Below are 123,162 nucleotides of genomic sequence, written 5' to 3' on the forward strand. Positions count from 1 at the left end.
AGCGCCCGTCCTGAAAAAGGCGGATAATCATCATGACAACTGGACACGCCCCCTCCGATGCGGTTGTGTTGGAAAAAAGTGACCTTGTGACCGCACCATGGCAATTATCCGCATTATTTGGAAATGCGTTCATAAACTCAAAATCTTGTCCCGATGCTGCTATTATGCGGATAATAGCAGCATCAAAATAATGCGGATAACTCTGGTCCTCCTCCAATTTTACAACCAAATTATGCTGCTATTAGCCGCATAATTGGGTTTATGAAAGGGGTATAAGCTTTGGTGTTTTTCTCCAGAAGCGATCAGCCATCTGAATCATTTACTGTTATGTGGGTTTTTCAGGAGGGGGGGGGGGGGTAGCAAAGATATGACGACTTCAGTTTGAAAATCATAAATAACATGTCAAGCTTCTGCTTCTTCTCTGTTTGCAAAGATGGTACAAAAGAATACAAAACATCACCAAATTAAAAGCATATCTCAATTAAATCAAGACATTATTCTTTCAACATCCTCTAAAATATAGGCCCTAACAGGAAAAACCAACCCTTCCTCTGGTTTTATTGATTTGGTATTAAATCATTTATCCATCACAACAATCAATGAATCAGAAAATTAAAGATGAAATATGAGACGATGCGATTGCTAAACATTCTTTCAGAGTTGACAACCTAGGCACTAGTTTTACATCAGTACCAGATAGCCAAACAGAACGCCCCCTCCCTAATGATGAACCCCAGCTTGATGAAACAAACAATGTTTTAATCAAACTGGTTATCATCTCCCTCCTTCATACAGCATAAATAAGCTGGGTCTTTTCTTCTTTCTTTCCTCCTGTTTACGTTTCCCCTGACCCCCTCTGTCAAGCCAGGGCTGATAGGCGATTTATGGGGTAGGAGTGCCTTGGGACAGCTGTGTATATGCTGATTTCTGATAAATCAATGCTTGGGAAGGCAGCAGGGGCGGCCCTGTTCAGACAGACTTTTTAGGTGGTTTCAAACCGCCTCGATCACAAGAATCCCCGTTAAATTACGAGAACTTTTTAAGGCTAAAAAATACCCGTTAAATATGCCTGCATTCACACTGCCCAAAAACACATCCTTCGGGATAAGTTCCCGAAGTTACGAGCATGTGCAGTGTGGTCTGATAAGCAGGCAAGGCGGGAGATTCAAAATCACTAGTCCAGCAGCCACCCACGTCGCCGCGCCCAACGACACGCTGGGATAAAAGTTCCCGTAATTTGCTTTCACATTGCCAAAATACCTGCGACCTTGGAAATATCCCCACGAAAGTTCTCGTAATTTCGCCAAGTACTTACTATTTAGCGGGTATTTTCTTTCAGGGAAATTACGCGTAGTTTGCTTTCACATTACCAAAATACCTGGTATTTTCTGATCGGGGTAAATTTCCCGATCAGAGAATACCTGGAACTGGCGAACTTCGAGGCGGTCTGAAACCACCTACTGATGATGTTGAGGCCCTGTTCTGAGGATGGTAGTGAAGATGATGAAGTGATAATGATGGTGATGGTACTGGTATTCATGGAGCCGGTGATGATGGTGATGATGTTGGTGGTACTGGTATTTATGAAGATGTTGATGATGATGAAGTTCATGATAATGGTGGTGGTGGTAGTGATGATGATGGTGGCAATGATGATGATGTTGGTGGTAATGATGATGATGTTGGTGGTAGTGGTGATGATGATGCTGCTGATGGAGATGATGATGATGGTAATTATGTTGACGACACTGGTATTCATGATGTTCATGACGATGAAGACGATGACGATGAGGATGATGACAATGATGATGATATCACATATTGTAAGTCAATGATATTCTATAATTAAGATTTACTTCATAGTTTTCATTGCTGGTTTATGATACCATCACTAGCTACAAGCTAAAATTAATTAACACAAAATAGAGATCAATAGATTTTATTGCTGAGGCAACATGCAATTAGAATTCACAACCAGATTCTCCACGGCGAGTGAAGAGATACAGGCCTATACAAACAATAGTGTACACGGCAGGGTTGGCACACGGAAGCATAAATAAAATTGAGGTTTCTATTTCTGGAAACACCATCAGGACCGAACTGCTGGACAAGTACAATTTCTTATGATATTCTACTCTAATCAGATTAGTTTCTCATTTGTCACGATAGCAAAACCTTGAATCCATATAAATATGAGTATGATTTTTTATTGTAACAACCATATTTCATTTTTTTTAAAGAACAAGGAGCAATGCATAATAAGCAATTAAAAGAAACTATCCTTTTGTAAACATCAGGAATGTATGTAAAATTAAGATAAATTTGGAATCTAAGAGGTAAATGGGTGGATAAAGGACTGAAAACCGGATTAAATGAAGGAAAGGGATGCAATGATATGTGCCTCAAGCCTGCAACAATGAAGCACATGACTAATTCAAACGCTGCTCGATTACCGTGATAGGAAGGGAATCAACAAAATTATCTTGACTACAGAGGGCATATGCACACGAACAGTCACAAAGGAGGCTGGGTTTGATGAACTGATGTCAAGAAAAAAATCCTAATAAACTCAAATGTAAGACCCATGTAGCAACAATGTATGTTCATCACCTTGCAAGACTAGGGTCCCTTTTATACACACATGTTAGCAATTAATCTTATGCTTGATTTTCATGATTACTTGTACAGAGCAGTCAATGCAATCAGATGTTTATGATGTTCCAATGTGATTGATTGCTAAGCTTTGTGATACAGACCAACAGACCCGTGTGTGTGTGTGTGTGTGTGTGTGTGTGTGTGCCTAGATTGTTGATTACAGGAATGAACATTTTACGAGAAAGACTTCCTGCCCATGGGCATGGCAATGAACGAGTTAAGTTAAAAGAAACGAGTATAACTGTAATCATCTTTCATTATGTCAAGGCATTCCTACGAGATGTCTGCGTTAAACCCTAATGAACATCCCCCTTTCTCTTTGGACGCCAGGCATTTACAATATCTCCTTCGGAGATTCCACTTCCAAACTCTCACAATTGGCAGAATTGAATTACTTGATTTGTCAAATGGAGTGGGAGCAAATTGAAAGAGACAACGCTAACGTCCGATGGACTTTTCTTCATGAGCTCAGCAAATTCGGCAGAGCAGATGGAACATCGAAGACGAGATGAAGATATATGACGACGATTCCTTCCAGACCGTGCTTTTTGAAGTTGTTTTTGAACTTGAATTGAAAACAACATAGCCAGCTAACATATATTTTTTTAAGAGGGAGAGAGAAATAAAGGGACATGGTGGGGGGCTGATCTTTCCTTGAGGAAGGAGACAATGTCAATAATAACAATGATGAAGAAAACCAATGGAGGAAAAAGATAAAGTTGAAAATAATACCCATTTTTGAAAGCAGAAGATGAGAGGGAAAGTCCCAATTCAAGTAACTTCTTGTTTTTTAAGACTTTGTAGCTGCAAGGGGAAAGAAATTTGCCTTGCTAGGAAAAAAGATAAACTGTGAACATTTTATTGTGAAGTTTATCCAAGTCCAATAGATAATTTGAACAAGGCAGTCTGCCCCCTTTTAACATTAGACTATTATTTGTTGCATTAAACATTCAAGGAGTTAGGAACTGTGTTCATACATTCAGTAAAATTCACTCCGAAGTAACTTTAATACTACCTTGTTAACACATTCGAACCATTTTTTAAATTGCATACTAGGCGTACACAAAACATAAATTCGTTATGTAGTCAATTCTGTACTTTTCGAAGGAGTTGGGCTGTTGGAATAAACATACTTTCTCTTTCACCTACTTTTATGTGATGCTTTCATAAATATCAAAATACAGGCACATTTTATTGTAAAAACTATTGGAGTTCAACCCCCCACCTTTCCCCTCCCCACAAAAAGTAAAAATAAATAAAATTACATACTCTTTTACTATAATTGTATGTCTTTGTCTTGATGGACAATTCATTGTAATTTATTGGATTTTTCAAAAAATCCCTAAAATTGAAGAAAATTGAAAGCAATAGTATTGAGAGTAAAAAGGTATCTGTTCCAATCAGGCAGGAGCCAAAAATAAGAAAATTGATTCTGTACCTGGAACTGAGGACAGTGCTGTCTCAAAGACTCTCTTCAGGGGTTGTTTCGTAATATAAAATCATCCTCATTTTTTTCCAGTGTCTCTCGACTGTTCACATTTTAGCCCAAGGATTATCCTTATCGATCAATCATTATCTAATTGGAAGCTACAGGTGAGCGTTTCATTTTTCTTTCCTACGTGTATCATTTTTTTTTTCAGGAGGAAACTTTCATGGCAAAACCTGAATGCAGCCATTGGGGACAAATTTTAAGTGCTACCAAACGAGAAAAGTGATTTCTATTAATAAGAAATGCTGATGTAGTGGAATACTGCCTCAAGGCTTCTGTTGTGACATTTGATATAAAGGCAATAGCTGAAAGGTGTGCACTTGGAAGAGTGCGCAAAAGTATGAAGGAAAAAAAAAGAAGAGGGGGGAATGAAAATGATCCTATACATCAGAACTGAGAAAAAAATTGTAGTAAGATGCCAAGGGTGAAATGGAATGCAAAATATCATAAATTACGACCTCTTTTTCTGGAAAATATAGATGTACCGAAGAGATTCAGGTCCCTGGGGACATTTCAGGAGAGGCAATATGCAATTAGGGACAATTTAAAAGGAGATGTGATAGAAGAACAAAAGTGATTCTGGAAAGAGAGAATGTAACGAAGACTATTTTACATGCAGTATATTAAGTGAAAGGTGTTCGAAGAAAAATAAAAAAAGCGGAATTTATCATTTCATGGAAAACAGGTCAGTCAGACAAAGTAACAAAGTAATGTGTTTGTGTGTGTGTCTGTGTGAGAGTGTATGCATGGGCATACCCATGGGAGGGGGGGGGGTACCCATGTGGGTGGGTACTCAACACTATTTACATTGCAAGGGAGTTAATGAGCGAAAACAAAAAAAAAAGAAAAAAATAGAGATGATGCATTCATGGAGTGAAAGGAAATATCATATTCCTGCTGCTCAATCTTCGTTGTCAACCCTCCCATCGTCTGGAATCAGATCTACTTGTTTGCTCCTACCAATACATCATAGTCTTGTCCATACTAAAAAACAAATCCAGGTTTTTCTTTTCTTTTCAAATAAAACAATTGTTGCTTGAATATCATTAAAATCCATTTATATAAGCAACTGTATTGCAAATGTCATTTCCTCTGAAGTGCTTGAATGCCTGATGTAGCAAAAGCAAAAGACGTTACACTCGAAGGAAGACAAGTTCGGAGAAATTCAATGGAAAGCTGGCTCTTGTTGGATGTTGACCATCTTATATTCATTTGAGCATTAAGATGGCAAACATTTTCCATGAAGAGCTTGAATGCCTGACATAGCAATATACTGTGCACTCAAATGAAGACGAGTTGGGGGAATTTCGGACAGCTGGCTCTTGTAAAAATCAATTCAGTTTTTCATTCTCTTGCTGATGGGGACACGGCTTTTGAGTGGAAACCAGAGCCAGCTATCAGAAGGGAAAGAGCGCCCATCCTCCCAGGAAAGTACGCAACCACCAAGGGTCCTTAAACCAGAAATGTTCCATCTAAAAAACATCAACATGGATGAGAGTGGGAGGATGGAGAGCTTGAATCTATTAACATACCCCATATCGATAATGACGCATGTTCCGTTGCGCCTAATTTCAAATGAGAATTTCTAAGATTGATGGGGTTGTTCATCTGTGGGCATTATCATCTCAATTTATGGAGGACGACTACCCTGGTGAGATATGACGATGGTGGATACTGAATATTATCATCATATCAGTGAGCGCACTGAAATGGTTATAAAGGCCAACGTAACAGGATTGGAAGGGAGGAGGGAAAAAACCCAGATTTTAGAGAGCATACAAACGTAGGAAGTTTGTATGACATCTAAGTCCAAAAGAAAAATAATCTGAACCACTACAGTTAACTTTATAGAATTTCACTAAATATCTTCTTTTAAAAGAATGAAAGGTAGTACATGTATGCCATAATGTCTGTATCAAATTACTAAAGTAACAATTGTTTCAATTATGATTATGTATGAGATATAATTTCATAACTCTTTTTTCAGGCATTGTAAGGGGTATCATTTAGAACAGAAAAAATAAAGAGCAGATTACACATCATCAGTTTAGACGGCAGTTCACTGCAGATACAAGTTGCAACCGAAGTTGGATCAGAACCATTTATTAAAGAGTTACGCAATTTTGCTTTCAGTAGTGTACAACCTTTTGCAAGTTCTTTAAAAATTTGCTTGCCTAACAATGCAACACAAGCCTTGTTGTAATCCACTGAAAAAAAATTGGCCAAAAGGCTCTGATTACATCCAACTTCGGGACAACATGCAGTAAACTGCCACCTAAACCGGTAATGTGTGATCGCGTCTTAAGCAGTGTATTCACTATATGGTTATATTTGGAAAACGCAATTAGATATCAATAAGTGTAAGATCACATAAATGTCTAATTTCATCTTCTCCTTAAGAGACTGTGAAGTCACTGACCATGTTTTTCCATGATGAGGCACGATAGATGCAAGCATCACCCCGAGATACAAGGGGATTTTTTCCTGTCGCAGCATGAGGGCAGGAAATGTTGGGGGGCTCCCCCTTAAAGTCTGAGACTACAGCCTCCCCAGTCTTGGATCAGTTGTACCCATCACTGAACTTGAGCCAGACATTCTATGATGATTTGAGGGCGAGATAAATGTTCCAGACCTAATTTGATCACATACTGTGCTTTAAAATGGCAACAATACCTTTTCTTAATTTCAATGGAATCTTTCAATGGAAAAGATGCAAATTGCTATAAAAGAAATGTTACAATGCAAAGTCTACTCTCTATTAATGGGAGCAAAATGAAATAATCTAAGGTTTAAAAGGGTTATAGAAATAGATTGTCTAACCCTTAAGATTAAAAATTTGCTATTCTTGGAAAATATTCTTTAGAAATGAAAAAACTTTGAAGAAAAAAATTCATGAAGCTTCTATAATTGTTCAAAGAGCATTTGGCATAATTGTTTCATTTTCAGGACTCTAAATGAAAACCTTTCATACTGAATCACAACATTTAAATCTACTTCCAAGATTAAAAACATTTAATTGTAAATCTATGCCCCCCCCCACTCGAATAAAATAATCAGGATTGTGACGATATGTGAATTAAATTCTGTCACACTGAGTGCTTGGAGTATATCACTCCCTCTCCCATGAAGCTGAAGTTGATCTACTAATCAATGCCTTCATTGACTGATGGCTCAATTCACATCCAGCTTTTTCCTGGGACACAGAAACAATCATTGAAGTTTGAGTCAAGCAGTTAGCTGTAATTTGAGTATTTTGGATAGCGTCATCGCTTGAAACTGTTCCGATTCATTCCTAAATGACCATTTATGAGGCACTACGGGAATTTTGTAATACAGTCCATAAATACGATACTAGTATGTCTTGCAATCAATTGTTAATTTGCGATTGATTGCAACAAGGAGAGGAGTAGTCTGTTTTTCTACGGCTAAAATTGATCTATTAAATTGTAAAATGGTACAATATGCACATATTTTCTTGCAACAATCCCAGTCATGAAGGCTGTGATGCTAGTTATGTTATTGAACTGCCTTCTTTCAAACCAGAGTGACAGAGGGATTAAAGCTAGAGCTGAAAATATTCTTACTTCCGACACTTGGTGTTGTTCTGGCATTTCTCCCAAGACACTTGGAATATGTCTGGAAACCCAACCTCTACCACTAGTGAAGACCCAAATAATGGTTTTGATGTTAATACGTTTAGTTCACAACCTTTTTTGCACTTTTAGCTCAAGCCAATTGTAATTGTCAAGAATCTAAAAAAAAAAATCAAGTATGAAGTATTTTAAGTTAAAGATAAATTCCAATATTGGTAACGATCTCAAAATGACTTTTTACAGAATCTAATATAATGACCACCCAAGTGTCTGTTTGTATGAATAAAAAATATGTGCCAAAGGATTCTTGAAGAAATTGTGTAATTGCTGAGAAATAAGCAGAATAAGCGCGGATTCGGTCACTTCCGTCGGGTCTTTATTCCAGCAATAATAATACACTGTCCCACGTGTGCCTATCTGTGTTGGTGATTTTCAGTGTGAACATTTTTCAGCGTAGATTTCAAGATTTCACAAAGTTCAGTTTATGTAACTGTACCAGATCTAGATCCTCGATGATATACTGACAATTAAGCCTGGATCTACAGACTTTCTCATGAAATCAGTGTTTACTGCAACTACTGGCATTTCTCTTTAATATAAAATCATAAAATTAGGACTATATATATCTCAAGAGTACCTAAACTCCAAGATCTCAGGATGTTCACTCTGCTCAGTTTTTTTTTATAAAAAGGTAACAGAATGAGCTCTTTTTTTCAGCTGAAAGATCAAGTTCACCAAAAAAATGAGGAGTTCCATTCACACACATGGATACCTCAGAAACAGATCACATTATTAAAAGCCACTGCAACAGCGCGATTGTGACGTGCAATGAGCAATGGGGTCCGAATTTACGCACAGAGATCCTTCTTGGTTTATGGGGGAGGGGGGCTTCTGAGGGGGGTTTCATCTGACATTGACCTTGATAACACCCTCTAATCCAAATGAAGACGGGCCATTTAAAGAAACATCTGCAACAGAGGTTTGTCATCCTACACCCATCTGCCAAAAGCTTGTCAATTGAACCATCTTTCCCCTTAAACAGATGAGACAACTGGCAAACTCCCAACAGCTTTACATTGAATCCAAACTTTTATATTGAATGATTGAATCCAAACTCTGACTACCGTTAATTGTATATCTGGCAAATGCTGGTAAATTATTCAGTGGAAGGTGGTTAGGAAGCTTATCCAGAAACCTCAGTAGGCCGAATCAGCGATTGATGTTGTGGTTTGGGGTACAAAAGCCACTTTTTTTCAATCTCTCTAGTTGATACATATTATAAAGTAGCAATATGGGACACTGTGCAACAGTTAGGTATAGAAGGGAGAGTCCTATGAAACGCCACTCAACTCAACTAGTCAACTTTTGGTTATCAAAATGCTGTATGACCTATTACTAATCTAAATTCAATAGATCAACAAAACTTTAATAGAGAATCTGTTTTCTGAGGATTTTCATTTCCCCAGGCCTCACATTTAAAGGGATCTGTCTCGTTTTTTTCATGGTCAATACTCCATACTATTAATCCAAATATATCCAGAATATACCTTGGATATTTAATGAAACATGCTTCCTTAAAGAGTCATTTTCACAGCTAAGATATCAGAATACCTCAAGCGGTGAGAGCTTTTTACAAAATGTAAAATTGTAATGTAACATTGGTGGACTTCCTGAGGAAGTTTTGATTACAACATAGCTTCTGCGTTCGTGATCCTCACATTACAGCCTAGATTGATAGCTAAAAGGGTGTTGATTGGTTACACATCCTTCATGACAGCAGCGACAGCCTTCTACTAGTTAGTGCCACAAGGTTTTGTTACGATAAAACGTATCTATTCTGAACCAGACTAGTTTGGGGCCCTGTTGCAATTACCATGGAACAGGGCTCAACAGCCAATCACAATCAAGGTGGCAGTTACAATAATAAATTTACTGTGGTTGTAAATCTTTATGAAACAGGCTTCGGCCTCCAAGTTCGTGTTCTTCCTTGTGAAAGATATCACCTCCAAGCAATTGAGAAATGTTTTTGATACATCTAAAAGTCAGCATTTGCTGTATTGAAATTAAGTACTAAGAATTATGGTAATATCTCGACTTAAAAGTGTGAGAGTTGCATACACCACAGTGACCATTTGCAGAAATGCGTATAGACCTAATGGTTTACGTACAAAAACTGATCAAAACAGTTACAGTGGAAACTTTTTCTCTTTTTTTTCCTTTTCGGGGGGGGGGGGGGGGGGGGGGGGGTGTCATCTTTTGAATGCCAGAACAAACTTTTGGGTGGAGCTTTTTGTTATGGTACAACGACATGGCAATATCCTCTTTAACTGATGTTTTTTCTCTTCTTGATCTTGTTGCGAGGAAATGACTTTGTTTTGCATATGGGCTATAACATACTGTACATCCCTTTGTTATTATGAAGCCACAGTGATTCCCATATGGTGAGAGTTCCCATCACATGACTTTGATATTATAAAAAAAAAACGAAGCAAGGTTTTTTGTGGAATTAAAAAAAAATGTGAAAACTGGATGAAAACCACTCCATGAATATCGAAGGCAAATGGAAAAAACACCTGAATTTGATAAGTGACTGTAAAGCTTATTATACAGGGAATAAACACAAATAACATTAAAATTTGCCCCCTCCCCCTGGACGTGATTGGATTTGAATGGCTGCTTTAGCATTGAGAAGCAAGTTGTTTACGCCTCTTACATAAGTTGAACATTGAAGAGTCCTGTGCTTGTAAACCGATGTAATCAATAGTTGGACAAAGCTTGATAAGCATTTTGCATTTCATCTATTGTTTGTCCATTCCGTCCCAATCTGTCACAGGGTTACTCTGTGGCTTTATAACTCGCATACCAAGACCCCTACCATTCTGCCCATACATGGCCAATCGAAGGCTCTCAGAAAAAGAGAGAGGAAAAATCAATACCAGTGTCAGCCACTCTCCACAATGTCCTGCTCGACGCAAGCTTGGTCCCCATCCCTAGTAAAACCAAGCCGCCCTTGCAGGTTGCAGATGCCTCCGTTACTGCCTATCGATTCAGCCACGCCAGAATTACCAAGATGGAATGAGTGCAAGCAATAGAGCATGGGCATGTTCCTAATTTCTTGACTTGCAAACATAGCAGATGGGTGGGAGTACGACTAACTAGCATGAAAATCAATTTTATACCAGTCTTTTGTTCATTGTCTATCCCCTTTCATTTCCCGTGTCGGAGAACAAACTGCTCCGGCCGCCCCGACGGCTTCTATCGTCATGATTACAGAACACAGAGCGGAGATACATTAGTAACACTCTGCCTTCTCTGAATTAATTTCCTCAATGGTGAGGTCATATTTTTCGGCTTCTTCTCAAATTCGACTATTGGTTAGCCGATTTGAATAGAGCGGGCAGGTGACTGTTGCCAATTTGAGTCAATAACTCACACCAAGGAGAATCGGGCCTCGACATGCCATTTAATTATGGGGGAAAACTCAATTTAATTGGTAGTCGATCGATACGAAATTGGTGGTAAATTTGGCCTAATTGTGGAAGATGTCTCTGCTTTACTTGTGGAGAAGTAGGCAGAGAAATAGAACGGACGAAATGCAAAGAATGCGCAGAAAGAGCACTGACAATTTTTTCAATTAATTGAATGAAAATAAATGTAAACCAATGGACAAATTGCATGCATGAATACCATCCTGCAAAGCACTATAAAATTATCAAAACAAAATCACCAGATATCATCAGCTATCTCACAGTCAATGGAATTTCAAGAATGAAATAGCCCAACTAAATTTCATTGCTATTACTTTGATTTGATGTGCTAATATTCCTGTAGAAAATATATCAAGGGAATTGCGAGGGGCTCTTATAAATATTTGATGGGGAAGAATGAGAAGAGTCATTAGTTCTCTCTAACACTGAGAAAAATAATACTCAATATCCAGGTTTATTTGTCATATGATAATTCTTTTTTGTTTGTGTAATTTCAGAGGAAAAGCCATTTTGAGTCTCCAAGAAGTCTATTATATGTCATGAATTAACCTCTCTGAAAGAAATCACCTTCTATTGAACCAGCTAACATGAGTCTGAACATGAAAAGAGATATCCAACGAGGTCCTCTTGAGAGATCATCGATTACTCTATGATTTCATATTTCTGGCTACAATACTTGCATCACCATCATCAACATCAACATCTCGCCATGGGGGAGAAGGGAGGAGAGGGAGAGGAGACGGGTATTGGAACGCATCTTCTGCCGCCTTCACGCTTCCGCAGCAGCGATTTCACGACTCCCATCGGGATCCAGCCAGCAGGGTCATGTGCGATCATTTGCGACAAAGAGTCCTTCTCAAATGCTGCTTCCATACTGTGAAGTCAAGAGTCCATGCGGTGACCGAGCGCGTATTAAGCAATCGCAAAATGTGCTTTATGTATTGTAACTGATACAGAACCAACATTCATCGATACCATGATACTTTCTCTCGCTGTAGACACACACCCCTTCCTCCCCACCCCAAAACCAAAAAAGTAGAGTCTGCAAAGCTAACTTTATTCTGGTTGCAGTCTACATTATAATTCAAATAAAATTCTTTCATTCGGGGACAACCTCTCACAGTAGACACTTTCTTTAATTGATAATAGCCCCACAAAAACCAGGGCATCGGAAATGCTCTGCCCCGACCTGTTTTCCAGGGGTTTGGAGGCACAGCGAAGAATGTATTTTGTATCAATTGGATTTGTAGACAGAAGAATCCGACCCCGCACAAATCAGTAAGAATGAAAGCAGCGATGGAGTAGGAGGAAGGAAGTAGGATTCAGAAAAATGTAAAGAAGCTACGCTATCTTCCTCCAAAGGACTATGATTGCTCCAACTAAATCATACGCTATCCTCTTCCAAACCTGGAGCTAAACTCCGGAGAAGATACCTACATTGCTGTAAAACTATAGCCAATATCCCAGGTCTACCTGAGCTTGTTTACAGCTGCAGATGTTTCTCTTTTAAAAGACTCCAAGCCATGGAAACAAGAAGGTAGAACATTTGGCAAGAAGAATAGGGTAAAGCAAGGAGCTTTATGAAATGGTATTAATATCAAGAACAGATAAATCATTCTCAAAGGGGCTTCCATCTGTCCCATTGCAGCAATGTTGAGAAATCCAACGGAAGAGACGACTTCTATCCTCAAAGATACTATAATCAAGGGCTTTACTAGTCAAGAATATGACAAAGAAAGTTCAAGATTCAAAGGAATTTCTATGCATGTTTTCCTGGGATGCCCTAGGATAAAGCAACAAAAAGCATGACTTACCACTGGTACTAACAACTTCTTCATTTCTTCAACGGCCTTCTCTAATTTGAGTTCCGCTCTTTCTTGTGTGTCGTCTACTGTGATGAGTACGTGAAGTTCTTCATCTAAATGTTCCCAATTTTGCTTTCCCCTATTCATGTCCTCCTGTAAAAAAATAAGAAAAGTAAAACCATTAGATTATTTGCTAAGAGCAGTGGTGTAATAGTTAAATGATTTAAATGCATGAATGTATACATGTGCATACATTTATAACGTAAAAAAAATAGTGAAAGCAGGTCTAGAGACAACAAAATGAAAGATAAATTTCAAAAAATATTTTTTAATATGAAATAGGCTTATCTATTTCAACTTGCTTTTCATCATAACCTTGAATGATTCTCATCTTTGAAATAGGGTCTGATTGATGTTGAAGTGAAGTAAATTGTATACAAACACGTTTCCATTATTTTGTTTTCATCAAAATCTGGTATCAAATTGAGCATGGGAAACAATTTTAATGCAACTTGAATTGCTGCATAATACTGCGATGGAAGTTGACCTTTTGACCTTGGGTGACTGTTAGACCCCCTTGAGCTGGTCCCTTGTGAAATAGCACCTGTCAATGCGCCTTCAAATCAAATCATCCATTTATCATTCATAAAGTCATTACTAGGTGAATTCATACCGACTTTATCACCAAAATTCCTGTAAATTGATGAGAAATTCTTCAGGATTCAAAATACCTGATGATGATTTTTCACATCCAACCTGAACCACACATTTTCGGGGCAAGTTCTTGAAGGTATGAGCAGGTTCAATATAGTCTGAAGAGCAGACGAGATGCGCAATTTAAAATCACTAGCTCGGTAACATAACCCAAAAGCTCCATGGCGCCCTTGTCCAGCATACTCGCTGGATGGGAAGTAATTTGCTTTGAAACTGGCAAAAAATACCTGTTCTTTCTGATTGGCGTAGATTTCCACAGAGTATAGGCTATCTGGTATCCTCCCTTTATGGGACGGTCTGAAAGCAGCTTTGAGTTTTATCTAGCTGATAGAAAAGAATTCTAGGAATGGTATACCTACTCCTTTTTATTCTCTATTACCCCACTATCTTACAGGTTTAGCTTCACTTTCAGACGACTACCTTTTTAAAGCACAAGGAGCGTTTCGTAGGCCAACATACATGTAGAAACGAGTTTGAACCCCTCAGCCTTACTTACAGTGTATTTTATACGTGTCTGGATTAGTAAGACTATATAGCAGGCAAATTACTCTGTGCTATGGCAGTGACAGTTATTGTTGTTTTTCTTTAAGTTTAAAGTTTAAAGAGTTTAAAGATAAATTCCAGTATTGGTAATGATCTCAAATGACTTTTTACAGAATCTAATATAATGACCACTCAAGTGTCTGGTTGTATGAATAAAAAATATGTGCCGAAGGATTCTGGAAGAAATTGTGTAATTGCTGAGAAATAAGCAAAATAAGCGCGGATTTGGTCACTTCCGTCGGGTCTTTATTCCAACAATAATGATACATTGTCCCACGTGTGCCTATCTGTGTTGGTGATCTTCAGTGTGAACATTTTTCAGCGTAGATTTCAAGATTTCACAAAGTACAGTTTATGTTACTGTACCAGAACTAGATCATCAATGATATACTGACAATCAAGCCTGGTTTTACAGACGTTCTCATGAAATCAGTGTTTACTGCAACTACTGACATTACTCTTTAACAGCATTGATATTTACACCTTTTTATGGTAATATATTTTTGATATATTTTTGGCAAATGGACACTAGCCTCTCTTTGAGGATTTAGAATTCTCGTAACATTCCAAATGAACGTCTGCACTGACAGATTATAAAAATAAAATGGTCAAGTTTATGGCCAGCAGCATGGAGCAGAGGCTACCATTATCCTAGATGACCTGGCCTAGAGGGTGTTAACCTTTTAGAACAAGATCTTAAAAATTTCAAACTCTCAAGAGATAAAATTTGCAAATAATCTACTCCAAGAGAGTCTTGATAAATATTTTGATAGCTGCTTAAAGTTTTGTTTATATATTTCAAATTTTCCCTATATCTATATTTTACAAGTAGTACTAGAAATAAGAATGAAATTTAAATCTCCAAATGTTATGTATGAATTAAAGGTAAATGCTAGTTTTGGTAACGATATCAAAATGAGTTTGTACAGAATCCCATGAAATGACAACCAAAGTGTCTGTTTGTATAACTAAAATGTATGTGCCAAAGGATTCAGGCCGTTATCACCATTAATCCATCATGGGAACGGAAGCTTATCAAAATCATGCCTTTATTCCTTGCATCACTCAACATCCTCCTACCACAACCCCAATTACTCTCAAAGGCCCAACCCCTTCCCTAAACCTACCCTGACGACCCCCCCCACCCCTTTCATCTGAATAATGCCTTCATCTGACCTCCATGACCTCCCAGAATCCATCACTTCTCTCAGTTGGACTCCAGTCCCCGCCTGCCGCTTTTTAAAGATAAATTCCAGTTTTGGTAACGACCTCAAAATGACTTTTTACAGAATCTAATACAATGACCACTGAAGTGTCTGTTTGTATGAATAAAAAATATGTACCAAAGGATTCTGAAAGAAATTGCGTGATTGCTGAGAAATAAGCAAAATAAGCGCGGATTCGGTCACTTCCGTCGGGTCTTTATTCCAGCAATATTAATACACTGTCCCACGTGTGCCTATCTGTGTTGGTGATCTTCAGTGTGAACATTTTTCAGCGTAGATTTCAAGATTTCACAAAGTTCAGTTTATGTAACTGTACCAGATCTAGATCCTCGATGATATACTGACAATTAAGCCTTGTTTTACAGACTTTCTCATGAAATCAGTGTTCACTGCAACTACTGGAATTTCTCTTTAAATATCATTTTTCGCAATCTGCATTCCGCAATTTCATAGTTGCTACCTCAACGCAGCGTCGTGGCATGCCCCGAATACTGAGCGGGACATTCTTGAAGTGACATTGTTGGTGAACTTGGGGCTCACCTTCACCTAGCCATTCTAACTCATTAATTTCTCCACTCAAACATCTTGCACAAACTACTTTGACATATTGGTCCATATTTTATAGGACTACTATCAGTTTCATATCATGTAATGTACATTTCCATGAAGCACATTAAAAACAATTGGGGAAAAAACTATTGAATTACAAAAGAAAGTAATGAATAGGCCTTGTTAATATTTTTTTTGGGGGGGTTAAACAATATGAAAAAAGATCTGTTTAAATCAAGGAGTTGGATTTCTAGGCAAAATGAAAATGACATTCGATGAATGGCTTCATTTAAAGTGAAAGCTTTAAAGCAGCCACAAACTGTGTAATCAACTATTCACAATTTGGGTGTAATCAATTTTTCACATATCTCTCTTATCCTTGAACTCAGCCCGCTCCCCCCACACATATCCAGCCTTCCTCAAAGATCAAACTTTTGCTCCTTCCTAAACATGGTGAAATAATAGCAAATGCAGTCTTCTCCTTCCATTTTATCTTTGCTCCATTCTATATTTGTTTTCTAACATTCATTCTTCTCTTCTTGACTCTTCTTCTCTTTTTCTCTTCTCTCTTCTTTTCTCTTTGTTCCCTCAATATGAAGGGTGCAGACGTCCAACTGATTGAAAGCACTTGGAATCTTACCAACCTATTTCTGCTTGAACCTTGGCTAATGACTCAGCAATTGCTCACACGTTTTTTAATGGATGGGACCAGGTAGGGGATGATGGGGTAGCAAGAAGCAATAGGGGTCTGCGTACAGGGAAATAACTGCCGTAATTGAAAAATGCCATGTCTCCATCATTTAATGTTTATGGGTGAAGTCACTGAAGTGAAAGTCGTGATTGAAACTGAGGAATCAGCTCAAGTGTTCACTCTCTATGTGATGCTGACATCATAAAAACAACCCCCGAACTATATCTTTCCATTCTCTATTTTTATGATCATTCCGAAAAATTGATGAAACATTAAGAATACATGCAGTAAAGTGTAAACATTATCATCTCAGAGTTATAAATCAATGTTCAGAGTATTGCATAACCTGGTTTCAGCATGGCTATGCTGACCAGATACCCGTTTGCTACGTCCGGGTGGAGAGTGGCAAATGTAGATAAATGCCTTGCCACATGACACAAGTGCTGCAATGGTATCTAAACCCCAGACATTGTGGTTCGAAGTCTGTATTTGGAATATCTGAAAGTTAAATGTTCCCTGACTTTTTTGGAGTCAGACCTTCATCTCCATTTTTTTTCATTAATTAATCACATTTTATAATCTGAAGTTGAATTTTAGGTGCACAAAGAGAAAGCCCACTTCATATTTCCATAAGTTAGCTAAATTACCATACTTTTAAAAAAATACAGAGTACTGTAATGTATCAAGCAGCGTACAGGAAGCTCCTTGAAAGAACTATTGGAGAGACTAGACAGTCGGAGGGGGTTGTTTATTCCATACTGACTCATAATGAGCTATGAGGCATGAAACCCCCTTCTCTAAACCAAACAATCATACTCCATTATCCAAAAAACTAAATTGATTTTTTTAATACCCACTGCTCCAAGGCATTGTCAGTATTTCCAATTGTCTTGCAGCACTGCTAGTCTGTGAGCGAGTATTACATGAAATCATGTAATAGGCATGTTAAGATCCTTTGTGAGTTCGCTTTTATTGAAAATATTGATTTGGCAGGCCGGGTGAAGTCTACTCTAGATTGTTTAAACCACAGGGAAACATTCATCGGATGTGATAGAGCTTCAGAGTCAACGGACGTCAAAAAAGCGAGGTTTTGCCTGTGCAAAGACAGCATTTCATTTAAGTCCTTACGTCATATTTAATAGACCTTTCAATACAGTTTTTAATCAGGGACTCCCTGGTTTAATTGAGATGAGGCATTCCTTGTAAATATAATATTAAAGGGGAAGTTCACCCTGACAAAGTTTATTGTAAAAATAGCAGAAAAAATAATAAAAAATATTGCCGAAGGTTTGAGAAAAATTCATCAAATAATTAAAAAGTTATTAGAATTTCAATTATTTGATTTGTGACGTCATATGTGAGCAGCATTCCTACATAGTGAATGGTAAAAAATCAATGAAATGTCATTTTCTCAGAAAATTTATAATGGTTTTCACTGTACCTTTTGTATATCAATAGACAAATCATTTCACACCCGATCATGAATAGAAAACAAAATTAAGTCATCAGGAACCATACACAATTTGAAATTCATGCATTTTATATTACATAACACATGGGGCAGCTGCTCGTTTATGACGTCACCAATCCAAAACTTTGAACTCTAATAACTTTCTTACTCTTTAACGGATTTTCCTCAAACCTTCACCAATATTTTTTACTATTTTTTCTGCTATTTTTACAACAAAGTTTTCTTTAGGGTAAACTTCCCCTTTAAATGGGTCCACAAGTGGCGAGAATGCTGGTCGAAAGTAAGGTTGGAGTTAGGATTGTAAATTTGTAATTTGTAAAATTGTGAAGCTTTGGTTTACAATAATGCAATGATAAAGAATGAATAGGCTTCATTAATACTTTTGAAGGTTAAGTTTTAGGTTTTGCTAAATGTGCAGTTGTCGCCGAGCGATTGTCATCCAACAAAATTGATAGAAGCTTTGTTGCGCTACTAATACCCCTTTCATAAATCCATCCTCCAATTATCCGCCTAAGACTAATGCGGATAATTCAATAAAAATTGCATTCACAAACTCCGAAAATAATCCGCATTATCTTTTACAAGCGCCCGACCTGAAAAAGGTGGATAGTTGTCATGGCAACTGCCGCACCCCATCCGATGGGGTTGTGTTGGAAAAGGGTGACCTTGTGACCGCACCATGGCAATTAGGCAATTATCCGCATTACTTTGGAAATGAGTTCATAAGGAAAAATCGGGTCCTGATGCCGCTATTATGCGGATAATTACAGCATCGAAATAATGCGGATAACTCTAGTCCTGCTCTGATTTTACAACCAAATTATAATATCCGCATAATTGGGTTTATGAAAGGGATATACGACCTACCTAATAGGCCTATTCTCAAAACATTGATATCTTGGAAAATATGATTCTTCTAAATAATAACTTTAGAGTTTCTTAGATGGAATATATTCTTAATACTAAGGCAAAAATAATTAAAGAGAAATAAACAAGACTGATTTTACAAGAGTGTGACTTTCGTAATCTTCGATAAATCAATATCAAATTCTGCTAAGGATAGGAGTATAAAATGCAAAATGGTTCCAATACTTGCAGGGAAATAGAATTATGAAATATCAATATCAAATTCTGCCCAAGGTCAGAGTATAAAAAAAATTGTTACATTACTTGCCAGGGAATACAATTGTGAAAATGCACTATGCATTAAGATTTCTCCACTATCCATTACCAATAGGTTGTTGTTTTTTTTATGAAACTCTGGATCTTCAAGGTTGTTTATTCCTGCTCTGAAATGAAATTATTTCCTTGGGAGAAAAATGCAGAGTTCACATTCCTCAATGTCTGGGTCAATCTGTACCTGTTTTGTGCAGCCCCCCCCCTTCATCCCACTCTTTTCCCCTTTCCCTCTCCCTTCTTGATTCTCAACTCACAATGTAGAGCTGTCATCCAGATCTTCATGAAATCTTCATATATACATGTATTTTGATTCAACAAAATAACTTGAAAAGAAAGAATAGAATGATCAATCATTGCATGCTCTCTTTCTAAAATAAAGGGCAACAACAACAAGGAATATTATTTGAATATATCAAAAAAAGGAAGAATTAACCCCCCAAATTATCATGAGTATGATCATCTCCTCTTGATAATTGTCACTTTAATGATCGATCACAAAATCTCCTGGCAAAGAAAAACTTGCTGCACGACAATGAAATTGCAGGAAGAAAAAAAAACGCATATGTGGAATTGGTAAATCGAAAATAGAGATATCCATTTTGATGAATATTTCTATGGCTTCTAAAAAGCGTAAAATTCTTGGTAAGAAGATCAGGATGGATTAGCCAAGAACAAATCAAGAGACAAGTATTAAGTATCAATCAGTGATTTTTAAAAAATATATGACTAAAAAGAGTTGGAAGCTCGATCCAAATTGCAAGTATCAAGGAAAAGAGGATGTATCAACCTGATTTTTTCAAAATGTAAAAAAAAAAAAAAAAATTTGAAGGACGCAAGAAATTGATCCTTTAATCTATTAGGAGTAGAGTTACCAACAAAGTCATGAGTGAAACTAAAAAAAAAGAAATTGTAATTCATCAGAATCTGTCCTTCCCCTTCGGTCTGTGATTATAGGTTTTTACAAGCCAATATAAGAGGAAGTTCTAAAACTAGTTATGACATTTCAAAGTTTCGCTTATTTTTAACAAAATAGTTATATGAATGAGCCAGTTACATCCAAATGAGAGAGTTGATGATGTCACTCACTCACTATTTCTTTTGTTTTTTATTGTTTGAATTATACAATATTTCAATTTTTACGAATTTGACGATTGGGACCTCCTTGCCTGAAGCACAAAATGTTAAAATAATGGAATTCCACGTGTTCAGGGAGGAATGAAACTTCATTTCACATGACAATGACGAGAAAATCAAAATATTTCACATTTCAAACAATAAAAAACAAAATGAATAGTGAGTGAATGACATCATCGACTCTCTCATTTGGATGTAGCTGGCTCGTTCGTATAACTGTTTTTGTGAAATGAAGCGAAACTTTGAAATGTCATAACTTTCCTATTTTACATCCGATTTTGATTATGCTTGTTGAATTTTTCTCTTTTTATTCAAATCAAGTTTTTGTTGGGGTGGACTTGTCCTTTAAGTCCATGAGCTTAGTTCCTTTTTTTTACTTTCAAGATACAAGGCTTTAAAGTTGGTTTTGATAAAAGCCGAAAAACAAAACATTGTTGACCGTTTGTGGAAACCCCATCTACCAAAAAGAGTTATGAATTTTTAAAGATATGAATTAATGTCATATCCCGGCAGCTCCCTAATATATCACGTAAAATATATTCCACAAATTTCATAATTTCATAATTGAACATGGAGACCATATTTTTTTCATAGAAGAGGCTATAAAATGATGTGCCTGATCATATATCCAATGCTCAAATTTAATTAGGAGTAACTCATCTGTGACGTTAAAAAATAAAACTTAAATTTTTTTATCAAACCTTCACCAATATTTCCTTTATTTTTTTCTGCTTTTATTATTATGACCAAGTTTATATCTCTTTACAGTGAACTTCCATTTTAAGAGCCCATGATGATGATGATAGGCAACATCTCCTGACCAACTCCAACGACACACCAAACTTTGTTAGCTTTTTTTTTCATAGATGATTCATGGTGTCAGCATCCATAGCCTTCATCCTTGTTCTGGCATCTCCATCAAAGCCCTAAACAGAAGAAGAGGAATTCAACGGCTATCTTTCTAATCTCTCTATCCAGAAAATGCCCATCTGTGCATGCATTTATCTACCATCTGTCTATCATCCCTCATTAGGGAGAGCGAATGCCAACGTCCGACACTCGGAGTCACCTGGCTTCATCAAACCCAGGCGGTTGGTTCCCCTTTTACTTTAAGGGTGTGTTCAATGTTGGCTTCCAAATTGAAACAGCAACTCGAAACGTGATTGTAAACATAATTACAAAACGCTGACATAATGAGAAACAAAGGATGTGTTCAAGGTCCTCCATTCCCGGTCGTAAAAATTTAAACGTTGAAAAAGATGCATTTGTAAACGCAATCAGTTCTAATTTTTTTTTACAACTGTGAGCATCGTGAATGCAACATTGAACACAATTGAGTTTCGAAACGTCTTTAAGTTTGCTCTCGCAGTGGGAGTCTATACAAACAGGCGCCAGAACTGACCTTTCTTGTGATGGGTCAAACTGCACACTAAAGCTGCGTTAACGAAAGCAGAAATATTTAAAGACAACATATAAATGGCTTAATATTTTCTACACTGAACAGTGCACCTCAAATCATGTTTGTGTTCGATGTTTTGTAATTGAGTTTTCAATCATGATTCATGTTGCTGTTTAAATTTGAAAATCGACATTGAACACACTCTGCCTTAAACGCATACTAACCGGCCAAACGGAAAACAAAAAAGGCGCACCTGTCTTGGAGTAGTCAACAACGGATCATGCATCTTTCCCTTTATACCCAACTTTATAACACTGAGGTATCCACAAGCTATAAATAGACATAATTCTGCTTCAGAACATTGGTGACATAGTTCTTGGAAATGATCACAGCTATTCAAATGTCATTAAGTTTTAGGGGGAATCATTGTTATATGCAGTCCCATAAATGCAAAATGTTGTCTGGCTATCCTCTCCGTCTTGAGGCTTCCTTAGGAAAAGAAAGTCATCAGGATAATTCATAATTTCAATTGTTTAACTCAGAGTCCAGTAAAAATGGAATAAAATACAATGATGAATTCAAATATACATGTATTCCTGAAATGATATTAAAATGTGGTTCTATGTATTACCGGTAATCATATAAAGGAGCCTGTCTCTTTTTTCCTTTCCCAATAAGTAGATAAGACTGTGTCATATACACTGATTACACTCCATACCAATCCATATTTTTAATTTGAGTGCCATTAAAAAAGTTTCACGGTCCCCTACAATCAACTGGGGATTGCTATTAAAAAGAGGCATGTAAAATTGTGGAGTTGAATAATTTATAGTTTCGAAAAACTCATAGACTCAAAGTTGTTAGAGGTAGAGAAACCTCCATCATATTTCTTCTTTCTTTTTATAAAGAGGAAATTTGACATCCATATAGGTCATTTAAAGGCATTAAAAGGAGAAGAAAAAACCTGCGCATGTGAAAAATAGGAAGATAATACAAATGTTACAGGCTTTACAGAGGTTTCTATGTGATTACTGAAAAAAACATTGGCAAATTTGAATGAGTACAGACAATGTTCACAACAGGATATGCCTCGGGGAAGGGAAAATAAAGCACATAGCAATCCGTAAACAAGATTAAGCTAACAGATATCAGCCTTAGATATCAACCTACTACTGATTAAGACTAGGGTGACTAGACCTTTATAAAGCATGTTGGATTGCCCAAGACAAAGTAAGTGTAGGATCTCCTTCAGATCTGGAGGATGGGTTTGGAGATGGAGATGGAGAGTATGGATAATATATGCAGGTAAATTGTTTTAAAAATACGGTAAATGAGGTGGCAAACTGAGGTGGCTGATTACGGGGACTTTCAGGATTGCCAACTTCATTGGAGATGTGGATAATATTTGGGTGAAGTGTTCAAAAAGCAGTTAATGAGGGGCAAAATTAGAGAGTGATAATCAAGAGGGCTTTCGGGTTTTTTGCTCTTCTCTGCCCCCTTTAATAGGCAAGATAAAACTAAAAATTAAACACAAAACATGATAAATAGAACTATTGACATACAAACTGATGCATAATGGATTACAAACATACAAGGACAGAAATAGTTGGACAACAAACAAACAACAGAGTTAATGGGACTATAAAAGGTACAAGAAAAGAATGGGATATTATTGTGTGGGTGCAACAATGACCTTAGCAAAACATTTTTCGCGCACCGCATCAGTTCAGAAGTGCCCTTCCGCAAAGCAATTATGCCTGCTGCTGAGGGCATTTTCTCGCGTGTGCGATGCACAGAAGTGTGGCGTTGAGGGCGTTCTTGCACAAACACAATGAATTCTAAACATACATGAAAAGTCAGAGATGGGACTACAAACCTTGACTTTATCCCTCATTGATCCTTTGCCTCTGATCATGATTTTACAGCCTGTGTCTCTTTCCAGTTGTTTGGCAGTCATTCCTCGGGGCCCCAATATCCTACCAACAAAGTTAAACTGTAGGAAAACAAAAACATAAACAACATTAACAAAACTTTGTTATAGGACGAAGTCGCTGATCGATGCAAACTACGGGCCCATCTTACAAAGAGCTTGCACTGTGTCCTTTGCAAGCAAAGAGAAGCACACAGAAATTTGAGAAAACAATGAATGTATGAATAAACATTATTTCTAGAAAATATTTTTGAACAAATGTGCATTATAGATGTTGCTGGCTTTCCATAGTTGTGGTTGATCGAATCAACCACAACTTTTCGAAAGACAGGTCCCTGATGCAGGGAATAAATTTGCTTGATAAATCATTTCTGGTCATAGGAGAAAGGCAGTAAAATGTTGAAGTTCTGTACAGTTCTGAGTAAAAATGTACTCCACAAAAAAGCTTTTTGTGACACACTTAAGCTGTCTTTAAAAAATGCATTAGCTGTCTATAAAGGTAAATGCTAGTTTTGGTAACGATATCAAAATGAGTTTGTACAGAATCCCATGAAATGACCACCAAAGTGTCTGTTCGTATAAATAAAACGTATGTGCCAAAGGATTCTGGAAGAAATTGTGCAATTGCTGAGAAATCAGCGAATAAGCACAGGATTTGGGTAGAGCGTCGGGCCCGACATTCGAAGCAATAATTATACACTGTCCCACATACGCTTATCTGTGTTGGGGATCTTCAGTCTGAACATTTTTCAGCATAGATTTCAAGATTTCACAAAGTTCAGTTTATGTAACTGTACCAGATCTAGATCCTCCATGATATACTGACAATTAATTCAGCCTTGTTTTACAGACTTTCTCATGAAATCAGTGTTAAGTGCAACTACTGGAATTTCTCTTTAAAAATAGAAAATTGCAATGAGAAACCAGGATAATTATTCCCCGAGATGAGCTCCCATTACTTTGCTTCACAATCCGCTAATTACACGTTGACATTGATAGGCCATTACACTCTCCCTTTTATAACCGAAGTCAAGAGAAAATCCAATACCCTTAAACTTCATCTGTGATAAAAACATTCCCTAGGGGAAAGAAAGCTGTTCAATAAACACTCTACAAACATGAAATCTAATAGATGGGACTGGAAGTTCTTCCCTTGACAGATGCACTATAAAAGGCCCTTAATTCAATTTGGCGAGAGAGTGGGACAAGTTTTATTATTTTGAAGCCGCTGCTAAATAAGATTAATGGAACTGTCATAAATTCTGAGCTGCATGTAATCTAGTATACCAATCTAAAATATAATTCACACTTCAGCGCAGAGCACACACATGAAGGAAATTCAATTGCGATGTTTTATTACCTGCCTAAGTATATTAGCTTTCTAAATATTACTTTTATGAAAATGGAAAACTGTATACATCTACAAGAAACGTGAAATTACATGTATATTTCTCAAGCAAATTATGATTAGATTACACAGGGTTTTTCTAATGAATATATTGCATTAAAAAGCAATAGGGGTAAACTGGAGGTAAAATCCGGGAGGGGGGACAGGAGGAAAGTTGCATTTATTGAAGTCACTATATGCTGATCATGGAGCAAACACACTTACAAACACTGACATCACAGGACCTGTCAAAACTGTGCTTTAATCAAAGGTATTCAGAAGATTTGAGGGTCATACAATAAATAAAATTCAGTGGCGGGAGATTCGACTTTCATTTCAATTTTTTAATTTTTTTTTAGTTTACTGTTTTAGTATGGGGACGGTATCCCAGTCAAGTGCCGTCTCCCTTACTTTACAGAGAGATCCTTTTATTTTCCATAGTAAATAATCCTTTAATTCTGAGACTCGCTAATCTTCTTTCCTTATAATTCCCCTTTTTTCTGTCTTTTATACCATCTCATTTCATCCCATCAAATTCGATTATCTCAGTTCATCTACTTATTTGTCACCAAAAAAAAAGCACATTTTAGACTCACACTCCACTCTGACATTTAACTTTTATGTCTTCCCCCCCCCCCCCAATCTTCTTTCATCAAAGGTTCATCTCATGTAAGACAGAGAATCCTACATCTCATTCAATTACTACATGTTTGCTTTTATTTTGGAGGCTTTTTCACAAACTACAACCCAAGTCATAAGCAGCTGTTTTATTCATTTTTATTCAAACCACCTATATCATGAAGCTATTACGAAACATATTATAACAGCTGTTTTCGACTCGCCATTAGGCCGCCGTAGAGCAAAAGTGACTGAGGTACAATTGCTGAAAATTCAAATTCAATTTAGACTATGAAGCATTATGAGAATGTCTCTCTATATATTCACAATGTACATAACGATACAGGTGAACTGGCATTTCTCTCTCTACCTCCTATCCAGGGATACAAACACACCAAGATAATGTCGGTCCAGTGTTGCCCCGAGGAGACAACGCTTTTAACCACCTTGCGACGGCGACGTGCATTCTGGATAACCGATCTCAAGATCCTCGCTTGAGGAGTAATCAGAGACGATGGTTAACTCCTTCCATCTTAAGTTTGCAAGAATCTTTGCACCTATATAGTTGTTTTTTTATTTTTTCTCTAGCAAGTTGCAGTGCTCCATCAGTAATTTGAGGTCACATGATATCACAAAAAACTGTTACAAACACATCTATCTTTACATTTACTAATAGCTGTACAAATGATTGATTCATTGAAATGAATATTCAATCTTGTGGAATTAACTTTCCCTGAGGGTTTTTTCTTTCTCTTATCGTCTTTTTATTTTTATGTTACTTATCCGATTTATCGGTGCCTTTGTTGCCTTTTCTTCTTTTTCTATTTCTTCTTCATTACCACCATCTTCTACTTCTTTTCTCCCTCCTCCCTCTTCTTCTGCATCTTCTTTTCTTTCTATCAACCTCTTCTTCTTTGTAGATATTTTGTTGTATACCCTGTACATAATCTTTTATTAAATCATGGAGCTGTTAATAGTTTTTTATTAAATAGTATGTAAATATCTAAAATGCAAAAGAAGAATACATTGTAAAGTGTGCATGAAAGTGGCTCCAATACCCGAATAAAGATGACATGGGTCTAGAAAATTCATTGTCATTGTCACATGTATCCTTGACAGAATTTTCATGAATTCACGTCCGTAGAAATAGCTTAACATTGCCAGGGGATGTCTGCAAACGCAGTTCACGTCATAATTAGCTCAATATGTCAGTCAGAAGGCTTCAACTTACATGATAATATTAACCATTTAAAAGGATGTTGAGATGGTGGAGGCCATGTTTGTAAAATACAAAATGAGATATTTCACCTTATTGCACTCAATCCAACAATCTTTGTGACGAATACCATGTTCAAAGTGACAACTGAACATTTTAAAATGTAATTTCTTCTTGGCCCTCTCGAATGATATCAGTTTTATTTTTCATATGATGAAATAATGTTCTTGCCTAAAGATGCTATCATGACCAATGACCCAAAAATAAAATGAATAATCAAGAAGCAGAGCCCTAACTTATCGTTCGGTAAAAATCAGCTTCACTGTTCTACAAACCCTGATATTTCGCTCAAAAACTGCCCTGAAGTTCAAAAGATGAATTAGCCTATTTACATGGAATTATTTATTTTCTTAATATCAGAATTAAATAGTATCAGAAATACTTATACGAAGCCAGGGAATGAGAGGGTTAAAGATGAAAAAAGTCATGCCATCCTCTCATCATCTCCATTTCATGGCCTACGGGCGTACGCATGCTCTCAATGCAAATCGTGAAAGACGCAGCCCGGCTTCCACTCCCGCATCTTTATGCCATGAGAGTCGCATCTTCAGACGGCTCTCCAGATCGGTACCTGACTCCACGGTCGCATGGCACGTAATGAAATTAACCTCACTCAAATCTCATTGCTTAACCCCGAGCGTCGGTCTTGTATCACCTCTTTATATATTGAAGACGTACGTATGTGAATTCCTAAGACACCTTTTCTTTTTCCATTTTTTTGTTGTTGTAGCAAATCTCAAAGTGTTTCAATCAGAAGAGAAGAATGAATGCAGCTGGCAATTTGCTCAGATACATGTATTTTTCTTGTTTCCATTGAATTATAGGCCTATATCTTGGTAGGATTGTATTCCTCTCGCCAATTATATCAAACATCAATGACCTGCAAAAAAAGATGTTTTGTACAAGGAAGATAGAAATCAATAGAAATTTTGCATCTAGTTGGAAATTGATGTCCATGCCCCAGAGGCTATACTGTCAAGCAGAGCAAAGAGGGGCTTGAGAAAAAAAATGGAATCCTGACATGTTCTGATGAGCCCTATTCACACAAGAATTGCACATCAACATTTCATGAAGGTATGTGGAAGCATCATGGACTAGTGGTTCTGACTCTTGCCTTTCAGTCAAAGGGTCAAGGGTTCTCATCCCAGCAACGGTGTTATTTCCTTCAGCAGCGATATATCCATGATGTGCTGCACTCTACCCAGGTGAGATAAATGGGTACCTGGCAGGAATGAATTCCTTAAAATACTTGTGGACTGTAAAATGGCTTGGCGGGCTAAAGCCAGGTTGATAACATCTCAAGTCCTGTGGAAATGCACATACTTAGAATAGATGATAACATAATATGCACTATACAAACATAAGCATTACCATTATTATTGTGAAATGTCGTTATGCAGCATTGAACAGGAGAATGGGAAAAGGGTTTAAAATGTTATCGAGTTTGATTCAAACCCTGCCTGGTATTTATTAAAGTTTGTTTCAATATGCATTTATCTGTAAACATTTTGTTTTTGCTTTTGGGTGCAATGCTAGAATGTCTGCTGAAATAAAGTAATATCATCAACACAGCAGAATGGCAAAGCCTTAGGTGTTCATTGGACACCCCAAAACAATTGAAATTGAATAACAAATACCAGTAAATTGGAATAATAAGTAAATAAATCCTGTTGCAATCCTAACTGGCGCTCAGCCTCGGGTCAATTTCCAGTGGCAATTTTTTTTTTTTTTTAAGTTTGTAGAAAACAAACATATCCCACTTTGTTTTTCACAAATAAGTCCAAAAAAGGCAAAATGAACATTCTTATAAAAAGAGATAAAGAGAGAACTTCAAATTAATCACGATTATTACAATTTTATAACTTCTGGCAAATGTACAGGAAAATGAAGGTAAACTCCAAAGGGCCATCTGCACCATCCCGAGTTTTCAAATAAGCGCGCTACTTCTGATCCGGCTAATTATCCCAATCTGATCGATCTCGAGATTATTTGCATTGGAGACGCAATTATCGCACTAGTTCACAGGATTAATCTCGAGGTTGCAATAACAAGTCAACTTGGGATTATTTGCAAAATAGTGCGCTATTTCACGAATTATCGCGCTTAGTCGTAGGTGCAGATGCACTCGGGATTATTTATTCACGGCATCAGACCATAATGCATCGATGCCTCGCTCGAGCAGGAATCGCTCTTCTTGCAATGGTGGAGACAGGTTTCTTGAATCTCGAGATTAATCGCGAAGAGGGCCGATCGGGCTAAAATCTCGAGATTGAGCAAACTCGGGATGGTGCAGTACCACCTTAAGAATTGATTTAAAGAGGAGAATTCTTGATAAATCAAAGTTTCTTTATAAATCAATACAAAGAGCTTGTATCAAATATAGTTAAAACAAAAATAGATAATCTAGAAGTACAGCTAAAATGACAGGAAAGAAGAGATGATTAGTCTAGAGAAAAGGTCCGGAGGGGCATGTAGGTAGCATGTTACAAGTATTGTCCTATTGGAAAATATTTTTTTGAAAGTTGGTACCTTAAAAAAAACTGCCATATGAAATAGAACCCTCACTGATTTAAAAATAGTCAAGATAAATTCAACTCTATATGCATAAAGCTAAGGTAAAGGACAATACTACAGGTAGTGCATGCGAGGATTATCTTCCTGTATCAGTTGTGCTTTTATTCTTGTTGAGGAAGATGCAGACAAAGCTTTCATGTTATCTTGTTTCACCAACGTTGGGTAGAACTTGAGGCAAAGCTGCTGCAAATTGATGTTTCCCAGGAGCCTCAAAGAACAATACGTGCCATCAGCAACAAATCAAGTTTCTTCTTTTTTTTACAGTTTTACAGCAACATTACTCCACCAAGGTGTAACCGTACTTGAAATGTATCAGTATGGACATCAATCCTCTCATCCTCGCTAAATTACTGTTCTGAAACTCTAGATTTTTTTGCCGAAGATGGGCAATGTGTGAAGGCCATCAAAGCCGGTGGTTGTGAATCCCCTATCATTTAAATGTCTTGATTTCTGTCTGGTGGATTGCAGAGAAAAAATCTTGTTGTTTTGCTTGGAGATTTCTCATTTCCTTCAGTCAATCCATTTCGTCTTACGCCCATGGTCCATCCCAAGAACTAATAAAGCTTTTAAAGCACATGTCTGGCTAGTTCACTTTTAAAAATAAACTAGAAAATCAGAAAGAATTGTTTCCATCAAAATAAAAAAACTCTGATTTTCCTCCTTGTACATCCAAAACAGAAGATCAGTTAGGTAATCTGCGATCCATAATTCTGTATCCATGATTTCCTCGATGCTCTGGTGCAGTATCGGCCAAGGATTTGCTAGATAATGATGGAACCTTTCTCTGTCCGATAACCACCTATCAACTCTGACCGATGAGTTTAACTGGAGAATGATTAATCTCTCCTCTGAAATCGAGTGATTTTTAGGGCTGCATTGAACCCACTGTATACATCATCCCTCAGTCAGTAAGAATGATGACAAATACCAATAAAAAATTGGCAAATAACACCTTTTTTCCTTAAAAAAACTAAATCCTGATTCATAGCCCAAGAAGCTTTTTCAGCCCACCATGAGATAAAAATAATGTTGAAATGTATCAAAGATGAAGCCATAAGTGCTTTTAGATCCTGTAAGATTACGACAGGATTGAGTATAAAAAAAGAAACCCTCTTTACCCAAAATGATCAAGTCTTTGAAAGATATTTTTTTTAAATATACCATGCATATAATTGTGAAACAACCAGAAGTACAGGAGGTATTTAACTATCAAAGCAACCAGTACTAGAATGCAACTATTCCTGCTGGAAATTGATACAAAAAAATCATCTCCCTTGAGATTGTTAGAGGTACAGGCGACATAGCATTACAAACACACGACACCCTAAAAAATACCATGTATGCCAGTAAATTAACAGAGTAAACAAGTTTGCCTCTTAGTTTTACATTGCAGCACTATCCAAACACACCCAGTAACTCAAGTTACTAATCAGTAAAATTGCCTTTCGCGAACGGATATATGGATGATGGGGGAACGGTCCATCCCGTTATCGTAACTCATCCCGACTCCCTCTCTGGGGGAAACTATGGAATCTTCATTGCCGTAGGTTCATCACCGATTCTCCTTCCTTGAATCATGGGGTTTTAGGATACCCAACTTCCTGTATATTAGAGATTCTCAATTTAAAGGCCGATACCAACGAGTGTTGGCAGAAAAAAGCAGGGATATGAAATGGAATGACTGATTGAAATTTCTTGTTGAATTATCTGCCTTGAAGATAAGTATCCATTTCTTTTAGTGAATTTTTAGTTCATTTCTGAAATCAGAGCGCAATAAAAGCTGCAATTATTTGCAACCTCTGCAAGGAAAATCATGATCCTATCAATAGGATGTATGAAATCAAATGGTATATTTTGTTGAGTGGAAAGAACGGTTGCTTAGGACCAAAGTATCACACAATCAGGCTCATTGACCTGTCCACATTACTCCTACATGTAATACACTACTTTACCGACCATGGTTAAGTCCTATACACAGAAGAAGAACAAAATAATAAGTTTTGCATTTTTTTCTTGTGACTCATTGAAATAAAAGAAAAAAATTTGTTTTCATGGTTTTACCAAAACTGGAATTGGCATTTAAAGAGGAAATGAATGAATGGGTTTTTTCTGGATAGTACTGATTTGTTTTGAACATGGCAGAAATGTGGATTGCTGGAAAAAAAAGAATGATTTCATTTGAACATCCTTGCTAAAAATCCACTTTCCTGAGCAAGTGAATTAATGTTGAATTCATCTTTGAGACATATTAGTTTTTTCTACAGGCAAGTGATTGAAAGAACATCTCTTCACACAGGGTCTTTTTAAATCTGGTAATCTACATATAGGTAACATTTTATCAAGTTTACATTCTGCTGATACCTTCGCTCTCGGCCAATCACATTAAGGATTTTAGTACATGAACATGTAGGCCCTATTTTATTTAAAAAAATTGGGCAGGGGGGCGGGGTTTTAGGAGGAAAGGGGTTACATATTTTCGTTCACAGCCTACATTATAGAAATTTCCAATAACACCCAAGAAAAATAAAAAAGAATAAAGCCAATTTCGGCTACAACTCCTCAGCTAGCATCCTACCCACCCCGAAATTAAAAAAAAAAGTTAAAAGGGATTTTCTGGGTAGATTAGAAAGTAGCAAGGCAAGGAGAAGTAAACAGCAAGTACATGGGAGAAAAAGCTGGATACAAACAGTGCACAAACAAGCATCTCATTGTAATTAAAAAAAGAGAGACATGAATAGTGAGAGAGTGGGCAGAGAAGGGCACCGAACCAGAGACTCCTTTAATCTGAGAACAAAGCACCAAGCCCTTCAGTGGGGTTGGGGCTACAACAATAGCAGCAACAATGGCAGGCATCAGGACCAATGAAAGGAGTGGTTTAGAAAAGCAAAGTATTTTCGCTCCTCTATTCATCTCTTGGCTGAGGAGGGAAGCCAATGTAGTGTGAAGGCAACTGGACTGATTCTATGGCGTTTCTATTGTATCTTTGTGTGGTGTGTTCTCACTGGCAACCTGCTGTGATGGAATGTGAAGGACAAATCACCAGTGTACACTAGTACATACATGTAGATATGCTTTTACATCTCCTTCAGCACAAAAAATACATTTTCTTTTAAGCAATAACTATTACCAAGAAGGCCAAATTTCATTTTGCCAACTGAAAGCAAATTCCTCAAATAAATATCCCCATCAAGTATTCTACTTTGAAGAAACAAAGATACAGGGCTTCTTCAAGATCCAATCAACTAGACTGGGCATGACGAATGTGTAGGCCTACAGTCTTCTTGAGGCCGTTCTCATTACACTTTCTAAAACTAGTTTACTGGAAACCTATTCAGGAAACCACTTTGGAAGATCGCTTTGCTAGCGTTCCCACTTGATCACACTAAAGTGGTTTTCAAAATCACTTCACGTAAAGCACTCTTGTTGCTATGGAAACACTCTCAGTGGGGTGACACGTTTCGCGCGAAATTCGAAACCGCAGCATAGGCATCATGCACCTGTCGTGTGGAGTAGCGCGCTCAAAATGTGTGAAGATCGCTTCCCGAAGAACGGTTGTGTCCTCACTTACGCTAAAACCAGTTTAACGAGGCAAAGCGATCTTGAAAACTACATCGCAAGGTGGTTTTCCAAACTGGTTTGGAAGATCGCTTCCAAGACCGCTTTGACCGTTCTCACTACGCGTTAAACTAGTTTCCACTAAACTAGTTTCCAGTAAACTAGTTTTAGGAACGTAGTGAGAACAGCCTCCTTGAAAAGGATGTTAACATTTTGCTGAATAACTCTGTCTTACATTTCTCATTATTTAGGTATGAAAGCGTACATAATTGTCAGGCATTCAGTGATATGAAGAAAAGAATGAGGTAAATTTGGGATGTGTGAAGGCTCAATGTTGTAATGACATTTAAGTATTTTAGGCCTATATGTACAGTACCAAAGTGTTAATCTCCTTCAATCTAATTAATACAGCCTGAAACTACTTAAAACTATGACGGCGAACTTGCCAATGATAAACAAAATTATACCAGTAACGAACCCGACACTCGTGTTTCTATCATTACAAAACAGTTATTTGCAAGAGACTTTCAATTTCAACATTTTTGTTTTTCACAACCTGGTTACTCTTTACTTCCTGAAAATTAATAAGGTCTTCAGACTCTGAAACCAAAATATATTAAGTCTACACGTAAATGAATATGTAGACCTAGACAACTACATGTAACAGATTAGATGCCTAGCTTATGAGAAAAATACCTGGTGCTTGTGTGTAATTGAGTGATTGCAGACGTTATCAATCAACAATCATAATTTGCATTATGGTGAATAACAAATTTTACCGAAAGAAAGGAATATGAAATGTGTCTCGGGACACACGGAATGCATAAGCCTAAATAAAAGCTCTTTCAATTAAATTGGGAAATGGCATTTTGTCAAATTTATTTTCATATAACAATATAGGGCCTACATGTAAGGGGGAGCTGCTCGTTAATAACATCACAAAATCAAAAGCAGTAATGTAGGCCTCTTGAAGTGATCTCTTAAGACTAATAGCACACGTTGATGTCCTATGCAGATCTTTTCTGTTCTACAGGTTATGAGAGCATCTGACAGCCAACCCTATATCAATTCATCATGCTATTCTCATCCAGCGGTGCCGAAAATATCCTGTATCAATATTTGATGATCGTCGTCGTCGTCGGATCCCACTCCGCCGAGGCATCTTACCGTGTCATCACCCGCTCCGCTGCATTGCAGCAGACCGACATGGCTTCCGACGACGAGAACACTCTCGGCTACATACAGACGGAGAATGATGTCCCATGTGGGTTCGACGATAGGTGTTAAGTTGTGTCCATAGGGGATGAGCCTCATGTATAAATTGACACCAAAGCACTGATTGGAAGAAGTAGAGAAGCCAAGTCGCCCAACATTCTTATGCATCTCCTCATTTTCATACAAGGACACTCCTAGTGAGTAGATTGGTATAAAGGGCTTTATAGCCTCTTTATGAAATTTTCTACTGCATCATGACATGAGGCGACTCTAACCCATCGGAGGATGAGTCGTTTCTTCAATTTCAATCTCATTTCCTGATGATGGCAGATGATTTCTGGAGCATGTTTTCTACCAACATGGATCGTCAAGCAACTATGTACACATATGTAAGACTACAAAAAGGAATGATATTAGACGATCATAGTTGTAAATGGCATTGTATTGAACTGACATCACGTCCCACTTAAAACGTTCTCAATAAGCCAGGGTGCTGGCCTGTCCTACACTGTACAATGTATTATTAAAAGAAAATTCAAATACTGTACATTTTAATTCAACAAAGCTTTTCATGTTTCTGCTCTTCAGATAACCACTTTTCAATATATTTAGTAGTGGTAGTACAATGTAACCATACCTTTCTTTTTTTTATTTGTCTTTTTGTAGATCGTTTGTAAAGCATTTTATATAATTTAATAGCCCAAACCTGTAGAATAATACTTATATAAAATGTTAATCCTGATCTTTAGAAACTGATAATGAAAAAAGAAGATAGCAGTACACATTTTAAAAAGAATTGAAAAAAAACTGCAAATAGGCCAACAGAATTATATTAAAATATATATGAAAATAAAGCAGGGAGTAACCCCAATTTTATCAATAGATTAAAGGCTCGATCCAGGAAAGTGGAACTGCAATTATGATAATGGAAATATTTCATAGCAACACTCAAACTCGAGTTTTAATCCAGTTAATACAGAATAACAATGGGTAAAGCGATTTTCAGACTCAAATTGAATACACTTTTTGAGGTATAACCAAAAATTTTCTACACACAAAGCTTGTGATGGACACAGCATCTGGTTTACAAAGAAAACTATCTTTTGCGACCTGAATAAGACAATGGATTAATCATGTCCATGTTAATCTCAAAGCCATCAAGGTTCACATACTGAAGCCCCTTCCTCATCCCATCCAACAATGTAAATGACAGAGGGCATTGCAGACCTTTTTTTTAAAGTAAACTGAAGCCAAGTTCTACATGAGGCCCTTTATTGTGATAACAATTCCATGCCAATTCTTAATCAAAGAAGGGAACTACTCATATGCAATGCAGTGAAAAAATACATTTATATTTTATGATTATTTCTTTTTTTCTTTTTGGTAAAATGGTACTAGGGTGTATATCAATATCACACAGACTTCAAATTTTTATACTTTTCCTGCGCTAGACAAAAATAAATTAGGTTTAACTATCAACTATTCTTCTATTTTGGGTCTACTGCCCAACATCCCAAAGTACAGTAGAAGCCAAAATGGCATGGAGTGAAGCAATGTTGTTGGCGCGGTGAGAGAAGAGGCTTTTTAATATTTGCTTCTTTTTTTTAATATTTGAAGTATGTTTTGCTGAAGGTTTCGGTGATCTTGATATAAATGATTGGGGGTGTGAGGAAGTTCCAGTTTGGGATCTGGTTCTTGTGATAAATGAGTTTTTGTTGGCAGAGATGGGGATGACACTTCTGGAAGATTTTCGGAGGGGCTTTTGGACCTGGCTCTGGACTTTTCGCATTGGAATGGCAAAGCAACTCGCAATTTAATTGCACATAATTAAGCTAAACCTGGTTAAAAAGTTTTTAACTATAAAATAAAGTACAGGTTAGTATCATGGGCGAGTAGATATTGACGCAGCAATGATTTATCTACAAACCAACAGACTATATAGGCCTACTAAAAATCTATAGTGAATTTGAACATCCCTGGGCCTCGCTAACCACTTTTTCCTCCCATAAAATAAATCTATATGTATTTTTCTTCAGCAATGCTGCAAACAAATTGAATTCGATCAACTTCAAAGAAACAAGGGTGGACGTCTGCTGTTTCGATCGGTAAAAGAGAGTTCACAAACTGAAAACATCCCGCTCTGACATTCCAAATTACTTGAGGAAATGTAGGAAATAAGATTTTTGCCAAAAGATCAAATATGTGGGATGTGGGGAGTGTTTCATGAAAGAGTTTTGTCACAGATTTTCACTGACAGATGTTATAAGCTACTGAAATCCTTCAATCTGATTGGCTCACAGCAGAATTGTCTTTGAAACTCACCGACTCTTTGCTTCATGAAATGCTCCCCTGAAGATTCTTTAACCCTGTCCCAGGAATGGTGACGTGAATGGTCTAGTGGCAATAATATTCACTTTTGGTTGCATGCTTATGATTTCACAATTTGTTTTAGGCTACATTAGGTGGTTTCAGACCAAATTCGCGCTCATAAAGCCATAAAAAAATTGGTCTGCAGCTGCTTATTTCACGGCTTGTTTCAGACCGCCTCAAAGTTCGTCAGTTTCAGGTATTTTCTGATCAGGAAATTGAGCCCGATCAGAAAATACCAGGTAATATTGGCAATGTGAAAACAAATTACGCGTAATCTCCCCGAAAGAAAAACCCCACTAAATAGTAGGTAGGCGTACTTGTCAAAATTACGAGAACTTTCGCGGAATTTTTTCCAAGGTCGCAGGTATTTTGGCAATGTGAAAGCAATTTACGGGAACTTTAAGCCCAGTGTGTAGTTGGGCGCGGGCACCGTGGGTGGCTGCTGAGCTAGTGATTTTGAATCTCGCGCCTTGCCTGCTTATCAGACCATACTGCGCATACTAACTTCGGGAACTTATCCCGAAGGTTATGTTTCGGGCCAGTGTGAATGCAGAAATGATTAATGGTATTTTTTAGCCTAAAATAGTTCTTGTAATTTAAAGGGGATTCTTATGATCGAGACGGTTTGAAACCACCTAGTAATGATCCCACTGTCCTGGAGAGGGGATTTTCATTGTACATGTGGCATGAAATACCAGGAGTGTCCTATATAGGACAGGCCTACACATCAATTTATAGCTACATGTACTGTATAGCTAGGAAATGAAGAAGTGATGTGTTTGAAATGGTTTCGAAAAACCCACTAATCACCAGGGGAGGGTTTCACCAAACATCTTGTCAGTGGGTTTTCACTGATCAATTTGATCTGAGCCAGTCAGATGCATTTCAGTAGTTTTATCAATAACAATGTATGTAAATTGGCCGCTACATACTATAAGCCTGGGGGTGTGACATAAAGAGATACACTTAAATATTGATAGTACAAGGTTGCCATATACTTTAATACAGATATAGGGCCTACTTGATCATAAGGGCCAATCTCTGATGTAACAGAGCAAAAGGTCTTACAAATTTCACTAACAAGCTACTGGAATGCTTGAATCTGATTGGCTGGAATCTGTCATTCATTGTAAGAATCTATCATTTTTTCAATAGTGATATACCTCTCCAATGATCTATTTTGATATACATGTAGAAGGGAACCAACAACAAACCATCCTATCTGGCCAGGTACCACTTGAGCGTGTGGTGATGGGAAATAACCAAAGACAAGCTTCTTCATAAATCTCACCTCTGAAGGCCAACAGTTTTCACATGTTATCCTTCATCAACTCAAAGTAATACAAGAGATTCTATTTGTTGTGACACCCCCGTTCTAGCCTTCTGGCAAGGCTTTGTGACTTCTAATTGTCCACACTATGCAGGGACTGAGACTACACTTGCCAGATATCTCAGAAGGGGCCTTGTCTTCAGGCTACCCCTGTCCATGAAGACGCTTTTCTCCAAAATATTTTTTTTAAACGCCAATCAACATACAATTGTAATTTTTCATCACTGGTGTGTTGAAATTGTCTTTGAAAGAGATATAAACTCATGAATTCGACACTTAAAAATCAAACTTTCTAGGTGTACATTCAGACTCTGCAACATGCACTATGCGAATATCATGTGTTTGTGCCTACAAACTAGGCAGGAAGCACGATAGGACAGGAGCACATTCAACATATACACTTGGTCTTTTCACCAAGGCTACATGTACGCGAGGCGTAAACTTTCGGTTGAAAAGTGACTTGATGACGATCAGATGGGTGATTCAATTTGAACAATGTGTTTTTCTTCGCATCAAAGGACATACCTAAAAGTCTTCTGTCTGGCACCCACCAAGCATGCAAGGTCGTAGGTATTTAAAAAGCCATTTCTGCACAGAATCCCAGCCTAATATAATTCATCATGCACAAGTAGAACTATGCAGGCTGAAGTAATACTACATGTACAAGTATAAATGAAGTTCATCTTCATGTTGTGTTTGTGATAATGCCACCAACCTCATAAACAACCAGGTCATGGGTTCCATTCCCCGATGGCAGAGTCATAGCAAAGACTTTATAAAAAGTGGGACTTTCAGCCTTCTAGCCATGGGCATGACATGTTATAGAAATACAACAGCCCAGCAGCTATTGGTTCACATAAATCCACATCAGTCTTACAGGCTGTTCTCACTACGTTCCTAAAACTGGATTACTGGAAACTAGTTTAACGCGTAGTGAGAACGGTCAAAGCAGTCTTGGAAGCGATCTTCCAAACCAGTTTGGAAAACCACCTCGCGATGTAGTTTTCACGATCGCTTTGCCTCGTTAAACTGGTTTTAGCGTGAGGACACAACTGTTTTTCGGGAAGCGATCTTCACACATTATGAGCACGCTACTCCACACAACAGGTGTAGAATGCCTATGCTGTGGTTTCGAATTTCGCATGAAACGTGTCACCCCACTGAGAGCGTTTTCATAGCAACAAGGGCGCTTTATGTGGAGTGATTTTGAAAACCACTTTCGTGTGATCAATTGGGAATGCTAGCAAAGCGATCTTCCAAACGGTTTCCTGAATCAGCTTCCAGTAAACTAGTTTTAGAAAGCGTAATGAGAACGGCCTCTGAATGGGCTAAACAATAAAAAATCAGTCCTGACACACATATTTGACTGTGTTTCAGAGCTACAATATGCCAGAAAATAATATGTAGGTCAATGCATGCATTAATCACAAAAGGGTCCAGACAAGGAACGGAGCAGAGGGGGGGGGGGTTATAAGATTTGTGCGTATATTTTGTACAAATAACTTTTACAGGCTTTAAAACTATCATTTATTTCAAATTAGTTTTTAGGCACTACTGTTTGCATGTTATATGAATCAAAATCGATATTTCCTTGTGATACTGTTTCCTCTTCCTCTGTAAACTAAAAACTAAAACAGTTTCATCAAGACCAGAGTTATATTTCTTGATTTCTCAAAAAAAAAAGTTGAATGGTTTTAATCATGGACCTGATAGACAGTGCAGGTCTTCTTTCCTTCCTGGACTCATTTCCCGGCCTGTTGGCCATATTTCCTCAAAACACTACAGAAAAACAAACTCTCTATCTCTCTATAGCTCTCTCTTCATTATCATTTTTTAATAATTCATGTTTTTTGTTTCAACACTGCTTGCTCACATTGCTGTCTTTCTACACTTGTTCTCCCGCTAATCTCCAAATCAATTTACTTTCTCATCAAGTGAACTTCCTTTCTCTTTTAAATAATTTTGTATGTTTTAAATGTGTAATTTATTATAAAGAAAGCGTAAAGGAACAATGCACAAATAATCAGACTGAGTTATTGCACTTTGTTTTCCTTCCCTCTCTCATTTCATTTTCTATAACTCAATCTCATTTTTAATCAACGATTATCTTCTTTCATAGCGATCTGTCGATCTCTCCCCAAACATCTCATCTCTCGTCTCTCTCTCTCTCTCTCACCCCAACGAGTGAAGAGCGTCACGATTCACCTAAAGACCAACATCGACATCTCACGCTCCAGTTGCAAAACGAATTGGATGAAAGTCAATCATTTTAACCAGGAAGCTGAAAGAATAGGAAAGTGCAAATTCAGGGATAGTTAAGCCTTGATTAGAATAGAATGATTACAAGCTGTAAACTGTGGTTGTATTCACGTTTGAATTTCTACTTGTTCCCCTATTATATTTGCATTGAATCTACATCGATATAGATTATGAATATCAATTTTGTTTTCTTTTTGTAAATAAAAACATTGAATTGAATGATTGAATTAAATTTTTCTTTAAAAGTTTGCTTGAAAAGGTGCACATGACGTATGTAGGAAGGCTTCTGTCAAATCATAGGCCTACATGGCACAAATATTTGAAATTTGTTGATTAGCTTTCAAAATGTTATATGCCACAGCCTACATGTATGTGGACAGGGTAGGATTTTGACATTACCCATCCTTCAGAAAGAAAGGTGACGATTTCATTGCCTATTCCTCATGTAAAGTGTATATGGTAAACCTGAACGGGTGAGCATGGGGGAAAGGTAAAGCTAATAAATAGTTGGCAGGATCGGCTTTCGGCGGCGACTGTTTACGCTCCAAACATCACTCCTTGGAAAGGCTGGTCTTGAATATCAAAACAGAAGATACATGTGTGCCTTGTGCGTGTGGGATGGAGTGTGGAGTCGGAGCACTTGTATAGATCTACTAGGGCATTTGTATGCATGGTGAAGCAGACCAGATCTGGCCTCATGCCACTTCATAATGAACCCACTTGAAAAGGGAACCAGAGAAAGAGAGGTAAAAGGATCAGGAGAACATAGAGGGGAGGGGACAGGAGATCAGAACATCAGAAGACAGTTCATAAGGGTCTCACAAGAGAGGCAGCCAGAAAAGCAGAGGGTGAGGGATCAGGAGAAAAGAAGACAGTACATTATGATCTCTCTAAAGAAGGAGCCACAAAAGCAGAGGGGAAGGGACAGGGGAAAGTTCGTAATGATATCACCAGAGAGGGAGCCAGAGAAAAAGAGGGAGAGGGATCGAGACAGAGAGGGGAGGGCACAGTAGATCAGGAGACAGTTCGTAATGATCTCACTTGGAAAAGAAGTCAGGGAACAAACTACAAAGGGTGGTGGATCTGGACAATGAAGAGGGGACAGTACATTATGATCTCACTAGAGAGGGACCCAGAGAAACAGAGGGAGAGGGATTGAGACAGAGAGGAGAGGGCACAGGAGATCAGGAGACAGTTCATGATGATCTCACAAGGAAGGGAGCCAGAGAATCAGAAGGAGGTTGATCAGGATTCAAGCACAGGGGAGGGAGGGGTCAGTGGTTAAATGCCACATGCAAAATTGCAAACATAAGCCAAGGTTGAAGTTGAACCCTTAGATGGTTTGTTCGTTATCACCAGAATAATGTATTTGTCTGGAATATCGAGTAAGACCTCTTTGACACCCCTACAGTAAAAACTCAGATCATAATACTTGAACCAAGTTTGACGTTGAATCATCAAAAGGTTCTTACGATACGAGAACGAAAACAGGACAAAGCATCACAACATAGAGAAAAACATTGCCCATCCTTTACAAAAGGAATAACGTTTAAACGAAAACTTTGCACTAAAAAACGTAAAACCTTGTCAAACTAATATCTTTCTTCCTGAACTCTACCACATAACAATGTATTACAGCTCATGTTCTTGGATTTCACATTAATTAGTGACACTGCACGTATCTGTAAGCCCGCTGTCATTTTGGCAACATGTGACATAATCTTTTGAACAATACTGAACCCCTGAAACAAAAAGAAAACAAAACTCATGACACAAACCTTAGGGGATGGGATGAACAGGAGGGAAAAAATTGGCAAATTTTCAACACAAAACAAAGCACTCTGGCTCTGAAGAGGGAGGGGGTTTACGTAAGCAATCAAGAACAAGCAAATGCCATAACACAGGGGAGATAAGTGTATTCAGTGAGTCCTACAAGCAATGTGTTTTGTTTTCCAAAGGAAAATACCGTTTTGAAAATGAAGTAATTGAAACCTATCTGGATCATTCATGACCAAAAACTAGCATAGCAGTAGTACTCTATGAAAACATATCAAAATGTTTTTGTTTGCCAAGGGAAACCAATGTTTTAAATGGATATTTTATGTAGATTAATCATGTATGTACAGTGTACACAAAGTTTATACTTCACAAATACGTAGCATTGTTTCTTTTCTTTTTTAACCGGAGAAAAGTTAGAAACTTCAATATCCCTTTACTGAAGTTTAAGCAGTAACAATCGTAATAAACTTCATTTGTTAGGTGCTGATTAAGCCCTACGGTAACTTGTTGCTGCAGCTGCTCAAAGATTCTTGGTGCAGCACAATGTGGATCCATTTCTTGCTGAATGAAATTACATCATGGCTGGGATTTGAACCCATGACCCTCTGTATCAAAGGCAAGAGACAGAACCACCAGACCACAGAGCTCCACAATTATCGGAAATATGTAGTTGGGGCCTACATGTAGTTCAACATTAGATCAATTAGCAACGGTGCTTTTCTTTCAACATTCAAAGTGCATTGGCATGGTGGGGGTAACATGAGAAAATAGACGATAGGCGGTATACAATCAGATAGAACAACATCCTCCCAGATAGGAGGAGGCTAGCACTTCCATGTGGGTGTGTTTACACTGGTATAGTGTAAACCTTTAATGTACTCATGGAATTTTTGTGAGGCAAGTTCACATAATGGCCCATATGAAAGTTGAAAAATGAAAACCTGTTGCATTTTAAGTATGAAATGTCAGTCCAGACTGTATATTTATATAAAAAAGTGCATATCAAATCATTCTCAAGGGAATTATTCTGGTACCGCATTTCAATTTGCTCCACAAATACACAAAAAGGTTGTTAGTAGAATAAAATTTTAACATATAGGACTCTACAGAACATTGTTGAGAGCCTTTTTCTTTTTACCAAAAATGCTACTCAGATTTGGTAAACTGTAGGCCTTCTTTCTAGACAAGCCTCAATTTTGCATTTTCTGCATGATGCCTAATCCGCCTTTGAAAATTCTGTATGAACGCACCCAAAGACAATAAGGCCCTACTCTCGGGACAGTAGCTGATCACACGATCTCCTTCGAAAACTAACTTTAATCTAGATTAACAATGTCTCTACAAATGCCCCAATTACTCAGCCATCGCTAACCCTCCATCAAGATCAATTATTCATCCATTTTAAAACACCCAATTTACAATGCTATGAATATTTTCTTACAACAATTTTTGAGATAACAGCGCATCGGCATTTACATGCAAAATGAAAGGTGACAAATGGATCCAATTACGTGAGATCCATCTTTTGACAAAGCCCATTCCTTTCTTTTATTCCTCCAGATGCAATTGATTTTTGTCATTACCAAGGTATCTTTTAGCCTATATAATGAATTACTGAATAGGAAGTCTTTTTCCGCAATGAATTTTTGATGGGGCTGCCGTAAGGGATGGATGATGAATGCCATTGAGCGGTCTTCTACATGTACATGGAGCTGGGGTATTAAAGCTTGTGTATAGTTTTGGTAAATCCACCAAAATGCACCTATCACTATTCCAATTCATTGCTAGCTAATATGAATTGGTATGCCCTATAACAGTTATGATGTGGAGGATATGAAATGAAAATGTGTTTTACAGGATAAATTTTGCTATTTTACATGGAAATTTAACTTGATCGGGTCACCCGATCAAATTAAAATATCTGTGTGTTTTTGTCTTTCAATTAAATCCTATTCCAAATCATGGAATGGGCTGAAACTTTCAAGATATGTTCTTTGTCTGTAACTTTTGGATATCTAATCACTAAATTTATAAGATAAGTGCTTGAATGCCCATTTTTTTAATTTAAAACAAGCATCGCCGAGAGAGGGCGCTATATATCCAAGATTTAAATATTTGAAATTTTCTCAGAGATGTGCAGTTGGAAAAATATCTAACGGTCTCTACGCTTCAGTAAGACTGTCATATTAAATGATATTCGATTATCAATCACATTATTGACCCTTTACCAAAGCTATACACAGGCTTTAAGTACTTTACAATCCATCTCCTAAATAAGATGAATACATGTATGTCTGACAGATCTTAATTTAAAGAAAACAATACTTACAAATGCTGCAAAGAGAAATGATATTAAAATCTTGCAGTACTGAGTAAAATATTTCATGAAAGTGGCCGTTTTCATATAATATATCAACAGGATTTTCTTTTTCTTTGACTTACACTAATTATCAATGCAGTTTTGGGATTCTGAAATAAGTTGCAGGTAGTTTTTTTGGAGGGGGATATTTCACTCCCTGAAAAGTGTTCCATGAAAATTCTGGTAACCTAGAATAATGACGGATAATGAAACAAACATGATCACCCCCCAAAAACAAAATAAAAAAAAATCAACAGAAGCATTTCTTTGGCTATGACTATGGGTGGTGACCAATAACTTCTTTGAATCATTGTTATTGCTTCAATAAAATACATTGAACTACTGCCCCAGAGCATTAGCAATGGAAATTCCACAAATAAACCTGTATTACCGAGCAAAATCATGACCACAATCTCATAAAAGTGGGAGGAAAGGTGAATTTCTTCTTCTATTTTGATGTTTTGTCTGTATGCCATTCACTCCAAAAGCAGTTTTATTTGCCCAAATGTATTTCACAATCCAATTTTCAAATCCCAGAGCTCGCCACCCGCAATATCTTTAAAAGCAATCAATGTGTGCATCAATTTTACTTTGAGGCCAACTCAAATATGACGATGAGTGAGGTCGGTGCTCTGTGGCGAGTCTGGTATTGGAGGGGGGGGGGTTATCGCAATTCGCTTCGCTTTCCTCGTCAGGGTTTACAAGTCAGCATTCATGCCAAGACTTCACACTTTGCTTCGGTTTGCCACAGGCTCGTTACAATAAACCAAGCCAAGGTTGATTTCAAGCTGGCGAGCAACATGCTGATTTTCTCATCATCGCACTTACAGACACAATGCACACTTCCCTGCCAAGGCCGCGGAGTTTGATCGAGCCTGAATATGGTGAAACATAATAATTACTTAACCAGGTCACTTTAATATAGAAAATCATCGTCCGAACGGTCCTCTTCTACTCGGAGGCCCCTTGATGGTTCGTTGTTTGTTACAGAAAGAAATAAGGGCCCCATTAGGTCTCAAACATAAGTGAAAACGACCTACACATGTATAATCAAGGATTGATTTCAACAGAGTAACAGAAACCTCATAAATTGAACATACAGTGGACTGGTATTATTAACATGGTGATAAATGAAACTAATTGTAAAAATCAGCCCTATAGTATAGTTAATCACCAAACTTTGTTTGATTTGACAGTAATAACGCAAGCTGGACTAATACTTAAACCCATATTTGGTTTCTTTTCCAGTTGATCAAAATTAAAGCCTAAAGTGTATGACATGCGTAATCTGACCATGAATTTACAGAGCAGAGCTTTACCATCCATAAAGAGAAGCTCAACTTCCGAGAAAATCTAATCACGTTTCTATTTCTTTCCAGACCAGCACAACACGACAGAAATGACCTCCTGCGTCTCTCTTTTACCCCAATTATCCGCACACAAGCCGAATCTTTTCGCAAATGTACTTGCTTGGCGGCAGAGAAGTCACAACATTCACGCTTAAGTTCTCCTCCCTGTCGCGCACCGATGCTCTAAGCGCCCCCAACAAGGACATGCATCATTAGAGTTCGTTGATGAAGTGCGGGGTATGCAACATCGTTACGATGGCCGTAGATATACTCGCCTCCTTGCAGAGAGCTTAATGTGGAAAGTTATTCCCTTGGTGGACATAACATGGTAATGGGGTTCCTCAAATCACTGAAGCTATTTTGTCTTGTACAGTTCGAAGCAAGATCGTCTCTCACTGCCCCCCCCCCACCCTTCTGTGCCATTTCATGTAAGAAATATTGTATCCTAAAGACTGAAAATGTAGATAACTATGGAATGGTATTGAAAATGAAAGTCTTACATTTAAGTCTTGAATGCTTATATTGTAGATGAGAAGAGGAAAAAGAAAGCGAAAGAGAGAGAGAGAGAGAAGGGGGGGGGGGGAGATATGATACTTATTCAGGATACATTAAGATCATAGGCTGAAAAATGACTTTTGAAAGAAAACCCATATTTTGATGAACAGTTGTATTCATGAGTTGTTTTTATAATGCCACTTCAGCCTTTCCTATTTGCATATCATTTCCTTAAAATTTCTATCGAATTCTTTAAATAACGCTGAGTCATGTTCATGGTGATTTCACATCATTTGAGTACCGGTGTCAAGTGTCCTCAACTCCAGCTTTACAATCCAGGTACAATGTATTAACAATTTCTTTCATGAAAGTGATATTGGAGTTGTTTACAATATTTGTTAAGTAAAATATGAATTTTGAATGTCTACTTTTCATTTTACTTGAGTAGTCTTGTCTTTCTGCATTTTCATTTTATTTTCATTTTATTCGAGTAGTCTTGTCTGTAAGCGTAAAGACTCACGGTCAAAGTGTTCATTATTACAACAGGAGCCCTAGGCTGCACGTTTATTAGTCTTCTGAATGCACTGTTTCATTGGCGGGGGTCGTCGAATGAGGTGATTAAGTTTTCTCCCCCTCTTTACTGAGTACACTGTAATAAAAAAGTTGAATTTGTATAATCTCTTGAAACTTTTATTTTGTACTCAAATTGATGTATTATTACTATGCTACTTATGCACACATGCTTCAAAGTGCCAAATAAATATTTACAAACCAGTGAATAAATACATAAACTTACATCTGGGTATGCTTTGATGGGAACATAAAGTTTCTTTGAAAGTTGCGTTAGGGAACCTTTGGCTTCCGGTAGCATAAGAGGTTGACTCGTTGATGGAATACTGTACAGTGATCTCCTCACTCGATTGATTTCTAGGTAAAATAAAAAACAAAAATCATAAGCAAATCATTAATTCAAATTATTTAAAGTCTCTGAAGATTTAACAGTGTCCCCTATTTTACTTCCCCAATCACTTTGATAAGTTGCATGACATGGTAATTAAGAAAATTAAGAAATGCAAACGGTTTCTTGACTAATCAAGTTACTTTAAATCATGGTAACACTTATACCCTGATTAAAATTATACCAAGATTGTACTAATATGTGCAGCATGATAACACTTACTCTTTCACTACACTCAAGTTTCCACTTTAACCAGAGACACTTACACTCTGATTACACTTTATACACCATGATTACATTCACACCAAGATTACACTTACAGTCACACCATGATTGCACTTACACTATCACTACACTTTACACTTTGGATTCCACTTTCACCAGACACACTTCCATGACACACACATTTTTATTACACTTTAATACACCGATATTACACTCACACCATGGATACACTGTTATGCTTTTCACACTGCACTTTTTGTCCTAAATTGGTGGGGCTAAGGGGGGTCTTAGCCCCACCAATTTCCCGGGGTTAAGCTTAGCCCACTTCGTTTTCACACTACATTTTAGCAAAGTGGGCTAGCAGGGTAAATAGTACGGTACTATCTAACCCTGCAAAAAAGCAGGGTTAGCCGGTTTATTGTGGTGCTAGCACCACAATTGCGGTGCTAAGAGATGCAGTGTGAACACGAAACAGGGCTAAGGAAAGTGGGGCTAAGCATTAGCCAATCATAGAAGTCGAATTGCACGTTAATCACGCTCTGTATGCTAAAATCATCAATATTCATGAGCTGAGGGATAGTCCGGGGTTAAGGCATTAACCACGGTTGAGCAGATAGTATGGGTTAAGGATAGTATTGGGTTAAGGAAATGCAGTGTGAAAAGCATATTACACTTTGAATTACTACCATAAAAATAGCCACACCCGAGCAAGACACCTGGTACCAAAGACAAAAAGCAATAAGCCAGGTTCCATTTTACATTTCTTTGGTATGACTTGTGAGTCAATAGGTGGTTTCAGACTGCCTCGAAGTTTGTCAGTTCCAGGTATTCTCTGATCGGGAAATTTACCCCGATCAGAAAATACCAGGTATCTTGGTACTGTGAAAGCAAACTACACGTAATTTCCCCGAAAGAAAATACCCGCTAAATAGTAGGTACTTGGCGAAATTACGAGAACTTTCACGGGGATTTTTCCAAGGTCGCAGTGTGAAAGCAATTTACGTGAACTTTTAGTCCAGCGTGTCGTTGGGCGTGGGAGCTGTGGGTGGCTGCTGGGCTAGTGATTTTGAATCTCGAGCATGGCTGCTTATCAGACCATACTGCGCATGCTCGTTACTTCAGGAACTTATCCCGAAGGGTATGCTTCGGGGCGGTGTGAATGTAGAAATAATTAATTAATGGGTATTTTTTAGCCTAAAACAAGTTCTCGTAATTTAACAGGGATTCTTGTGATCTAGGCGGTTTGAAACCACGTAGTGTATTGCATCTTGGAAAAAAAAAGACTTGTCAATTGGTTTCAAAACTGGCATATTCTTCACACTGTCACCATTTCACAGGGTGCCAAATAGGTCTAATCTCAATCAAATCATGTCGACAAAATAACAATAATAGCGAGAGCATTCGTGTGAGAACTTGCAGTACATTGTAAGTCTGAATAAAAATGCTCCAGGAGTTTGAATAATTAGTCGCCTGTCATTTTGTTATCACAACAAATCCAAACACTGAAGTATAGATCGGGTATTCCAGACAGAGGTCTAAAAGCATTTGCAGCCCAACACTGGCAGAAAAAATCCCTATCTTATTTTTTACTTCATATTTTTGGCTTCAGGTCTGTAAATATGACCTTTGTGGAATAATAAAAGCTTTCCTCATCCACAAAAGGCTGTATAAAAAGGTAGTTGCCCTTCAATATATACTGTCACCTGTTAAAAAGCTATCAAAAGTGGAAGTTCTTTTCCCCATTTTTGTCATTTTGAAGAAATTTGCTTTACTTGCACAATATTCTTGACCTCATGAAGCCTTGAAGTACACTTGAGGTTTTAAAGAAGATTAGAAAAGTCTAAACGAATATTTGTTTACATATTTTCTCTTGTGATTCACAATATCTGGAGTGTCAGTCATGTACTGCCGTTAGTTGTAACCAACTTGATCAGATTGTCACTGTTTTCATGATGAAGTCCCAGGAAGCCAAAGTCAATGAAAAAGAAACAACTCTATTTACAATATACTACACTGGTGCGTTTCTACCCCTTTTAAAACTTTTTTTAATGTAAAATTTACCATATAATTGTGACTTTGGCATGTTCAGCTCACCCAGGGTGCGTTTATTCGACACTTTTTTACCCTAGAATCATGATTAGAATCATGATTCAAATCACGATTCTGCAGAATCACGATTGCGTTTAGTCGAAAGTGGAAATAAACGTCTTTCAAATCACAAACATGAAACACGGAAAAAGGGGCGTTTGGAAAGACGTTTCTGTAGAATCACGAACGAGAAGGGTCGTATAAACGATATCGTGATTTGAATCATGATTCTATGACGTCATTGTGTCGTGCTTCTTCCGGGTTCGACTCAAAGGCGCGCGCTGTGTTTCGTGCAGGTTAATTTTCGTGTAGCAGATTGCCAGTGTACCGGTATATGCCAATTGTCATGTGCATTTAGGAATTATCATTCTGTGTATTGTACCCCGGGGTTGTACTGTAGCGTCATTTGTATATTTCACTCAGGGTGACCAGATTTCACAAAATGAAATACGGTACAATTGACAAACGAAGATCAACAAAGAAGCCCACACAAAGTGTGGGCTTCTGATATAATAATAAGACTTCTGATATAATAATAAGACTTTTGAAAAAAAATATAAAGAATTAGAAGGGAAGGTGAACGAAAGAATGAAGGAGAGAAAGAAAAGAGATGATTGGGAAGGAAAGAAAATAAAGGAAAACAGAAAAAAATAACAGAAAGTTAGAATAAAAGGATGAAAGAAATAATAAAAGAGATAAAAAAAGGTTTCCGTCATTCTTTGAAATGAATATAGAAAGAAAGAAAGAAAGGAAGGGAAGATTAATAAATGTCTCGCAAAATAAAGGAGACAATTAAAGGGGGAAAGGTGAGAAAAAGAAGGAGGAAACAAAGAATGAAGGAAATAAACATGTTTCCTTCATTCTTTGAAAGAAACAAAAGAAAGAAAATAAAAATAAGGGAAAAGAATAAGAAGGGAAAAATGAAGAAAGGAATAAAGAATGGAAGGGAAGAATGAAGGGGAAGAGAACGAAAAAATAGAAAATAATGGAAGGAGAGAAAGAACGAAAAGAAACAGGAGACGAAGAGAGAAGGAAGCCAAGGTAATTATAAGGAAAGAAAGAATGAAGGAAATAAAAAAGTATATTGGATAAAGAAGGAAAGGAAAAAAAAATGAACAGAGAGAGAGAGAGAGAGAAAAGAAAATGTCGAGGAAAGAAAGATAGGAAATAAAGATAGATGGAACAAAAAAGGGCAAGCAGAAAGGATAGGGTATATATAAAATAAAGAAAAGGGAAAAGTTCAAACTTCAAGTAAACAAAAAATCCAATCATCTAATAAAAATCATAACTTTATTTGGTGTTTTTTTAATGTATTTTTAAAATTTTAAACATAAAATGTTTTAGAAATGAATAAAATTTCAAAGTGAAACATATTGTCAAACTTAAAAATTAGATGAAACATCGCGGCATTGTGCACACCAAGACTCAAAACGAAAGCTGAAACAACTAGGCTAGATCTATGAAAAGTCAATAACATTTTCCTCCGATTACATCTCCAAATCATTAAACTGAGAATCCATAGTATAATTATAAGAATTTCCCGCCGATTTTGTGATTATTTTGGTGGAAAAACTGTTTATCATGTGAGGTGTTTGCACCATTGAGAATTTGCTTCGATCCTCCATGCCTAGCTAGTAGCCTGCCACACACAGGCAGGAGACCAGTTCGTTTGCAATGTATTAGCAAGAAATCATCGCAGAACTTGCAAAAGTTTACAGTTATCGATTTAATTGTTGTCCCTGCTTCGTCAGCTGTTGGTTATTTAATGAAAATTCGTCACTTTTAAATGTATTAACTACATTTTGTTCAATATTCTGAAATACGGGACGTCTGGTCACCCTGATTTCACTGTTTTCATCAATCATGTCTTCAAGTTCCAAAGGCACAAATTGGACTGACGACGAACTCAGGGCTCTGCTTGTGCTTTGGGCTCAGCCTGAAGCACAAGCATCCCTTACCGGGATTCACAGAAATATAAGGCGATCTACGAGTCCCTTTCAGCGGCGCTTGCAAGGGAGGGATTTCAACGGAGATGTGGCACCGCCTGTCGAGACAAAATTAACAGAATTCGTGCTCAGTACTACGGCTACCGAACACCATTTTTGATGAACCGACAAGATTGAATACAAGTAAACAAAAACAATACGAGGTACAATACACGGAATTCTGGAAGTAAAAGTTTTATTTTTCGGAAGCCGAGTTGCACTTGCACAAACGATCGCGCGTTAGCTCCGGTGGCAGCAAAAATCTAGCAGCCGACGTACGTGAAGTTAGAAACACGCGCGAAAATGTTGACCTATACTTCCTGGGTCAAACTGCGCACTGTGATGCGCACTGGATCGGCCCGAATTCAGGGAGAAACAGCGTTAGAAAGATGGTCGTATAAACGCTGATTCTGTCGGATCGTGATTCATATTGCTGTTTTGAATCATGATTCAAATCGTGATTCCAATCATGATTCTGGGTTGAGGTCGCATAAACGCAGCCCCAGTTTCACAAATATTACATGCTCCCTTCCTACTTGTTCACATGAATATAGGCCTACAGTTTTAATAAAAGAATAACTTGGAAATGTACCTGTTTCTTTTCATTTCATGACCTTTTCCCCATGTTTGACTTTTTAAGAGTAATCTTGTGCCGAATTACAGCAGGAATCAATCCGTTTGATCTCTACAGATCTAATGACATAATCCACACTTCCCCTCAAATTATTTCTTTGATATGCTGAATGCAGTAAAAGGGCTTTCACACAAGAAGATAATTGTATTTTTTTTTTGGGGGGGGGGGCTGGATTTAGGGCAGAGGTAGATACATATACATTGTTTTAAGGGGAGGGGGCAAATTGCAGTAAACTTTATCTAGGCCCTCATGTGACTCCTCACTCTTTTTTGTGTGGCTTTTTTTTGTTCAAATATACATGTATTAAAATGTTAATCATTTTTTGACATTTTGATTTTTGCAATGTGAATAGGGCCAGTGTACATTGTACATGTAAGGTCAAACAATGAAGAGATTTCTATTAATAAATATCACTTGCACTGGCACAGCCATCAACTCAATTCTCATGTTTCACTTTCATAAAGCAATGTGGCTTAATAGTGTATGATATGACCCAATTAACCAACAACTGAACCTGCATTATTTTGTGGGCAAATAACTTTTCTAGGAAACTCTGCTTTCGTAACACATGAAGACTTCAACGCGCATGTCAATGAGATGCACATGTATCTTTAAAGGCCCAAATTAAAAAAAAAAGTCTGATTAAAAATTCAATTTTGAAATTTGCTATTCTATGCATATTTCGACTTGTTCGGGGGCATACATGATATTCACGTACCAGCACATTCCTTCGCTCTCCTCCCCAAACAAGTTTTATGTGGTGGCATGATGCCAATCCAAATCAGCCAAAATGTTAATATAATCCTGTTTGAATATGCAGCAAATTATTGCTCCCCAAAAAAGGATTGTAATACATAAACGCAAATAGCAAGCTATTTTGTGGGTTTTCATCTCCAGATTACAATCCCAAGTCAACTAAAGATTTTTTTTTGAGAATTAATGAGATATATGGTACAATATCCAATTGCAAACACAGACCTACATGTAACATCTCCCCTATTTAAGTCCATGATGCAAGTGAAGATCTACATGGATTTTGGCTAAGAATAATCAATACAGGCCTACTTGTACAAAAAGTCCAAAATCTATGCTCTACTATCACACCAAGGTCATATTTCATGCTCAAGTGAGAATCATCCTTTCAGGCTGATTATATAGCGATGCAGTTTCATGAATCTTGAGATTACAATAATGATAATACATGTAATAATATCATTTACATAGGGTAGCCATTTCAGCTCTTTTGAATTTTTCTCCCAGTGACCACTGCATGATGTCATTAGTACCCCCTTCTCCATTCAACCATGGACCTACTATTCAACAAGCCATGGAGTGCCCGACAAGAAGGCAGAAGGTCCCTTGTTTTTGGTATGGTGTCTTTGGTACATGTATGACTCAGCCGGGAATCGAACCCACGACTTCCAATCTCTGAGGCGGGTGCTCTACCACTGAGCCATGAGATTAATCTCGACGTGGGCTAATCAGGATGGATTCTGGAAACTGGGAAAACATGGTCTAACAGGAATGCCATCTATGGACTCCATTTACCCTTGACTCTTGTTGAACTTCTGAAATCATTGACAACTATACAGTGCAAACAGATTATGCTCTCGGTAATTATCATAGCAGGTATTCCTGGTACCGCTCAGGCATTCAGCAATTATTTCTTCAAGGACACCATAAAAATGATGAATGTGAATACCATTTGTTCATAGTTCTATGAAATACTATTCAAACCAAAAATGCTTTGGTGCCTTTTTTTATAGTGTTGCCTGCCAGAGGGGTGTGGTTAAAAATATTGTAATTGAAAATGCAAATAATGGGGGAAAAAGGGTACATCACTTCGCTCGTTTACTTTTTAGGAATTCCTGAAATGTATATTATTATTATGAAAAATATACACAAGAAAGATATTTCAGTATTATTTCGAGACAAGTAGAAAAGTTTACACTTATTCATCTTCACTCACGTTTTATCCATCTATACATGTATATATATTTTTCCTTTCAATCTAAGAAAATGAACCGAAACAACAATTGCTGCAAAACAATCTGAATTCATGTAAACGAATATGTTTGTGAGTTCAAAAGCCTGAAATGTGAGTGCAAAAATCTTAGGATGGTGTGTGTCAAGGAGAATCTCTCTACTCTATTAGGACTCCATACACTAGTAACTCCTTGTCTTTCTAGAGTAGCATGATTAGTACTCAGCGGAGCCACAAAAAGCTCTCTTCATCTTAACCTGTCTGTCATTATGGGTACAAATGCAATGACTGTAAATTCCCATTGACTTTATAATATCAACTCAAGAAAGGAGAGAAGGGAAAAGAGGAGGAGAAAGGGGAAGAGAGAGAGGGGAGGGAAGAAAAGTAGGACATGAGTGAAGAGTGAATGCTGTACTGTATATACTGTATCTCAAATTGTGAAAGATGATTAGAGCTACACTATCATGATGAGTGTACACGCAACTACCAAAAGTTAATAGTGCTTTACAGTGTATTTCACTTCAAAAACCATAAATATACAATATTTTTGCAACATACACATGAAGACCTAGGCCTATGGCCTAGACATAAAGAAATTGGAGGAAAATTGTTGACTGCCCGATTAGAAAGGTATACCCTGCCAGTGCTAAAAGATCAGACACTAATAGTAACGTATTTACATGTGTATACCCACCAACAACAGAATAAAATACCTTGTTATTCTCTGATCATGAATATCTAACAAGGTGAGAAAATATCAGTTATTTTCCCATAGTAATAGGAGAGTATGTCACCTCAAGTGAGTAGAAACTTTCCTACATTACAAGAACTTTTGGAAGTTTATTTCTTCATGGTTGCATCAGGGATATTATCCCTGGCCTGGTAGCATAAGGAAAAATTTCAATGTGCTATAAAATACTGCGTACTGTATTTTGTGTGATGTGTGGGTATGAAAGCACCTACTGAGTGAGTGAGATGATCATCATACAACGATTTGACATCTCCGAAATATTTGACTAAGCACACAAGCCGAAAGAACATGCCGCAGCCAGTCGAGGGTCTCACAAACACTTGGCAAGTTTACCCACCAGCAGAACAAGCTTCGGTCCCACACATTAACAAGTGCGTATCTTGCACAATTTGCATAGGTTCTGTACCGGTAGGACAGCCTTGGAGGAGGGCACTCGAGAGAAAGGCGTTGCATTTGTAGCAATTTCTTACCACCACAACAGCCATCCATCTCCTTCTTTCGGTTTTTGTTTACTTCTCACCGGTTGTCACCACTTGAAGAAGCAATATGCGAAGGGATTTGTAATTTGCATAGCAATAGGTGGCAATGTGTACTCTGGAACTATTTGTGACATTCCCCATAGCAATGCAAACTTCCAATGACCAGGAAAAGTGCAACCGAGATGTCAAAAATATTCTGGTTTCAAAACATTTCATGAATGTACTAGACTTGGGGAAACTTTTATACTTCTCTTTTTTCTATCTCTCTTTTCAGGTTGTGATTCATAATTTTCATATGATGCTAAAACTAAGAAATGTGTTGAATAATAATGAAGAATATGAATTGGAGAAATGGACAAACTTTGTTTTTGCACCTTATATAGGCCTATGATCTACATTGCCTGTTTGAGATAGCATAGACTTAAACTTCTATTGCAACCACAACTGATTTTTAAAAGGCTGAAAATCACCTACATGTATATAGAACGAGCCATTTCGTTTTTAAAAAATGTCTTTTTCCATCACTGGATGCAGGTTGATTAAGTCTAAATTTAGACTTTATTCTGAAAGTGGCATCCCCGATTACTTTGCTCCAAATGAACTAAAAGTACTGGACATGAAATCTAAGAGGGATAAAATCTCACATTAATGGAAAACCTCATTCTCTAGACTTTCGAAAAAGGCGGCAAAGTGCAGATTACTACTATATAGCTAGTTAGAATGGAAAATCCTGCCTTTGAAATTAAAATAGCATGGCTAGAATGAGAAGTTTCTTGTAGAGAAGGGAGAAGTTGGGGGGAATCAAGAAGATATTGTGGGATTTTCATGTGAATAACATGGCCCAATTCTTAGGAAAGCATCCATCATACAAACCTGTCCATCTTGCCATCTTTCCTGACAGCCTCGTACATGAAAATTATAGTCTCGCACCCACATGCAAAGAGAATACTTAATACGGAAAAAAAAAGAGAAAGAAGAATATTCATGTCTCCAGAGTCGACGGCTCAATTCTTCCGCTACCCGCGTCTCAAGTTTCAGAGTTCGACCAACAATCCAATTTTCAATTGGAGAATATCATCCCTTATGCGTGACTCTGGCATGTTGCGTTTTGTGGCAGGAGAGGGACGCACACACTTCTCTCTATCTATCTCTCTTGGGGTCCGTCCTGGTGAGAAACTCTATTATCCTCTAGCCAATGCCAATAAAACCAAGGTGCAAAAATGGAAGAAACTGTGGAGGAATATTCTTTAATTGAATCAGTGCTTGGGCAAGAGGTGAGCGAGAGGATGTTACAGGCGCTACGGTCACAAACACATCCATCCTCCTCTTAAGATATTATATGATTATATATTTAAGGGTAAGCAGGTTAACAGAAATCCTAATTCCTAGAGGGAAATCTTAAAATAAGAATTAAATGGATGGTGAGAAAAGTGGCAAGTTACGCTCTAATCTTATTAAAGAGAGCAAGTGATACATGTAGAGCGACTTAAAAAGTATAAAATCAAATAATAGATGGGCAAAAATGATCTAGGCCTACTAGACTAGAATAGGACAGCCTGACATTCATTGTCAGAGGTAGCATCGGGATGAAAATAGATGAAAAGAAGAGAAAGACATTTTTGTAACGCCACCATCCATTCTTAATGGGGGAAACGATGAATCTAGGAAGACTAGGATGAAGAGTACTGGTAATCAAGAAGTGAAAATAGGGCACTACGTTCAAATATCGAGATCAAGTTATCTGTCCTCTCCTATTCAAAGGTGTACCTCAATCCTACAAACTTGTGGCTTTATGAGAGTAGCAAAAATAGAGGTCCGAATGATAAATGTAGCCAAGTCACACTCTAAAATACCATTTCAAATTGAATGAAAACTCAGTAAATAAAGCTAAATCTAAATTCTCAGAAAAGTATTCAGAATATAAGCCAATTTAGTTCTCACCAGAGTGTTGTTGAATAACAGAACTTTACAAGACTTTACATACAATACTGGACTATCATTTAATAAAAAAAAATCCCCCTTTTTTACCCCTTTTGTTTTCACAGCTTCACAAAAAACAACTTCACTTCAGAAAAAAAATTGAAATGTTTGTATAATAAAGTCCAGTCTTTGGGTTATTTCCACTTCAAAAATGTTTTGTTTGAATCAGTTGAAAAAAAAACTCATCTGGTCTGGATGAGGTATGATATGACAGCGATGATGCACAATATTGAATAAACAATCGCTGAATGTTTAATTTCCAACCTCAATGTTTTCCAATCGTAACCCCAATATCTTTAGCTCAATCGTGTTCCCTCATCCATAATAGATGACAGCATTCCCAATGGAATACCCCAGCTCGCAGAGAAATGTACAAATGATGATGAAGCATTCCCACGTGAACACTCTGTCTATAAATGGTAAAAAATCATATTCATGATTTTCAATACACCATCATGGCCATGACATATTGGAATGCCCTCCTTTATGAGGTCTTTTTCACCAAATTTCCATCATATTTGTTACACCCTGTTGTATAGATCAATGGCAATTAGGAGTATTTGCTTCCCCTTTCTCCCTGCTGCATATCCTAAATGTAGCTGAATCAATTCTCATCTCATATTTTACATGATTTTTTTTGGCACTGTGAACCCATTTTTCTATTTTTTCAAGTCTTTCGAAAAATAGACTGTGTATTAACTGTAAGAGTCCTACTGTAAGGCACTTCAACAAGGAAATTTTTGACGGGACAATTCCCATCTAAAAGAAGCATATAAGTGTTGGTAGAAGAACACGCACAAATCTACATATCCGCAGAGTAACCGGTCTCTTTTGGGGCTTTGGTGAGCAGCTGAAAGGGTAACAGGAATTTGTTGTCAACTCTCAGAGCACTGTCCTTCCTTTCTTGCCATTCTAATTAGCTGCCTGCTACGGGAACACACCAACACTAATCTAACATGGCCGACTTCAATTCTTTACACATGCCCAAGTCCGTGAAAGAAATATCTCAAGGTTTTGTGCAAGCTATATTTGGGCTCCGCACATTTAATTAACTCGGACAGAATGAAAGATAGACGGTACATCAAGAGGAGAGAAAGCAATTTTAATCAGAAGAACTTTATTGATATGATGTAAAAGTCATTTCTGTTTTTCGTCTGTACAGTACGATGCCTCCTTGGTATTTTCTTATTTCAAACGGTGCAAGTTCTTAAATTGATTATTTTTTTTCAACATCACATTTGACATCCATAGAATGTCATAGGCTACATGGTCGGATCTACAGTCTCATCAATGATACAGACTCCAGACGGACCAATGGTATGCCATTTGAAATAACAGTATAGCTCAAGTCGATTTTGATTGTGTGACTGAAGCAGTAATGAGAACATGACAAGTACGATCAGTAGAAACTAGGTGGTTTCAAACCGCCTCGATCACAAGAATCCCCGTTAAATTACGAGAACTTTTTTAGGCTAAAAAATACCCATTAGGCCAAGTAAAAAAAGAAAGTAGTTGATCGTCCTCGCGCGCATCTGTTTTGGCCGCCGCATGGAAATTTTTGATATTTACTATTTTCAAAAATTGGCTAAAAAAAAAAAAAAAAATTGTGATGTTCCTTTTTTGATGTTCCTTTTTTGATGTTCCCTTTTCATTGCAGCATCAGTTTTCTTGATGTTTACTATTTTCATGGCTGCAAAATAGCGAAAAAAACACAAAATTAACGAGCGATTTGCTCTCATGTGCTTTGGGATCTCTCTCGCAACTTCAAAAACAATTGCAAAGTCCGATATCGCCGTAACTGCAAGAAAGAAAAAAATATCTGATTTGGTTTTCTATTGGAATTTTGAAGATACCATCATAAATTAGCAAGAAAATAAAGTTTGCAAACTCGGGGAAGATCACGAATTCAGCGCTTCATTTTTAGCGGATTTTCGGGGACCCCGCTTCCTGAATCTGAACTAATCTGTCGCATGCTTTGGAAATATGGAGCAGAAAAATCAATTTTAATGACGTAAATTTGTATTTCGGCGGGGTTTTTGGTGAGTGATAGCACCTGTAATTCGATGTGTGTTACGGTGATTGACTGTGCTTGTTGTGACTCTAAATGCATGACTTGTGTGCTGGAATGAAGTTATTGACTGTGCTGGCGCAACATGTGAATTTGTGAAATGAATTGAATTTTCTGCCCGATTTTCTGGCGAGTTTACTAACGTCAGCAGGCAGTGCATTGAATATTCAAAAAAATAATTTCAAGTGGGTTATTCTTTATGAAGATTGAAAATCATTAATGGGATTCCAAGAAATGCCAATTCAGTTCAAATTTGATAAATTATATTCTTCCTTGAGCTATTCAATTTGATGGAAAATTGTAAAAATTAGTAAATAGATCTAACACTTACACTATACAGTTACAAACATGAAATAATAAACATTATGTGAACAATTAATATTTAATTCAATCATCATTTAACATTTGATATCAATTAAAAATGAATAAAAATTGAACATTATTAAACAACATGTAGGCTAAATGAATATACAAGCAGCTGGAAAACTGCGATGCGAAACCATGCCCAGAGCTAAAAAAAAAGAGATTGGCTCTGGAAAACTAAACATGGCTCCGTGGTAATAAAAAGACCCCACCCCTATTCATTTTTGTCTCACCTGCATAGCAGAGTGAGACTATAGGCGCCGCTTTTGCGACGGCGGCGTCGTCAACATCAAATCTTAACCTGAGGTTAAGTTTTTGAAATGACATCATAACTTAGAAAGTATATGGACCTAGTTCATGAAACTTGGCCATAAGGTTAATCAAGTATTACTGAACATCCTATTAGAGTTTCATGTCACATTACCAAGGTAAAAGGTCATTTAGGGTCAATGAACTTAGACCATGTTGGAGGAATCAACATGGAAATCTTAACATGAGGTTAAGTTTTTGAAATGTCATCATAACTTAGAAAATATATGGACCTAGTTCATGAAACTTGGACATAAGGTTAATCAAGAATCACTGAACATCCTGCATGAGTTTCACGTCACATGACCAAGGTCATTTAGGGTCAATGAACTTTGGCCGAATTGGGGATATCTGTTGAATTCCCATCATAACTTTGAAAGTTTATGGATCTGATTCATGAAACTTGGACACAATAGTAACCAAGCATCACTGAACATTTTGTGCAAGTTTCAGGTCTCATGATTAAGGTCAAAGGTCATTTAGGGTCAATGAACTTTGGCCGAATCGGGGGTATCTGTTGAATTACCATCATAACTTTGAAAGTTTATTGATCTAGTTCATTAAACTTGGACATTAAAGTAATCAAGTATCACTGAACATCCTGTGCGCGTTTCAGGTCACATGACCAAGGTCAAAGGTCAATGAACTTTGGCCGAATTGGGTTATCTGTTGATTTACCATCATAACTTTGAAAGTTTATGGATCTGATTCATGAAACTTGTACATAAGAGTAATCAAGTATCACTGAATATCTTGTGCAAGTTTCAGGTCACATGATCAAGGTCATGTGAGGTCAATGAATTTTAGCCACATTGGGGGTATTTGTTGAATAACCATCATATCTCTGTAAGTTTATTGGTCTAGTTCATAAAAAGTTGACATAAGAGTAACCATGTATCACTAAACATCTTGTGCGAGTTAGAGTAGTTTTCAAAGTCAGCACTGCTGCTATATTGAACTGCGTGATGCAGGTGAGACGGCCAGAGGCATTCCACTTGTTTACCTTTACAATATATAGAATAATGTTTAAAATCATTAATTTTACTTGACATGAACGTGTTTTTTTTACAATACGGCCGGTATACAGTATAAATACATCAATAGATTTTTATCGCATAATACCGGTACATTTTCCAGAGATTTCCAATCAATTGTATGTATATATATTATGAATATACATTTCTACTCATTTATTATTAATATTGAGCATGCATCGATCACATATTTCAAGCTTGACATGGCCTGACAACCATTTGAATAAAAAATAGCAAAAAAAATAGTAAATAGTAAGGACCTCCCTCATCACTGATGTCAAAAAACGGGCCGAGAAAATGCCTCCTTGTTTTTAAAAAAAATAGTAAGATAGCAAATAGTAAGGACCTCCCTCATCACCGCTCTCGAAAAACCCGGACGATCAACTACTTTCTTTTTTTACTTGGCCTTAATTGTTCCTGCATTCACACCGCCCCGAAACGTACCCTTCGGAATAAGTTCCTGAAGTTACGAGCATGCGCAGTATGGTCTGATAAGCAGGCAAGGCGCAAGATTCAAAATCACTAGCCCAGCAGCCACCAACAACTCCCGCGTCCAACGACGCCCAACAAAACGCTGGGCTAAAAGTTCCCGTAAATTGCTTTCACATTGCCAAAATACCTGCGACCTTGGAAAAATCCCCGCGAAAGTTCTCGTAATTTCGCCAAGTACCTACTATTTAGCGGGTATTTTCTTTTGGGGAAATTACGTGTAGTTTGCTTTCACATTACCAAAATACCTGGTATTTTCTGATCGGGGTAAATTTCCCGATCAGAGAATACCTGGAACGGTCGAACTTCGAAGCGGTCTGAAACCACCTTATGATATAGTTAAACTCTGATTCCAACAAACTTTGCTCGCAATACCATAAAGAATTCTACTTCTCGAATAGTGTAGTCTTCCAGGAGAAAGATGTAATTACCTGGTAGTCCTACTAAAAATACATCTTTAGCACAGGCTTCCTCTATCATTTTTACATCAAATACGAAAAGCTTGAGGACAGAGCAATTCGAATGCCATCACATCAATATTCTTACGCAATTGTCTGCCCCCCCCCCCCCCCCGGTTTCAAGTAAGGCACCTCATCAATAATGGCAGGCATCTATAACAACCGCATCAGTGTTGTTATTCAAAAGCAGCAAACGTCATTACCAGGCACTATTAGACAAGAATTGGACAAACTACCATTGTGACATTCACTTGCATGTCAGTAATAATAGCAGATGACTTCACACCACTTTACCCAATTAAAGGAACAACATTGCTACCAGATGATATCCACATATCGTAAATGGGGAAAAAGTTCAATGCTGCTTTTGCGGTGATCCACAATGATCATTCCACAAGCATTTCAAGCTACGATGCTTTTGATAGCAATGGGTATACACACCTAACGTGTGCAACACGCTCTTCCCTGGTCTTTATAAAGTATATTTTAGGTTATTACGTGCTTAATTGCAGGCTGAATAATTGAAGCATGATTTACCGTAAGTGGTGTGAAAAATTAGAAAGGGTGGTTGCTTCTTAAGTGTTTGAATAATTGATGATCAAAAAAATTGTGGAATGCTTGGATCAAGTTCTAAACATCTACACATGTACAGGCATCTCTGCACGAAATATTTAAGAGAAATTCAAGAAATATGGGTAGAGCTGTTGCTGTGGAGATTATCAAAAGTAATGCAAATAATTTGTTCATTCATGGATATGTCTATTCTTTACAAGTACAAGGAATAGAGAATAAATAGTACAGACATCAAATTTTTAATAAATTCTCTTTCATTTCATTTTGGAAATAAATGTACTTCTTTAAATTGTAATTTAGTGACTTATTGGCACTATATTGAGGACTTTATTCATAAAAGAATCTTTAAACTTTGATGAAAGGACATAGATGCAAACTCTATTTTACTTTTATATTTTGAATACTTATTATTTACCAGTACATACATGTAGTAATTGTTTTACAAAGCTGAATAGGCCTACCCAACAACCTAAAATAAAAATTAAAAAAATGGACAATAACTATTTAGGGATAATTTTTCCAATAGAGAAAGCAATCATTGTTGACTATACATATTATTGTAAATTAAATGTACATGTAGCTAAGATTGGCAATGAAATATTTCAGTGCACATTGTATTTATCCACCTTCGCCAACATGGCCACAAAAAGCAACCCTTTTCACGAACTTTATCTCCCACCAATATGCATCAAGAAATGAGAAAAAAAAACAGAAAGTTAGGGAGAGGATATATTACATGCATGGTGGCACTATAAGATTGCCAACTACACGATGAGCCGCTTCATCAACTTGATCATCGGACTATCATTAAGTTAATGCCTCTATCATGTTAGTTAACCTACACCCAAGGACAAGGTCAAACCTTTGACATTAAAGGGATCAAAAGTATGCTCGAAGATCAGTGAGTTCAGAACTTGGATGCGTGGTCGTGGTGTCATCAGAGAATATGCAATGGATTCCCATGCCCGAGCAGTGAACACACAGCTAAAATAATCAAATTTAGGAGTGTGTTCAAGCATCAACCCCTCCCCCTACGATCGCTTAAATTCTGAAATATGTTGACAAGTGGCCTGACAAGACAACATCATGGGCATTCTTGTGTAGGCCTATCGAGTTCATGCAATATTCAGAAAAAACAGAAAAAAAATTGTGTTTTGAACATGATGCTATCAGAGTCATAAATGGCATGACAGAAGTGCATTAAGACGGAGTAGTTTTCTTTTATTTATTTTTTTTAGGGGGGAGGCCCATGCCCCAAAGCAAACGCAAAGTTGACCAATATTCACACATAAATAGCAAGACAGAAGTGCATTAAAGACGGAGTAGTTTTCTTTTATTTATTTATTTTTTTTTTTTGGGGGGGGGGGCATGCCCCAAAGCAAACGCAAAGTTGACCAATATTCACACAGTCAACACTTAACAGCCAAAATGAAAGTGACAAAAAATTGCAAGAATCTTCTGCCACAGAGAACTCATTATAAAAGTATAATTATGATTCATGTTTATAATTCTTAGTTTAATCTTTACATGAACTCAGCAGCCATAATCCGACGTGCCCCTATCCTCGCTCTCAACACAGTGATGGTTGGTTAGGCCTCGGTGCACTGCTGAAGCCGTCTATTTCTCTGCCCCCTCAACCAAAACGTCATCAAAACTCTTGTAATTACTGCCACTCTTTCAGCAAGGCAGAGCAGGTAGATCGAGTTAGTCATCGCAAAATCAGACCCCGGATCATTTGTATGTCTTACTCCCCCTTTTAGTCATTTCGCAAGCAAATGGGGGGATAAAAGTATACCTTGAAACATGTGTGTGCACTATGCATAGAGCATAGGTATTAAGGGAAAAAAATTAGTCAATGTCAAACATGCACTTCTTTATGCAATAATGTATGTCATTTGAAACTTCTTTTTAAAATTTCGATTTTCTTCAAGGTATAATACAGTATAGGCCTAAAACGGACAGAGAATTGGTTATCGATAAACAGGATTTTCAACAATTGAAATACAAGTGCACTGCACTGATCCATAAAAATATGCGATATGCTATGCAAGCCTTTGCAGGGAATAATTTTCCTGGTACCGCATCGCAATTTGCTCCACATTTTTGAAAGACTGCTGTGCATAAAGTCTTTTGTATAGCATATTTTTACATAGGACTGTACAATGTACATTACTTTAATAGTTGAGAGCTTTTCTCTTATGACCAAAAATGCTATTCAAATTTGGACATAGTACATTTAACTGTAGGCCTACATATTTTTATCATTGCCAACCATCCTCAAAAAAAATACTGAAAGTGAAGGAGCTGTGATTTCAAACTTTCACTTTCTACTTTCTATTAAACCTTTCTTTGCGATATAAAAATGAATTCATTCTTAGAAAACGTAGGTACATGTGCAACCGAGGCAAATCTGTGATACCTGCATGTCTTCTGAATTTTATTTTTTTATTTTTTCAATAAACTAAAGGCACACACACACACAAAATGAACACAGAATCAGGTGCCTAATTGGATCAGAAAATCAATTGTCCATAAGATGGATTGATGATGAAAAGAGTTCCCTGTGGATTCTAATGCAATTATAGAAGAAGCAAGATTTGCTAATTGGTGCCTTGGCATGAGCTTGCCATCTGCATGTCTGCCGTGTTACCCCCCCCCCCCCTATATCTCACCTCCATAGTACATACTAAATACTCCAATACATTAAAGGGGAAGTTCACCCTGACAAGAACTTTATTGTAAAAATAGCAGAAAAAATAATAACAAATATTGCCGAATGTTTGAGAAAAATTCATCAAAAAATAAAAAAATTATTAGAATTTCAATTCTTTGATTTGTGACGTCATATGCGAGCAGCATTCCTACATAGCGAATGGTAAAAAATAAATGAAATGTCATTTTCTCAGAAAATTGAAAATGGTTTTCACTGTACCTTTTGAATATCAATAGACAAATCATTTCTCACCCAATCATGAATAGAAAACAAAATTAAGTCATCAGGAACCATGCAAAATTTGAAATTCATGCATTTTATATACATAACACATGGGGCAGCTGCTCGTTTATGACGTCACAAATCCAAAACTTTGAACTCTAATAACTTTCTTACTCTTCAACGGATTTCGCTCAAACATTCACCAATATTTTTTACTATTTTTTCTGCTATTTTTGCAACAAAGTTTTCTTCAGGGTGAACTTCCCCTTTAAGGCCTATACATACAAACAAATCTGATAAGTGGGTAAGTGGGGGCAAAATCTGTTTAAATAATTTCAAACTGAGTAATGAAATTACAGAATAAAAGAAGAAAATGACACAGGCCTGTAGTGTATACTAAATAGGCCTACTGTAATTTGAAAAGTGACATGAACATGTTAACGCATAGGCCTATATAGTAGAATATACCATAGATTTACTTACTAAAAAAATGAAATTATAAATATGATACTTCATATAATAAAAGGACTTACACACAATGCTCAGTTGTGACACAAGAGAATAGGGGGGGGGACTATGTCTTGCATGAAAAATGGTGCTCTGGTCAAATGAGTACCAGTAATGTTGCTGTGGTATATATTTTTTTTAATTCACTGGACTCCCTTTACAAAGTGATTTCCAAGACTTTACTATAAACCAGGTCCATGCTATAACCCAGGTAACAAAGAATTAATGTGGGCATGGACACCAATGGTTTGACACCACTGCATGGCAAACGCCAAGGGTGGTAGCAGCCTCCCAGTGACCCCAGCTTTCATGCCCTTATATGGAAAGGCAGTTTAACTGGTAAAGCCATGATGATGAGTGGCACGAGGACTGCTTCATAAGAGTGTAAAATGGGGCATCTTCTGAAAATAGTTCCTTTGAAGTCAGTCAAGTCACTGTATCAAATGATGCATAGTTAATGCAAAAATGGAATGATATCTATTTCATAGGTGGGAAAGCTTTGCATTTTCATTTCTCCATCATTTTATTTCAGTTTTGGTACATTGATAAAGTAGTTACATTTATAATCTAATTAGAAAGTATATATAAAACATAAAACACTGGTAAACTCTGGATAATTGTCAATAGTAGACCAAAACCTATAAGTCTAAAAAATTAAAATACAATGTTATACTATACACATACAATGTATACCAATTATAACAACAATATTTGGACATTTGAATATCAACTGACCAACTTTTATAATGAACAAGTCTTGGACAGTAGTGCTTAGTTTTATTTGCAGAGTAGGCTTACAATCGTGTAATTACAATGCCTTGAATATGATCAAATGGAAATCATTAGGTGGTTTCAGACCGCCTCGAAGTTCGCCAGTTCCAGGTATTCTCTGATCGGGAAATTTACCCCAATCAGAAAATACCAGGTATTTTGGTAATGTGAAAGCAAACTACGCGTAATTTCCCCAAAAGAAAATACCCGCTAAATAGTAGGTACTTGGCGAAATTACGAGAACTTTCGCGGGGATTTTTCCAAGGTCGCAGGTATTTTGGCAATGTGAAAGCAAATTACGGGAACTTTTAGCCCAGCGTGTCGTTGGGTGCAGCGGCGTGGGTGGCTGCTGGGCTAGTGATTTTGAATCTCGCGCCTTGCCTGCTTATCAGACCATACTGCGCATGCTCGTAACTTCGGGAACTTATCCTGAAGGATGTGTTTCGGGGCGGTGTGAATGCAGGAATAATTAACGGGTATTTTTTAGCCTTAAAAAGTTCTCGTAATTTAACGGGGATTCTTGTGATCGAGGCGGTTTGAAACCACCTATTTCTCCCTTCAGAGTAAAGATATGGCCATGATGACTTTTACTGCAGATAAAATCCCCACAAGAAGGATTACTTTTGCTTCAATATCAATTTGCAAGAAGAACAAATCAAGTCCAATACAGATTGAATTATTGAAATGTAATGTAATCTGGGATTTGAAATGCACACCAATAACCATCATCAAGTCGAGAGAAACGAGCATCTTATATTAAAGAGGGCGATATGATAATCATGAGGAAGCGAGCAAAAAGGAGCCAGCAGACAGACAATCCTACCCCTACGGCACCCCTCCAATCAATACCGTCTTAAGACATCCAGCCGGAGTGATATCTTCCGGTCTCCAAACATTGATTTTACTGCAGTAAGTCCAAGGAATCACAACATCTTCTCGTGATTTCTTTGGGTATTCTACAACAAGTTTTCTTTTTCATCCATCTCATCAATCGCGCAACCGGGGAGTCTGTAATTGAATTTGCCTCAAGATCATTGAACGCTATGCTTTTGTTTGCATTGGATAAGTATTACCATGACTGAGAGGGGGAGAGCGATCTTTCAGACTTTCAATACGTAGAGTTAAACCCCATTTCATTAAGACACTGGATCAATAGTCCCACATAGAGAACAAACATAACAAGTCCATCACCTATGAGGGGGAACCCCTCTAAAAACAATCCCAAAGTTCTCTTGTGAGCCACGCAATCAAGTCACCTCCCGGCCGCCACCCGAAGTCCCATCTTTCTTTCTATCGATTTCCTCAGCCCCACATGTGGGATTTCATGAGGGATAAATGCACTTTTCAAAGAGGTGAGCGGCAATGCCGATACTGTAACCGCAGAACTTGTGATAAATACGAGTACGGTCTGAAAAATGAGTTTCATAATGACATGTGCAAGCAGGTAACAATTGATGTTTAAAACACCCGGTCACAGCATAAATTCTGAATGATATCCGTCTGGCCTTTTTCTCAAAATCAACAAAGACATACCAATAATGTGACTGTAATCAATGAAACGCATGGTAGGGCATTCCTGCACACTTCTTTCTTTGTGTACCCAGAACACACAATCAGGCCTATAAAGTTCATTCAAAGTAATTGCTAAAGTGTATTTGAGTGATCCCTTTTTATCAAACAGTCTGATAAGGCATGATGTCAGAGAGAGGCAATGTCAACAACACGAGTTTGGCAAACATGTAAACCCTTTGTGAAGGTATGGTATCGCAAAGCAGCAACCCGTGCATGTACGCAACTTACACACCAAAACTTTAGACTAATTTGTCCTCAATTAATGAACGTGACAAATTAACCTTTCCTACTTTTAAAGGATGGTAAATGTATGCAACTTATGAAGTTTACAAACCAAAATTTGAATGATTTTTCCTTAGATAATCAACGTGTCAAATTTATAACATTTCAGATTTCCTTCCTTTGGAGGTACATGTATGGGGGGCATTCTCAGAATATAAGTGATCAAATCACCCTTCAGTGTATACAAAAATTGGGTGCTAGTTTAGTTTGTCAGGATACCCAAAATATTTTATGTACCAAAATATTTCATAAATTCAAATTATGCCCTTTTTACACAGGATTTTCTTAACCCCGGACTATCGCTAACCCCGTACTATCCTTAACCCCGTACTATTTCTTTTCCTTTTCACACATGCCAAATTGTTATTGCTAACCCCGGATAAGGAATGCTTGCTTTTTACACACGAAACTCGCTAACCCCGGACTAGTGGTTTTTGTCGATCATTCGTAGTACAAGTGCTTCACTCGTACACTTTTTACACACGCTACGATTTCCTTAACCCCGTACTATAGGTAGGGCCAAATTGCCATTTAGCCCCACCTATAGTACGGGGTTAAGCTTAGCCCACTTTCGTTTTACACATGCGATCTTAACCCCGTACTATTGCTCTTAGCACCGCAATTGGTGGGATAACCCTGCTTTTTTGCAGGGCCAAATAATCCCGTACTATAGGTGGGGTTAGCCCACTTTGCAAAAACGCTGTGTAAATCGAAAGTGGGCTAAGCTTAACCCCGTACTATAGGTGGGGCTAAATTGCCATTTAGCCCCACCAATAGTACGGGGTTAAGGAAATTTTAGCCTGTCTAAAAAGGGAATTTATGTGTTTGGTATTTTCCATCAGTACTGAATTCTTCTTCCATTGAGTACAATCCTCTTTGTAGGGTATACATGTAGTCGTACTTGAATTAGGCCTCAATCACAAAAACACATCGGTCAAGAAAGAGGGGGAATTAATGTTTCCCCTCACCAAACACTGATTGGCTACACAATTATACAAACTGCCATGAAACTGAATTTGACCTTTTCTTGCCAATTACCACACCACAGGACATCTCAACATTAAATACGCCTCATCCTCCCTACATTCAATATACTTTGTATTCTACTTTGTTAAACATTTCCTCATAAGAACAGTTTCCTTCCTAATCATGAGCACATCATTCAGGGCACATGCAATTCAGATATTAATAAGCTTTGGTCTAATGCAAGTGGAGGAAAGACATGAATTCATGTTTAGCCGTTGATTTTGTAATGCGTTCTGGCAGCTTTCTCCCTTTTCCCCCATGTGCACTTATAATGTAATTAAAGGGCAATCAACCCATAATAAGATTCCATTACACGGGTTTCGGACACTCGCGCTTGGGACCGAGACCTGAAGACGAATCTGCATAATGTGAGTCATTAGTGCCATTAGGTGACTAATTGAATAATGGGGGTGGGCCGCTTTCGGGATGGTGAATCAAAGGTCAAGGGTCATAATGTTGGCGAGACAGAAGAAGAATGGAGAGTAAACAGCTTCAGGCCCCAAAGGGGATGTACAAATGACATCAAAACAAGAAAGGGAAATAAAAGATTTGCCTTATCGTGAATGGTGGTGTGAAATGTTAAATGGAAGTAATGTCTGTACATGTATTTTGTCTAAATTTGCTATTAAAGATGACAAACCAAGTCTTGAGGAATTCTTTAAATGCAAAAGACTTCACAAATGATTTACTTGTTGTACACAGTACAGGTAGGCAATAATGGCCCAAGGTTGAAATTAATTCTCTAAAATTTTGTAAAACAAGTTCGGTTGTTTACCAAATGTTTGAGTGAAGTTGAATGAACATGAATAAATTTGAACGAATGAACGGAATAATGAATGATTCAATTAATGAAAGGAATAATGAATGAATGAATAAATGAATGAAAAGCAAATTCAATGAATGAATGCTTCAATAAATGAACGATTGAGGAATAAACGAAAGAAAGAAATAAATGATTCAATGAATGAAAGAAACAATGAATGACTGACTGAAGGAAGGAATGAATGAAGGAATGAATTAATAAATGGATGAATGAAAGAAAGCAAGAAGGGTTGATGAAACTGACTAGTTAACAAATGAATCAATAATAATAATATATGAGTGAAACATATAAGAATGAATAAAAAGGGCATGATTGAGTCGTGCAAAAGGTAATAGAGATTGGGATGGGGAGAAACATAAAACATGGTCATACAATTACACACATTCACAGACAGGATGTACCCTGCTGACAAATAATTCTAAAACATTATTCTAAAAAGTATGATTCAACATTTGTACCAGAAAGAATCCAGAAAGGTAATATTGGCACCCTGGGGACTGACACAAACAAGTCATGACGAAGAGATAGACTGGAGCATGACGAAGAGATAGACTGGAGCATTCCCAACTCATCTTCAGGATCCTATCCACTTTAAAGGGGTAGAGTACTTCTTTATACCCTGTCAATATGAATTGAATATTTCATTGAAATCTCATGGAATTTCACAAGCATTCCTAGTCCCTGCTCTTTTTGCACAAGACAGACTTTGTCAATGCTACAATAGTAGAACAGGGGAGCGTTTCATCAACAATATTGTCTGACAAGATGTCAGATCTGACATCTTTCCTTCATTCTGATTGGCTGAGAGGCACTGTTACTATGGTAACTGTCAGAAAAAAACAGGATTTGTCTGATAAAACGTCCGACAAGTTATATCATGAAACGCTCCCCTGGACTTGTGATTCCTATATGTTTGTAGGCCTAAACAAGTTAGCACATCCATGTCCACAATTTCTTATCACTTGAAAATTGATTTTGTATTTTAAAAAATCAGTTTGCAAGTCAAATTTACAAAAATAATTGCTAGTACTCCCATACATGTAAATACTGGTATGCATTCATGTGTGCAGCGCACATGACTTGGCCATCCAAAACCTTCACCGAAATTCTGGGGGTAATTCCTTTATAATAGGCCTATCCAATCTAAGAACAATAACTATTAGAAGTGATGTAAATGCAAGCAAAAAAAAGCCTTGACACACATGGTCCTACACCTTTGTTTTAAGAACAACACTTAAAAATCAACTCTGGTCCTCAATACCCAGCCATGCTATGTCTTATCACCAAAATCATGGCTGATCATATATTTGCTCATCTGACAAGATAAGAATAGGAGAGGATGGAGTTTGGGGGAACTGGGTAAATATTGAGGCATGGAACGGAAATGGTTTCATTGAGGATACTGTACACACACAACAGAAATTGCACATGGTTCTTTGTAAACAGACAAATTCATTGAAAAAAAAAGGATTTCCATGAAAACTTCAGTATTTTCATTCATTAAATGATTAAAATCTGACGAAAAGAGAACAGTGTATATGGTGGACTACCCACCCCCCCCCCAAAAAAAAAAACTATTCTGCTGTCAGACAGCACGTACAGGCTGGCAATAACAGAACAGTCCCATTCCCTTCGGCAAATTACAATAGAATGCTTGAAAGGTCATCAAAGGTAACCCATGTCTTGACAATATGACCCCAACCTTGTCGCATTGATATTGGGTTGCCGTGGAAACTGGCTTCTCCCAAGACTTGCCTCCCAAAAAACATGAAAATTGTAAGGGGCAAGGGTTGCAAACTTGAAACAGGGTATTAAGGAATTCCTTCACATTCACTTTCAAATAAAGCATTCTCTGAAGAATTCAGCATCAACTGAATTTCAATGTTTAGCAGTGGCTTTGATTTCCCATCATCCTTTTCTAATAAATATCTTTGTTTTGTTTAAATTTCAAAGTTAGGGCCTACATAAATGTACATACATGTACCTTCATATTTGATGCCAACTATTATGAAGCTTCTTTTAATAAGAAATGTAATTAAGAATTTTGATCTGTATTATCTTTAGTCAAATATAGAAATGTCACACGTACATGTAGGGCCTAAACAGTATAATATCAAACATCTGTAATCTTATTTTCTCCTAATAAAGAACAAAATGAATAACGTTAAATGGAATATCAGTAAGGGTAAGATCCACAAATTAAAAAAAATACACACATTTAGGCCTATCACATTTTGAAACTGATACAGTACTTTAACAATATCTTATGGTACACTGTGTCCACAATTTTACAGCAGCCCCCACTCACCTCAAACCCCTCATAAGGAAGCAAAATTGATTTAATACTTTTTTTATATTAAAAAAAATCTCCAACTTCAATGCTTTGATGGCAAAAAAATGAAGCTAAAAGTGCTCCGTAAGAGATCACACTGCAGCCCTGACAGATTGCCTTCAGAATGTAATAAGTCAAGAATCAATAATTTAGATCCTAGCTCCAAAATCAAATTAATTTCATGCTCTAGCCATACTGGATTGAAGCCTCGTTTAAAGATTTAAAGTAACAATGGCAAAATGAATTGATTTTCATCCCTCATTATGAAGCAAGGCATGTTCTATTCAAGGTGATTTACTGAAAATGTAAACATACCAGATAAAAGACTAGTTTTTCAGTATCTTTTTCATAAATGTTTGCATTCTTCACGATCCAATTCCATTATTCAGTCGTTTAAAACAAAAAAACTACACCATCACTTTCATCATTTGTAATCATCATCGTCGTCATCACCATCATCATCATCACCACCACCATCATCAACTCACAAATACAACCATCACCATCAATTCCACAGAAAATGAATATCTATTTTTTTTACGGGAAGGCTATAAAGCTATTTGTATACTTTGCGATGTAAAAGCTGTGCAAAATATTACCACTACTTGAAAATGAATGGCAATAGCCAATGAACTTTGAAGTCATTCTTAACTTGTGGCTTTAGCTTTATTACTAAATATGTGCATATTTTATCAACAAAAATTTTGGCGTTACAATTTTCATAAAGCTATTTGAAATGAAGTCATAGGCCCCTATTTTGTTTATTTAAATAAAAAAAAGTCTGCAAAATGTCTGGATTACTGCTCCTCCAAATAGTCACTGCTTGAATGTAAACTAATGGATCAATGCATCGCTTATTGCATTACATAACACAACAGAATGAAACTTGTTTTCAAACATACAGTAATGCTGGACACTGATAACAGCGGAAGAGACAGGAGTACTTGTCACTTCCTCCATCAACCAGGTCTTATTTCCTGGTGTTTGTTGTCCAGTAACTATTGTTATAAGCTGCTGAAATCCTGACAGCCGATTGGCTCAGGGCATATATGTCAATAGAAAATCACTAAGAGGATGGTTTGTGAAACACCCCCTGGTCTTATTTCCTGGTGTACTATGTTGTGCGGGGATTGCGCAGGAAGCGGTGTCTTGTGCATTCAAGGAATCTCAAAACCTTGGTTTCCTTGAATTCCAGTTTGCTCTATACCTGATCCTATACAAGCAAACGATGTAAATTACTCATGGGCTTGCAATGTACACAAATACATACAGATCTATATTGTATGTAGATTACATGCAACAGGAACATGACTACATGTTGTAGGAATCCATAACAAACAATACTGTACAAAATATGATTCTTGTAGACTGCACATGTAATTTGTATCTAAGTCAAATGCAAGAAACAAGTGATCCAAAATATCAAAATATGAAGTTTAATTATAAAAATAACTTTTTTTTCATTTTAGTAAAAGAACTAATCAAAGAGGAGTCTGGTAATTACTATCTTTACTACCAATTTTAATCTACAAAGAAAAAAAACTGCATAGCCATATTCTAACATATTGGTATGCCAATTCTCTGCATGTACAAATGTATGCAACTCATTACTATTTGCCCTTTATTTTTTTTAATTGAACAAAATCCTGTACAGGGGACATACATGTATATTTGTGTGTTGGCCTCAACTGTGACTTTAAGACCTACAGCCTAAACGACAAGCTGATTGGATACTGAAAGCTCATTGGTCGATTGCCCTGGACAGGCAGGGGGGTGGAGAAAATAACAACCCTTTCTTCACAACTCTCTATTGCGACCAAACCCTTTTCAGATGCAAATGCAATGAATGGTCCAGCCCAGGCTATTCAGATCATTTTCAGAAGACCTATTGATGGTAAATCCCTCTGGTCCAGACCAACTTAATCATGCCATAACAGCTACCTATTCAAGTCTTCTTTTTTTTTAACTATGCACTGGGCCATGAAAGGACTCAAGGTTTCAACTACACCTTATAGTGAGAAACCGAACACAATCATTCATGAAGCCCTCAATTTTTTTTTTTTGCTTCACTGAACAATAATTTAAAGACACTCCTGTTTTTAATAGAATTCTTTTCAGAAAAAAAACTATAAAGGACACTCCTCCTCAGATTTTCCTTTTACAGGTACTTGTCTTTATAAATAAGCTCATGGATGTTTGAGGGAATGGCTTTTGGAGAGGGAGGGGGAGCCACACCCTAATTAAATTCACTATCAATAATCCTATTACATTATACATATCTTGCAAGTTGCAAAAATAAACTTATTGAAATAAATTGGAAATTCAATTTGGATTATGTGCAAATGAACAAGTTATGAATATTAAGCAGGGAGTGTTTGGAATTATATTTTTTCTTTTCCCCCCAATCATGCACACTATGGACCCTTCCATTTCAGAAATCTGGCAGAAAAAAAAGGCATGTATGTACCTGTAGACCTACATGGATTAATCATAAACATAAAGTAAACAAGTTCACAAAGTTAACACTCAATGAAAGCTCAGTATTTGCACAAGCTCTTGAGCAATCACTTGACGGTGCTTATCAATTATTTAATATCACTCATCAGTCAGATATCGAGTCAACATTATGATGACAAGTAAACTATTTGCTGGTACCAGTATCAACTATTACTACATTGTATTAGTGTCTATCATCAATCGATATGAATGGACAGGGAAATAAACAAGTGACTGCAATGTAAGTGGCATAATTATTATAAATCATGCATTTAATCTAAGAGACAGAATGTTTTTACATAATGTAAACTGTATTTTTTTTGTATAATGTATACTTACCAGTTCCGATACTATTTTTTTTTTAAATCTGATATAATTATAAAATGAATTTAACAAGAATTGGCCAGTAAAACGATTTCTTTTGCAAACACAAAAAATAAAGGGTTCATTCTTGCCATATTTTCCAAGAGCTTTCTTTGTCTAGACGCCTACAAATCAAAGATTTTGAATGTATGGTAAGTCCCTAACTCTGCGTACAGACAAATATCCGCGTGATTCTAGGAAAAGATATGCGACGACCACAAACTTTACACATAAAATAGAAATATTCATTTAAAAAATCCCACTAAAAATGGTAGGAAAATAATTAATTTCGGGCATTTCATGTGAAGACCACAAAATGCAGCCTATCTCATAAAAAAGTGAATGGGCGTGCAGACAAGGGGAAACATCTTTTTGTTCAATCTGAAAATGACTGGTTTTCCCAATAAAATGATATATTTCTCTGAAATTTTTACGAGATTTTTGGCACACTTAATTATAGGAATATAATTTAAGTTTACAAATAACTATAATGAAAATCATTACCTGAATTTTTTAATCATCGGTAAAAAAAATCATAATTGATCTTAAAATTTAATAATTGTTAGGTGCACAGATAATGAGATATGCCCCTTTGCTTTTACAGAAGTGTTGGTTGTAATGTTAATGTTAGAAAACTGTCAGTTTTCAAGACTCATAGATGCAACTTAAATGTTATTTATGTACGGCCAAACTACGCACAATAAAGTTGCAGATCTTGCCTTCTAGTTCTAGGCCTAGGCTACGGAAAATAAGGTTGAATTGCCAGCTGATTACAGTCTATACAGAGTACAGACAGTCAGTAGTCAGTACACTGCCATGATTGCCGTCTGTCACCTTTTGATTCAGAAAAAAAATCCTGACCAAAAAAATAGGGCTTTTACTTTGTCCAGTCTAATCATATTTTGGAAGTTATGATATTTAGTGAAAAATTAATTAAAATAGAAACACAAATACCAAATCAATGACTACAAACATTTCCAGGCACTGTGACATACAAATATACAATAGAAACTCTACTTTAGTAGCCTACATGTACATGTATGTGGACGAGACAGATAGATGCGTGTCAGAAAGTTACAAGCACAACACATCGCATTCCAGCACATGTCCCAAACAACACACAAGCCGAAGTTTATGGCTTCAACGCTTGCACACTTCACACACACACAGAATGTATACCGGCCACACTGGTCCCGCACAACCTATGTAGGCCGCGCCGCGCACTAACAAAGTTTGCAAACTTACCATCGTCGAGAAGTCGCCCGACGTGCCCAAACATACTCGAAACCATCCCAAAATGTGTTTTATCCTTCATTAATTCGGCCAGATAATCTGGCGTACTCTGAACTGTTATTTTTTCTGGAATCTCGTTCATTTTGGGTTGTGCAATTTGTTGTGCTTGCGCAACCGGGGGAGGTGGCGTGAACTGCAACATTTGAAGATAGTTTTCACGAAGTTTGATGGTAAATCCACAAGAGTCGTCCGCTGTCAGACCGGCCTAGCTATAATATGATGAATGGCGTAGCTGTAGCTGCGCTGCAGAGCTAGAGCCTGCAAATTGTATGCATGCAACGTTTCTCCCTACCGCTCCGGTTGCGCTAGTGCGCCCTCTTGCTTTTTATGTAGAATAGAAGTACTAGTAGATCTCGTCAAACTTTATCAATTATTCTTTTTGACAACGAATAATAATAATAATGATAACAATAAATGATGATGATAATAATAATAGAATATATTCTGTTCCCACTGGCGTACGAATTGGGGAGGCTGAGGGAACTTCCCCCCAAAAAAAAATCACGGCCAGGAGAAAAAAAAACAGAGAAAAGGAAAGAGAGGTGGGTGAAATATTTCATTTTCTCAATATTTGTTTATTCATTTATTTGTTACTTGAAGTTTTATTTATGCAGGGAAGAGTTGCTAGTTACAGAAGTGCTTTCCACAACGACCCTTTTCCCAATAACATACAATTTTTTATGATTAATATAATTAAATCAGTAATATTTACATTATTAATATCAAGCACAATTACATATTCACATATACATATGGGCTCAAAAGAATTGAAAAAAAAAACAAACAAAATATTAATTAAAATCTAAATGATGAATCAAGTGGTTTCCAAATAAACGAAACCCTCAAAACAAACCCCAAAAATGATTTTGAAAAAAAATCATAAGAACTTCTTCCTATTCCAATATTTGAAATAAAATGATTTTCAAACTATTACACATTTTTGTTAAACCAGGTTTCAAAATTACTATTTTTTCCTTCAAATTTTGTAATTGCTTCATACGATATGATTATGTCATCATCAAGAACATTGTTTTATTCTAAAAGTAGCTAAATCCACTACCGGGTCATTTGAAGTTGGTTATTATTTTAATACATTAAATAAATTCATGCATTCAACTTTTTGGTATATGTTAATAATAATGATAATAATAGGCATTTATATAGCGCCATCTATCTAGAAATATTCTATTCCGAGGCGCGTTGTTATTATTATTATCACCCCGGCTTTAGCTCGAGCTGCCTTTCAGCGCTCATGCATGCAAGGAATCAATCCTGCCGGGTACCCATTCTCCTCACCTGGGCAGTGGCGTAGCTAGGATTTTTTTTCCCGGGGGGGCACCGGCCATTTTTCCGGTGTGTGTGTGTATGTGTCACAATAGTCCAGGATAGGCCCCAAAGGAACTTGACCAAACCTTGTTTTTTTATATATACAATATTTTTTGATGGTTTCTTGTCAATTCGAGGGTGCTGATTACGAATCTGTATGATGCCACTCGTGTAACCTTGAGCATTTTCCGCAAATCGGCAAAATCCAATATGGCTGCCAAAATATGCAAATTACCCATGAAAATCCTTAAATTATTCACACATTGGCTACGAAATGCATGAAATTGTGTGGCAGGAGTGAAATACTCTCTGAAAAAATAATTTTTTACAAACTATTTATTTTCCTGATATTCAAAATGGCCGCCATAGTCCATTGTATACTCTATTATGTACAGTATGAATAGGGAAAACTAATTTTCACAAAAACTAGCACTAAACCGCAAAAAAAATCGCGATGTATGAAGGAAGTAATGTATGCAAATCATCATTACTAACGAAATATATCATTTATTATGTCATATATGGGGACATTGCTGTATTTTGATAATTAAAATAGCCGCCACTGGCCCAATGAGTATTATGTATAATGCAATGGCCAGGGCCAAAAAATGACAAGAGTGAGCACCAAAATGCATATTATCAAGATAAACGAGTGGAATACTGACTAAAAACATCATTGCCATTAATATGCAATTTATGTCATTGTGATAAATGCTGTATTTTGACATTCAAAATGGCAGCCATAGGCCCTATTATCATGTACAATGCGAATGGAGAAACTAATTTTCACAAGAGTGAGAATCATAAAATGCATATAACTGTGATATATACGAGTAAAAATATTGTCTTAAACATGATTTCTAACTAAATACATCACATATTGCTCGTGGAGGTAATAAATGCTGTACTTTGAAATCCAAAATGGCTGCCATAGGTCCTAAAGTATTGTGTACATTGTAACATGGGACATATAACTTTGTCAGAATTTGGCTTTGCTTGACTCTAAATATTGCATATGATTGTGAATTGTGAATTGTAAAAGGGTGAAATATTGTCTAAAACCATGGTTTCTTACGAGATATATCATATCATGTGTAATTAATTTGATAAATGCTGCATTTTTAAATTGAAAATGGCCACCATAAGTCCTTATCGTATAAAATACAATTTGAGTGGAGACAAATAATGTTCACAAAAGGGGCTTATGGCAGCCATTTTGAATGTTGAAATACAGTATTTATCACCTAGATTACATAAGATATGATATATTTTGTTATAAATCATGTTTTCAGACAATATTTCACTCATACATCACCATTTGGCCAAGCATAACCAAATTCTGTTGAAATAATTTGTTCCCATTCACATTGTGCATAATCCCCCCTGTAGCGGCCATTTTGACTTTCCAATAACAGCATTTATCACCTAACTGGCAGAATAAATGATATATCTTAATAGGAATTATGCTTTCAGACAATATTTTACTCATATATCACTATTATGGTGCTCACTCTTGTGAATATTGATTTCCCACTTCACATTGTACATAATACTGTTAATGTCTATGGCGGCCATTTTGAAAGTCAAAATGCAGTATTTAACACTAACTTGAAACCTGAATGATATATTTCGTTAGAAAATATGTTTTTAGAAAGTATCCCATCAATTTATCACATATAATATGCATTTTAGTGCTCTCTCTTGTGATTTCTTTGCTTCTCTTTCTCATTGTGCATAATACTTTTAGGGCCTTTGGCAGCCATTTTGAATATCAAAATAAAACATTCATCACATACATGGCATATTAATAATATATTTCGTTAACAATTATGTTTTTAGTCAGTATTCCACTCGTTTATTCTTAATAATATGCATTTTAGTGATCACTCTTGTGAATCTTTTGGCCCCCATAGCTATTGTACGCAAAACTGTTTGGGCGAGTGGCGGCTATTTTAGATATCAAAATACAGAAATGTTCCCATATATGACATAATAAATGATATATCTCGTTAGTAATGATGATTTGCATATATTACTTCGTTCGTACATCTCGATTTTTTGCAGTTTAGTGCTCATTTTTGTGAAAATTAGTTTTCTCTATTGATATTATACATAATACAATATACAAGGGCCTTTGGCGGCCATTTTGAATATCAGGAAAATAAATAGTTTGTTAAAAAATTATTTTTTCAGAGAGTATTTCACTCCTGCCACACAATGTCATGCATTTCGTAGCCAATGTGTGAACAATTTTAGGATTTTTATGGGTAATTTTCATATTTTGGCGGCCATATTGGATTTTGCCGATTTGCGGAAAATGCTCAAGGTTACACGAGTGGCATCATCCAGATTCGTAATCAGCACCCTCGAATTGACAAGAAACCATCAAAAAATATTGTATATATAAAAAAACAAGGTTATGCCTCTTCTATCCTGGACTACAAGGGCGGATCTGACTTTCGCCAATATGGGACAGGGCCCGAAATTATCTTCACCTATATTTTCCCCGATCAGTCCCTTCTTAGTTTTATTCTAATAAAACAACATAAACATGAAAAATTCTCATAAGCCTTATGAAAAGCGCGAGCGATTTTTTTTTTACTTTCATGTATTTTTTCCTGAAAATTTAATATTCTGGGCAATGTTATGTGTGATACTGAACAAGATTCGTATGTAACTAGATGGTTACTGCAAACGCCAATGTATTTTAATAATGCGAGCGCGAAGCGCGAGCAAATTTTTTTTGACATTCCCACCTAAAAATTGGTCATTTTAATTTTTGTATTAATAAATGTGATAGGTATGTAAATAAACAATTGATGCGAGCGCGAGAGGAAGAAAATTGAGATTTTATACCTTAAAGCAGGACACTCTATTCATAGTTTGTAAATCATAAACTGGATATAGTCAATTGGGTATCATTAATAATGCGATCGTGAAGCGTGAGCAGACAATTATTGATATTCTGATGTGAAACTGGATAATTCAAGTACATTTTAAATAAAGAACATGCAGACTATCGGGCATGTTTTAGATTTAGACCTAGAATCTGGGCATTCTGAATACATTTGTTTAATGGAACATTATGGAATACACGTATACAATATGAACTTGGCAAATCAAACAATGTGACCACACAGCGTGAGCTTAAAATGCTGATATGTAGACCATAAAACGGACATTTCACAGACCACTTAAATTTTTAAATGAAAAAAATATCAATGAAAGCTCGATGTCCAAGCTAAAATATATTTTGTATATTGACTTCAAAACTTGCTCCATATCAGCCTATTGAGCAAGATATGAATCTCATCGAACAGGCAATTCTGGCGCGAAGCGCATACAAAATTTTTATATAGTAACATGAAGGTTTGTTTTTTTAATTGCAAGTCTTCCCCTCACATTATTTCATTCACTCGTCTTCCTCCTCTTATTTTCCTCTTCTTTTTTTCTTCTGTCTTTCATCTTCTTTTTCCTTTTTCTTTTCTTCTTTCTCCCTTTTTCTTTTTTTTTTTGCTCTGCCAATTTTTCTGGGGGGGGGGGCACCTGGGGGGGGGGGGTGCACGTGCCCCCAGGCCCCCCCGTAGCTACGCCACTGCACCTGGGTCGAGTGCAGCACTCGCGGATAAATTTCTTGCTGAAGGAAATTACGCCATGACTGGGATTCGAACCCACGACCCTCTGTTTCAAAGTCAGAAGACTTATCCACTGGGCCATAACGCTCCGCTAAATGTTGTAGATACAGGTTCACACCATCTGTGCAAATTTATTCACCATTTTACTATTTTATGAATACTTTTTTGATTTAGCTCCTTCAACATAAAAAAGCAACCGTCCTAAAAAAAAATATTTTTTATGGATAAACATCTGATATTATGTAAAATGTACACTTCTCTCGCAATTTCTATGTGTTTTGTTTTCAATTTCCAACATTAAACATGTTTAAATTGGCAAAATAGACCTTCCACTAAGGTTTTTTTTTTCCAAAAGGAGCTAAATCAATGAGAAAAAAAGAAATTTGAAAAAATTCTCAAAATTATATGGAATTGTAGGTTAAAAAAAACACGATTAAATTAATCTAGTATGATAATAAGGGAGATAAGGGAGAGAGCTGAATTAAAAAAAAATGATTTACAGATAAACGCTAAAAGTGGATCAATCTTTTTGGAATAAAACTCTTTATATTTGTTATCATCATCATCATCACCATCATCACCATTATCACTATCATCATCATCATCTTCATCATCATCATCACCATCATCGAAATCCTCGCCATCATCACCATCACCAATATCATCACCATAATCATCATCATCACTATCAACATCATCATCATCATCATCATCATCGCCATCACCATCGTCATCATCATCACCACCATCACCATTGTCATCATCATCATCACCATTATCATATTCAACATCATCATCATCACCATCACCATCATCACCATTATCATCATCATCATCATCATCATCACCATCATCACCATTATCATCATCATGAACACCATTATCATCATCACTATCGTCATCATCATCATCACCATCATCATCATCATCACTATCATCATAATCGTCATCATCATCATTATCATCACTATCATCAGTGCTCAGCAACAGCTCTCGCACATCAGCTAGTCATCTTTACATCCCGACTTCCCATCTCATATTGTCCAGTCCAACGAAGAGTTGATTTAATTAAATTCTAATGACAGGAATTAAGATAAATTAAAAAATATATCTATAGGCCTATCTGTTAACAACACATATCAATAGCAGTGCATAGTTTGGTTTGAATGTATCGTATTTCTTTCGCAGTTCTTTGTATCCAGGTCCCAATTTGTTTCTCCTCTGTCTCTGTCTCGCTTATTGCTTGTCTATCCTTCCATTCATGAATCTATTCATGGGGCGTGTGGTCCAGTGGTTAGAGCATTGGACTCATAATCGCAAGGTTGCGAGTTCGAATCCCCACTCTGCCATTGTCTCCACCTTAAAAGTCAGCCACTATGACTGATTAACCAAGACGTAAAATGCTGTCCTGCCGAGTTCCTACGGGAGTTACCATAAACAGAAACAGAAATATTCGAAATTCAAAATTCCAAACAAATGGTCTTACTTTTATTACAGTGAAAGACGAAACATAAATTTACTGTTATCACGGTAATGTTAGTAACAGGGGCGAATCCAGGATTTCCCAAATAGGGGGCACATTTTCTCGAGAAAAAAATTGACAAGCAAAAAAAAGGTATTAACTTTCAAAAGGGGAAGGCACATTTATGTTTTAATGGCATTTTTACATTACAAATTTTAATTGTGCCTCTCAACGTGCTCAAGGGGGGGGGGTGGTACGGACAGGCTTTGCCTCCCTGGATCAGCCAGTGGTTAGTAACCATAATATTATATCCCAAGCCATAAACCGTTACTCACGCGGGAAAATAAATTGTCCCTAGACCTACTTGATCATGGATTATGTTCTTCTAAAAGCAACATTTTCCGTAAAACGTTTTGTGTCTGCATGAAAGAGGAAGACTGCAAGACTACCTTAAAGGGAACAAGAGGGAAAGGGAAAGTTCACCCTGAAAAAAAAGTTTGGTTTAAAAATACCAGAAACAATGATGAAAAATATTGGTGACGTTTGGGGAAAAAATCCATCAAAGATTAAGAAAGTTTAAGTTATCAATTGTGACGTCATAAACGAACAGGTGCCCCAAATCATGCAGGTAAGTAATTAAAATGCATAAATTTTTTTTCTTTCACGGTTCATGATGAGTAAATATAAATCTTTCAGGAGCGGGTGTGAAATAATTTGCCTGTTTGTGTACTAAAGGTACAATCAAAACATTGTCATTTTTTTTTAGAAAATGATATTCCATTGATTTTTTTTACTCCACAATATTATGTCCCTTAACGTCACAAATCAAAATATCAATATACACTCTAAAAACAAATCAGTCAAAAATGACTGGTTAATAGGGTCAGCTGGGTACAACTGTTAATCTAGTCATATTTGATTATTTTCTAGTCATAATTTACTAGAAAAGAGTTATTTCTGACTAGAAGATATATAAGTCATAAATGTGAATATCAGTGATTGCCATATCAGTTGCTCCCAGCTGACTACTGGTCTAGTCAATTTGACTGATTTGTTTTAAGAGTGAACTAATGACATTTTCAATCTTTTTATGGATTGTCCTCTACCAATATTTGTTCTGCTATATAATAAACTTTTTGTCAGGGTGAACTTCCCCTTTAAGAAGTTTGGAATTCGTCTGTTTTGAATGAGAAAAAAATATTTGACGTTCATAGTTTGACACTAATCTAATGATGATAATTAATTTTCATCTGTTCACGTTGTATTCAGTTATTATTCAGCATTCATAAATTCAGATTTATATCAGCTAGTTTTCGAGGAAAATGTTCTCGAGCTGAATTCCCCCATGCAAATTTGGAGATTTGTTTAATAACGCCACCTACGGCGTATATTGAAAACAGGTTATGTTGGAACCAGAAGCATTGGCAGGAACTATTTCAGCGAATATTTAAACTTTTTTATTCAATGAAACATCGACTGAGATTGTAATTGTGATTGTAATATGTATTCATATCTAACTAAAAAAAGCATCAAAACTTATGCTCTTATAAGTCAGTCTATTCTGTTAAACTGATTTTATTTAATTCGTCAGGCCTTCATTAATTTGAAATATATCGCTTCTCCGGTCTTATACGATTTAAAACACACTTAACAGTGACAACAGCAAACTGGATAACGGTAGCCCAAAACACCAAATAGAAAACCTAGACTTTTTTGTAGGATGACAACTGAGTAAAGCAATTAATCAATGTCAAAGACGCCAGTTCGACTACAACATATGTAAGAAAATACTGTCCACATTAGCACATGGTATCAAGACAAAGTTCTTAGCCAAGTATAACCGGTTCGTACTCGAAACGTCTGTAGTGACATGCACCTTTCAAGAAAATTTAAAAGCCTTTATTCATCTCATTTTCATTGCCGTCATATCCTCGATCAATGTCTTTAACGTCAATCGGATAGTTTGGCGAGGGTGACATCGCGGGACGTGACACGTGATTATGCACCATGGTATTGTGCACCATAATATTATGGTGCATTTCCACCAAGATGGAAATGCGGGAACTTGGGGTATTCGATCTTATTCTCGATGTCACACTTAAAATCGTCATCAATCTTCTCGGAAATGTCACAGTTGATTGCTTCTAACTTCTTATTGAAGCACAGGTCGATCTCGTAGATATACTGCTTGTTCTCCTTTTCCTGTTACCATGGAAATGAATGAAAAACAAACGAAAGATTGAATAAGACGCTATTTAATTCTAAGAAAATACCTTCTCCAGTCATCGGTGCCACTACCCAGACAAACATGGATTATGGAGACGAGCCTCCGAAAAACCAGTTGTGTAAAATGTTCACAAGCTGACATGAAACTTTGCAACAAAAAGATAAACATATTGAAAGACTGCAATAAAATACAAGCATAAAATCACAAGAACAACAATAGGATAAAAGGAAGAAGAAATCATAATAGAGAACAAAAGAAAGGAAGGAGGTGAATGAATAAACAGAGAAACAAATAATTAGATAAACAAATAAGAAATAAACAAATTCAATCAACATGGCAAAGCGGATCTCAGATAGGTACGTGTGTGTACCGTGATAAAAGAAATAAAAAAAATCAAGGAAAAATATATGTCATGAACACATAATTTTTATATATGACCTAAAAGAGTATGTTCTCCAACATAATTTGATACCATATTTATGTGGTATGTGCTAACGCTTGGATGACCGGGAGGTATAAGGCATTCTTTGCAGTTACGTAACTTTGGGTTGCGCCAAAATTAAGGCATGCATCTGCAATGAATGAATCCAGACGTCAATCATACGTCAAAATCCTACAAGGGTTGTATCAAAATCAACTTCAAAATACCTTTTCAGTAATTTACATTATAAGTCTTTAATGAACACATTTTAGTATCGATTCTCAACTTAATATCATTGGAAATGGACTAGCAAATATGTTCACTAACTCGTGAAGGAGTTTGACCTCATTTTGCGTCAGAATCATTCATTGCAGTCATGACTAACTTTGGCGCAAGTCAAAATTTACATCAGAGCAAAGAATACCTTCTGATTATCAAAGCATGAAGACATACTAATAAATTATGGACCAAATTATTTGGAAGAAGATACTTTTTGGAAGGGAGAAAGAAATTAATAAAGAGAAAAAAACCCAAAGAAATAAAGAGAAAGAGAGATAAAAAAGAAAGAAAGATAGATAGATAGATAGATGGATGGATGGATGGATAGATAGATAGAAAGAAAGAAAGTAGAAAGAAAGATAAGAAAGAAAGAAAAAAAAGACAAGAAAAAGAAAAAAACAAGCAAAAAAAAAAGAGAAAAAAATGTGAAGAAACAAGCAAACATGAAAATTTGAAAATTTGGATGGGTAACTTCCTAAACTGTGTGTTTGTATTGTATTTGTTTTGATATTTAACAATAATGCCAATCAGTATTGAATAAAAAGTTCGATTGCACTTGTTTATTAAAGAGTGAATGTCCATTCCTTTCTTCTGATCAATGAGGCGGTAGACCTTTATTAGATTTATCATAATTGTTGGCATATCAACCACGAGATGGCGCTATGGAATAAATGTCTTTAACGTTGTAGAGGTACCGTGGCCGAGTGGTCTAAGCCGCCTGGCTATACATGGAAAGTCCGGTGTTCGATCCCTTGCAGCGGCACCTATGCCCGTGAGCAAAGCATTAATGTACAAAGCTCGTTTATCTTGCTTTCAAATAAATGGAAATGCTATATATAGTAACCTGGGGCCCGTTTCTCAACACCGTCATAAGTCTAACTTCTTGACTAAATCGGAGATAGTGAGCTACTTGTCCGCTAACCGTTTCACGAAGCCCTCTTTACCAAGATCGGGTACAACAACCTCACTAAATATTTATGACACCTCCGAACCTGTCATAACTTCTTTCTTAATGACGTAGTGGCATCACGTGGGTAGACTATGACATGCAAAATTGCCGAGAAATTTAAAAATTATAATCTTACGTAATCAATCATAGAGGTTGAAATTACATCCCAAAATAAGTGGGATAATGCATTCAATGATCATTGTAATACAAAGTAACTATGAAAACTGTTGGTACAACGCCACAAAACCATTCATTTTGAAATAGTAAAATAATTTAATCGATAGAAATTCTACCACGTCAGGCCATCCATAATTGGACTTGTATTTGTCGTTTTCAGACCCTATTGACATTTGGATAAATTCTAATCTTTAATTTATGCATAGAATTTGTCAAATCGTAAGATCAGTATCAAAGATTTATAAAAAAAAATAATGTTAAACTATGTTTCGATGATGGTTGGAATCGTAAAACATTGTATAATTATCATAATTTTACAAATAAAACCGTTATGGTTTACTTTCGTAAACTATTAAAATTGGATATCCCGGGGGTACCCATCTCAACATCCACATGTGATTTTTTTTAGTCATAAATTATTCATAATTCAATTTTTCAGCAATTGAATGCCCCAGTCTTAATGGTCTAAGTATGTATGATGCATAATTTACCTGTGCTATTATTTTCAAAAGATGTAATTCCCAATTCATCACAATATTTGCAATTTTGTCATAATTTTTCTTTTTGAAAATTATGCTATTTTGTGACTAAGGCTACGTCTCGTCTGCTCTTTTTACCGATAGTATCGATATCAAGGTATTTTAGTTAGGAAGCCTTTCGTGAAACAGGTTTAGTAAGATTGGAACTAACTCCGTGGTTTGTGGATAAAGATAAGACTAACTTGTCCAAGTGTTGAGAAACGGCCCCAGGTGTGCCCTTGTTTAAAAAAAAGTTGTATCGATCAATTTATTCTTGAGGAGTCAGTTCTGGTATGGAGCTATAGCTCTACGGTTATATGGCGCATATCATTCACCTGTGAAAACCTGCGCCTAATTCAATCGTGCTTATAACTTATGATTAATTTTGTGAAATGACCCCCTGCATACATCAATATTATTCATACTGAAAAAAGACAAAATAAATGATATACATACATAGCACTTGATGTTAGGGTTCTTGTTGATGTACTTCTTGATAGCTGACTTGAAATCGTTATACATATACTTGGGAGTGACGGACGGATCCACGGGATTATCGCCATTGTGGAGGATTCTTTGCGCAAAGAAAATGGGAAAAAATCAGGTGGAAATATTCAGTCAGGTCAGGAAATTTCACCTTTCCATTTAATATAATAGTAAACTTGTCAAATAGCATTTTAATACCGTGATGTATATATCAGATAAATCGTTTCAATTAGCATTTTCCTCTGCCGTAACAGTTGTGCAAATTTTAAATCTAATTAATTAATAAATTAATTAATTAATAAATTAATTATTAATTAATCAATTATTTTTTGCTTATTTATTGATTTATTTATTCATATATTTAGTTAGTTATTAGTTTATTTATTTATTTATTAATTAATCAATTCATTCATTCATTTATTTGTTTATGTATCATTCATTCAATTATTTATTTATCTATTTATTTATCAATCTACTTATTTATTCATTCATTCATTCATTCATTTATTTATTTATCTATTTATTTATTTATTCATTCATTCATTTATTAATTCATTTATCTATTCATTCATTTGCATTTTAAAAACATTCATATGTGCAATTTACAAAATCAATTTCAATACATAAAATGAAAAAGATCAAACAATGCAATTTTAAGCAGCAGTCTACTGAGTGTATCGGTTGGAGAGCAGGGAAGAGGCGAGCAAAACTTTGAGTTAAAAATAAAAAAAAATCACGATAACCTGATGGTCCCTGCGTCCAACCAACCGATGTATTCTTCGAGCGCCAACTCATATTTGACACTTTAACTAAAACTATGTTTTGGATGAAGACTACACTGTAAAAAATGCGGTGTTAAAACTGACACCAATTGGTGTTAATAGAGGACCACACCCTGAGGTGTTAAAATTACACACTATAGAGATTAAACATAACACCAAAGAGTGTAAATGTAACAACAAACCTGTTGTAATAACACCTATAGGTGTAAAACTAACACCACCAATTTAACACCGGTGTAAAATAACTGGTGTGGTCCTCTATGTACACCGGTTAACACCACAGTTTTTGCTGTGTATATACTCAAAAGTCTCTTTTGATCCAGCCACAGTATACATAGTGAATCTATAGTCTCACTAATTCAGTCGCTATATATACATTATGCACTAGGCCTATGCGAAATTGCAAAAACCAAAGAGCCTGTGCCTGCAGACTAAAACCAATGCACCGGGAATACTGGTTAAGATGACAATTACAAGACAGGGGCCGCGAAATCGGGGGGAGAGGGAGAAGGGGCTTCAGCCCCCCACTTTTTTTCAAAACCGTGTACAAAAACGAAAAAAATGACCATATGATTGTGATTTTTTTGCATGGTCAGCCCCCCCCCACACACACATTTTTGGCTCAGCCCCCCCACTTTGAAAACCATTCCGCGGCCCTGAAAGATAAACCAAAACTTGAATATTACCCTTTAACAGGAAATTAGATACCCATGGCATCATCATATTACCGAATTCAAAACGACACTTGCTCAAAAAAAAAAAAAATGTATCTTAAATACGTCCTTAAAAGCAGAACTATAGGTTACTCCTAATATGTGATTAAGCAAAATCATTCAACAAGGCATGGCGTTACTTACTCTTTTATTTTGTACTTGTCGGAGAGCTCTAACGTGTTTTTGAAGTACTTTATCATGGTGTCGAACTTTTCTATATCGTTAACACACTTTCCATATTTCTCATAGTTCTTTTTCCTGTAATGAGAGATAAAGAGGGAGGAGAGAGAGAGAGAGAGAGAGAGGGAGAGAGCGACAGAAGGGGAGCAATAAATATAAACAACCCTTTTAAATTGTATATTTTCAAAACTTTCACAGATCAGGAGATCCTTCAATAAAGTAAAAATGAAATAAATCTGCTGATAAATCAGCTCAGTCGCTTCGATCCCTCGAATGTAGGTATTCTATTTACTCTTAAACTCTTTCGTTGTTACCTTCGATATTTTGTATAGCCTCCTTTTAAACTGTCTTCCGTCTCTCCTTTATACTATAGTTTTGTAATATACGTATTGAAACTAAGTTACGGGGGCTTGCCTCCCATACAAGCTTCCCTTTTCTTGGCAAGCCCCTCCGTTCTGTTTTATATAGTTATTATAGTCAAAGTTACTTTAGTTTGAATTAATTCTCATTGTTTATACCTTATTTCGATTGATGTTGTACTTTGAATTTGACTATGTATTGTTTGATTTTGTTGTGCTTTGTGAACGGAAAATGAATAAAATCTAAAATCTAAATCTTAAACATATTCTCGCTCCCTATAGGAAAATTCCTGCACATGCCAAAAACATAATATGGTTTGATCGATCATAACAAATGGGTTATATAATTCTTACTCGATATCACCATACACCTACAATTTTTATTTCATTTTGGAAAAAATAATATATATAAACGTAGTAATATAATTTATTTACCAGTATTTGATGTTGTTTCCTCCGCGTTTGTATGTAGGCCATTTCTTGTTCAACTGCTGGCGTATTTCCTATTATGGAATAGACAGGTGAAAATATTGTAAGAAATTTAAATGGCAATTTAATTACAGACAGATTTGACTTTCCCTCCCTCATACATAATTATATTTGAGCATATAACCACGATATCGTCATTGTTACTTGCAGTAGATCCATGCAAAACATAAGGACACCGGGGGGGGGGGGCACTTACATTGACGAGTGGATACCATGCGCGACCAAAAAACACGTAAAAGGATGTCTTTTTTAAGATAGGGCACGTTACGTACGTAACGTGATAAGGGTGTCAAAAACACAAAAATAATAAAAAAGGGTATCTATTTCGCTAGGAAAATTACGTGTTTAGGGTCGAATTTGCGGGCATGATAAAACAATGTTTTATAAAGGATGTCATTTTTGACACTTCGTGTTTAGAGTCCGATTTCCGCGAGGTGTTGAAGGTGGGGTCGTACTAAACCAAATAAGGTAAAGCCGACGACCGAAGGACCCGTAACAATAAAACATTCCTGTACTTGTTTAGGGGTTCATTTCAGGGAATATTTGCCAAGAGTATCGTTTTGTTTCCAATACTTGTTAAGGGTAGGGTTTCACACGCCAATACTTGTTAAGGGGTGCATTTTCAGAATATGGAAATTACGTGTTTAGGGTGCTTTTCGAGACCCCATCCACTCATGAATGGAAGTGCCCCCCTCCCCGGAAGGACACCTAGTTCAACATACGCATCTATTACACTCATCCCATACATTATCACCAGCGTCCATCAAACACTGCGTCCAAACCATTGGCATTCTTATGTTTTGATAAAATCAGTTGAAAAAGGCATGTACAGGCTTGATTAAAGTTCTCATTGCTTGCCCATTTCTTTCTACACTCTTACTGATAATGGCCCGTATTTTGAAGTCGGGTTTAACTTAGACTGTGGTCTAACTCTGCTAAAATTATTGGAAGCCAAAATGTCAGAATTTTGTTTCCATTGTATCTTTCTTATGCTCACTGTGTTTTTTGTTTCTAAGTCTTGAATGGAGAAGACACTATCTTATGCAGCCTTCCCATAGGCAGTCAAGAATGATTTGAGAGCCACATGAGCCGATACATTGATCTTTAACATTAGAGATGAATGTTACATGTTGCTTTCCATAGTTTAACCACACTCTTAAAACCAAAGTATAAATCAAAACCGACTTCATTGTGTCTAGTTCATGCCTCATATACTCTCCGCATTCATAGTCATGGAATATGACGGGTCAGTAGTAGAGTGCCCGCATCAAGAACGGGAGGTCGTCGGTTCGATCCCGGCCGAGTCATAATGTACCATGTTATATTCTTAACAATATTCCTATAGAACTTACATTGAGATCATCACCGTTGAATTCAGGGCCCTCGCAATTTATTAGCTTGTTTTCATGGTTTTCATCAATGTTCTTGTAGGCCCTGAGAAAAATATTGACAAATATAAAAAAAAAAACAACAACAGTGAAATAGATATAGGGATGCATGAATATAAACAGAGAGAATGATTGATAGCTAAAAGAAAACTAGTGAGATGGGCAGATAAAATTGACTGATTGATAGATAGATAAGAGATACAGACAGAAAGATACGGGGAGAAGGAGAGGGGACATAAATATACAGAGAAGCCGTCATTCTGAAGGTTCGTAATTCTAAACATTCGTCATTCTGAAGGTTTGTCATTTTGAAGGTTTGTCATTCTGAAGGTTTGTCATTTTGAAGGTTCATTCCTCTGAAAGTTCGTCATTCTGAAAGTTCGTCATTCTGAAGGCTTGTCATTCTAAAGTTTCGTCATTCTGAAGGTTCGTCATTCTGAAAGTTCGTCATTCTGAAGGCTTGTCTTTCTAAAGGTTCGTCATTCTGAAGGTTTGTCATTCTGAAGGTTTGTCATTTTGAAGGTTTGTCACTCTGAAGGTTGGCCCTTTGAAGGTTTGTCTTCCAGAAGGTTCATCATTTCGAATGTTTGTCATTTGAACCGTTCGTCATTCTGAAGGTTTTTCTTTCTGAAGGTTTTTCATTCTGAAGGTTTGTCTTTCTGAAAATTCGTTACTTTGAAGGTTTGTCATCCAGATGACTCGTCATTGTGGAAATTCGTCATTCTGAAGGTATGTCATTCTAAAGGTTCGTCATTCTAAAGGTTTGCGCTCGTCATTCTAAAGGTCTAAATTATGCTGCATATACTGTAAAGCGCTTAAAGAATTCTGACAAGTTACATTAATTATTAAGCGCCATATAAGCAAGTATAATTATTAATTATCATTTGTCATTCTGAAGGTTCGTCATTCTAAAGTTTCGTCATTCTGAAGGTTTGTCATTCTTAACAATGAAGAACATTAGAAGGACATACATTCAAAATGATGTACCTTCAGAATGACAAACATTTAGAATGATGAACATTCAGAATAACGAACCTTTTAGATGACAAACCTTCATGATGACGAACCTTCAGAATGACGAAATTCCACAATGACGAGTCATCTGGATGACAAACCTTCAAAATAACGAACTTTCAGAATGACAAACCTTCAGAATGAAAAACCTTCAGAAATACTAACCTTCAGAATGACGACCCTTCAGAATGACGAACCTTCAGAATGACGAAATTCCAGAATGACGAACCTTCAGAATGACAAAATTCCAGAATGACGAACCTTCTGGATAACAAACTTTCATAATGACGAACTGTTAGAATGACAAACCTTCAGAATGACATACATTCAGAATGACAACCTTCAGAATGACGAATGTTAGAATAATTAAACTTTGGAATGATAAACCTTCAGAATGACGAACGTTTAGAATGACGAATCTTCAGAATGTCGATTCTACAGAAAAATGAACGTTCAGAACGACAAACCCTCAGAATGACCTATCTCCAGAATGGCGAATCTTCAGAATGACGAAATTCCGAATGACGAACCTTCTCGATGACAAACCTTCAGAAAGATAATACAATCTGAAGGTTTGTCATTCTGGAGGTTCGTCATTCTGAAAGTTCGTCATTCTAAAGTTAAGTCATTCTAACACTCTAAAAAGTGAAGTGCTAATTCAGCTCTTAAAGAGCGAGTATAGTGACTGCACTTCGGAGTGCTGATTTGTCTCGTTCAAATTTGAACTAGACAAATCAGCACTCCGAAGTGCAGTCACTATACACGCTCTTTAAGAGCTAAATTAGCACTTCATTTTTTAGAGTGAAAGTTTAGTCATTCTGAAGGTTTGCAGTTCAGAAGGTTAATCAGTCTGAAGGTTCGTCAATTTAATGGTTTGACGTTATGAAGGTACGTCCAGATTCATCTTAAACAAAAAATGTTCAAAATTGTCACATTATCGTCATTCTTCAGATTCGTCATTCGAAATTATCATCGGTCAAGAGGCTCGTCATTCTTGCGATTCACCATTTGAAAAGTTCATTGGTCAAGGGACTTAGCATTCTTTAGAGTCTTCATTCGTAATGCTCATAGGTCAAAAGGCTCCTCATTCAGATTTCTTGAGTTTTTGTTTGATATTTTTTTTCTGGTGCGTTAGATTCGACCTGGGGCCCGTTGCATAAAACTTTTTACCTGAGAAAACTCAGGTTGTTTTTACCGGAGTTTTTGGCCTGTGGTAAAGTCAATGGCAGAAATCAGAGTAACCTTAGTTTTCAGCTTTTACCAGAGTTTTCTCAGGTTAAAAGTTTTATGCAACAGGCCCCTAGAATGGCGTGAGTTGTTACAGTAACTCAGATTCGAAATCATCTTGACTATAGGTGAATAGTATGTCATCAGTTGAAAAAAACACACTTAAAAATAATTCCCGTAACAAAGGAATGTCCTTTAGCAGTTAGAGGGGCAGGGTGGGGTGAAAGCAAACGCGGAGTGGAAGTAAATTGGTAAAATGGTGGATGTGACTAGACGGTTTTTAATACTCACAACAGAGATTTGATTGTCCACTCTTTCCTGGCTAATATGTTGATCCTACATTCCTCCTAAAGAAATGGATTCAGAAAAAGTAGAATCAAAGCTCATGAACTTATCAAGTCTGTTTGGATGCTGTCACTAATTCATATTGGTTTTATACCATAATACCAGTATTCCTTCCACACTCTCCGAGTATTTTTGTGTGAAAGCTCGTTTGATTCCTATCTTATTCTAAGAAGTCTAGATTTTCGTTTGCCCCTCATTAAAATGGTGGTCTAACAAGTGCTTTAACGATTCATTAACCTTTCAAATGGCCCATCTTTAAAATAAATAGAAATAAGTCATACTTTCATAAACAATAATAATATGAGAATATTTGTCATTGAACTGTATTTGTACTGGGTATGTCCAAATTTGCCTTTATATCTGTACTTCTGTTTAAACCTTACAAATAGTCAATGATTTTAAATATTGCTTACAAAGTTTTAGAAAGAGCCTGTTTGTCTGGACAAACAGCTCGTTCAGACACACACCTTTAAATTTTGTTTTCCTCTCCCCTCATAAATTTCTCTTTTCCTTTCTCTTCATCTTTGATCTATCCTCTTAACCCTTCTACTCTTTGTCTTCTTCTTTTTCTTCTTCTACTTCTTTCGTCTTCTTCCTTTTCTTCTTCTTAATCCTCTTCTCCCTTCTCTATATGTTTTGGTATGTCTTTCTCTCCCTATTCTAACATTTCTTGTTCATTAGGTAGTTATCATGTTTCACTTTTAGGACTCACATCCATAAATTTCAACTTGAAAAAAAAAAACACTTTCCCTATATTTACACTACAAATTGCAATTTCAAATTGTTCTTATTCCTTTACGTATTCAAACGTTTATACATGATGTAAGGAGGGGGTGGATGAATAGATTATGAAAATTCATAATTACCTTTTTACAGTAGGATGGAGCCCACTGATATTCTAGAATCAACTTGTCGTAAGGAGATTCTTCCCTGTTACGGGAGAGAAGTAGAATCACCAGAAAAAAAAATATTCAAGAAAGGATAAAGATGGAGGAACGTGCCTTTTCATATAATAATAATATAGGATATTTATATTGCGCACATTTCCACCTTGTTAGGTGCTCAAGGCGCTCCTATATTACCCGGCTAAGCTAGGCGTTCATGGCGCACACAGCTTCTTAAGGAATTACTTCCTACCGGTACCCATTTACCTCACCTGGGTCGAGTGCAGCACATCGTGGATTAGTTTCTTGCTGAAGGAAATTACGCCATGGCTGGGATTCGAACCCACGACCCTCTGTTTCAAAGTCCGAAGACTAATCCACTGGGCCACAACGCTCCATATAAATGACATAAATTCTAGCAAAGGAAATAATAAATTCAAAATTTATGAATGATTTTTTAAAATGTATTTTATTGATATTGTTTTCGAAATAAAGAAAAGAAAAGTGAAATATGCATCACAATCATTTTGCCAGAATACCGTATGTTACATAGCGATTCTTACAAAAATTACATAATTAATACCGAATGTTCTACGCCCTCATTTTATTTAATCAATGAAATTAGAATGAAATTGGCTAAAGAAATAAAAGCGATTCATCTTTTACCAGACTTGTCGGAAGAGCTCCTGAAATGAAATGCCTTCACCGACATCGAGGTAGGATACCGCGACAAGAAGAAGCAAAAGAGAGAAGCGCGCCATTTCGTTAAACCGAATCTCCAAAAAGTTTCTCTCCGATACTAAACTAAACGATGCCCGCTAATGTCGTCTGCTCCTGTCGTCCGTCTGGGCTGAATGGTGACGAGGTCATTGGAATGTCCTATTTATCTGAGTGGTGAGAAGAAATATGAGGGTATTAATCCATCTTTTAGATGACCATTAACATGACAAGTTAGACGTCGATGGTTGTAGGCCTAGATAATATCTGTGATGTATCACCATATCACGAAATAAGAACACACAATATCGGATAAGAAAGATATGGGTGAAAAGAAAAAAATAAAGAGACGTTATATGGAGAGGAGGAAGGAGACGAGGAAAGAGAGAGGGAAAATAGAGAGGGGGGGGGGAGGAGAAGGAGAAAAGGAAGAAGAAGAAGAAGAGGGGAAGGAGAACACATAAAAAGGAGATGAGAAAGGAATTTAAAAAATATTGTGTTAAAATATCCGATTTTACAATAAGAAAGTTACGATTCAGAAGTATTTGGTACAGCAAAATCGTAAAATATCATACTTAAGCTTTTCGACATGCATTCATCGGAGTATTTTTTTGCTCATATTGTTTTGCTCAAGCGTTTTAGTCATTCATGCGATTTTACTCCGATGAGTGCATGTCGAAAAGCTTCAGTATGTCCGTTTTTAAAATTAAGATATTCAAACTTTCGCAAACTTTAGCCAAACATGTATGCAGATCCTGGTCAGTGCATGAAGAACCAATAACGTCACCCACCTACTATTTATGACATATCTTTTGCTTTCTGATTCTGGGATATTTTTCCTCATTTATCATGAAACATGGAAAAAAGGTTAAGCGCCCTCTATTTGACATCACTTCTTGCTTTCATTCGTTCATTAGGATAGGCGTTGTGGCGTGCTCCTGCAATCAAAGTGACATTGGGGGAAGAAATGACGCAGAGATTCGAAGGACGTGCCCCCGTGCTTTGGTCTCGTCTTTTGGATGGTAACGTTATTCGTTCGGAGCGGTCACACGTACGTAAATAATAAAATATAATTGATAGACCGAGACAAGTGAATGTCAAATGAAACACCAATTAATTGATCCATGAACACGTGGAACTAACATTGTTTAATACTATAACGAGCTCGAGGTTATGTTTTAGTAAAGTTGGTCCATATATTATCGAATCTGTAATGAAATATTGTATAATCAGGGTTCCCACAGAAATTTGAAAACAGAATTCCATGACTTTTCCATGAACTTTTCATGACTAAATTGTTGCTTTCCAATTCAGGCGCGTAGCCAGGGGGGGGGCGGTGGGGGCGGTCGCCCCCCCAAACGTCCCCAAAAAGAAAAAAAAAGAAGGGAAAAAAGAGAGGAGAAAAGAAAAAGGGAAGGGAGGAAAGGGGAGAAAGGTAGCTTTGTGTTTTTTTTCTTTTTATTCTTTTTTTTTTCTTAAAAGAGAAACTCCATCACTCTTGCTCTAAATTTATATATGAATTTTTCTTCCGCGCTGCGCGCGGTTAAATGACAATATTGCAATTCTCCATTGTTTCCCCCACCCTTTCTCTAACCCTGTTTTTCCACCTCAGGTATATGTGTTTCTTACCGGTTAAAGTTCAAATGTATCCATTAGGGCATGGAATTAGAGTAAGGCTACGCCAAAGTATATGAAGTTATCTTTTTTTTAAATTGATCGCGCAACTTCTGGTCGGGTCGGCTCCGGGCGGGTAAAATTTTATATCAATTTCCACCTCCATAAAGTCAACTTCTCCTGCTTTTCAGCTCATTACCAAACAATCATAATTCTGGGGCAAACAGGTTCCTAAAATTCGCGTCGTATTAAATAAAGAAGTACAATATTTTTTTTTCCCAATTCTATTAAACTTCATGTCATTTCCCTTCACATTCATCTCCTGCCCTGTTTTGCGCCCTCAGTTTGAAATGTTGAATGACACTTAATTTTCTTTATTATTCAAAATGAAGCACTTCAGGATAAGTCAAAGAAATTAGGAATCCTCTTTTTTTTAAATTTAATTTCAATAAATCACAGAAGTTTCAACTTTCTGCGCACTATTTCCTCATAAAGAAGTTCAATAATCTTAGAAAATCATTTTAATTAGAGTCGATGGTGGTATTAGACGTATCTGCATTATTTTGATGAAACGTCCGCCCTTTGAAATGTCACAGTTTCATTGCTCTGCGCGGGGCTGAATATCTTTCTCCCGGCATATATACACTTCTTCTCCTCTGTTTTGCGAGTTAAAGATATGCACTGTCGCTAAATTGTTTGTAATCAAATCTGATCTTTCCAAGGGAAGTATTCAATATATCTTTGAGAAGACCCTTTAGTCGGGACCCTTTTCATGGCAAAAAAATGATAAAACGCTTTAGCTTCCGCGCTTCGCGCGAGGGTATTATTATTTTAATTTCCTCCAATGTATTCCTTTTTTGTGCGTTCACAATCACTTTTTGAAAACAAATTAAGGTTCATGAAAACAATGTTCAAAATCACAATGAGTCAACTGAATTGGAGCTGAAATAGGCACTAGAGACAAGAGAGACGGCTCCTTTTCATTTTAATTTATGTAACACCAAAAGCTTCGCGCTTCGCGCGGGAGGGGGAAACTCCCCCTCCCTGCACCCACCCCCTAGGGAGCGCGCTTTGCGCGCTCTTTAAGTGTTGGCACGCTTCGCGTGCATTTACCGCCCCCTCCAAAATGAAATCCTGGCTACGCGGTTGCTTTCCATGACTTGCTTTCTGGCACGGTTCCCAAAATCAGACACATTACGATGGCCTCCATAACCTCCCCTCACAGCCATCCATTCCACCCACTACCTTACTCATGACATGTATATCTACATGTATTATCATTGGTATATGGTCTGTTTCTGACCAGGATACAGTACCATTTTCATTTAATCCAACATCAAGATTCAAAATTGTCTTGAACACAAACTCATATAATTTTTTGGAATGACAGATTTCCATGAACTATTTCCAAATTTTCAGAGCATAGCATGCAGATCTTGTCACAAAAGTGAACTATACAATAGATGTAAATGTCAAATATTCCAGGCATATTGAAATTAGGATCCTGAATTCACCTTTGCTACAAAACTTCCACATAAAAGTCATTTCATTTCATGGTTTATTTATTTCCAGTAAAACAATCATACACATACTGCAGCAAAAAAGCTGAAATGTATGTATTTACACAGGTATAACAATTGCACATGACTGTATAGCGTAAACAGTAATGTAATAATGATAAAACTAATGGTACATAAAAAAAAATACAGTATACAATGAAAATATACACTTTATGAGTTATTAAGGAGGTTAATAAAATATGGTATAGCACTTTGTTTAAAACGGGGGTCCTGCATTTGTATTACATACTTTTGTTTATTGCTTAAATTCATGCCAACAGCGTTCCTTTCGGGAAACCATTTTTTACAATGTTGATTTTTGCTTATAGATATTGCAAAATCAGAGCATAATTATTCACGTCTATCTTTAAGTGTATCCAGTTTGAATCGTTTTAAAGCATCTTTATAAGTTGAATAACTCTGACCTAAGATAATTTTACAAACTCTTTTCTGAATTCTTTCTAGTTTCTGCACATGGTCTAAAGTCAAACTTCCAATAAACACAGGAACACAATATTCTAAAACAGGGCGGATGTATCCGAAATTTGTAGTTTATATTTTTTCACTAATCTAAACATATAAAGCTTTTTATTGCACTTTTTTAACATTTCATTATATGGAAGTCCCATTTTGAATTATGTTGGATGTAAACTCCTAAAATCTTTGAAGTATCAACATAAGGCATTTCTGATTCGCCGATATGCAAAGACTCACAAAAGGGTGCATTTTTCATAAATGTTATGTTCATTGCCATGCACTTACTAGGATTTAGTGTCATATGATTACTGTTTGTCCATTCTAATAAATCATCTAATATATTTTGTATATTGATAGTTTATGTAAGTTTCTGTTTTCAAATAACGTAAGATCGTCACCGTATTTGAAATGAGGCAACGATTGTTCTTGACAAGCATCATTAAAAATAATCAAAAATAAAATGGGTCCTAACTTTGTGCCTTGGAGAACCCCCGCGTAGGTGGTTACATATTCTGATAAATGATTCTGATATTTCACGCACTGAGATCTTTGTTCTAAAAAAACTAATGTTCCAGTCATGGAAAAAGTCATGGAATTTTCAAATTTCTGGGGAACCCTGAATTATGTGAAGATGAAACACTTTACATATGTCACACATGAACCAATTATTACAAAAGAGTGACATTTAAGTTTTACAATAAGGTGACATGAAAAAAAAGGCTAACAGAGACATCCTCATCCTAAAATTCTCAAGTGCTACATTTCAATCTACATTACAAAAAATGAGGCCATTTGTGATACAACTTTAGGACACCAGCTAAATTAACAAGTGTATTTCTCTATATGCTCCAAAAATAATGAGGATATCTTGAAAATTGGACATTTGATGCCTAGTTAGATATTTCATTAAACTTCATTTTCAAGTAACTTTTCCAGAGAGGAAACATTATCTGATGCTTGTGTAACTAAGAGATTTAGAACCTTTTGAATGTATTGTGTTCTGATAGCCATGCTGGTAGTGCTTGATCAGCTGTGACTTGGTATCTCAACTAATTGCCATGAATGTTGAGTAAAATTGTACAAATTTAACTTGAAATTAAAATTCTCTAAAACATCTAAGAACGCAAAACTGGTTACAAAATGTGACATATCAAAAATACATTTACTGATTGGCATCTTATATCGTTGCAAATAAGATGAAATTTTCTCTAGTCTGGTTGTCCAAATTTAATGTCAGGAGCAATCAATTTATCCATGGCCATGAGTATTTCGAGTGAAGAATGTGGATTGTGGCTGTGTTATACATGTATTCACAAAAACCTTTTTTTTTATTAAATGTTATGTCAACCTTGCTAGCCCTAACACTGAGTACCCCAGGAAACAAATCATTTAACAGTAGTACTGGCAACTAAGTTTATAGTGAAAGTGGAAATTACAGTGAAGGTCAGGATTGAGGTAATAAACAGTACAACCAGGGGAGTGTTTCATCAACATTTTTGTCCGACAAGTTGTCAGATCTGACATCTTTCTCTGACTCTGATTGGCTGTGAGGCACTGTTAATATGGTAACTGTCGGATAAAATGGGACTTGTCGGATAAAACGTCCGACAAGTCCTTTCATGAAACGCTCCCCCGGAACCATGGATCCTATGCAACTGCATGCTACCAACACTCTGGAGGCAAGGGACACCACATGCACCCTTTCAGCTTTCAACTGGAAACTATGTCCCAGGAGTTTTGTAGAATTTGGGATGTCACAAAACTGGGAAAATGGAAATTATGAACACCAATTATACTAGCAGAGTATGATTATTAAGTATGAGAAAACTTTGCGAGACACAACAAAACGGAAAGCTGCCATAGCCATGAGGTAAATGCAATTCCATGACTTTTTCATGACTTTTCACAAAATTTCCAAATTCCCTGACTTTCCAGGACCACAAATTTTTCCAGGATTTTCCATGACCGTGGGAACCCTGATAATTCACTCAATAAAAGACAAAAGAAACAGGAGTGAAGGATATCATCGACTGTCTCATTTACATGTCGCTGAAATGTGCATATCACTGTTTTATGAAAAATAAACGAAAATTTAAACTGTCATAACTTTTTAATCTTACATCCGATTTTGGTGAAATGTTCAGCATTATATGCAAGTCTGATTTTTTTTTATTGATCCAAATCAACATTTTTTCTGGGGTAAACTTGACCTTTAATCATAGTCCAACAAACTTCTACATCTTTCTCTCCCCTACCAATTTCTCACCCCACCCCTCCCCCCTCTATTATGGTTACACTTCGTAATTCCAAAGGTTCGTAATTCCGGAGGATCTTTATTCCGAAGGTTCGTAATTCCGAAAAATGTAAATTGCCTATTCCTCGATGCTCGTTAATCCAAAAACATGTTCCGAAGATTCGTTAGTCCAAAAATGAAATAAGGTTAGTTAATAATTTCGTTTTCGGACCAACGAACCATCGGAATTACGAACCTCACATCATTTTCGGACTAACGAACCTTCGGAATATCCGAACCTTCGGAATAACGAAGCTTCGGAATTACAAATGTATATGCGTCTATATGGTTCAATGCGTCCAACAAAAACGAAACCGAGAGTTAAAGATGATTTATCACTTAATTACAAATATAATAGACAAATGACCTACCATTGTAAAGCTTAGAATCTCCTCTTTCGTCTGAAATTACTTAGATTATTTCTCATTCATGCATGAGCGAGCAAAAAATTTGAATAGGGGATACCGAAAAGTCTCTTGGTGGGCTTTTTCTGGGTTTCAAAAAGAAAACCACATGTTCAAAAAGTTCAATATCTGCTCTTTAATTTGATACCTCAATTACGAAAATATACAGAAATAAGAAAGTTTTGGTTATTCGAAACGAGGCTTGATTTTCAATAATTTCATAAAATGGAGTGATTTTACAAGCTAGCGTTCAAACTCATTCGACACTCCGTTTTGTTACCGTGCGATATAGCTTCTATGTGGGAAAGCGGTAAAAACTCGTGTATTGGGAATACAAGCATTGTTTCGAGGGATCATAACTTTTTTTTTTACGTCTTGACCATTTCTGTGATTAAGGTATCAAATGAAAGAGCAGATAATGAACTTTTAGTCATGTGACTTTCTTTTTGAAATTTAGGTACCCCCCCCCGCCAAATGAGTTTCGGCATACTTTCTTCGAATTGTTTTGCTCACTCTTGTATGAATGAGGAATAATTCAGATGAAAAAGGAGATTCTAAGCTTTACATTGGTAGGTCATTTGTCTATTGTATTTATGATTAAGTTATGGTAAATCATCGCTAAATCTCGTTTTCGTTATTTGTGGGACGCACTCTATACAGTATATAGATGAATGGAACAATAATGATTTATATCCCCAATAACCATGCATGCTTTACAGCGAAATAAATTTATTAATGATATTTGTACAGGAAAGGATTCCAATTTAAGTCGCACATGAACATGATGTTTAGCTGATCTGCTATTGAGCCAGAGTAATAAAGCTGGATCATTATTTTTTAGAGCACCGAGGGATTTTTATCCTAACCATCATGAATAATGATATCATTATTAATCAATATCATTCATTAACATTTCATTATTAATATCAGTTATTCGTTTTCTCCTCCTCCTCCTCCTTCTCTTCTTCTTTTTTTTTGTTCCTCTTCCTCCTCCTTCTCTTCTTCTTCTTTCTCTTCTTCAATTCTTCTACTTCTCCTAATACTAAGAAATCAACACTATATACATTCTGATAATCATCATCATGATAAAAATCACATCCGCGCAATTAAATCTGCCCTGTAAACTCTATATATTCATGATATTAGATATCAGCTTTATTGCGCCCATATTTATAGGGTCAACCTGTTCAAACTCCTTAATTGTTTTAATTTCCATCCCCCTTAAGAAATCAACTCCTCTAAAAAAAAATTGAAGACTTTTTTGGGAGGCTTGTCTATTTTTATTAGGAAAGAAACGGGGTAAAATATGTGGTGAAGACCTTTTTTTGCTTGTCATTTTTTTGTTGGGGATGGGGTGGGAAACGACCCCAAAGTGGTGGTGAAAACTCTTTTTTATGGGAGGGGTTGTCAACATGTCAACATTTCATTCAGCTTTAACCCCCCCCCTTTTCAAAAAAAATATTACTTATATACATTTTACTTTTCTTGATACTTTTTGCTATTCTCCTCAGCTATTTCATGTTTTATACTTTCTTGGTAAACTCTGGTCTTAAAATGATATGATTAGAATAAAAACGATCAACTCTGCAAATAATAATAATAATGATAACAATAACAATGATGATAATAATAATAATTCAAGATTTGTATAGCGCACATATCTGTCAATGACACTCAAGGCGCACAGACAACTATTTATACAATACAGAAAATAAAATGAATAATTGAACAAATTGAGGAGAAGAAAACAAAATGCAATCAGTTAAGGTTGGTCTTTCAAAATTACAGTATTAACTATTAAAAACATTGTAGATTAGGGTTTTGTGGCATGACAGAAAAGAATAACCAGATCAACAAACAACAAATTATAGTAAAATCGCCCTCAAATCTCCCCAGCGTTCAAAGTTTGCAGCATAAATTTGGTAAGAATTCAACATTGATTGAGGAGGAAGGAAATGCCTGAGTCAGTGGTTTTCTTTCTTTCGAGTGAGCCTTTGCCCTCTAAAGCCTATAAAGACTATATTGATGCATTGAAAATATATGCGTTATTCCCCTCCTCCTGCATGACATCGAGATAAAACGCAAAGGGTTAACAAGCATGACAAGTGGAACGCCTCTGGCAGTCTCACCTGCATGCTTTACGCGATCGCGGCTGTGCTGACTTTGAAAACAGCTATTGAATAATTTTTCTCACAAAAAACATTGATTTAGATGTAATTTGAACATGATTTGTAAATTCATTTATGAATAATTGTAAATATTCATATTATTATGTGTCAGATAAATGTTGAATTTAATTAAATGAATTTAATGGGATAGTCAATTATTTGAAAGGGGGTGTGTGTCATTTTTTACCTTGGCCCGTTGGTTTAGTACTAAATTTTAAAACAACATAGCCATAATGACATTCATTTAATCATTTTCTGTCTTAAAAGTTATGAAAATGAAGTAAATGGTTATGCATTAGAATTTAGCCCTCTGTTCTCATAAGATTTTCTCTCTATTGAGTTTATGTGGCGTCTTAATATTTTTGTTCCAGTACTGTAATTCATCATTTTCTTATATCTTTAAGAATTTATTGATGTTTTTAGATGTCACGATTTTCATAATTTTAATATAAATTTCGCCTCATCTTGGCTTCGTCTTATCTCACTAAATTCTCAAAAGAAATTGTTATTTTGACAAGGCACCATAGCCATGTATGTTATTTATTTAAATAAATCATATTGCCTTAATTTTCCCATTCTTTTACTCCATCATTAATTAGACATTGTTGTTATTGTTTTGTAGGGAAAGGACTGGCACACTGGAGCGAGTTGATCGGTAACTTATTTTCAGTCGTGTTGAACTACAGTTATTCACACACATTGCCATCATCCCCATGCTTTCCGCGTAAGCTTCACTGTTCTCAATCTTCCCATTTTTTTGGCCTGTAATCCCATCTTCACGCGCTGTATCTTTTCAAGAAAAGAAGAATACAGAAATACTGCGTATTTTGTAAGAACAATGGAGAAACTCTGAGCTTCTACAGCCCCCATGTTAGTGGGGAAAGACTGTTTAACCCCCTACTTGGTGCGTGTTTTTTAATAACAATGGGGAGAGTGAGATGTGTATGCTGTGTATGAAGTAATGACATTGAAGAACATAAAGTAATGTAACTTGTAAAATTTGTAGGAACCATCTTCATGTGACATGTATAGGATCTTTTTGTGAGAATAAACTGAATGATATTAGATTGATACGGATTCGTTTATTATGTGAAAATAACAACATTGTGCATCGCATCTTTGACAAAGTGTGTATTTCATATCATTACAACAGATATGAGTTTCTCAGGATGAAGTTTCATATGTGAAATGGAAAAGAAATTGTTCTTTCTCATTGTTATTGTCAAGATATGACTGTATTTAGTGTATGTATCATGTGATAATGGGTTTATAATTGTGTAATTATAGCTGTGTATTAATTATAAGACTGTTCATATTATGTGTTATATGAGATGTTATTATTGCAAATGTATGTCATTGCAGTTACAGAGGAATGAAGGTTAAATTTTGTTATGTATTTGATTATTTCTGTACGTATCATCTATGTTATTGTATGTTGTATAATGTAGTAGTAAACATTTGTGTTTTGGGGATTTTTTGTAGGGAAAGGACTGGACCGGAGCGAGTTGATCGGTAACTTATTTTCAGTCGTGTTGAATTACAGTTATTCACAAACATTGCCATCATCCCCATGCTTTCCGCCATAGCTTCACTGTTCTCAATCTTCCCATTTTTTTGGGCCTGTAATCCCATCTTCACGCGCTGTATCTTTTCAAGAAAAGAAGAAATACATAAAGAAATACTGCGTATTTTATAACAACAATGGAGAGCCTCTGGGCATCTACAGCAGGTTTCCAGAAAGTGTTGAGTATTCGAATTTGGAGGTCGGTATAAAACTCCCAATATATTTTTTTCCTTTAGGGTTAATGATTTCAACAAAGAGTGATTCTAAAGCATCATTGGATAAAGTCATATTATTTATAAGATTATATTCGTATTGTTGGGGTATATAAAGCGCAACACCTCCACCGGGTCTTAACAACTAGATTAAAATCAGAGAGTGCATAAAGAGAACAAGGATTTTCCGAAAACCACGTTTCAGTTAATCCAATGACTGAGTGTTTGGGAAACTGATTATTATCAAGAAATAATTTTAACTTATCGAAATTTTTCTTGGCACTACGAATATTAAGATGGAGAAGAAAAATATCTTCTTCAAGACTGCTAGAGTTAATAAAAGATTTGAAATTTTGTTCTGTAAAACACTGTGAAGTATTAAGATGCCCACATGGGTCATTTGGGTCAAAGATCGAGTTAAGATCAGCAGTATTATCATTCAGGGGTTTTTTATATAAGCATCAAAATGGGGGTTTCCTAACGTAGCGCCGTGTTGTGATGAAAGAGTATCAGCATCAGCAATATATGGAAGAGAAGGTAGTCCTGTAAGTCTTCCGTTCGCTTCTTCTTAAGGAATTACAGACGATACAGCTTTGAGGGTACGCTAAAGAGTTGGATCACGTGATACATAGTGAAGGTTGGACCAATGAATGTCCAATAGTCTTTTGAATGTGCTTAGACTTGGTGTGGTGTCCAATGACTCGGGAAGATTATTCCAGTCATTGACAACTCTTTGACTGAAAGAGTGCCCTCTGAGGTTGAGTCTGTATTGTTGCTTAAATATTTTCAATGAGTGACCTCTAGTTTCGCGGGCTTGGTGCATCGTGAAAAACTTATCAACTTGGCAGAAATCAATACCATGAAGAAATTTGTAAACTTGAATCATGTCTCCACGTTTCCTTCTGTATACAAGTGGATGAAGTTTCAAATATTTGAGTCTCTCTTCGTATGGCTTGTTGGCTAAGATTGGCAGTAAAATTTTGTGGCACGTCTCTGGACTATTTCAAGCTTGTCAATGTCCATTAAAAATCTTGGATTCCAGGCACTATTCCCATACTCCAGATGAGGTCTGACAAGCGATTTATACAAGATGGGAAGTGTCACTTCACTCAAATACGAGAAGGATCGTTTGACAATACCAAGTATTTGATTTGCTTTATTAACTGCAAGGGATACGTGTTTGTGGAAAGTCAAATCAGGATCAACAAGAATGCCAAGGTCTTTCTCTTCAGTGGAAGAGCGCAGAAGTTTACCTTCCTTGTTATAGCTTGACAGTTGGTTTCCTCGCCCGAGGTGAAAAGTTTTACATTTAGTGTTTTTGAATTTTAACTGTGGGAATCGTTGGACCACTGGACTGCAGAGTCCAAATCACCCTGAAGGTCAAGCACATTGGATACACTCGTAACTGCTCTATAAATCTTTGCATCGTCAGCATATATTTGAATATTACTTGTTATTACATCTGGTAAGTCATTGATAAATATGATGAACAGAATCGGGCCGAGAATACTTCCTTGAGGAATTCCACTGATCACATTGGCCCAGGCTGACTTAGCATCATTAACAACAACTCGTTGTGTACGTCCAGTGAGAAATTCTTGGATCCATTTAAGTAATTTTCCGTAGAAACCATATGAGTTCACTTTACTGATCAATCTGCTATGGGGGACAGAGTCAAATGCTTTGCTGAAGTCCATGTAAATTACATCAATTGGTTCTCCCAAATCAAGCATACGGGTCCAGTCTTCAAGTTGGGTGAGCAACTGCGTAGTGCATGATCTCCCAGGAATAAACCAATGTTGAGCATTGGATATGAGATTATTCTGTAGCATATGTTCCATAATGACATCCCTCACACATGACTCCATAACTTTGCAGACAATAGAAGTGAGGCTTATAGGCCGATAGTTCAAAGCAGAATTCCGGCTCCCTTTTTTGGTGAATTGCAGTAATATTCGCAGATTTCCAATCCGAAGGGAGAACGCCTTCATCCAGTGATTTACGAAATAGCATAGTAAGTGGTATGGATAGAACAGATGCACACTCTTTCAAAACTTTAGGATAAATCATGTCAGGTTCAGGTGACTTATTAGCATTAAGATTCTTCAACTTAGCAACAGATTCAGTTGTCAATAATACATCTTCAATGAAAGGTCCATTAAATGTCTTTCGACACGGTGGAATATGAGAGACATTTTCATTGGTAAAAACATCCTTAAAGTGCTGATTCAGGATGTCAGCTTTACCCTGGTCAGAACTAATTCTGGTCCCATCATTCTTCATCAACGAGCCAATGTTACTCCTCAATTTTGTCCTGCTATTCACATGTTTCCAGAACATCTTGGGATTAAACTTCACCTTACTCGCGATTCTGAGCTCATGTTCACGTGCCAGGGAGCGGGTGGAACTGCGAAGTTTGTCTCTAATGCTAGAATATCTAAGATAAGATAAGATAATCGACTGGTGAGCGGATCCGAATGTAGCTTTTCCATGCACGACGTTTTTTCCTAGATTCTGCTAGTGCCTTTCTTGTTATATACAAGTTCTTCCGCTTGTCTTTCTTTGGTACAAGAGTAGGAATACATTGTTGTACTATACTGTCATATAGTTTGAGAAATCTACTCCAGCTTTCAATACATCCATGTGAGAGGACATAATTCCAATCAAGAGACAATAGGTCATCGTTGCATAACGAGCTGAATGGAAAGTCAGACAAATCAGCCGTCGGAGCCGGGAAGAATTACACTAGATACGCTAATAGAGTAGACACGCCGCCGTGCTACTGCTCCTGATGCTGTGCAAGAAGTGGGAGACTGAGGAAATAAAAATATGCTGTGCAAGAGAAAGGACAATACAAGTTTAAAGGAAGAAGAGTAAATAGAGAGAAGTAATAAGAAACCCGAACCAAACCAGATACAAAAACGAACATTACTACTTTGAGGATGTTGTAGAAGAGAGGGAAACGAGAAACAAATGAAACATGCAAGAGAAAAAATGAAATTAAAAAGGAATAAAAAAGAAATGTAAAAAACGGATGTGATTGAGAACGCTTCAGACAAGGCCACGTGAAAAGGGGAAAATAAATAAGAATACTTTGCATTTCTCCCCTTAGGAAATATAAAATCGTTGATTATATCTTATGAAAACGAGAACAATTTAGCAGATGTTCGATGAACAGTTTTAAACGTGATAAGGGTGTCAAAAACACAAAAATAATGAAAAAAGGGTATCTTTTTCGCTAGGAAAATTACGTGTTTAGGGTCGAATTTGCGGGGATGATAAAACAAAGATAGAATGTTTTATAAAGGATGTCTTTTTTGCCCCAACACTTCGTGTTTAGGGTCCGATTTGCGCGAGGTGTAGAAGGTGGGGTCGTACTAAACCAAATAAGGTAAAGCCGACGACCGAAGGACCCGTAACAATAAAACATTCCTTTACTTGTTTAGGGGTTCATTTCAGGGAACATTTGCCAAGAGTATCGTTTTGTTTCCAATACTTGTTAAGGGTAGGGTTTCAAACGCCAATACTTGTTAAGGGGTGCATTTTCAGAAAATGGAAATTACGTGTTTAGGGTGCTTTTCGAGACCCCATGGTCGCGCATGGTATCCACTCGTGAATGGAAGTGGCCCCCCGGGGGCCCGCCGCACGGCCACCGCAGAACGAAATGTGATTAAGGTATTAAACAGTGGAAACGTTCCTTACTATTTTTGCACAACGCTGTCCACCACAATAGTCCACGATATTAACTGTTTTAGTGTATGACATCTTAAAGAACAAATATGTAAATTGATCAGCAGTTGTGGCGTGCGCCTGTAATCCAAGCTGTGGGTAAGTTACAAATTGATGCAGAGGTTCGAGCCCTGATCACGTCTTTCGGATGGTGACGTTAAAGGTCGGTCCCAGACGTAAATAATCATACCTGATTGATACACGTCTGACAAAGCTCAAATACACACACACACACACAGTAAACAACCAATGAAAAGTTCATACAGCAAACATCAATCAGAACAGCGCTTTCACCGAGTAGTCATGACATGGATAAAAATAAGCCTATTTCAACAAAACAGTGGCTTATTATAAGTTAACTATGTAATAACAGGAAGTTAAGAACCCCAGTTATTGTAATTTTTGTCTGTATGCAATTAAGAGTAGAGCAAGACCAAAATAAATCGCTGTGTGGGTAGCGTTGCAAACAGTAGCAAAGGTATTGAAAGTCTGGTTTATGCCTCGCGTCATACACTAATACCCCTTTCATAAACCCAATTAAAATGAATTAGGCGGCTAATAGCAGCATAATTTGGTCGTAAAATTGGAGGAGGACAAGAGTTATCCGCATTACTCTGATGCTACTATTATCCGCATAATAGCGGCATCGGGATAAGATTTTGAGTTTATGAACGCATTTCCAAATAATGCGGATAATTGCCATGGTGCGGTCACAAGGTCACCCTTTTCCAACACAACCGCATCGGAGGGGGCGTGTCCAGTTGTCATGGCGATTATCCGCCTTTTTCAGGACGGGCGCTCGTAAAAATAATGCGGCTTATTTTCGGAGTTTATGAACGCAATTTTTATTGAATTATCCGCATTACTCTTAGGCGGCTAATTGGAGGATAGGTTTATGAAAAGGGTCTAAGACGGGTCTTACTGACGTCCTGTTGGTGCGTCAGTTCCACTAAACAGTTCTTAACTAAGTCCTGTGTGCGACGCGTCTTCAACAATAAAACGTCTGGATTTTGAGTCTACGAAGCCTAATTTCGTGACCTTCGACTTTATGTGTGAAGATAAAAAGTAGTAATTTCCCGCAAGTTTTCGTCTGCGACTAAAGAGTGAAAGGAGGGGGAATTTTGTCACTTTAACATATTTTTGACTACTGTAGGAGGATAATGGGGAAGGTATACCTTTTTCTTAAGACAACATATAGAAGTAAAATATTGAAAGTGAAATGTATGCAGTGGAAGTTGTATTTGATACCTCGACGAAAACAAAAGATTAACCAAAATTTTACCTTTTTGTTTTTTCTCAAGGGAGGAGGGGGGTGTTGAGTACAAAAAATAGTGCTCATTACCCCCCCCCCTCTCTCTCTACTATAAACATATTTGGTAGTGTACAGACAGGCAATGACATGATGTTGGGCAATTCATGAAAATAAATTAATAACAATATGCATTTGCCTCAAAAAAAAATTAGGAAACGCCTAGAAAAAGAAGCAAGGACTTCCAAAGGGTCGAAGTCGAAGCGCTCCTGCAGTTTGTGGCCACTAGGAAACATGACATTACACTTAGAACAGTTCCTACGTCTCGTCGAGACGAGACGTAGGCTACGCTCTGTATGCAACTTAGTTAAATGGGTACTAAGTACGGTACGCGTCTTAGTGGTCTTTGTGAAACTCCCGCTTATAGTCCAGGATAGAAGAGGCATAACCTTGTTTTTTTATATATACAATATTTTTTGATGGTTTCTTGTCAATTCGAGGGTGCTGATTCCGAATCTGAATGATGCCACTCGTGTAACCTTGAGCATTTTCCGCAAATTGGCAAAATCCAATATGGCCGCCAAAATATGCAAATTACCCATGAAAATCCTAAACTGTCCACACATTGGCTATGAAATGCATAAAATTGTATGGCAGGAGTGAAATACTCTGAAAAAAAAACTTTTGACAAAATATTTATTTTTCTGATATTCAAAATGGCCGCCAAAGGCCCTTGTATACTCTATTATGTACAATATGAATAGGGAAAACTAATTTTCACAAAAATTAGCACTAAAGTGCAAAAAATCGCGATGTATAAACGAAGTAATATATGCAAATCATCATTACTTACGAGATATATTATTTATTATGTCATATTTGGGAACATTTCTGTTTTTTTGATATCTAAAATAGCCGCTACTGGCCCAAACAGTATTGCATACAATGGGATTAATGGGATACTGTCTAAAACATATTTTCTAACGAAATTCATCATTCAGGTTTCAAGTTTGTGTTAAATACTGTACTTTGACTTTCAAAATGGCCGCCATAGACATTAACAGTATTATGTATAATGCAAAGTGGGAAACCAATATTCACAGGAGTGAGCACCATAAATGGTGATCTATGAGTAAAATATTGTCTGAAAGCAAAATTTCTATAAAGATATATCATTTATTCTGCCAGTTAGGTGATAAATACTGTTATTGCAGAGTCAAAATGGCTGCTACAGGCCCTTATGGTATTATGCACAATGTGAATGGGAACAAATTATATCAACAGAATTTGGCTTTGCTTGGCCATATGGTGATGTATGAGTGGAATATTGTCTGAAAACATGATTTCTAACAGAATATATCATATCTTAGGTAATTAAGGTGATAAAAACTGTATTTCAGCATTCGAAATGGCTGCCATATGCCCATTTTGTGAACATTGTTTATCTCCACTCAAATTGTATATTCTACGATAAGGGCCTATGGTGGCTATTTCAATTTAAAAATGCAGCGTTTATCAACTTAATTACACATGATATAATATATCTCGGTAGAAAACATGGTTTTAGACAATATTTCACCCTTTCACAATTCACAATTCACAATTATATATAATATTTAGAGTCAAGAAAAGCCAAATTATGTCAAAATTTGTCCCATGTTACAATGTACACAATACTTTTAGGACCTATGGCAGCCATTTTGCATTTCAAAGTACAGCATTCATTACCTCCACGACCAATATGTGATGTATTTAGTTAGAAATAATTTTTTTACAATATTTTTAATCGTATATCACAGTTATATGCATTTATGATTCTCACTCTTGTGAAAATTAGTTCGTCCATTCGCATTGTACATGATAAATATAGGGCCTATATGGGTGGCGGTCATTTTGAATGTCAATATACAGCATTTATCACATAAATGGCATATAAATGGCAATGATGGCAATGATGCTTTTAGTCAGCATTCCACTTGTTTATCTTAATAATATGCATTTTAGTCCTCACTCTTGTCATTTTTTGGCCCCAGCCATTGCCATTTTACATCTCTTTGGGCCAGTGTCGGCTATTTTAGACATCAAAATACAGCAATATCCCCATATATGAGATAATAAGTTATATATCTCGTTAGTAATGATGATTTGCATATATTACTTCGTTCAAACATCGCGATTTTTTGCGGTTTAGTGCTACTTTTTGTGAAAATTAGTTTTCCCTATTCATATTGTACATAATAGAGTATACAATGGCCTATGGCGGCCATTTTGAATATCAGGAAAAAAATATTTTGTCAAAAATTATTTTTTTCAGAGAGTATTTCACCCCTGCAACACGATTTCATGCATGTCATAGCCAATGTGCGGACAATTTTAGGATTTTCATGGGTAATTTGCATATTTTGGCGGCCATATTGGATTTTGCCAATTTGCGGAAAATGCTCAAGGTTACACGAGTGGCATCATCCAGATTCGGAATCAGCACCCTCGAATTGACAAGAAACCATCAAAAAATATTGTATATATAAAAAAACAAGGTTTGGTCCTGGACTAGTATGGTAATTGGTGAATGCCGCAGCTGACACAATTTATATCTATTGTGCTTGAGAATTTGGAGCAGGGCAATTAAGGTACCCAAGAAAATTGCTATCACTGGAGAAACATAATGAATGCAATAGTAGATTCAAAAGATAATTTATCGAAATTGTATAGGCATTGTAATAACATGCAAGAAAAGCATGCAACATTGGGAGCTGCTACATTCATCCAAGAAACAATATGCACCTCATGATATGCTTTAGCAGCAGTTTGTCTAAAAATAAGAAGGGCATACTGAAAGCATTCAGCTGACTCGACTGAAACATGCTCAAGTATTTGGTATATTGTTCGAGTAATTGCATATACATTAGACGGATGGATGCACGTTATCATATTAAACAGAAGGATATAAGGCCTGACAAGTTGACACTCAGAAACGGGCCATTCTTGATAACAAAAGAAGAAAATGTTTGCTAGCACCAAGTTCAGATTATCATCGGTTATGTAATTAGATATACAAAATCTACATCAGTGAATGTTGGGTCGATTGATCGAGGATCAAGCGTTGCATGTCGAGAACTGTTCGCTATAAATATGTACAATTTGAAATACTCAGGAGATGAATTGTGTACTTCAGGCAATTATGACACGTAATAGGGGGGGGGGGGTATCCGCAAGAGTGCGATGCATGAGTTTGCATAACCAATATTGTAAATGTATAAATAGATTTGGAGAATATAGAAAAAAATATATAGTACTAGTATGTTGTCAGGTGAAGTCAAATATCATTATCTGCTCTAATCATTGGAATTAAACCAAGCAGTTGCTAACAATTTAAGCCAACATGCCCAAATGATATTGAAAAAAATGAAAAATGAAAATTCATAATTCATAATAATTGGAGGAGCATGACCAATGACAAGTGGTAAAGACCTGGTATCAAATTGCTAAAAATGCAAAAAAATACAAAAATAAAAAAATAAAAAAAAATAAAAAAGAAAGGAAAGGAAAGGAGGCTGGAGTAGTACATGCAGATACAACTTAGGAGGAGTAATTCATAAGAAGGGTTGCTAAACTTAATCAGCAAACATTCAACCAGTTGACCACAGGGGTATCGTCAGATTGCAGTAGCCTATACGCTACCTGAGCTGAAGAGATGAAGGATTTGCAAGCGATGCCCTCTTACGTGCTAACAATTAGTCCAGGATAGGCCCCATAGAAACTTGACCAAACCTTGTTTTTTTATATATACAATATTTTTTGATGGTTTCTTGTCAATTCGAGGGTGCTGATTACGAATCTGGATGATGCCACTCGTGTAACCATGAGCATTTTCCGCAAATTGGCAAAATCCAATATGGCCGCCAAAATATGCAAATTACCCATGAAAATACTAAAATTGTCCGCACATTGGCTATGGAATGCATGAAAGCGTGTGGCAGGAGTAAAATACACTCCGAAAAAATAATTGTTGACAAAATATTTATTTTCCTGATATTCAAAATGGCCGCCATAGTCCATTGTATACTCTATTATGTACAATATATATAAATAGGGAAAACCAATTTTCACACAAATGAGCACTAAACCGCAAAAATTGCGATGTATGAACGAAGTAATATATGCAAATCATCATTACTAACGAGATATATCATTTATTATGTCATAAATGGGAACATTTCTGTATTTTGATATCTAAAATGGCACCCACTGGCCCAAACAGTATTGCGTACAATGGCAATGGGGGCCGAAAAAATTCACAAGAGTGACCACAGAAATGCATATTATCAAGATTAAACGAGTGGAATATTGAATAAAAACATAATTGTTAACGAAATACATTATCAATTTGTCATGTATGTGATGAATGCTGTATTTTGATATTCAAAATGGCTGCCAAAGGCCCTAAAAGTATTATCCACAATGAGAAAGTGAGGCAAAGAAATCACAAGAGTAATCACTAAAATGCATATATATGTGAATGATAAATTACTGAGATACTGTTTAAAAACATATTTTCTAACGAAATATATCATTGAGGTTTAAAGTGTGTGTTAAATACTATATTATTACTTTCAAAATGGCCGCCAGAGACATTAACAGTATTATGTACAATGCAAAGTGGGAAACCAATATTCACAGGAGTGAGCCCCATAAATGCAGGTATTAGTGATCTATGAGTAAAATATTGTCTGAAAGCATAATTTCTATTAAGCAGTTAAGAGATATCATTTATTCTGCCAGTTAGGTGATAAATACTGTTATTGGAAAGTCAAAATGGCCGCTACAGGCCCTTACGATATTATGCACAATGTGAATGGGAACAAATTATTTCAGCAGAAATTGGCTTTGCTTGGCCAGATGGTGCCAGGTAAAAATGGCAGAGGTAATAATGGCATAGGTAAAAATGGCAGAGGTAGAAATGGCAGATACTGAGGTAAAATGGCAGAAGTAAAAATGGCAGAGGTAATAATGGCAGAGGTAGAAAATGGCAGAGGTAAAAATGGCAGAGGTCATAATGGCAGAGGTAGAAAATGGCAGAGGTAAAAATGACAAGAGGTAAAAATGGAAGACGTGACAATAGCAGAGGTAAAAGTGGCCGAGGTACACTATTAGAAAAAACAGTAGATTCTACAGAAGAAAAATAAAAAAACAGGTTTTACAGAAAAAAACAACAAATAATTTTGAAGATTATAATAACAGGATAGTTTTCCACAATTTTTCTTAAATTTTACAGAACAGATATGTTTTAAAAAGGGGAAAACAGTTTTATTACAATAAATTTGTAAGGGTACATGCACAAAATACCAATTTTCTGTAAGTTTATACAAATGCATGCATGTAGGATTACACAGTGCAGTAAGATTACAGGGGTTCTCCAGACTCTGTTGCAGGATTTTGTTTTTATTTCTAAGCATAAATTTTCTAACAGTGTAAAAAATGGCGGAGTTGAAGATGGCAAAGGTAAAGATGGCATAAGCAAAAATGAAAGAGATATGGGGTGCTGGTTTGTTAAAAAGCCGAGAAGAAAAAAGTTTTCACTCTAAAATCAAAGGGGATTTGATTAAGGGGGAAAATGACTTAAAAAACTATTTCAACTAAGTGAAGTTCTTTTTACTCAGAAAAAGAATTACAACAAAAATAATAACAATCAGATAATAAACAATGTTTTTTTAGCATACCAAGCTAATTACCAAGAGGGTGCTGCTTATGGCGTAAAAAATACCCAACAGCACTTCCGCTTCCAAGGGTTATGACCATCAAGCCGTCTATCATATTGGATGCAATGGTAAAGAAGGTTCAGGGTCTTCTTTTATGCAAAGAATCTGAACCAGACGGTCCCCCTCGATCGACCCCAAATTGGTTTACCAGTCAAGATTATTATTGATTTTCATAGTCAGTTACATATTCAGTGCCAAGCCTGGGAACGCATGCTTATTGTCATTCAAATATTTAAAAAGAATAGTACAGACGACATTACAAATAAGGACATAATATTCAACCACAATCATTCGTGACAATTTCAAGATCTAAGCTTTTCCCGCTATGTTCTTTTCCCACCCCTAACCCTCTCTGTCTCTCCACCTCTCTTATGTCTACTCTTCCTCCTTTTTTGTAACGGTAAACCTGGCAAAACTTTAGACATAAAAAAAAACAGCTAGACAAAAAGTAATGTTATAAAATGATGAATGAGAATAGTGCAGTTTCATTTTGCTCCTGATGAATTGAATGAAAAAATATTTGTCGTTTGATTTCTTTTTAAAAAGCCTTCACGGTACACCTCCAACGAATTCGTAAATAGCATTGTTAGGCCGATAAAGACATAATGATATGATGAAATGCCTAACCGTGACATGCACTTCTAATTTAATCTATGTACATGCGGGGGCTTTTTGACAATTCATTGCTTCCGGGTTTGAGGCTGGCCATATTTTACCTAGAGCTGTCATTTTTACCTCTCCCATTATGACCTCTGCCATTTTACCTCTGCCATTATTACCTCTGGCATTTTTACCTCTGCCACTTTTACCTCTGCCATTATTACCTCTGCCATTTTTACCTCTGCCATTATTACCTCTGCCAATTTTACCTCTGCCATTATTACCTCTGCCATTTTTATCTCTGCCATTTTTACCTCTGCCATTATTACCTCTGCCATTTTTACACCGAGCCGGCCAGATGGTGATGTTTGAGTAAAATATCGTCTGAAAACATGATTTATAACAAAATATATCATATCTTATGTAATTTAGGTGATAAATACTGTATTTCAACATTCAAAATGGCGACCAGTGGCATAAAGAGTATTATGTACAAGGGCAATGGCCGGGGGAAAAAAGTGACAAGAGTGAGCACTAAAATGCATATAATTAAGATAAACTAGTGGAATACTGACTAAAAACATCATTGTTGATATGCCATTTATGTTATAAATTCTGTAATTTGACATTCAAAATGGCCGCCATAATCCCTATATTTATTATGTACAATGCGAATGGAGAAACTAATTTTCACAAGAGTGAGAATCATAAAATGCATATGACTGTGATATACGAGTAGAAATATTGTCTTAAACATTATTTCTAACTAAATACATCACATATTGGTTGTGGAGGTAATAAATGCTGTACTTTGAAATCCAAAATGGCTTCCATAGGTCCTAAAGTATTATGTACATTGTAACATTGGACATATAATTTTGACATAATTTGGCTTTGTTTGACTCTAAATATTGCCTATAATTGTGAATTCTGATGCAAGGGTGAAATGTTGTCAAAAACCATGGTTTCTAACAAGATATATCATAATGTCGTGTATTTAAGGTGATAAACACTGCATTTTTAAATTGAAAATGGCCACCATAGGCCCTTATCGTATAATATACATTTGAGTGTAGACAAATAATGTTCACAAAAAGGGCATATGGCAGCCAATTTGAATGATGAAATACAGTATTTATCACCTAAATTACATAAGAGATGATATATTTTGTTATAAATCGTGTTTTCAGACGATATTTCACTCATACATCACCATTTGGCCAAGCAAAGCCAAATTCTGTTGAAATAATTTGTTCCCATTCACATTGCGCATATCATAAGGGCCTGTATCGGCCATTTTGACTTTCCAATAACAGTATTCATCACCTAACTGGCAGAATAAATGATATCTCTTAATATAAATTATGCTTTCGGACAATATTCTACTCATAGATCACTAATACTTGCATTTATGGTGCTCATATTGGTTTCCCACTTTGCATTGTACATAATACTGTTAATGTCTATGGCGGCCATTTTGAAAGTAAAACTACAGTATTTAACACAAACTTTAAACCTGAATGATATATTTCGTTAGAAAATATGTTTTTAAACAGTATCCCATTAATTTATCACATATATATGCATTTTAGTGATCACTCTTGTGATTTCTTTGCCCCTCTTTCTCATTGTGTGCATAATACTTTTAGGGCCTTTGGCAGCCATTTTGAAAATCAAAATACAACATTCATCACAATACATGGCATATTAATGATATATTTCGTTAAAAGTTACTCGTGTAATCTTAATAATATGCATTTTAGTGATCACTCTTGTGAATTTTTTGGCCCCCATTGCCATTGTACGCAATACTGTTTGGGCCAGTGGCGGCCATTTTAGATATCAAAATACAGAAATCTTCCCATTTATGATATAATGAATGATATATCTCGTTAGTAATAATGATTTGCGTATATCACTTCGTTCATACATCGCGATTTTTTGCAGTTTAGTGCTCACTTTTGCGAAAGCTAGTTTTCCCTCTTTATATTGTACATAATAGAGTATACAATGGACTTTGGCGGCCATTTTGAATATGAGGAAAATAAATATTTTGTCAAAAATTAATTTTTCAGAGAGTATCTCACTCCTGCCACTCAATTTCATGCATTTCGTAGCAAATGTGCTGACAATTTTAGGATTTTTATGGGTAATTTGCATATTTTGGCGGCCATATTGGATTTTGCCAATTTGCGGAAAATGCTCAAGGTTACACGAGTGGCATCATTCAGATTCGTAATCAGCACCCTCGAATTGACAAGAAACCATCAAAAAATATTGTATATATAAAAACAAGGTTATGCCTCTTCTATCCTGGACTAAATTGGCATGTCCAAAACCACGTATACAATTCCTTGAAATAGAATAGTGAGAGCTTTGGTTTCTAGATTAAATAAATAAAAAAATCAAGAATTGGAAGATTGTTGCTAATAATAAACATAGTATATGAAAATAAAAAAACAGTAATCGTATCTGCGAGCAGACTTTGCCTTAGGTTATGGCAGAGATAAAAACATCAATTTACCTCAGTCGGCAGTTACGTTATGTCAAGATTGTCAGATACACGTAATATATTAACGTGCGTAACCTTACAAATTTAATGCAATAAAATTGTTTCCTTTTTTTTAAACAGACATGTTCTGTAAAATTATAGAAAATTGCCCTGTTATTCTCAATAACAGAATGATTTTTTTTCCTGTAAAATCTTGGTTTTTCTAATAGTGTACTTCTGCCATTTTCCCTCTGCCATTATTACGTCTTCCATATTCACCTGTGCCATTTTTACCTCTGCCATTCATGCCATTTCTATATATATAGTATATGTACCTCTGCTATTTTTACCTTTGTAATTTTTACCTCTGTTCTTTTTACCTCAGACTGCCATTTTTACCTCTGTCATTTTTACCTCTGCCATGTTTACCTTTGCCATGTTTACCTTTGCCATTTACCTTTGCCATTTTACCTGTACCATTTTTACCTTTGCCATTTTTGCCATGAAATGAAGCGAAACTTTAAAATGCCATAACTTTCTTATTTTACATCCGATTTTAATGAAATTTTCAGTGTTATGCTTGTTGAATTTTTCTCTTTTTATTCAGATCAAGTTTTTGTTGGTGTGGACTTGTCCTTTAAAGGACTTGATTTAAATAAAAAGAGAAAAATTCAACAAGCATAACTGAAAATTTCATCAAGATTTGATGTAAAATAAGAAAGTTATGGCATTTTAAAGTTTCGCTTCATTTAAAAAAAAACAGTTATATGCACATCTCGGTCGGTATGCAAATGAGGAACCGATGACATCACCCATTCACTATTTCTTTTGTATTTTATTATATGAAATATGAAATATTTTATTTTCTCATCATTGTCATGTAAAATGAAGTTTCTTTCCTCCCTAAACACGTGGAATTCCATTATTTTAACATTTTGTGCTTCAGGCAAGGAGGTCCTAATCGTCAAATTTGTAAAAATTGAAATATTGTATATTTCAAACAATAAAAAACAAAAGAAATAGTGAGTGACTGACATCATCGACTCTAATCTGGATGTAACTGGCTCGTTCATAGAACTATTTTGTTAAAAATAATTATAAGCGAAAATTTGAAATATCATGACTTTCTCATTTTACATCCGATTTTGATGAAATTTTCAGCATTGTGCTTGTCTGATTTTTCTCTATTGTTTCAAATGATTTTTTTTCTGAGGTGGACTTGACCTTTAAGCACGTATTTGTTGTTGCAGTACGACACTTTCTCCGCTCCCCTCTCTCATGTCTCTTCAGCTGAACGGCAAACATATGGTATTTTCGTCGTATAAAAAAAGTGTTTACATTTATGTACATTGTAAGGGTTAAAGCAGGTCTCGGGTCTGCATGCATGGACTCTGTCAAGACAAAGCCCCTCTAAGGGAAATGTTATAGTGAGAGTGCACGTTGTTCCGGGGGGGGGGGGCAGGGGGGACGTGTCCCCCCCTAAATTTTAGGTGAGGGGACGGTCCCCCTAAATTTTTTTTGGATAACCTTTTTTTTTTTTTTTGGCTTGTCAATTTTTGTTTCCTGCGTCCCCCCTAAATTCACGTGTACCCCCCCCCCCGAAACGTGTGTTGTCCTCCCCTAAAATTTAGGTTGATGACCTTTTTTTTTTTTTTTTTTTTGCTTGTCAAAAAATTTTGGTTAGCAACTCCTAAAATTTAGGTTGATAACCTTTTTTGGTGGCGCTTGTCCAATTTTTTTCCTGTGTCCATTCCCAAAATTTCAGGTGGACACCCCCTAAATTTTTTGGCTTCCGCCGCCAATGTCGAATAGCACCCTAAACACGCAATTTCCATATTCTGAAAATGCATCCCCTTAACAAGTATTGGCGTGTGAAACTCTACCCTTAACAAGTATTGGAAACAAAACGATACTCTTGGCAAATATTCCCTGAAATGAACCCCTACACAAGTAAAGAAATGTTTTGTTGTTACGGGTCCTTCGGTCGTCGGGTTTACCTTATTTGGTTTAATACGACCCCACCTCTACACCTCGCGCAAATCGGACTCTAAACACGAAGTGTTGGGGCAAAAAGGACATCCTTTTAATAAAACATTTTAATTTTGTTTCATCAAATTCGACCCTAAACACGTAATTTCCTAGCGAAATAGATTTCATTATTTCATTATTTTTGGCAACCTTATCACGTTACGTACGTAACGTGCCCTATCGTGAAAAGGACATCCATTTTACGTGTTTTTGGGCTAGCGCATGGT

General features: G+C 36.5%; 2 protein-coding genes across 2 annotated transcripts; both read right to left on the reverse strand.

The window, feature by feature from the left end:
* Positions 1–11,916: 11,916 nt before the first annotated feature.
* Positions 11,917–77,481, reverse strand: LOC121413919 (protein held out wings-like). Its single transcript, XM_041606923.1, has 4 exons — positions 77,163–77,481; positions 47,229–47,359; positions 23,813–23,929; positions 11,917–13,183 (listed from the first exon to the last, which is right to left on the reverse strand). The coding sequence occupies exons 1-4, from the start codon at positions 77,350–77,352 to the stop codon at positions 12,944–12,946; spliced, it is 678 nt and encodes a 225-aa protein (XP_041462857.1). The 5' UTR covers positions 77,353–77,481; the 3' UTR covers positions 11,917–12,943.
* A 7,338-nt stretch (positions 77,482–84,819) lies between these two features.
* LOC121413920 (ribonuclease-like storage protein) lies at positions 84,820–96,957 on the reverse strand. The gene is made up of 8 exons (XM_041606924.1): positions 96,738–96,957; positions 96,054–96,117; positions 95,134–95,189; positions 92,566–92,647; positions 91,160–91,227; positions 90,330–90,443; positions 88,661–88,778; positions 84,820–85,835 (listed from the first exon to the last, which is right to left on the reverse strand). The coding sequence occupies exons 1-8, from the start codon at positions 96,830–96,832 to the stop codon at positions 85,662–85,664; spliced, it is 771 nt and encodes a 256-aa protein (XP_041462858.1). The 5' UTR covers positions 96,833–96,957; the 3' UTR covers positions 84,820–85,661.
* Positions 96,958–123,162: the final 26,205 nt, after the last annotated feature.

The sequence above is a fragment of the Lytechinus variegatus genome, chromosome 4 (genome assembly GCF_018143015.1).
Source record: "Lytechinus variegatus isolate NC3 chromosome 4, Lvar_3.0, whole genome shotgun sequence".
Taxonomy (NCBI): Eukaryota; Metazoa; Echinodermata; class Echinoidea; order Temnopleuroida; family Toxopneustidae; genus Lytechinus; species Lytechinus variegatus.

What these genes read in the sequence shown, in the direction of transcription:
- LOC121413919 (XM_041606923.1), bottom strand. Translation starts at nt 77,352, where the DNA reads ATGTTGCAGTTCACGCCACCTCCCCCGGTTGCGCAAGCACAACAAATT. An exon ending in CCATCAAAGCATACCCAGAT is followed by an intron (nt 23,930 to 47,228) that starts GTAAGTTTATGT and finishes GTTTTCCTACAG; the next exon opens with TTTAACTTTGTTGGTAGGAT. An exon ending in CAATGAGGGATAAAGTCAAG is followed by an intron (nt 13,184 to 23,812) that starts GTTTGTAGTCCC and finishes ATTTTTTTACAG; the next exon opens with GAGGACATGAATAGGGGAAA.
- LOC121413920 (XM_041606924.1), bottom strand. Translation starts at nt 96,832, where the DNA reads ATGGCGCGCTTCTCTCTTTTGCTTCTTCTTGTCGCGGTATCCTACCTC. An exon ending in GACAAGTACAAAATAAAAGA is followed by an intron (nt 88,779 to 90,329) that starts GTAAGTAACGCC and finishes CTTTGCGCAAAG; the next exon opens with AATCCTCCACAATGGCGATA. An exon ending in ACCCTAACATCAAGTGCTAT is followed by an intron (nt 85,836 to 88,660) that starts GTATGTATATCA and finishes CCATGGTAACAG; the next exon opens with GAAAAGGAGAACAAGCAGTA.